A 144,179-nucleotide genomic window follows, 5' to 3' on the forward strand; every position below is an offset into this window, starting at 1 on the left:
AGGATACTCCAGCAGTGGCTGGTGTGGCTGTCTCTGGGGCAACCTAAGCAGCTGTCCCCGGAGCCAGCTGCTGGGCAGCCCTGGGGTCAGCCACACTGGCCACTGTAGAAGTCACAGAAGTCGCAAAAAAATCACGGAATCTATTACTTCTGTGACCTCCATGACAGACAGGGAGCCCTAGTTATGTCTTCTCTGGGGCTAGCTAGTTCTGCTTGTTGTACTAGCTGCCTGCTCCAGCAGTGAGCTTCTCAGCTCAGACTTCTGAATTATGTCTGTTTCCTATATGGATGTGCTAGGAGTTGGGTGGGTTTTCTATGCATTCACATCCCTCTAGCTCACCTATGCAAGGGCAGCAACAACCCGACTCAAAACATAGAAGATAAAATTGGTACATGTATAACAGAAAATCATCTCATTCAATAATTCATTTTAAAAGAAAGAACCAAATGGAGTGAGTTATTTTTTGCATATAATTACAAAAACTTGGCCTAAAGGTCTAACGGGCAAGAAGCTCTCTGTCACTATCTGTTGGGAAAAAGCAGAAAGTACAGCCTTAGAGAGAGCTTTATTTGCATAATCTTTCTATCCAGAATTCCTTGAGTGATATTTTGAGAGCCATCATTTCTGTACATAAACTCAGAACTGGTCAGATAGTGAAACTGAGAAGTGCGGGAGGGATGGAGCAAGAATTCAGCTCAAGGGTCCACCCCTCTGCACAGCAAATCCTCCACTGTTAAGAGATCTTCACAATGAGAGATGACACAGTGTGAGGACTTTACTATGGTAGATGACACAGATGTGGCACTTTGTTGAAGCCCCCCCCCCACTGCACCAGGTGCAGCTGAAGCCCCCAGAGTACCAGGAGGGTAGGCACTCTGGCTGCAGCTTCCTCAGCCCTGGAGCACCGGGAGGGTGGGTGGTATGGTTGCATTTCCCACAGTCCCGGAGCAATGGAAGAGTGGGCTGCGCGGCAGCAACCCAGGAGCACCGGTAGGGAGGGCAGTGTGGCCGCAGCCCTGCCCAGCTCTGGAGTGCTGGGAGGGTGTGTGGCACAGCTTGAACTGGGGCAACCCCACAGGGAGACCTGGCCCTTGTTGCTGCTGACTGCACTTGATGGAAGGATTATGTACATAAAAGCAAGAAAACCTCTTCTTACTCACTTTCAGCTACTAAGATGCTTCTAGAGGTTAGTATTACGAGGAAAAAGGAGGAAGATCCCTTACAATTCAGTTCTACAAAATCAAATGTCAGGACCCATAAAATAGCTGTTCCCTCTTGGTGTTCCAAGAGGAACAATATTTAAATAACAACATGACAACAAACCATTTTGAAGTTTAAAACCATCAGAGCCATATGAGGTGTCCTTTACCTTTAATTAGAGTTGGCCCAAAATGGCAACAACAACAACAACCAAAACTGTAAATATTTCCTCAGAAAATTGAATTGTGGAAAATTGTCACCAACTCCACCTGTAAAGGTAAAGATGACAGAAGCCATAAGATTTTAGCAACATGTTAACACTATGACACTGTCATTTATTTTCCTAAGGAAAATCAGGCAATTTGCTAGTGAGCGGGGGGCCCTGAAGTGAGAGGTGCCCCATGTCCTTCACTCCTATGGACTTCTGTGGAAGTTGAAAGCACTCTGCACCTCACAGAATCAGGCCTCACTTTCTTTCCTCTTTCCATGTAATGGAAATAACAAACCTATGAATTTTAGTAAGCCTTGCTACTTTTCTATCTGTTCTAGACGCTACTGCTTTTACCATATAAAGCTTTTACTCCACCCCAATCAACCTGTTTCATCACATATCAACCATTACCCACTCCTCTCGTCTTCACCGCACTCCCTCACGTGAGCTACCTTCCCCAAATAAAACCTCCTCTCTCTGCCTCCAAGCATCCCACCCCTCCTGAGTTCTTTATTCCTCCTACACATCCAGTGGGAGATCTACTGTCTGGAGCTACTTGGGTGGAATGAAATTCACTCTCCTCCCTTATCTTCAAGGGTGGATGTTGCAGAACCTGGCTGCCACTGTGACCTGCTGATACAGGGTTGGAGAGGATTCTTCATTTCACACCTACACCTAGTCCCAGAGGAAGGGGAGTTGTCAGGTGATTTTCATGCCCCATAGGAGGGATAAGATGAAGGGTGCAGAGGTGCTGGCAGACAGATTAGGCTACCAGTGTCCTCTGTTTCCCTGCAAATTGGCTGGCTAACCAAATGCTTGCTGCCATTTCTTCAAAGCACTGAGTTCTCAAGCAGTATCCTAGGGGTACTACATTTGATTGCATATTTTATATGTTCCCTCAGGACCAATTGTTTGAAACCATCAAAACTCATTTATCCTGGTACAAAGCATATCACAAAGATGGGTGTTGCTTGGTTTTGAGTTCTGACTGGGCCTACTCTATCCAGGTGTATTCTCATAGATTTCACACCCACCTCCTGCCCTGGGCTCCTATCCATAGAAGGATGCTGTCTTCTTTCTTTTCTGCTATCTACTCAGCCTCATTATATGCTGGTACCTTCTCTTCTACCTTCCTCCTTCCTCCGCTTCCCCCCCCCCCCAAGATTAGGTGAATATAGAAACCAGATTTCAGAGTAGCAGCCGTGTTAGTCTGTATCCGCAAAAAGAACAGGAGTACTTGTGGCACCTTAGAGACTAACAAATTTATTAGAGCATAAGCTTTCGTGGACTACAGCCCCCACTTCTGATATGCATCTGAAGAAGTGGGCTCACGAAAGTCCACGAAAGCTTATGCTTTAATAAATTTGTTAGTCTCTAAGGTGCCACAAGTACTCCTGTTCTTTTTATAGAAACCAGATAGGCTACTGGCATCATAAAGCTAAAGTAGTGGAAGAGAACAGCTTTGCTGCCATTCGGTAGTCTCCACCTACAGCTGCCTTACACTACTTATTATATAGACCATTTATATGGACCTGGTGTGGAATCCAGGAATAGATTCCAGATGCCTAGACTCTTATGCAGGAGTTTATTAATGAATAATGGACTAATTCTTCAAGCTCTCATGACTTTTAGGTGCCAGTATATCCATGCAAAACAGGCATATGCAATACTTTGGAAATCTAGCCCAGAATGACTTGCTCGCAAACCTTTGAAAATACTGCCTATTGTTTTAATCTCATACAGTAGTACGTACCATTGGGTTACTGAAAAGATCAGCTAGAAAACAACTGTTGTATAACAAGCAGGTCTTGCCTTGATTCTGAAAATTAAGTTTAATTGAGAAGCTTGAGATTAAGAAATTCCAGAGAATCAATTACTGAAAAATAGAGTTCACTGCCAATATAAAAGAATAAAGAAGCAGAGAAAGAGTAGCTCTTGTTTCTGTGGCTTCAGTACAGCCCTATTCACTTCTTACACCTTTCAGTGAATTTTGCACTGCTCATTGCAACACAAATGGCTAATTTATTTGAAACTCAGTTATTTCTAACAATGTCTTTCCTAAGTACAAGGAACTATAAAAGAGAAGGCAAAAAGAATAAAATATCCATTTTTGTCATGTAAAGCACAGGGGGAAAGAGAAATGAGGGTTTAGGAGAATGTTTTGCAATAGATTTAAATAATGCTAAACATTAGCACTGCTTTGTGGGAGTAAGAACCATAAAGCTTTTGGCCGAAAGGCATTGTAATATAATGACACTGGGCTCTGTTTTCAGATTATGATGTTTCGGGATAACTGTAGAATTCAGATGAAATTAGGGAAGATAAAACTATTCAGACCAATACACAACATTTTTTCTGTTTGGGTTTTTCTTAACTCTGAAGTAGCTCTGATGATCCCTGGCTCGTTTGTACTATTGTCTGTGGTCATGCATTTCCACCTATCCAAAGAAGAATTCCCAATCTTCCCAAATACAGTGTATTTAAAAACAGTCCTGCTCTCACTAAAATGGATTGTTTGGCACCAACACTGAGCCAAGTACGTGATTTAAGTGTCAATATGCAGGGAAGCTATTCCATATGACACTAGCTCCCCTAACATGTAAAATTTCATAATCAGTGCTGCAGGATAAAAGCAATGAGGTTGTGTACTCTCTCTGCAGTCACAGAGCCTCAATCTTTACAAGGGGAGATATTAATTAAGACAATTTTCACAATGATTTTCCATATGCTTCTTACCTTCAGTGACAACATAAATTTATTAAGTTATATTTCAGTATGCAATTAAAGACCCAAAGATGCTGAGTCCCAAGTCAAATACTGTTTGGCATGATTCCTCTTCAAAATCACTTTCCCCAACAGAAGGTCATAGTGCTGTACAACCTGCTGTAAAAATAACTTGAGCAGTGAAAGGAAAATTAGGTTTCTTCTTTTCATTTCAGTGGTTCCTGAATCGCAGACAAGGAATTAATCCTGCTGTTTCAGGAATTTACATCAGAAATCCAAGCAAGAATATTTAACTGCTGAATAGACAGTAACTATTGCAGAATGATCACCAGCAGGCCCAATAAAAAACTCAGTAGTGGCATGTTATTCCTCCCAGAGAGCATATGAAAGCCATATCACTATAAAACACCCACAGTGCTTTGTGCTAATTATTGTACCTAGACATCCTGTTAGTCTTGGCACATTAGTTGGTACTAGACTTTAACAATTTATTGAGAGATAGAGGCATGAGTATAACAAATGACCTTAAGACCTTAATGCAAGGTCTTTCATTTCTAAACACCATTTGTTACCGGTCTCTAAACACAGATTCATTGACTTCCTTGAACCAGTTAGCATCAAAGTCTATGAAACAGCTATTTCAAAGTCTACTGAAATAAGTGTCAATAGTCATTGATAAAATGATATCTACAAAGAAAATATGCTTGCAATACATTCAATAATATTTTACCACATGCTATTTTCAGGAAACAGTAGAGTTCTAAATCAGAACAAAACCAAATTTCAAAATATTAAAATCATCCCCAAAATAGAATAACCCTTCTCTGCCAGTTCTAATGAGTAACCACTGAAATAAACTAGCGAGTGAAGTAGTGATTCTCCATCTCTTGATATCTTCAGGTCAAGACCGTATGCCTTCCTGGAAAATATAATTTAGCCAAACAGTCTATGCTTTACTCAAACACAAATTGTGTGGCTGAATATAGGGGTAAGTGGGTGAAATATAATGGGATATATGTACGGTCAAACTGGATGATTTAATATGATTACTTCCGGCCTTAAACTCTATGAATGAATCTTTGAATCTTTATTTATTTGTGTAATTTCTACCCCCTTTTAATAGTGAAGTTAATCTCTAAATATGATTCTAATGGAAGTCAATGCAGTGCTGCCTTTGAGTCTACAGGCAGTCTGAAATAATGGGCCAAATTCTCTGCTGATGTAAGTTTATGAAGCTCCATTGATGCAAAGAGAGTCTCACCATTTATATGAGTAAAGAATCTGACTCAATATCAGGGCCGGTTCCAGGGTTTTGGCCGCCCCAAGCAGCCAAACAAAACAAAAAACAAAACAAAACAAAAAAAAGTTGTGATCGCAATCGCCATCTGCGGCGGCAAATCAGCGGGAGGTCCTTCGCTCCGAGCAGGATTGAGGGACCATCCACCGAATTGCCGCTGAACAGCTGGACGTGCCGCCCCTCTCCGGAGTGGCCGCCCTAAGCACTTGCTTGGTAAGCTGGTGCCTGGAGCCAGCCCTGCTCAATACTGTACTTCTAAGAAAACTGTAATGTGGACCTATTCATCCCAATGGGTGGTTAACTGAAGGCTAACTATATCAAATGGTATTTGATGCGGTATTTAGCAGTAAGGGTGGAATGAAATCAATGAATGATTTGATCCCTATGACTACGCCAACAGGGTAGAGTGGAAAGAATTGATGCCAGAGCAGCACTGGCATAAGCTAACAGGAGTAGCAGGGCAACTATGAAGTGGGAAGGGGTAAAGAGAGAGAGAGAGAGAGAGAGAGAGAGAGAGAAGAAAGTAACAAGATACATAACTGATGTCCCGTCACATGTTTGTCTGTCAAAAGTTTATATTGTTTTTCAAGCATTGTCTTAGACAAGCTGTAAGCAGTTTGGGCCAGGGACTTTATATTTCTAGATATTTAGATAATGCCAGGCAATAGAGTTCAGATCCTGAGATGGTCTCTGTGAACTACCACAATATAAATAATAATAAAGAATAATAATTTTTGTAGGGAAAAAGTGACAGGATTTATGACAGTCTCGATGTGGGAAGAGAAAGAAAGAGGAATTAAATATATTGAAGTTATGCATTTGGGAAAAAGGATGACTTTTGATTGATCCATAGTGATGGAAAACCCAGGATTTAAGGAGGAAAGATGAGGGAACAAATTAATCCATGTCTATCTAATGCCTAAAGGTACTTATATGATATATCACTGTATCTGAGCTCCTCACAATCTTTAATGGATTTATTCCTGGAAGAAGAAGGTTCAATTCCAATAAAACTGAGAGCTAAAACAGAATTTCCCCCCATAGATTTCAATGTTCATCATGTTATGTTTGAACTGGTAGTGGGACCTCCAGGATGATATGTCGCAAAGACCTAAATTGTAGACTAAATGGAGTGCTACGCTCCATGGTGAAAAAGTAGATGATGTGTAGGGGGGTTTAGTGATGAGATACTGTATTTGAAATAGCTAGTCACAGTCTATAGCTGTATTAGAAACAGTAAGGAAGGGAAGGCATGCTTTATATTATGCTTTTCTGGGTATAAAAATAGAATTATTGTGAATGCTGATGAACCTAATCCTTCTTGAAAGCTGATGAATTCTTATATCAAGAACTGAAACCAACCTCTTTTCAAATAGTTTTTTTTTTTTTTTTTTTTTTTTGAGATGGGCTATTTAGATTGATGATTATTTGGATATATGGAACACTGGTTTGAGTTTGAGCTCATTGTAAACCCTGTTTCTTCCAGGAAACATCATTGATTCATTTCAGCTTAAACAAAAAAAAGTGTTTTGTGCTTGCCGAAGGGTGATTTGCTTGCACTGTTTACAGACTGGAAGTAAAATTGAACAGTAGGCAATTTGATTATTTCTACTTATCAATAATATTTAGGGCATTTCCAGACCTGCTATTTTGTTACAACCAAAGATTTTTGATAATACAAAAAGCTGAAAATTGGTTTTGACTATTAAATCTGAAGTTTGCAAAACCACATGGAGCTGGTCATGAAATGTCTAGTTTGCAGATACTTGTACAATTTGAAATGAGACCACATCCATTGGTTCATTTAGATGCACTTTATGTTGAGTTTGCTAGTGCCATTCCAGAAAATATACAATGGAATATGACATCATATTTTAACTTTGTTATGTCCAAAATCAATGGCAAAGCCATACTTTATATTTATCTACTAATGTAATAGATTTGGTTCTGTGCCAATATCCTAAAAGGAAGATAAATTGGTGAGACTCTTCAGTGACCTTTGTACAAGAACAGAGAATACGGAGTCTGTTATTACTAGAAACAAAAGAAATAAACAAACATTAGCTACCTTCTTGGTATTTCAGTATACATAGTGAAATTTAATGGACATAAGTATTTGCCTTTTTCAGAAATGTCAAAAGCATATCACAGGGCTGGCCAGAAAAAGCAAACAAACATTTCCGTTTCTTGAAAATTCAAGGTTTTGTTTTTGTTCCAATGGAGAATGCAATAGAGACCTTTTAAATTGTTTGTGAAATGAGGAGAAAGAGAGAGAGAGAGAGAGACTGACTCTATCGCAGTAGTGGGCAACCTGTAGTCTGCGGGCAGTTTGTTTACATTGACCATCCGCAGGCATGGCTGCCTGGAGCTCCCAGTGGTCATGGTTTGCCATTCCTGGACAATGGGAGATGCGGGCAGCCATGCCTGCGGACGGTCAATATAAACAAACTGTCTTGCGGCCCGCCAGTGGATTACCCTGATGGACCACAGGTTGCCCACCACTGCTCTATAGCCTAGCGGTTAATGCATAAGCCTGGGATGTAGGAGATCTCTTTCTCTCCCTGCAATGAAAATGTCATTGAAACCTACCTGGTTCCCCCAAACATTTCCATTTTGATGAAACACTGTATTCCATCAGAGAACTGTTTAATCAAAAATGCTCCAACCAGCTCTACATATCAAGTAGATTCAAAGCAGTATTTTTGGATCAATTCCCTTAAAGCCTTGATTTTCCACAGCACATAACTTCCTCCTCTTACTTTCTACTATTGTATAGAAAATGGAGATTTTACATTCTTCAAAGGGAGTCTCACAGCTCCTTTCTTTACTTTGGCTTGCTGCAGCTGTCACTTTAGTTCCAACAGAGACATAAATATTGGGAAGCAGAACTTCTCTCATCTCCTGAAGAAAACAAACATTGAAAAGCAAAATGAAGTTTTATAGGTTTCTCTAGAAAGATCAGTGGGAAGAAAGCTGAATTTGGAGCCATGGCTTCTGGCACGGTTATTAACTTGTCCCCAACTTTTCTCTGTGTCTTTGGGTATATAACTAAGGTCCAGATTTTCAGAAATTTGTATATACAATTGCACATATATTTGCATACCTAATCTGCAGCTGCAGCTGCTATAAGCACACATGAAACAGTGGCAGATGCATATGTAAATGACCAGATATGTTGTGACACTCTGTACCCCAAAGCAACACCCTGGTATCCCCCCCCCCATTTACCATGATGATATGATTATGACATGTTTTGTGAAAAGTATGACTTGTATGGTATCATTTTAAAAGTCTTAAATCTTTTGAATATTAATATTTTGTTGAATTTTATGAGCTATCATTGTATGTATAATTACGAAGTTTTGCTATATGTTACTGAAATATGTTGTGAAGTTGGTAACAACCACAGCCAGCCTTTCAGGTACAACAATGGGGCAGCCAGACACTGATGTTGGCCCATTAAGGGGAATACATGCTTACAAGGACTACCCCAGGATCTGTATAAAATGGAGACCTCTCAGAGAGAGCAGGTAGACCATGGAGACTGCTTGACTCATGTCATAGCAAAAGATCTTTCCAGCAAGCTGGAGGAACCTATAAAGGAGGGGAAGTGACATCATCATTTGGCCTCACTCTCCCCCACAACTCAACACCTGGAAACACATCTGGAGAACAAAGACTGTGTAGGAAGGAACTATACCATCCGGGTAAGACACTGCTTGATTCAAATCCTCTCTAGTTTACAGAACTCAGATTGCTATTCTACTTTTATTTCATAGGTGACCAACTGTGATCTGTACACCTATAAGTTATAATCACTTAAAATCTATCTTTCTGTAGTTAATAAATATGTTTTATATTTGAACTAAAATAGTGGGTTTTGCTTGAAGTAAATCTGATCAGGAACAAGAGTTGGTGCATGTCCTCTCCACATTGGAGTGGGGGAGGGGGCGGCGGACTGGGTAACAAATGTACCTGATCAGGCTTCTGACCAGGGCAATACAGTGCAGGTCTTGGTCCTAGGCTGGTGAGCTGTGTGGAATTGGCTGAAGCCTTTTTATTGTTAGAGAGGAACCTGTTGCATATGTGATTTACATGCACTGTTACTTCAGGTAATATCAGTAAGTGCATGTAAAAATTAACCTATAAAAGTTTCCTATTGATTTTCAAAAGAATGAAACCATCCTGTAGAATTCCATACCAGGACTATAATTTTCTATTGAATTCTATAAGGTGATAAAAAACCACACACAACTATGAAACAGTTATGATTTTATATTAAATTCGATAGGAATTTTCTACAAGTGTAGGCATTCGAGTCTGCAAATAGTGTTTTGACAATTTTGCCCTTATTCATTTTGCCTCAGTTTCTTACATGCCTAACTTGAAAGGTGTTGAGGATCAACTAATGAATGAATGAGCTGAAATGTATTAAGGGGTAGGAAAATGAAAAACATTATATAACTGCTAAATATTATTACTACTTGAATAATTGTCTCAGTCCTCACACAGTATTCTGCCCACTTCTACAAGACTCCATGGCTTTATGTGACTGGAAAACATTTTTTTTAAAGTTGCTAAATTAATCCAGCTCAGAAACGGATTAGCAACAGCACATTACTTTAGCAATGGCACCAAAGCTGATGAAGGGCAGCCATGTCAATGTCCCCAGCTGGGATTACGGCTTTTAAAAAACATATTACATCCACATAAATGTTGTTTTGGCTGCCTGCATCGAGGACCATCTGTTTGGATGGCTAGATGCTCACGTATGTGTTGGTAGGACCCCTGCCACTAGGCAGAGGTGCCAGATAACAATGGGTTTAAGATGGGCAGGCCTGCAGAATGCTACACAGGGCATCTGTTCTATAGGAACAGAGGAGGGAAGTCCATCTTCTGTGACAGCCCCCTCCCCCACAGTCACCACATTCCTGCTTGCATTTAGTGACACCTGTTCATAGTTGTATGCCAAAAAAAGAAAGTGTTCAAAAAAGAATCATGCTTAAACAATGGGAAAAGTAAAACTGTTTACAGGCATGTCTGGCTGGCAAAATAAAAAATAGGTTGCACTGCAGTGGTCATTTGGGAAACCCATGCAGACCATATGGGATGTCAAAATGAGAATGCTGCTCACAGGTGTTTTATAGACTAACAATCCCACGGAAGGCTGTCTAACTGGGCAATGAACAGTTCTACAAAGAGTAAATCAGACACAGCTATAGCCACAACTTCTGCATTTGACAGTAGAAATAGGCAACAAATTCCTGATCCCCAGCTGGGTGTGTGATTCCCTTTTAGAGTTGTAGCAGTTTTTGAACGTTATGGATCATATATTAGAAAATAAGCAAAAACTACATGAACCTTCTGTTATATTGGAATAATCTTGCTACATTGGTAGAATATTATTCTACTGAATGCATGACCAAACTACTCCAGTGTTTATGAATGCTTCAAACTGAAATAGCAGCGTACAATCTACATAAATAACAGATATGCATTTACGTTGTTTCACAGTCCTGTACATATTAAATGAATGTGGAAATTTCAACTTGCATGTGCAAAACTGATTTTCAAATCTTCTATAATTTAAAATACTTTTTAAGTTAGCCTGTAGTTGTCATAAGAAACAAATCATTTGGGAAATGTCAGCCTGTAAAATCCAAATAATTCTAAGTCATGGATACACACACATATCTTTGAAAAGTTTTTTTTTTTTCCCCAAAGCTGAAAACGTATGTTATTCCCCCCTCAAGAATAGCTGAAAGACTTTACCCAAGCTTTTAAAAAGAAAAGAAAAAAAAAACACCTTTGGGCTGAGACCCTACCTGAAAAGTAATGGTTAAGAATTAGATTTTAAAAATAAAATAAAATAGGCATAGAGCTGATTACACTCTTTGTTATATATGATACTCACTTGGACAGACATTTTGACACTCTTACTCTGAGTGCTACATTACTGTGCAATTAGTGTGTGATCCAGAATCCAGTGAAGTCAGTGGTGGTGTTACTGAATGTAATGGGTAAAGGATCAGCTCATTAGTCCTATTGGTCTGATTGATAAAAATATGGGCCAATTTGAGTAAGCATCAGAATTAAGAGGTTCTTGCACACCAATCAAGATTTCATTTGAATCCATTTGTTATTTACTGAACAGTTTGAACAAATTATTTTCTAGATTATTGTGGTGGTTCCAAACAGTTCACTTAGGCTATTCACTATTCATATTCACATTGTGTGGTTGGTCTTCTAAGTCACATATTTTTCCTGCTTCCTGATTTGATGACTGAATATTTTTAGACGGAAACTAAGGAAAGGTGAATAGTGACTTTTTGATGAAATTTTTCATATAAATGATAACTTGTGCTAAACATTTGGGAAACTTTTGGTATTTAGAATACTGTCTTTAATTCTTAGTGGTATTTCACATGCCCATGAATAACAAATAATATGATGCTACAGAACATAGTAAACCAAATGCTGTGCTTTTTTACATGAAACACATTTGAGAATATTTAGTAATATATAATTAATATTATAATAATTAAATATAATGTTGAAATATTAATAAAAGATATCACCATTAGATCAGTTCTAGTTTAAGCAGGTATAAATGAGTATATAATGGAAGCCTGAATGTTAGTTTAACTGCAAGATTCATTACTAGCTCTGTGATAATGAAGTTTTCAAGCAGAATTTGAGAGACTTCCCTGTATGCGATTGCCATGCTCCAGTGAGTTCTTCTGACTTTATCAGACTAGACACACTTCCACATCTGAAGGAAATTTGGCTTTGTACTCCATGGCAGTCCTTGGGGGGTGGCATCATCTTCTTTGCCTGAGTACTAGTGCTTTTCTTACAACATGTTCCAAGTTGACAGAGGTGCTTTCATGAGTTGTAGATCATTTCTCTTTATGGACTCAATCATAATGTATCCATGGTTTCATCCATGGTGAATTCCTTTGTATGAAACTCACTCATCCTGTCTTAATTCCAGTTTCTTATCCCAAAAGCAAAATGACCTCTAAAGACTTTGATAACTTTCTACAAGAAATGACAGGTGCTAGAGTGAAGCTTCTTCTTCATCTTTTTTGCGGGGGAGAAGGTGCATGGGAACTGGATAAAATACATAGAGGTATTCCAGTTGTCTTCTTAGATGAAACATCTTTCAGCTAAAAAGCCTTTTTTGGTGAAAAAATGCTTTTTAAGTACCTCTATTAAGTTCCATTTCACCCAGCTCACCTGGAAAACGAGTTTTTAAGTACAGCAAATGTTCACTTTTCCAATCAGAGTTGATTTCTTGCCATTATTTTTAATAGTGTTTGCAGTAAAAATTCTAAATTTCTATTTCATATTTTACATCTCTTTTTTATTACATGGGAAATGTCTATATTTACATAAGAGGCATTTTAATTCTTCCACTTTTCTTTTTTTCTCAGAGGAACCTGTTTACTGCTTTTTTTTTTTTCACTTTCTGAGCCAATTGTTGATGAGTTATTTTTCCATTCATAAGAAAAATATATATACTTAAGTCTAACTTTTATTTTTGATAAACAATAAAACATACAAGAAAAGATAAATAATATAAAGTCTACATGGGAGGATACAGTATATGTGCTGAAATGAACACAAAATGGCTACGTATCTCTGTAGACCTTCATGACTTAGATGATCATTCATACACCATAAAAAATTAACAGTGAATAATCAAAGTGATCCATTTGTCTTTAAACAGGCTGCCCATCTTCTCTCCCCACCAAAGAAATCCCATTATCTGGCAAATACTGTGCATACAAATAAGGAGTACAGCAGCTAAACATAAAATTGTCTAGTGGAAATTCTGCAGACATACAGTTTAAATAAAATAGAGCTAAATTCACATGAACTGACTTGTACCAGATAATTCTACCTCTTCTTACTTCTGGCTTCTTCACTGACCCTGGTTCCAGAGGGATCCCAGAACACTGGAGGAGGCTGACTCTTTACAAAATGCTTTCCAATTGTAAGATTTCTTTTTTTATAGTATAGCTGGTAGGAAAATAGATTTCTGTAATGTGACCTCTATGGGCTGGCCCCTCATTATTCTTTGGGATTCCATATTATAGAAAAGGAGGCAGGTGCCATTTAACTAATATCCTTTTGGGGTTTCACCCTTCAGTGTCTCTCTCCGAATTGGACCTTAAATATAGCTCTTTCTCTCTCCACACATCAAACTATATGCACATATCTAGGTGGCTACTTCTTTGAATGTATATGATACCACTTTTTTATTAGTTATGTTTCATTTAATTATATTAAAATAGTAGTAAGAAACATTAAACAAAATTAAAATCTCTTTCAGATATGGGGAAGTTTTTAAACTATGCAACTAATTTGTCCAAAAAAGCCATATTTATCATAGGATAGTTGCTGGAAAATATATTACATGTTATTTTTTTTCTCATACATAGTTTTAAAGGGAAGTTTTTATCCTTGTGTGGTCTTAATCTCAGAAGCATTCCCATCTAGTCATTTAACAAAATAAATACAGTATATTAGTTTTGGAATAATATATTGTGAGGTACCCGGTTCTTCTAATTCTAGGTAGAGGAGATTGGATATCGTTATTTAATTGGATTTCTGCACACTATATTAATTACAATTACTGCAGTATTTTTGGCACCCTCAGTACAGTACTTACAATGGTAAATACACCAATATCTTTGACAACTGTGGGTGGTAACTAGTCAGTTTTTAATGACAGCAATTGTATATACAGCACACATAGCAGACCTATTTATAGGCATGAGATGCTCAAGGTCAATATACTAAATGACATTATTTGAAGAACTGTCATCCCTAAAAGTGTTTTTTAGCCAAAAATTAAGTGACTAGAAGAGAAATTGTAAGAAACTTTTTCTTCACTCACCCCCCCCCGCCCAAAAGGGGAGGGCAATGCAGCTTTAACTAGAACCTTAAGATGGACCTTGAGAAGCTGTCTAGACCAGTCCCTTGCACTGAGGCAGGACCAAATAAACCTAAACCATCCCTAACAAGTGTCTGTCTAACCAGTTCTTAAAAGCCTCCAGTAACAGTATTCCACAACTTCCCTTAGAAGCCTCTTTTAGTACTTAACTATTCTTATAATTAGAATGTTTTTCCTAATATTGAACCTAAATCTTCCTTCTTTCAGAGTAAGTCAATTATTTCTTGTCCTACCCTCACTGGATATGGAGCACAATTGATTTCTGTCCTCTTTATCACAACCCTAAACATATTTGAAGACTCTTAACAGGTCCTCTTTCAAACTTATTTCCTGAAGACTAAACATGCCCATTTAAAAAAAAAAAAACAAAAAACAAAAAACACCTTTCCTCATAGGTCAGGTGCCCTAAACATTTGATCATTTCTGTTGCTGTTCTCTGGCAATTTGTTCCCATCATTCTTAAAGTGTGGTGCCCAAAACTGTACCCAATTCTCTAGCTGAGGTCTCACCAATGGCAAGTAAAGCAGAATGATTACACCCTGCTTCTTAGATATGACACTCCGATTATTATGCCCAAAAATAACATTAGCAGTTTTAACAACTATATCACATTGTTAGCTCTTTTTAAATTTGTGATCCTCTACAACACCCAGATCCTTTTCCACAGTACTACTGCCTAGCCAGTTATTGCCCGTATTGTATTTGCTCATTTGATTTTTCATTCCCAAGTGTAATACTTTACACTCATCTTTACTGAATTTTAAATCTTTGATTTCAGACCAATTCTACAATTTATCAAGGTTATTTTGAAGTCTAATCCTGTCCTCCAAAGAGCTAGCAATCCCTCAAGCTCTGTGTCATCCTCAAATTTTATAAGCAGACTCTCCATTCCATTATCCAAGTCATTAATTAAAGAATTCAACAGTATCAGACCCCCACAAGACCCTACTGTATATGTCATCCATTTTGACATGGAACCAATGATATCTCTTTGATTAAGTTCTTTCAACCGTTTATGCACCCACTTATGGCAATTTAATCTAGACCACATTTCTTTAGTTTGCTTATGAGAATGTCATGTGAGACTGTGTCAATAGTCTTACAAAAATAAAGATATATCATATCTGCTGCATCCCTTGAAACCATTAGGCCTGCAACCCTGTCAAAGCAGGACAATATTTTGGTTTGGCATGATTTGGTCTTGACCAATCTATGTTGGCTATTACTTTTTACCCTTTTATCCTCAGAGTGATTACAAATTGGTTGTTTAATAGTTTATTCCAGTATCTTTCAAGGTATCAGAGTTAGGCTAAGAGATATATAATTCCTCGTGACCTCTTTATAAAGATAGGTACTATGTTTGCCCTTCTCCACTCCTCTTGGACCTCACCTGTCCTCCATGAGTCCTCTAAGATAACTGCTAATTGTTCTGAGTTTGCTTCAGCTAGTTCCTTAAGTACCCCAGGATGAATTTCATCAGGTCTTGCAGACGTGAATACATCTAACTTACCTAAATATTCTTTAACCTGGTCTTTCCCCATTCTGGCTTGTATTCCAGCTTCCCCCTTGATGTTGTTAATAATAATTGTGTTAAATATCTGATCAAAATTAATTGAAGTCTAAAGCTAAATAGGTATTGAACTCCTCAGCCTTCTGGATATCATACATTATTAGGTCTCCTTCCTCATTATGTAGTGAACCTACACTCTCCTTTTCCTTTCTCTTGCTCCTAACGTACTTATAGAACCCCTTCATATTGCCTTTCATGTCCCTTACTATGTGTTACTCATTTGGTGCCTTAGCCTTTCTTATTTTGTTCCTACATGCTTAATTAGTCTTTTGAATTCATCCTTATCAGTTTGTCCATATCTCCACTTTTTTGTTAGATTTTTTTTTTTAAATTCAGGGAATTAAAGAACTCTGGATGGATCCATATTGGCCCCTTTCTTTTCTTCATATATTTCCTTTCCATTAGAATAGTTTTGTTGTACTTTTAATATTGTTTCTTTAAGAAATGCTAACAGTTTTATCACAACAGTTTTATTGATTAGGAATGATTAATGATTACCTCATTTGCCCACACATTACTAAAAAAGTTATTGCAGTTTGTTGTGAATAAAATCTGCTGTATCCCTTTAAAAAAATAGCAGATCAACTATCAGATCTCCTTTATCCCTGCAGCTAAGCACTTGTCACTACTATAAATAATTGAGAAGATAGGATGGTAAAGAAAACAGGACAGACTCTTTCAATGAGGTAGAGAAGGATAAAGCTGAAAATCAAAGCCATCCCAGAAATATTGCTTAAAACCTGTATTCTGAGAAAACCATTAGCATTCTGAATAAAAACAGTAGTGCCAATTAATAGAATAAATGTTTTCCTCATTAAATTTCCAAACATTGTGAGAAAATGCTAGATTGAGCCTTGGGGAACAAAATTTATTATGAGCATGAAAAATGTTTCAGTTCTGATGCTGTTCTTAAATGACAGCATAATATGTTCTGGATCATTTGACTTTTTTGTATGAAAATGCTATTCAGTGCCCAAAAAGGCATATGCTGCTAACGGCATGTGTTGCAGTCCTTTCTTTATGACATCTGGCAACTAGCAAATGCCAGTCAAAACACAAAATGTCAAGCAGAAACTTTTCCAATAAAAGTATTAGTTCAGATAATAACATAAATAAGCTTTAGTAAATTGCTTCATTAATCCCAGAACACAGTGTGTATAAACAATCTGTAATTTTAACCCCTGAACATTGCATAAGAAGAGACTCATAACTCATTACAGGAATGCACCTTCTGCCCCTACTCTTGAGTTTATTATTAACTTAGAATAGTGGTATCCAAACTTTGCCCAGCCAAAGGCTGCACTGTCATTTTGTCAGGAGCCCAAATTGTCTGATCATGCTTACTTTGCATAATTTAGAGTAATTATAGTTTCCCTTGTTTCATAGAAAAGTATGTCCTGTGGAGATATTGGTCCCAATATCCATTTCTCCATCTGGATGCACTGCATGCTGGTAGTTTTAGTTTGTATTGTCTATGTGTCCATAGTCAAGCTGAAGGTAGCATCTTGCCCAGGAGCCACACAGCCATTTCTGCATTAATAAAACAATTCAAATCAGTTTCGTTTTTAATAGGTGACTTGTCACTGGAAAGTTTATTGCACAGAAAGTTCTACTGAGCAGATTTTTTTTTTCTGAGTTGCAAAGTTTGAATGTTATCCTTTTGTGCTGCATTAAATAGTTCCTATTAATTCATTATGATTCATGGCAGTTCTGCAATTTTATAATTTATTAGCGGTTGGACTAAACCAAAACCACCTGATGAGAAAGAATACAGTTTTTTCTTAAGACTCAGTTACTGTTTTTTGCCAATTCATTCATTTAAAAGATAGGGTGAATTCCAAAGAGGAGAGGGTAAAAAATTAAGGTCTCCAGAAAATTAAGTACTAAAATTGTAAATGCAGTAATTAAATAGCAATAATAAAAATTGTTGGACAACAGGAAATGGACCAGGAGGAGCCGAAGCTGCCTCATGCTTATCTTCCTGGCTTTTGAAGGATAAAGTATGTTAAGATAGGAGATTTCATTATCATAAGGAAAAAAGTTAAATTGGATTGCTGCCAAATATGTAACACGATCATTTTAGACTGGAAGCAGATTAGATTCTAGTAAAAGGAAAAAGTGATACCAGAGGGAATGAAAGGACGTTTCCTGATCCTTGTGACAGGTGTGGGCAGTTTTGAGAAAGGAGAGTGAGGTGCTGACTAGATTATCTTGGTTCAGCAGTATATGAGGGTATTTGGAGACAGGAACAGACTTAGACATTTTGACGACCAGGCAGAAAATATTTTTGACATCCTGCAGTGGCCTGCCAATCAGCAGAGCAAACCAACAAACCAAACAGCCAAATGGTTTTATGCCCCCTGAAAGCTGGTACCCAGAGTAGCGACTGCCCAGATCACCCACCCCTAGAACCATCTCTATGTGTAGACTAGGTTGCAAGTTTATTTCCTAACACAATTTTAATTCTAGAGTGGTATCATAAATTGTATTTTAATATATTAGCTGTCAAGAAAAACCCTTTGTGGGTAGTATAATGGGGTTCATCCACCACTGTGGTGCCTCCTGCTGGCTGTCTGGGAATTAGCTCAGCGCCCTCTTCAGGTGGTGTCTTACCACCACCACTCCTGCTCTAGGACCCACATCTCTCCTATGACCACAGTGTCCTCTCCAGCAACACAGCCCTCTGGCCATGCCACACACTGTGCTCCCCCTTTCCAGGGGACTTGCAGTCCGCTGTTCAGCCACTTCCTTTAGTGGCTACTGCACTGAACTGTCAGACCATTTCCTCATGACACCAGCATCCTCTTTGCCCTTGCATCAGGGCCTCAGACTGCAAACCCCAGCAGCCAGCCAGGAGCTGTATCTCGCTTTCCTGGTCCCTGATAGCAGCACTGTTCTGTCCAGGGTGTTGGCAGTTCGTTCAGCCCTCCAGAGACACGGTCCTTCCTCTCTGGGCTCCCAGCAGAGAACTGCCTTCCTCTGCCCTGCAGCTCCCTTTTCATTTGGGCCTGCTTGGCTGCTCCCTTCAGGTGTGTGTATAAATCTTTGCAGGACAGGGGCGAAAAGAGGAAGAACTATTAAAATTTAGAGTTAGGATATATTGTTTTGTTCCTGGCTCTGCAGCAGGTTTCCAGTGCAATCTTGGCCAAGTTACTCAACATCTCATCTGTTACAGGGAGAAAATCAGACAGTTGTCACTCTTAGAAATTCAAAGTTCTATAAGAGTTATCACAACTTCATATCTGAGATGCCATAATTGTTTTTCTATATTTAGATGAGATTAAGTGTGGTCTAGTAGCCTGAGCAAAGAACTGAATCTTAGAAACTTCAGACTTCTAATTCTCACACTAATTCTAATAGAACATGTGACAGGTTGGATCATAGAAACCCCCTTGGGAGCTGCCACCCAATGTGCAAAGACTACCCCTGCTTCTGCTTTCCCTGCCAGCTCAAGACTCCAGCACCCTGTCTTGCTGAGCCAGACACTCCCATCTGGTTCCAGACACAGATCCAGGGTCTGAATCTCCTGTCCCAAAGCTGCAAGTTTACCTGAAAACAGCTCACAGTAGTGTGCTTGTCCTTAGCACTCAGATGCCCAACTCCCAATGGGGTCTAAACCCAGATAAATCCGTTTTACCCTGTATAAAGCTTATGCAGGGCAAACTCATAAATTGTTCGCCCTCTATAACACTGATAGAGAGATATGCACAGTTGTTTGCTCCCCCAGGTATTAAAACATACTCTGAGTAAATGACTAAATAAAAAGTGATTTTATTAAATACAGACAGTAGGATTTAAGTGGTTCAAAGTAGTAACAGACAGAACAAAGTAAGTCACCAAGCAAAAATAAAATGCGCAAATCTATGTCTAATCAAACTGAATACAGATAATCTCACCCTCAGAGATGCTTCAGTAAGTTTTTCTCAGACTGGACACCTTCCAGGCCTGGGCACAATTCTTTCCCCTGGTACAGCTCTTGTTGCAGCTCAGGTGGTAGCTAGGGGATTCTTCATGATGGCTCCTCTCTCTCTCTGTTCTCTTCCCCCCTTTATATATCTTTTGCATAAGGCGGGAACTCTTTGTCTCTCTGGTTTTCCACCCCCCCCCCCTCACTGGAAAAGCACCAGGTTAAAGATGGATTCCAGTTCAGGTGACATGATCACATGTCACTGAAAGACTTCATTACTCACTTGCCAGCACACACATATACAGGAAGACTCACAGGTAAATACAGCCATCTGCAGACAATGGGAGTCATCAAGATTCCAAACCATCATTAATGGTCCACACTTTACACAATTACAATAGGCCCTCGAGTTACATTTTATATTTCTAGTTTTAAATACAAGAGTGGTACATTTATACAAATCAGATGATCATACTCAGTAGATTATAAGCTTTGTAATGATACCTTACAAGAGACCTTTTGCATGAGGCATATCCCAGTTACGTTACATTCACTTATTACCATATTTTCTCTAAAACTATCTCACTTACATTATATTGACTTATTATCAAGTTTTTATAAAACCATATAGACTGCACAACGTCACAGAACAATAACAATGACAACCAATGTTGAAGTCTTTACTAAGCCAAAATTTCAGGTAGTCAGTGGAAACAATTGATTACAAGCACATGATATAAAGAAAGGAATAGCTGAAAATTCAAGGGGGAAGAGGGGTATATAAAGTTTGTGGAATGCCCTGTGGATTTTTACCACTTTTGTGGAAATTTATCAAAGATTTTCCTTATTTCCAGTTTTAAGGGGATCTTTTAAAATACTTTTCTCAAATTTTGCAATGGTCTTTCACATACTGCAGCTTAGTAGAAAATTCTAGGCAGGGCTACCAGATAGTGCTATACAAATATGCAAAATTGACGGTGAATTTCCCCAGTTTATTGTACCTTTTGCAATCCACTTAAATACTTGCACCCAGTAACTTTCATGCCACTGACTCTTTAAAATAGCACTGATGGTTCCTATGTACAGTAGCTGCAACAAAGAGCAAAGTGAGATCCATGCTTAGATCTGGGCTTAGTCTTGCCTTCTGCCAGTATTTAAGGCCCTGTATCCATTTCTGTTTTTAAACCTCTAAAAGGGAAGTAAAATGGCTTGCATTATACCACACTCCTTTTGTTTTTGTTTTTTGCAACATCAGTGTTTGAACTCTGAAACAGGATAATCTTAAACATGATTCTGGTCTACTGAAAAATGAGCACAGCAGCCAGTTGGAAGATAGGATTTGCAGTTTCTCTTTGAACCACAGCCCGGGAAAAGTGTTAATAACAGCACTTGAAAGGGAAAACACTGAACAAAGGTTGCCAAGTTGCTTCTAACTAAACTGGTACTTGAAAGGTTGAACCAGTAGCTAGTTTAAGGCTTAGATTTCAGTCTTTAAGTATATTATAACTTTAAAGAAACTTAGATTTGGGGAAAAGGGCAAATGGGAGAAATGAGGGGCCATGGTGAATCGAATCAGCTTGTGGGCAGGCAAAGAGACAGAAGGAAATGTGCCCAGTATCTCCATGAACCTTAAATGCTGCAGTGCATCCAATTTTTTTAATGGGTTTTTAAAATGAAATGTAAAATTATGCAATTGTATTTGAATAGCAATAAACCATGCCAGGGAATAATAATGCACATATGGATTAAGTGTCTACAATGTATTTGACATTGTACGAGACACAGATATCAAGACAGTTTGCAATTTATAGCCCCAGTCCTTCACAGTGAAGTCAATGGGGCTAAGTGAAATCAATGAGGAGCCATGCAGACACTAGGCATGCTATATTCCTGAAGCAAGCAGAGAAGGAGATAGACACATAGGTGTCTGTTGTGATGGCTTTATTGTCTGGCTGCAAAACTGAAACTAACAGGAAAGTGAAGCTGTGCACTGGGAACAGAAAGAGTACTGATGCCCCTGAACATTTAAAGGGACAGGGTATCCAAGGTGCACCCCACAGCGATTGCTCTAGGAAAAAATATATAGTTTTAGTCTAATAACTTTTTCATTTTTATATTCATGGGCTAACAGAAAAAAAAAGTGGATCCTCAGAAAGAATTTGAATAAAGACAGCATTAAGGTCTGGCTTGCTAAGGCATAATTTATGTTAGTAACCTACTGGCCTCTTGCTCAGGTGACTGAAGGCACCTAACCTTGATCCTCACAATGCAACAGTGGTATATACACCAAGAGCTTTATCCAAAGCCAACCAAAATTAGTGGAAAGATCCTTATTTATTGTACTGGGCTTTGGAGCAGGCCCAATAGCCTGTTAATTTCAGCACATACAGTTGGATCTTTTGCAGCATAATTGTTATACCAATTGTTATTATTAGTTATTTATTTTGTATTGTAGTAACCTTTAGACCAGGACCCCATTGTGCTAGGAGCTATTCGAATGTGTAACATTTAATAGCAGGTTGGAATAAAGAAATGGCTATTATATCATTCCAATCCCTAACCCCCTTCCTAATTCCAAACCATTCCCACAAAAATTCCACTTCATCATAAAAGTAAAAGCTGACATCAAATTATCTGCTACCTGTCAGGTGTATCACAGCTTTCAGCTGTGCTGGAGAGAAACCAAAAAAAAAAAAAAAAATAACAAAAGATCCCCAACAGCAAAATTCCTAGTGGAACATCTGTCCATGTCCCCTGTGTAGTGCACTTCAATAACATGCCTCTGCCAAGGCATCCTAGCATAATGTTTCCATTGTGAAGCATCCTGCCCAGAAGCCTGATCCTGACGGGTTGTGACTGTTGCATAGGATTTTTCCCTTGGTGGCACTGCAGGAGTTCCTGGCTGGAAACAGGTACCTCAGGTCCTTCCTTATTGTCACTACTTCTCAGCTGCTCACTCACAACAGGTCTTTGTGTTCTCTTGTTAGCACTGGCCTTTCTCTTTCTGTTGTTGGGACCCTCAGGGTGAAGTAAAACAAAAGACCTCACTTCAGATTTTTAAAAATGCCTCTTTTCTGCCACTTTTTCCTCCTGTGGACTCCTACCCTTAATAATCCTGTGACTGGAATCCCTTAAAGTGAATGGAGCCCCTACAACTAAGGCGACCCCAGTAATAGCCCCCTGTCCACTTACCAGGGAAGGGGAAGTCAGAGGTATGGCTGCTAAACTGTCCTTTACTCCTGCATTTCTGATACATACAGCTTGACTATGGCAAAGCTCCACTATATTCCTTCCCCTCTTCAAGACCCCATACAGTGTTTGAAATGCAGAACATGCCCTACTAACCTTTTCCCACAGTGAGGGACCTTAGTTCCATCCTCTACATACCCAGAGCTCCCTCTGACAGCTCCTCCCCACCACAGGAAGCTGTAGCAATCTCTTTTTTCCTTTTGAACACATACTCCTACTGCCTATCCCTTCACCTGAAATCCTTTCCCACCCTCCAATGCACTTTCCAAATCAGCTTCCCCATAAGTACATTTGAGCTTAGGGGCACAATTTCAAGGCACCACAGGAACAAGGTTCATAATGTTGGCTGATAGCGCCATTGGCAGGATCCACCAGTCTACACACAATAACTTCTCCATCAGTCTCCAAAGAAATGGACTCCTCCACAATCATATCCTGAGAACTTGCTGGAGCAACAAAGCCTCCTCAAAGCCCACCAGCTAAGGCTGAAGCCATCTTGGCAGGACGAGGAAGTGAGAGTTCTCATTCCTTCTCTCGCTAGACAGGACATCCTGCCTTAATACAATTCAGACAATTATTGCATAATTTATTGAAACTCAGTGCTTGCTTCTGCTCTTATTTAAGCCAGTGGGAAATTCCCATTGACTTTTATGGCAGAAGGAATGTATCCTGAGATGTTATTACTTTTAAAACTTAAAATATTCATTTTATAAACTGTGCACATGCCAACAGCTATGCAATAGCCCCCCTTATTCAAATAAGGCACCAAAGATGCAAAGTTAAGGTTAAGTGGGTGAAAGATATTAGATGGGGTAATACGACTACTACTGCTATTAGTTACAATTATATTAGAATAATACCCAGAGACCCAATCAAGATTAGTCCCCATTGTGTTAGGTGCTGTACAAATGCACTTGTACATAAGCACAGTTCCTACCCTAAAGAGAAGACAATCTAAGGTAAGACGCAAAAAATGAGTGTAATAAGCAAACAGAAGGCACAAAGCAGGGATGGAGAAAATAGGGAACAATTGTTTTATATACAGTCAAAGGTTACATGACCATTGGTAGTGAATATTCATTTATTACATGTCTGGGTACCTTAAATGCATATTTCCTTCCTTTCTAATGTTTGAAGTTAGGGAGCTATATGTGAGTATGATATGAGGTTTAAAATATTTGGTGAGAAGTTACTTCAAAATATCTTTTTATTACTTTTTGTGGGTGAGTTTCCCAGCTTTGAATTTCTAACATTTTATAGTATATTTTATATTTATAATATTGATGGCCAGATCATGTATCTGTGATCTGGCCCTTCGCAACACAGAAAGGAGGGCCAGATGTTTCCATGGCAATAGTCCCCTACTTTCACTCTGCCCACATGGAGGGCTCTCCACGGGTCTGGGTTCAACACAGGGGTATGGGCCAGCTCTGGTGAGTACTGAAGAGGCTAGAGATGTGTTTTCCCTTGAACTACACCCCCCTCTTCATCCTGAAGTATTCCTCCACCTATTGAAATAAATGACACATTTGTATTGACTTCAGTGGGTGAAAGATCAAGCCCAAGAAAAAACAATAGCTTCAGCCTTTATCATGAAGAGACAACACATCCCTCCGTAATCAAGCATTGACTGGTTAATTGAATTATTTTAATTTACATTTTCTGCATCAATTTTCTTTGCTTTTTTTTCATGATTATAAAGAAGAGCTGCTTGTTAGTGCCACTTTCAATTAAGCATATCGGACCTGCTCGTAGAAACCTTATATTTGATAGAAAAAGGAATATTCATTTGAGCCAGGAGTATAAGAATAAGGCTTGTGGTACATAGGCAGATATTATTATTATTAAAAATCTTAAATTATTTAGTTAATAATTTGGGAGAATAATAGAAAATAACTATAATGAAAAAAGTGAAGTAAAACAAATATAACAAAATTGTACTGAACACTAGTACACACAAAACAAGATTGTACATACTGCATACAGAAACATCTCTAAATAAAATGTTAAAAAGTAGCTTCTATCCCTAGCATTTTCACAAGAATAATAGCTAGAGCTGGTCAGAATTTTTTTCCCCAGAGGAAATTTGAACTTTTTGGAGAAAAAAAATCAAAATTGAAAATATTTGCTCCCCGTGTCCTCCTTGCCTCCCTCCCCCCCCCCCCCCAAATGGGAATGTTGCCACATTTCCTCATGGGAGTTGTAGTTATAGTTCAGCTGTGTCATGTCCCCTTTCTCCAATATGGGCTAGGCTCCCTGTTTGGACTACATTTCCCATGATGTACCAAGATCTGTCCTCTTGTTGGGCTCCTGTGGTGTATCATGAAAGATGCCCCTAGTTGTGGCATGGTGTGAGAGAGTCTCTTGGTGAATCCAGCTCATAAAAGAGAATGGGAGAATGAGGAAGCTGAACTTCACTCCCATGGTACACCGTAGCAGCATTTTTTAATTGAAACTGTTGGGTGTCCTTATTTGATGAAATGTTGAAATTTTTATGGAAAGCAGATAGATATTTTTTGCAAAAAAAAATTGCTTGGTGTCATGCCACAATCCCACCACTCATGAATGTGCTGATCACAGAATGACAGATGAGAAAAGGGAAGAAGAAGAAAAAAAGAGAGGAAGAAGATCTGAAGAAGAGTCAAGGAGCAAGGAGGAGAGGAGCTCCTTCCAATTATTACAGTTCCACCATTCGTGACAGATACACGGTTTTCTGTAAGTTAAGTATGTATGGAAGTATGTGATCTACACAGAGATACATTAGAGCTTCTGTAAATAATTCATATTAAATTGTTTATTTTGTGAATTTTTCCTTCTTTTTGGTTTGCAAATTGTCAGTGAATTGATTTCAAAATTTTCAAATGTATTATTATGTTTTCAAATATTGATTTCTTTAGTTAATAATTCTTAGTCTGCATAATGTTCACTGATGGTGAATTATAAATATTCACAATTTGTCTTGTATTGTTAGGGCCTGATTCAAAACTGAGGTCAGTGAGAGTTACCACTGATTTGAATTAATGTTGGATCAGCTGGTCATGGGGTATTGTTTCTGTTCTCTGATTGGATGATTTATGTAACTTACTAAAAATAGTGCAAATTTCAAGTTAAACATTCAGATATAACATTTAAAATTTGTAATTCATAAATGTGAAATGTGCACACTTGGTTCGTTATTCAGTGTGAAATACACTTTTGGCAAAAATTTGAGCATTCTGGCTAAAAGGTTTCTTTTTGTGATTCTATATAGCCAAGATTTTTTTATATTATGCCAATCATCACAATACCCTGATGCTGCCAAATTGGCTTTCAGCAGCCCTGTGGGAAGGGGAACGCAGAGATAAAGTCACCCTTGGACTCTCACCAGGGCCTGAGGATTGGGAACGATTACTATTAATTCCTATGGTTAAATGACTTCAGAACCATTTTTTTCAATTGAGGCTATTGATATAACAGCCATGCTAATGTTTATAGACAGAGAACTTCACAGAAGTGAAGAAAAGCTCGTTCAGTGTTGTTCCAATTGTCTAAATTACATCTGCATATTATTGGCCTGTAATGTCATGTACTGTGTCCCATGTTTTTGTTCTATATATGACTATTCCACAAGACTTGATAACTTCTGAAATTTTCTAATTCTTTTGTGTATCAGTGTGGTCCTGTTGGTTGTATTATCCATCACCTACTTGTTTTTCAGCTCCCCAAACAGCCAGGTCATATGTTAAAAAAGGTAAAATGATTGAACTATGTGGGGTTTTTTGCCCCTTCATGTCAGTACGTTCTGAGTATTTATAGGTAGAGGAGCTGTCAGAATGTAACCGATACTTGAGGCCTCATGTTAGTCAGAATAACCATTTGTTTTTATTGTGATGCTGATATTATATGACTGTGTGCCTTTAAATATATTAAAATAGGGAAACTACTTAGATAAATTAAGTGATGCAGTGTAATCGGTCTGCAAGCCATTTTAAATGCTGGAAGCCTTGTCTTTGAAGTACTATTATTTAAAGAGACAGAAGTTAACTTTTGTATTACTGTATTAATTTGGAAACAAGAAAGCTTAGTTCTTTCTGCTTACCCCGACAGTCCTCCTTACTTCTAAAAAATTACAGTATTTAAATTTATTACCTGATTACAACTGATTTTTAAGCATCCTCATTTCTAAACCATGAAAGAAAAAATAACTCATATAATCTTATGTCATATGCAGGCATATATTACTCTCTAAGTAGTATAATCCTGTTGAATTACATCATGTCAATTTTTTTTCCACTTGGTTTGCCCCATCTTTAGCTTCTATAATGTTGGCATTTTTGCTGGTGTACATAGCAGTTCTTAAAACTATGTGCCAAATTCCTAGTTGAATATGTAGATGAGCTGTATGGCTGCCATTGCATTTTCCTCTAGGGTATCTCTGAATAAGACAAGCCAGAAATATCTTGTTCAATTTGGTTAGAAACAAATTGACCAAAAATGAAGAGTTAAGGTGTATATTTCCTCTGACTATATAAAGGAAATGATACAGTATATAGGAGAAAACTGATATTTTGATTTAGGGGTATCTATCTTGGAAATATGTACTTAAAACTGTGTGAAGAGTCTGTTTTAGTTACTTTAGCAATGCATGGTTGTTATTTTGATATATTGCATATGAAGCCTACAATGACACATAACATTCTTTCTGGAATAAAGTTATATTTAGTTGGAAGTTATAATCAGTCTTCAATAAGTTATGATGGCTCCTTCCAATACATTTTCTCTAGGGTTACTGTAGTACTGCAGAGAAACATTAGCCAATCATTGGCAAACAAGTCATTTGAAATATTAAATGTGTTCCTTTGATGTATCAAATTCCCAGTTGTATTAAACAAATACAAGAAATACACTCATTTAATATTATTATTGAGTTTACTGCTGTCACAGAGGCTCTAGTCCCCTGCAGTAGTTCCTGTTGCACATTTTCCATATTTAGTCATCTTCAATACCGTAGAACTACATTGCTAAACTGGACATTTGGCATGTCCTTCCATTTGTCCAGGATTGCCTGCAGTCCAGCATAAACCGTACATGGAGGAGTAGCAATGGGAGATTGGTAAGCAGCTGGGAAAGCTAGGGGGAGAGAAGGAAGAATTCATTTTGAATTCTTTAACTGACAAAACTGCTTTTAGAATACAAGAAAGTATATAACTTCCATAGCAAAATGAGAGTGAAGCCATTTGCTCACAGGACAAAGTGTTGTGTTTGTGACAAAGATAGTATAATAAAGTTCAATACAAAAGTAAATCACTTGGATATGTTGCACAGGTCCTTCCCTCATCAAGCACAGCTTGCTGTTTCAGCACAAACCAGGCAAGTATCTATGTGACAGAGAGCACCCAGGGTAACTGTAAATCTTCCAAGCTCACATTGATGGAGAAACAGAAGACTTCTAATGCATTTTTCCCCAAAAATACCATCCTTATGGAACACTGAATATGAACATTATTTATTTGCATGAGCAGGAGCCAGGTGAAGTGGTTTCTAGGGTGAAACACTATTCTTTAAGGAGACTTGGGTTTGACTAGCAAGGAAGAACATGCAGTGGGTTTTGGAGACCAGTTAAATATCTTGAATGCCTATTATACAACAGGAAAAATATAGTCTTTAGACAGATGTGCCTGAGCTGAAAAAGGACCACTATTGGGTTTAAAAAATAGTTGCAATGGAAGAATAAGATATAGTTAACTTGTCACTGTCACAAGACTGCTTGCCTGTTTTGTGCTGAAAGAGGGAAGGACCTGTGCACAAACTTTTGTACCACAAACTATGTAGTGTTGAGTGGACTCAAAAAGTTTTGATAAATCCATAATGTTTCTGACTGACATCTGAACATTTTCAAAACATTCTAAACTATGTAACCTATTTAGATTGACTGTTATAGAGCTCTACTGCAAGACCACTGTCTATTAGACCACCAGGCCTATTTGTATTCCAAGTTAAACATAAAGGGCTAAGCTCTACCATCATATATGTATAGCCCATTGACTTCAGTGGGAGCTGGATGTGTATTTTTTCACAAAGCATGGCTGGCAGGGTTTTACCATTTTTTTTTAGTAATTCCTTGTCTATCTTGAATACCACTTGCTGCAGTTTTCATTTAACATTTATTAGGTCCAAGCCTCTCTCTTTATTTTAAAGCAGTTTTGGAAGGCATCTCATGGTATCCACTTACTCATTACCAAATATTACGGTATTCAACCAAGATTTCAAGGTTGAACATCCAAAATGATAACTCCCAGTGACAAATTCATTAGTTTGATCTTGCTCTTTCCTTATTGTTGCTGGCAACAGGGCCGGCTCCAGGCACCAGCCCTCCAAGCATGTGCTTGGGGCGGCACCTGGAGGGGGGCGGCGCTCACCCGGGGACAGCGGAACTGCGGCCGGGCTCGCCGCCCTCCCCCCGGCACTCTGGCCACCGGGAAGAGTGAGGCCAGGGCCGGGCTCGCCGCCCTCCCCCCAGCACTCCGGCCGCCAGGAAGAGCGAGGTCGCGGCCGGGCTCGCCGCCCTCCTCCTGGTGCTCTGGCTGGTCAGGGAGAGTGGGGCCATGGCCGGGCTTGGCGACCTCCCCTGCCGTGTTCCCCGCCAGGGGATGGGAGGGCGGCAGGAGGCTTTTTTGCCTGAGGTGGCAAAAAAGCCAGAGCCGGCCCTGGCTGGCAATCCCATAAACTCTACTGACTTGAAATGAAGCTTTGTTAGCTCCATCAACAACAATAAAAAGATCTGAACAGTTAATTTTTTTAAAGTGAAACACCTCTAAGCAAAGAATAGGGGATTGTTATAGACAAGGGGGATGGAAGCTGAACCAGTGGATTTAGCAGCAAGGGAATTGTGCTGATGGGGGGAAATTTTGCATGCTTTCTCCACCAAATTAATCAGGTATCACAGGATAACTTGGACAAAACCAGGACAAGGGGAAAGAAACTAAAAGAGTTATATTTTAGCATTGTGAATAGGGCTTATGGAATGAGTCAACTGACCCCACACTGAACCAGAGTGGGGAGTAGAACAATACTGGGCTACAGAGGCCCTGCACCTCAGTAGGTGCAACACATGTTCCAATAGAGGAACAGTTTAAAAAAGCAGACTGGTAGCCCAGGAGAAAGGGGAAAGATCTCCATGTGGCTCCAGGAAGCAAGGGTGATGTGAGGTGATGTGCAGGGGGTGGCAACAGCTTTGTAAAGACTGCTTTAGCTGCAAGAATTTGGTACCCCTCACCTTGGGAATTGAAACCCTGAGAGATATTGACTAACTGAATTGGAGAGTCTGAATTGGAGAGTCTAAAAAGCCTGTGACCATGTCCCATTCTGGGGAGCTCTAGGCTGGTAGGAAGTGACCCAGGGGATAACAGAATTTGACGTAGCTCAGTAACATGGATGGACTCTTTGATAAATGCCCAAGGGCCTAGGGTTGGGAGCTGGTGGAGTGGGTTGGCCTGGGCCCCCCTACTCTTTGTAGTGATGAGCTCTGCGGGAGCAATTGGAACATGATGGGGCAACTGAGGCTGCAGCTTGGACTCCCTCAGGAAAAACTAGATTGGCAGAACCTATAAGACTATGAGCCGACCACTAGCCCTGCTGATCACCAGACCTTCCTGCTACAACTGTAGATCCTGCTACAACTCAGATGAAGATTACTACAAAGGAATTAGACCCTGGCCTTGGCCCTTCCCTGTGTCTTTGGAGAAGGCTATTGCTCACAGTTGTGATTGACACAATTAGTCCTTATTAGATTTTTTTGCACTCTCTCCTTGCACACCAAGGCAGAGGATGTGCACAAATGAGCTGACTCCCCAACACTCCACCTTTTTCTTTGCAAGCTAATGAGCTTGACCTCCTGTGAAGCAGGCACAAAAGGTACTCCATGGATTAATGAAGAGAGATGCTGTGAGTTGACTGTGGTTGGCACATGTCCCCTAAACTGCTTTATGTGCTCAATCTCCACTGGCCTGAGGAATGCTCTTTACACACAGAGATCACCTCCTGCACAGTAAACTGCATTAATATGCAGTAGCTGCGCCAAGAGGCTGGCCGTTCTCCTTTATTAATTTAAACATTTTAATATTCTCTATATGCAAAACATAATTAGAATTAATGGACTTTAGTGCTAATGTGGTGCTTGAAGCTAGCTAGTGCATTAATCTTCTGCATATGATAAACATGAATTTTGAATCCTTTTACCACCAGCAAGGCTAGAAGCTCAGCTCAGTCTGCTGATGTAGTGTGTCCAGATAATGATCATATCAACTGACAGAGAGAGGGAATCATCCTCCTTTTGATGAGATAAGCAATTGGTCCTCCAGGGAGGAAATAAAACATGACTGAGTTGGAATGATTGTTAAACAAGATATTATTATTAATCTATGAAGACAGAGCATTGCCACTAGTGGGGCTTCAGTATTCTGTATCAGACAAAGAATAGATATGGGTTTCTACATACCCTCCAACATCCTGTACCCAAATGGTCTCTGACATTTTCCTGATGAAGAATCACCGTTTGCAAGAACTGTTAGTACTTGCACATGGCTTGCTATTTCAAATTGTCCTGGAGAGAGATGAAAAGGAAACATCTGTATTTATGGAATATGTTAAAAACTCAGTTTGACAGCGAATCTGGAAAATAAGGAAAACAACCAAAAAAAGGGGGGGGGGGATTACAGTGCTTACTAAGTTACCACATTATATATATTGAAATATTTCCCCATTCTTAGAACAGGAAATAATGGCAGTAGCTAAGGGCTCATCTACACTTAAGACATTAGAGTGGCACACTGCTGAATCTCTGTAGTGCTTCAGTGTATACATTACTTACGCAGACTGTTCTCCCATCACCATAGGTAATCCACATCCCTGAGAGATGGTAGCTAGGTCGAAAAAAAAAATTATTCTGTTGACCTAGTGTTGTCTACATGGGGAATTAGGTTAGCTTCAATATAAATATAAATATAAATAAATAAATATCTTGCGATGCCAGCTACAGCAGTGCCATGCGAACAGCTGTTCTCACTTTCAGGTGACGTAAACAAGACATGGGCAGCATTATCTCCTGCAAATTGTAACCAAATGTGTTTGTATGAGGAATTGGCTGAAGTAGGACTGAGTGGACTTGTAGGTTCTAAAGCTTTACATGGTTTTATTTTTGAATGCAGTTATTTTTTGTACATAATTCTACATTTGTAAGTTCAATTTTCATTATAAAGAGATAGCACTACAGTACACGTATTAGGTGAATTGAAATATACGTCTGACGAAGTTGGTATTCATGCCTCTGATGAAGTGGGTATTCACCCACGAAAGCTTATGCTACAATACATCTGTTAGTCTATAAGGTGCCACAGGACTCTTTGTTGCTTTTTACAGATCCAGACTAACACGGCTACCCCTCTGATACGATTTCTTTTGTTTTTTACAGTACAAGTATTTGTAATAAAAAAATAAATATAAAGTGAGTACTGTACGCTTTGTATTCTGTATTGTAATTGAAATAAATATGTTTGAAAATCCAAAAATATTTAAGTAAATGGTATTATATTATTGTTTAACAGTGCAATTAATCACAATTATTTTTTTAATCGCACAATTAATCACTACTAATTTTTGTAATCGCTTGACAGCCCTAATTTTATTACAAACTAATAAAACTTTTTTTAAAAACTTACAAACTTTGATAGTTCTGATAGAAAGCAGTCTACAATTTTGCTCCTAGTCTACAGTAACATTAAGGGACCCTACACAATATGTAATTTATATCCTTTTCATATGGAAGTGCCCTGAGTAATTCCATTTTTTTAATATTTAGTCCAGATATTCTGATTTATTGATCATTTTACTTGACTGGGCCCCAATCCTGCAAACACTTGTTCTCAAGTTACTCATGTGTACTACTGTATGTCTGATGAGAAGCACAGATTGTTAAAGACTATATATGCAGATATATTCACAAAGAAAAACACAAAGAAAACATTTGTTCAATCAATGAATGATCATATCTGATAATATTGTCAAATAAATGACAATGGGGTCAGTATCCTAATAGGTTTCATACATACTTTAGGAATAATATATATGTCAAACACCAAACAGCTGTTAACAGATCCCTCTTAACTGATCAATTAATCTTGGGAGAGAAAATAAAATCTCTTCAACAACAACAATCACTGATACTTCTCAAGAAACAAAACATTAAACTGAAGAATGTCAGTAGTAACATGACATTGTTATCATTTCTAAGATACAGACAGCTCTCTCATATGCCTGTCAATGTTTGTTTTGAAATTTGAAATTGAAGACACTCATATGACTTCCAGATTATGCTATCTGAGCCATTATACCTGTAATTGCAACAGAAGAAAAAGAACAACTGATGAAAAAGCAATAAAACTTTTTAAAAGTTCTACTTCTTTCACCTTCAACATAAGTACATTGTTTTGTTTTTAAATACCTTAGGAATCCCACAGATCACTGAAGAAGAAAGGGTAGATTTTAACGCAAGAGATATCAACAAATAAAGTTCAAAATGCTAAGAGGGACATTCCAAATGACTGATGTCCATGGCTGGTAGGCTGAAGCAGTGGGTTCCAAAATTCTGTAAGGTATTTCTGGCACCTTACATGTTTCAAATGTTCTGTCCTTCCTTTGAACAGGGAAAACTGATAGTTTGGAAGCTGTTATAACCACACTGCTTTAAAAAGGTAAAAAATCCACACAAATGATTCATGTTAAACCAATCTAGACAATAAAATACTGGCAAAAATCTTAGCAAGCTGTTTAGGTCTAACCCTATCATTACTAATTCACACTGCCCAGTCTGGCTTTACTCCTTGGACAGCCACAAATCATTATAGTCATAGATGACTAAAAACCATTCTTCATATTAAACAAATGAATACTGGCAGTTTTCTAGCATTAGATGCAGAGAATATGTTCAATAGAATTCTTTGTGACCATGTTTTATAGAACTGGAGAAATTTAATCTCAGACATCTATTTATAGCCTCTGCCAAAATGTTCTTCAATTTTCCATGTGTATTCTTTTATTTGAACAATTCCCAATCAGACTTTCTTCTTAAAAAGCAGCACAAAGCAAGGGTGGTTTTGCTCCTCTTCTGTTTGCTCTATCCATTGAACTACTTGCAATAACTATCAGAGTCTCTCCAGAGATTCAGGGCCCCACAATCCTTGATAAAGAACATAAAATTGCTCTTTTCACAGATAACATTCTGCTTTATCTCAGTGAAACACCAGAAGCCTTACAGGCTTAAAGAACTATATATAGTTTTCATGTAAATATGATCAAGTCAGAAGCAATACTTCAGTTCACCCTTCCAGAAGGACAAATATCACCCAATTTAACTAAACAAATAATGCTAAATCTGAAGCTCTAAATTCTGACATACATCATATGTCATAAACCTTCATAGATGTCATAACTAGCCATTATCTATGTTTGTTTAAGTCAACTTGGCAAAAATGAATGTCCTTCCTTGACAGTTGTATTTCCGAGCTGATCTACGAGTACTTATACCTGCTTTGTATAAATAAGACTATGTCTGGCTAGAATATGCAGCAATTTCAGACATATTGAAAGAGATCAAGAATCCGTTTGTTGACGCTCTAAAGACAGAAAACAAAATAAAATATTACTTATATAATTCAATGTAATGTTTGTTATTGGTTACATTTGACAGAAAATCAAAACAGTCCTACAGAACAACAAACTAAATAAGCATATTGCTCTTTTATTCTTTCCAACCTGATCTATTGCTTCCACAGGAATAGTAAACTACATCCTGTCTGAAAGACCACTTTGCAAATGTGGAAAAGGGTATTCGGTTACTTAAGTATAGTACCAAGTTCTTCTTGATTTCTACCAGGTTTTCCTCCGGAACAAGTTGATGCTAACTTTAAACAATAGGATGTGAAAGGGTGGTTAAACATTGGTAGTGAAATTCGGGCCTCAATGAAGTCAATAGCCAAATGCCCATTGACTTCAAAGGGTGCAAAATGTTACCTTCGATTTTACCTCCAGGGCACAACATTAAGGAAATGTGAACTACTCAGAATTAAATGTAATACATTATGTTAGGATTTTAGTATTTGCCTACAAGTTAGACACTTTCTAGCTGTATTTGCTAAAGGAAAAATTCTATAACTGTGGAAGAATTGATTAGAAGAAACACTCATAGGGTGGCTTAATCCCAAAAACCTCCTATCTTTACTGCACAACTTCTTCAGAGAGAAACATTTGCAAATGTATACCCAAAATGTTATATATATATCCTTAAAACTTCATTTTAGAATAATTAATGGCAGAAATCACTTTAGTATCTTTTTTTGAAGCTCCTATTCCAACACATACAAGCAAAAGCAGTATTTCATGCTGCAATTTACTATTTCTTTCAATGTATGAACTTATTAAATTTTGTGCTTGCTTGAAACTTAAACAAACTGGAAGAATTTTGAGTGTGAATAATGCCAATGTCCAGGAAAACTGATCCTGTTTTTCAAAGACAACCTCAAAATTTACATTTCAAAATTCGGAAAGTTCAGTTTTAATGTCTGGCCACTTTCAACAATTTTGCAGAAAGTGAATTTTCTGGGTCACTAAGGGCCATATCCTCAGGAGTTAGGTGCCTAAATGCCTCTAAGGGTCTGGCTCTGAATGCCATAATACAAAAATAAAAATAATGTTCACAACAAGTATTTTGTCATAAACAATAAATAATTAGATGAGGTTTAAAATTTTCAAAAATGACTAATGGCTTAAGAATCAAAGTTACAGTAACTGTACCCTAAATCTCTAAGTACCTGATTGCTGAGTGTAAATCACATAGTTAGAAGTGCAGTAGTCGCATTTGCACCTACATTTCATCTTTGTGGGGGCAACTATGCACCTAATTTCCATGTATAAATCAAGTAACTGAGCTCACAAATCTCCTTAAGTAAACGTGCAAATTATACATTTCACTTATTTAAAAATCATTTACTCAGAATGGAGTTTGGTACACATAGAAATTAATGTATTAGACTGATTTTCTCATTTCCATCATCATTAGTCAAAAACAACTCTGATTGACAAATGTAAGGAAAACGGAAAACAGGGATTTTGAATAGGAGCACACTATTCCATCTTTCTCTCTTTCAGTTCAAATATTGTTGAGATACCAAAAGTTAGTTTAGAAATAACAAGGAGCTTTGATACAGTATTAGTCATGGAGGTGCAAAGTATTAAAATAAATCCAAGATCTAACTAGATTCTAGACAAAATACTGTCTCTCTCTCTAATGGTGAAGGATGACAGAGAATATTGCAGCTAAGATGGAATGTGTGCACACATACACACACAACCTATGAAGGAATCCATTTTACCCAACACCACAATAAAATAAGAACATCTGTAGGACAACTTTACTGGCAAATACAAACTCAATCACTTCTGTGCCATATATGGTATAGATTGTATCACTAATAATTCTTTTACTTTAGTGAGGTTTACCTGAGGTGAGCAAGGCAATGGGGTGGCAGGGTGAGAGAGATGCCAAGGAGATGGAAACAATATAATTACTTAGATAGATGGGGTAGCAGTGCTGTGATTTAGGGCTAGCTTCATCTCTATCCCATTCCTTGTATCTCAGGTCTCAGGCTTTGTGCCTTTACTCTCCTGCAGTAGAATTCCACTTTTCTCCCTCTCTCTTAGACCAGGTTCTAGGCTACAGTACCTTATGTATTGATTGGACATTTGTAGTTCTTCCCTTTGGGTCCTGCAACCATTCATGAATACAGTGACCAGACAGCCTTCTTAACATAAAAACATTGTTTAATTTTTACAGTAGGAACAAAGCATTTAAAGAAAAAATACTTTTAAAGAAATGTTTATAAGCATGTCTTGTCTATCTTATTCACAGGCTTACCATTCCCTGATGATAGCCTAGGCAGGCCTGACTTCTTCAGATACCCCAGCAGGTGCCTTTATCAAATTGATAGAGCTCCCCAACAACTTTGCCCTGCTCTGGAAAGAAAGTGTCTTTTTATCCAGCCATAGTTTGTTTGTCCTTTTCAAATATCAGGCTTTTGTCCTGCTTATCCAAACCAGTTCGCTAGGCTCCACAGGAGGTCAAGTCAAAGTCCTCAAATCCAGTAGCTCTCCCATTATCCTCCAACAACCTTCCCCTCTACTGTTACTGTTGGGTAGCTTATTGTGATGAGGTATATAAACCCCACACTGGTTAACGGTAGGTTAACAAGCACCCAAAACCAAACAGGCTACTGGGTGGCTCCTGCAGAGGTCTTAAGGCATAATTGGTGATCAAAGCCAGCTGTGGAGGAGCTGGGTCTTCATAAATGAAGGAGTGCAGCCCAGTAGGAAAAAGACCAGGGAAGAGATTCATGAGACAAATAGCTGGGACTTTCCTCTCTTGGGCTAAAGGAAGCGAGAAGCCTGGAGCCAGAAAAAAAGGGTTCTGAGCTAAGAAGAGGCTGAGTGAATCCTGGGGCCAGAAGTAGGTTGTTCTGAGCCAGGAGGAAGCCAGAGGCAGTCCCAAGAAGCAGTGACTGTAAAGCTGAAGGAACATTTGAATTGAAGTTTGACAGGCTGCAGGGCAAGAAAGAAGAACTCTGTCTGCAGTCGTTCTCTTAGTAGCAGAGAGTGAGGAGACCTGAGGGGAACAGGAAGGCTCCTGTAGGACAACGAAGAAACTTGGCAGTGAGGAAAAGATACTTGGGAGATACAGGATTGGATTAAACTCCTGTGTCTGAACCCAACACAGGGGTAGGAACTGGACTCCTGAAGAGAAGCTGTGAAAGGTCTTTCGTGTTACAAAGAACTCAGGAACAGGTTGGGGAACAGGCCTGAAAAAAGGCTAATGGTAGGAAGGAAGCAGCAAAGTATCTGACAGAGCTGACCTTGGTTGCTTTTGCGAGAGTCCCTGGACTAGAACCCAGGCCTGGGTTCTCTTACCAGGCAGTGGGGAAAGTGGCACAAAGCCCCCTGATATAAGGATTAAGAATAATTTAAAACCCTGAGAGAAGGTGGTGAGGACCTCAGGGCCTAGACTTCAGGACGAAAGACCAGACTTAATGATTGGGACTATGCTACCCCCAGAATGGTTGTAACTACAATCTGACGTGGCTGTAGGGCCAAGTCACAAGAAAAGGCCACCACAGGACCATAACAATCAGCAGTGGGTGATTGAGGGGCTAGAAAGAATTGCTGCCACAAGAGGGATCACAAACATTGAATCCTCCCTTCTATCCTATTTGACCCATTGTTTTCCCTTCTTTATTGTTTTCCTAGCTGCCCTGTCAATTTCACCCAGTATAGGCATACAGTAAATTTCCCAATAACCAGGTCAACACTCAGTATTCATAAACTATTACCAAGCAGATCACATTTGTCAGAAGAAGGATATGAACAGAAGATGTGAGGAGAGAGAAGCCATATAATAATTAAGGTATATTTCTTCTTGCTAAATTATTTTAGCTTCCTTCTGTAAAAGCATCATATAGATTAAAAGAAAACCACAAATCTTCAGGCTCAAACTGACAATTCAATGGTGCATCTGAAGATGGAAGAAATAATACTCTTTGAAAACTCAGCCTATATAGATGGCTCAGCCAGCAGGGTGTCAAAAGTGTTTATAGAAAGCACTGCATCTAATATAATAATAGCATTCTTTGAAGTATTGTGCTGTGTCTTTTTAATATATTGTTCCACCCTATTGGTTCTCACTGTGGCAGCAGCTTTTGAATCAATTTAAAAGATATTTTGTGGGTAACTCAATTGCTGGTTAAATAGGTTATTAAATGAAGGAGAATTAGATAGAGATTGAAATTTTTTTTTAAAATGATTCTCTAGTTGTTGGTTGAGATGTCAGGTGTTATATGTGCATTTAAAGACATATGGACAAATACTGCCCTGACTTACTCCTTATTCAATCCCATTGACATTATTAAGGCTACCTCGGATGTAAGTCTCCATAGAATTATCCCACAGTTTGTCTGCAGCTTGCTACTTTTTTCACCCTCTAACAAAGAACATAATGGCTAAAATTTGTCCTTATTTATCCTGATTCCACAGGCATAGTAAGACCAAAGATATGTAACTTAAACTGTGTGTATATGTACATGCATACATTTTACAGAAGACATTGTGACAGATATGGCAATTTCTTGCAACAGCCTGGGAAAACTTCACTGAATTAAGTTAAAACTTATTGAACTAAGTTTAAGTATTTTCAGAATGCATAGTATTAAAATTCCAATGTTAATGTATTATTGTGGGATTATATGTAATATTGCTGGGTGGGGTGGGGGGAGCGGGAGATGATCTGACTAATGTAAAGCCTGGGAACTGTTATGAGCTTCAAAAAATATCTGAAAGAAAGTGAACTCTTAAAGTGAAGTGGGTTTCCCAGGAAATCCTTAAGGGGAGATGTATGCAAATGTAACTCTGGTTATGCGAAACCCACCACCCCAAAACCAAACAAACAACTCCCCCCCAGCTTTTTGAAGCTATGACCTGACATGACACCCACTGTCTATGAATTGTCTAACCCCATAACAAAGACCCAGGCTGTCTAAAAGAGGCACTAAATTTTTCATGAGTGTGGTTGTTCTGAACTAACAGATGTTATGACCTTATGAGCACAGAAAAAAACCTTTGTGGGATATGAAGAACTGTTCACTGGCCAGAGGCCTTGTTGGAGTTGGGACAATCTCTGATAAGCTTATTAGTATGTGTGTAGGTTCTTTTATTGTCTTTAATATATTTTCTTAGTAATGCTTTCACCTGAAGAATAAGTGTACTTGCTTAGGAAAAGTTAGGTGGTAACTAATACCTATGGGCAATTACACAGCTTATAACTTCTGAGAAGAAAGCAAAGCAGGCCTTGTTAGGTAGTCTAACTTGCTGAGAAATTCATAGTGTAAACAGGAGAATGACACAGCATGGACAACCTCCAGTCAGAATATATGCATCCAAGAAAGATGATGGCTGGGGAGCCAGAAGCCTGAAAGTGGGTGCCGTTGGTGGACTAGAGGGGAAATACAGGTGCAGGTGACCTGAATGGTCACACTCATGCTAAGACTGGGGCATGTACACAATGCTGATGTTGCAGTGCAATTGAAGGATGCTGAATTGTTGGATGTTTTTCTTCTGCTCATCTCTAGTAGTTTTTAAATCCTATTAGACTTTTTTCAAAAAGATTAGTGGTGAAATTCAGGGTGTTGATCAATATTACATTTTTTCAATAACAGACTGTAATGTGCAAGGCTATATGTGAACTATTGCTGAGCATTTAATGGATGCAGCATTTGGCTATACAATTACATGCATTACTGGTATCTACTCACTACTTAATAGAGATCTTAAGCTACTTTACCAAGAGTATGAAAGATTCTCTATAACTACAGTAAAACCAAATTTATCCTATTATAGATTCTGCTATCAACTGCATCTCCATGTCCTGAAGCCAGGTATGGTTATAATTGCCTTCTCATCTATCGGAATGCCATTATTTCCATAAAGTGTGGCTGCATTATTTTTATACACACACTTACACACATACACACACACACACTGTAGAATATATAAAGTGAAAGCTTATTGAGACAACATGAGAATTCAAGTCCCTTGCGCACAGTGCATTGCAGATATCAAGACCGCATTTAACTCTGTTGGCAGGGAATTACTTTGGCTGATCTTGAAACTTGAGGCCTTCCTGACAAACTCTAATATGTTCCATCATCTTTATGTTGACTGCAGCCATGTTCTTGTAAATGGGAAAATAACTACCTTCTTCCAAATTAGGCTGGGCATACAACAAGGATGTGTTGCTGCTACAGAATTCTTCAGAGGCATCATAGACTATGTACTTGACCCAACACTAAGTAGCTGCACTTTAGGCATATGCCTTGATCAGAACCTCACTGTTATTGATTTTGCTAATGACATACTGCTAATTGTCAAATCAACTGACATGCTAATTTTAGCATTTAAAGCCCTGGGAAAATCAGCGGCAAATACTGACCTGAAAATAACTGGGGTAAAACCAAAATTCTTCTGGTAATTGATTTTGAAGACACTGCAGGCTCAAACTTCTTAGTGGACAACTACCCATTCAAGAATGTCAGTCATTTCATCTTCCTTGGCTTTGTTGTTCATAACATGGGTGGTACCAAAAAAGAACCTGAACCTCATCCTGCAAAACCGTTGCCAGTAATGGGGTGCTTCATTAAGAATGTCTTTCACAAACCAAAGAACCTGGATAAGGAGAGATATGAAGCTGAGGATATATAATGCTTTTCTATTCAGTATTCTGACTTATGGGATTTTAAACATGGCTCCTCACTTTCAAGACCAGTGTCCAATTTCTTTTCATTCATGAAGTATCTTCAAATGATTGAATACATCACATGGTATGATTTCAAGTTGAATGAAGAGATCTATTTTCTAAGTAAACATGCCTTGCTCTCTCAAATGGTCACCCAATACTTTCTAATCTCATATCGTCATCTATTTCAACTGCCTACCAATTTCTCTGCAAGAATTATCTTTGACTTTGACCCAATGAAAGCAGGATGGAAAAGACCCCCTAGAAAACCTAAAACTGATGGCTGGATGGCATCTGTCAAGGCTGCATCCCCACTTTGAACTTTGGGGTACAAATGTAGGGGCCTGCATGAAAACTTCTAAGCTTAACTACCAGCTTAGCTCTGGTCCGCTGCCACCATCCCAAGGCTAGTTCCCTTCCCTGGGAAGCCTTGAGAGACCTTCACCAATTCCCTGGTGAATACAGATCCAAACCCCTTTGGATCTTAAAACAAGGAGAAATTAACCATTCCCCTCTTTCCTCCCACCAACTCCTGGTGAATACAGATCCAACCCCCTTGGATCTAAAAACAAGGAAAAATCAATCAGGTTCTTAAAAAGAAGGCTTTTAATTAAAGAAAAAGGTAAAAATCATCTCTGTAAAATCAGTATGGAAAATAACTTTACAGGGTAATCAAACTTAAAGAGCTCAGAGGACTCCCCTCTAGTCTTAGGTTCAAAGTACAGCAAACAAAGAAACACTCTAGTAAAAGGTACATTTACAAGTTGAGAAAACAAAGTAAAACTAAGACGCCTTGCCTGGCTATTTATGTACAAGTTTGAAATAGGAGAGACTTGTTTAGAAAGATGTGAAGAACCTGTATTGATGTCTGGTCCCTCTCAGTCCCAAGAGCGAACCAACTCCCAAACAAAGAGCACAAACAAAAGCCTTCCCCACCCAAGATTTGAAAGTATCTTGTCCCCTTATTGGTCCTTTGGGTCAGATGCCAACCAGGTTACCTGAGCTTCTTAACCCTTTTATAGTACTGTACACAGGACAGCTGTTATCCTTCCCTTTATAGTTATGACAGCATCAAGAGAACTCTGTCCCTCACAGTCATTTTACCCCATAATGCAACAGATTTGTTTCACGACAGAACATCCTGGAGGCACATAACACATCTGGTGGACTCTATGCTGTCCAATCAAGAGCATGAGAACTAACCAACCAAACAGAATTAAGGTTACAAAATCAAACATTCAAAAGACAGGAATTTTCAAAAGTTAGGCTCTCTCTTGTAAAATTGACTTAGCCATTATGCATATCCCTTATATTTTATGGAATATATTAGCACTGGTTGAATGATTAAAAAAAACAGAAATATAAGCAATTCAAATATATATATACATTTCAATTAATGGGGCCATGCTATTATTGCCCATTAATATTTGGATGACTAATAATATCCATCAAAGTATTTGAGAATAACATAGGGTGACCAGACAGCAAATGTGAAAAATCAGGACAGCGGGTGGGGGGGGTAATAGGAGCCTATATAAGAAAAAGACCCAAAAATCAGGACTGTCCCTATAAAATAGGGACATCTGGTCACCCTAGAATAACAGATTCTCAAAAAATGGTGCCCAAAGTATATTGTTACCCAGTATTCATTGTTTGCCATCTTTTATCTACTTTTATCATTCTTTTTCCTAGTTTAAATTTTTTGTAGGTCATCCAGTTTGGTCACTGCCCACAAATAATGAATAGCTGTTGTGAACAGTTTGTGAATCATCCATTCTGAAAGTGATTCAGCCAACTTATCCAGCTAATCCTTATGAATAATGAATACATATGCAGAAATCCAAGAATATATCTTCAGTGTTGCCAAACCAAAAAATACTTCAATTCTTCAAATATTTTATCCTATAGATATCATTCAGCTACCTGTATTTACTGTCTTAACAGCAGTTTAAGGCTTTCAATTAAAAAGGGAAACAAGAATGGAAAATACTACTGTGTAAAATGGCTATGTTAAGATTATTCAGCCAAGCTTGTCTTTTGGAATGCCTTTACTTCTGAGTCCCTGAGTTTCTGAAGAGGCACTGTGTTGTATTCCCTACTATTCTACTTGTAATATTTTAGATATTTAGTGTCCGCGCTAGGGAAGCAGAAGGACTCCATAGTATGGTTATCCTTCCTTTAAAGAACAGGCACTCACCTTTGAGGTATCCAGGGCCGGCTTTGGCTTTCTTGCCGCCCCAGGCAAAAAAGTGTTCCGTTGCCCCCCCGCGGGGAGCGTGGCAGGGGAGGGCACCGAGCCCGGCCGCGGGCCCGCTTTCCCCGGTGGCCAGATCGTCGGGGGGAGGATGGCGAGACCAGCGACGGCTCCGCACTCCCCGACCGGCCAGAGCACCTGGGGGAGGGCGGCGAGCCTGGCCGGGGCCCCACTCTCCCCGACCGGCCGGAGCGCCGAGAGAGGGCGGCAAGTCCGCTGCGGCTCCACTCTCCCTGACCGGCCAGAGCCCAGTCGCGGCCCCACTCTCGGGCCAGAGTGCTGCGCCACGCCTCCCCCCTCCAGGTGCCGCCCCAAGCACATACCGGCCCTGGCGGTATCCTCCTCCTCCATTGTACCCTGAAGACCCCGTAGGTTAATGGATTCTAAGCTGGAGAAATGGCTGAGCAAGGTCTGGAGTGCAGGAAGGCTGCTGAATGGACAGATAAATGGAGAACATACATCATATTCCTCTAAGTTCTTCTGATAGAGCTTGAGGGAGATCAATGGGATCTATAGCCAGCAAAGAGGGCCCTAGTATACAAAGATTTGGCTAAATGAACTATGAGTCCCTGCCCCCAACTCCCACCAATGGTGGGCTGGATCCTACAAATGCTGATCAGTTTGGCTGTAATCTTGCACTGCAATTTAAATGTGAGAGTCATCCCACTGAACTCAATGGAGCAATTAAAGTGCTTATAAATTACAAGATCAAGTGGTTTGCAGGATTGAGGACAAAGAGCTCAGATTCTTGCAGGCTCCAGATTGGAATGATTTGGGTTAAACTTCACAAAGGAATCGTCTTGGAATTTTCTGCTTCCCAAGGGAAACGTTAATGAATTTAAATCTAAAGAGTCCTGGCCATGCTTTTTTTTTTTTTTTTTTTTTTCATTATTTTTCTTTATACCTTATGGTTTTTGTTTGTGTTTTCAAAAATACAGTAAATAGAAAGGTTAGACACATTGTCATTGCATGGATACAGAACCTAAAGAAACTCAGTGCCAATAACTCTATGATTCATGTGGTCAGACTGCATAACTTCCTAACTCAAATCTTTGGAGAGATGTGTGACAATACACTTCCCACAAAAACACCTGTCATACCATCTCCTTCTGAATTAACTGCTAGCCTGGGAGTGCCCTATAATCCCGATAGCAGTAGCTTCACAGGCATTACCCATGCATTTAGGATTATGGACTGTCCCATCCAGAGTGTGTTCGCTAGGAACAATCAGAAGCTCCCTAGCTATCTTGTTAAGGATTATTAGGTAATATCTGCTCTCACTTTCAGGATCTCTCTCTTTTTGTGTCTGGAAAATGGGTAATGTCAGGCCATTTCCCATCCCACAGAAGATTACATAAATTTAAGATGATGGTGGGAGGGGTATGATGACCACTAATCTTTTCTGAAATTCCCAGGTTTCGGTGCAGGTCCAGAAAGAGTGGGGGAAATGTATCCACTTAAATTACAAGAAATAGTAAAACTTAAATGTGCCCAAAGTCGGGGAAGGAGATAAATCTGGGGAAGGCTATTTGGAGGGAGGGGGGACAAGGGAGACTAAAACAATGCCAACTTCATCAGCACAGATCTGTGAAAGTTTGTGGGACTGACTGATTGTTAGCAGAAGGCACTGGAATCCTGAACCTACCCTCATTTTAAGTGGGGTATGGGTTCTAGGAGACAGCTTGTATAGCCCCTGTTTATTATTCATAAAGGTATTGGCAACTAGAAGGAAGATTTTTAACCAACTGTTTACCATTATTTTTGACATTTTTATCATAACGAATGAGTGATTTTATCCAAATAATCAATCATGTATAAAAGTTAAACATTTAAAATTAAACTCAGGAACTCTCTGGCAATCAGAATAACTGCTCTTTATCAAAAAAGAACAGGAGTACTTGTGGCACCTTAGAGACTAACACATTTATTTGAGCATAAGCTTTCCAGAATGGATGAGTCATTACACTACTTGAATCTATTTCCTAATGATAACTATCCTTACACCTCTTATCAACTGTTTGTAATTGACCATCTTGATTATCACTACAAAAGCTTTTTTCCTGCTGATAATATGATAATAGGTCATCTTAATTAATTAGCCTCTTAGAGCTGGTATGGCATCTTCTCTGTATATATATATATATATATATATATATATATATATATATATATATATATATACTCTGATTATATCTTCCATTCTATGCATCCGATGAAGTGGGCTGTAGCCCACAAAAGCTTATGCTCAAATAAATTTGTTAGTCTCTAAGGTGCCACAAGTACTCCTGTTCTTTTTACGGATACAGACTAACATGGGTGCTACTCTGAAATCAGCTCTTTATCAGACGTGTATCAAGAGCAAACAGCTCCTCTCTCTCTCTTTCTCTCTCGGCTTAGTCCAAGAACAAATTCTCTCTCTGTTGCATTTCAAAAGCTCATGCCATCTAGCAATGTACAGCACAGTATGTAATACTGCAAACCAGGTCTCACATTTTCTTTGGAACATATTTTACAAGACCTTCCCTCTTCCCTCCACACACATTCAATTTCTTAATTCCACTACCCCTTTTTTCCCCCTACTACATTCTATTTTTGTGGTCTGATGGACAACAAAGAAGAGTACTATGACCATTATGGTCCATTATTGGAGAATCATTGGCCTCACTCACATTCTTCATTCAGTAGACTTAGGTTCATAGGTTATACATAGTTAAGTAAGACATAATATTGCTGATAATAAACATAATATTAATGTTAAAAATCTGCACATACATAGTGTGGTATATACTTTCTGATTACAACTATGTACACAGTGGAGTATTGGTGAGGTCTTGACAGTTAAAATAAACTTTATATAATATGAGTGTGTGTGTGTGTCTTTCATTGATTGTAATCCTCCATTTCCCAGGACTACTTCACTTCCAGTTGTAACAACCTTGGCAGTCTCAATGTAAAGAAATCTCACGAATGTTCTGAATTATAATAATTCAAAACTAATTTCTATAGGCATACTACTAAAAATTTTCATTTATGATTTCAATGTTTTTGTCTAATATATATTTTTCCAACAGGGCAGCCAAAAAGTTAAAAATTACAAATTGGCAGACCAAGAGCTATGCTAGATTGAATATGCCTCAGATACATTTGTTTTAGAAAACAAAGTACCCATCTATAAATGGCACAACTACTTCTGCAAAGAATCAGGAATTTCCAGACCCATTAAATAACTACTGATCTGTGGGTATTTCTCCTCCTTCCCCACCCCCAGCAATTTCCTTATTTACCTCTGGACACAATTTTCTTCCCTGTTATTTCTAGAAGTATCTAGAATGTTATATCTTGGAGGATGACATTCTAATGTAGCAGACTAGTCATGCATATTCCCTCCACTCTTTCAGGGATCCTTCTGAAGCCCTACTGTTTGTGGACTACACAAACTCTCTGAGCCAAAGACTCAGGATACACAAAATTCTAATGGTGCAATATCCGCCAAACAATACATTCAAGCCACAAATACAATCTTCACTTCCCACTCTGAGCCCAACCAGAGAAGCAGCCCATCATAATAGAAATTGCCTGAGATAATAACTGTCTTACCACATTCCTAAAGGTGAGCAAATCTGGATTCTGACAGACCAATGAGCAAGTAAATTCCTCAACTGAAGACTCTCTACCAAAAATGCCTACCATCAGCCTTCTTTTGATTAAACCCTGTCATCTTGACCATGTATTTGGTGCTTGTGTATACAGACATTCTCTAATGTAGCCAAATCCCACTTCAGATTTTATAGGATAAAACTAATCACTTGAGCTTCAGTCTTGCCTGGTTTGAGTTTCAACACCTCCCCAAATGGTAAGCTGAAATGAAGGATGGTGAGGAAGGACTCCTGCAGATTTCTACAGATGAGGATTTTGAGAGAAAAAGAGCACTTGCCTATCTGCTCTCTTTGGATCCTATTGGAGATGAATTACTAGAGTCCTTGTACTGTTGTACTATTTACTCCAACTATGTCATATAGACAGGACAATAGTGCCTTTTCACTGGCTATGTCAGAATATTCAGAGAGGATAAGCATTATGACAATTAAGATGCAGCTTCAAGCTTTTGCCATGAAGATGGATTCTTTGAGTATTAGAACTGACTTTTCTGTGCCATAGTCTGAAATATGCAGGAAGCTATAATATATAGAAATCTCAAAGTTGGTCACAAATTGACTTAAAGCCATGTGCAAAACATTTGCATGAACATTTTTGCCTATGTACTGGATTCAGGAATTTGCATATGAATTTGATCAATAAGATATTCAAATCAAATTTGTCCATACAAATTCATTTTTTCCATGAAAATTGTGTTATAGCACAAAAAGGAAGCATTTTGCACATAGGCAGGTGCCTTTGCATTTTTGCAAGCACAATATTAAGGACCAGATCTGAAAATGTGAACTTTATCAAAAAAGTTCAAATGTTTTACACAAAAAATGAATCAGTTAAGGTGTTACCAACGTTGGCTTACGTTGTTTTTTTTTGTTTGTTTTTTGTTTTGTTTTTTTAAATGAAGGTACAATGTGGTGTATTACAAAAAATTCTGCTACATTTTTCACAATTCCACTCATATTTCTAGGGCTGTATCATCTTCCAATATTGCCTTGTAACTCTCATTAGTACTAGAAAAGGATCAGAACTGGAAGACTGAATCCATCCTCTTCTTTAATGAAACCACTCTCTTGGTAGTTAAATACAATAAAACTCAAATCAGAACAACTTTTGTAAGTGATGTTTCACAAAATAAAAACTGGCCTTGTGTGGTCATACAGTAGGGACAAGAAAGCATTGGGTCTGAGTCTCCAGTGTCTTGCAACTTTGCAACCATATGCACCTACATTGCAAAGTAGATGTAAAACATTTCTATTCTGATTTACATCTCTTGTATGCTCTACACAGGTGTAAATCACTATGCAACTTACAAGGCAGAACCAAGCCTAAAATCTTTAACCTACATTTCCTGAACTGCAATGATTTAGACAAAATAGTAATAAGCTCTAAACCACTATTCAGTTTGGGGCTTGGATTTGCAAGATTATATGAAAAGCAAAATAATGGCTTCTAGAGCACATCTGCTAATTGGAGCAATATGATCCTACAGCAAATCAAAAATAAAATAAAATAAAATAAAATACAAAAACAAACTTATTTTCCTTAACTAGCACCCACAATCATTACCACCATTTCTAGAATTGTCCATGTTACATAACTACAAAGGAACGCTGAGTCAGCACAGAAGTCCCTGACACCAAAAATAACTGTTTAAATGCTCCAGTAAAAGGGTTACTTAATGTGGTTATTAATATGTAATGATTTCTTTTGGACACTGATCTTTGAACAATACATTTGCTAATTCAATTAATTCATCATGTCCCTTTCATCCAAATGGTAAAGGCTGGTGAAAAGTGTGATAGATACTTCCACATAAAAATCACTCATCAGAAGAAAAAGGAAAGCCTGGACCTTATGATGATCTAGTGAATTGTCTCAGACAAGTTTCAGAGTAGCAGCCGTGTTCGTCTGTATCCGCAAAAAGAACAGGAGTACTTGTGGCACCTTAGAGACTAACAAATTTAGCATTCAGTAGACAATTCTTCAACTCTAAAGTTACAGATAGCTAAGGGCCTTGTCTATGACTGTATTCATTGCTCAAACCGTATTCATTGCTCAAAATTTGAACTCTGTTGCCAGTGTTTTTCTAGTATAATTTAACAAATAATATTTTTTTTTGGTCAACTGCCTAATGTACGGTAATTGTTGCATATGTGTAATTTTCATGACCATGTGGGTTGTATGCACAGAATTGCACACTGAAAGCAATGGCTGCCAAGTATATGTAATAACAATTGAAGATGCAATGCAATTTTAATGAGAAATTGTTCCTACTATTGTAACTGTCTGTGGAAATGAAACTCTCTTCTGGAGGTTCTGCTGTTTTTCCTGAAAGAACAGCTTCTTTACTGTCCTTTTCGGCATTAAACCAGTGTGCCTTGGCTCTTGGGTTCTTCATTTACACTTTCATTTACTCTGCAACTACCTTCTTTGTTGTTCTTGAAGAACCTTTCTGAATAAAAAAAATAACCCTTAGGGAGCAGGATGCATTAACAAGATCATTCTTAGCTTTACAAAAAATAATGTAATATTGGTGTATAACCTTCATGCAGAACTGTATTGTTGAATTAAGTGTAGGAACAATATTGAATTTCAACTGTTTTGTTTACAGACTTAATTCCTGATATTCAGCCTTATTTTTCTTGTGTTCAGTTTCCTCAGCTTGTTTCTAAAGGCACCCTTTGGGGTTACCCTTATTATTATTAGTTGTATTAGGATAGAATCTGGAGGCCGCAAAGAACAACAAGGCCACATTATGCTAGGCATGAAACAAACACATAAGAAGACCTGTTTCTTGCTACAAACATCTTAGCTTCTAATTTAATCCTAAATACTTGTTTTTTTCTTTTATGCATGTAGGTATTTATCATATTTCGCTTTAGTCATCATGTAGGTTGGTTACATCTATTTAATTATCTTAATCTCCATAAATTAATCCCTCCAGTTTCTTAATCAACTTTATTCTTTTTCTCTGAACTCCTTCCAGTTTCTCTACCTCTTTCTCATATCAAGGTGCATTTATGTTGTACTTACTGTATGTAATAATTTGAAACATTGGTCCAGATCCTCAGCTGATGTAAGTCATCATAGCACCACTGACATCAGAACATCTGCACTGATGGTATACTAGTTGAAGATCTGAGTTATTATTTCATTAGCTCTTTCCCCATTTTACAGATGAGTTAAGAGACTCAGGGAAAGTAAAACAGATAGAAACAGGAGATATTGAGCCAGATCCTCAGTTGGTGTAAACTGTCATAGTTCTGTAGACAAAAGTACAGCAGCCAAAGATCTGGTCCAAAGTTTCTAAACTTCAGTTATGACGTGTAATATTTATGTCCACTAAATCATATCAGTAACACATCTAGCTTATTTCTCATACTCCTTGCATTTTAATTGATGGTTTAATTAGAAAACTAATGCTTTTACTATTATCATTTGTTTCACAATTATTCCATCTTCCACTTTATTTTTGTACGATGGAAGAAAGGCATGTCAGATTATTTGGGTTAAGTACAGGCTGCCTTCTCCACCATTCTATATATGTCAAAGCTTGCCTATGAAACCTTTTCAGGTTTGAACCTAGGAAGCTGGTAGCCCATCTGCTTAAAATGAGATCATCTAGGGTGAATTCAAACAGTCATCATTTCAACGTTCTTCGAATCCACTCTCTTTCTCTCTCCACCTTTGCTACGTGCAGCAACTGGCCTTCAGTTTTACAAACAAAAAAATTTCCTTTAACAGTATTCATTTCTTTTCTTGTTTTAAATAATCTTTTTTCCAAACATTTTTGTGAGTAGTTTTATTCATAGAAATGTTTCCAGAAAGTGCATTTTGGGACTATAAGCCAAAAATTGTTTCAAATTAAAACAAAAGTAAAATGGTTATATACTCAAAGTCAAATATATAATTTCAAGAAACTGAAATAATAACAATCACAGTCTGAATATTGAATTTTGGATATTTACTATTTGAAAGAATAGTCTCCAAAAATTTTACAAATAAGCCATCAGCTAAAATTTGTTTACAAAAAATATACAGCAGCTGGACAATTGCAAATAGTGAAGACATTTATAAAAGTTAGTTTGTTTGTGAACAATTTGCAAATGGACAAAGGTCTAAATTTGTTTAATGCATTGTTCATTATGAATTGTTCATCCAGCTCTAGTGTCCATTATCAGAGTTCTCCTAACTTCCACTCACCCTTGATATTAGAAGTATCTTTGAGATCACCTGCATCAATCCAAGTTTTGACTGAATAGCAAAGTTCTTGAAGTTATCCTTGGTTTTTATTAAATCTGCCATATCTATGCATTTTTGGCACCTAGGGCTCCTAAGGTTATTGTATCCAATGAGAATGCATCACAGTCTTTATCCTCACAACACCCCTGTGAGGTAAAGAAGTATTATACCATTTTATTGATGGCAACTGGCAGGTTTTTAAAGCTATGTAGGTGCTTCTCTGCATCTTTAGGCACTTAGTAGGATTTTCAAAAGCACCTCTCACCTGTCTTTTAGAAACGTCTTTCCAATAAAATATAATATTTTTTCCCCTGAAGCCTTTGGGCCTTTCATTGTGCAAATAGTCACTGATTCTGCATAAATGTCCATTCTCCAGTCCAGTATCATAACAAGATGCTGGTGAGGCTGCTTGTCCTGTAAAGATGTTTCTGCATTACATACAAATCTCCCCTTACTTGAAAGATTACATATGGATGGTAAGTCTAAACAAGACCTTTTGTAACTACAAGGAGATCAGGAGGAAAAGATGTTGATTGTTTGCCATCTTTATAGAGCTGTACAAGAATGCTACTTTGGCTGTTCAAATATTCCAAAGAAAAACTTTCACAGAAGTAAGCCGGCTGAAATCATTTGATATGCAAATAAGTGTCAGCATCACTCTATTACAACACATTTCGACCGGGCTAGGGTAAACTGTACTCTCAGTAGTTGCTCATATTGCCAGAAAGCCTTATATTTTATTTTAAATGGGTGTTTAAAAATATAAACAGACAGCCAAACTCAGGCCAACCATTAGTGTTGTGAAGCTGTTGAAAACATTCTTCAACACTCTTCCTAACAGTGTGATTTTTTTGTACTGCTCTAATCATAAAAGAAGATCACTAGAAACACAAATGTATAGTCTCTATTCCTTGATCATGGTCTATAGGGTCCCATTCCTAGCCAGCTATCCAGGAACATGTGGATTAATTTGTCACAGTATCCATATGTTCATTTGCAGTCAATACAGATATGCTAACATTTTTTTGCTTTTCCTGCAGCTGGTGTCAATGTGGCTGTTATTTCACTAGTCTCTTGTATTTTGGGATGTTCCAAGACATTTGAAATCTGTTTCATGCACTGTATTTAACTTTCTGGGATCTGAGGAAGAAGAAGGTAGAGAATAGCATGGCCGGCAGCACTTTATTTATGAAAACATCTTTCCAATGTTCTTGGTCTGCACTGGAGGAAGTATGGTTTCAGTTATTCCCCTGAAACGTGGATCAAGCACTCTTGCCAACACATATTCTTTCCCTTCAAACATTTCACTGTTGAAGTCTGTAGACAGCTTAAAAGCTAGGCCCTCTGCCAGGGTTACTACAGCACTGTGCCTCATTGCTTTCAAATTCAGTTAGCATTTGTTCAAACCTGATGTGCAGATTCCTTGTAATTGACAGCACCTGGATTAAACTTGCATTATCAGCACCAAGTTGCGATTGAGCAATTGAAAAGGGTGTAAGGTGGTAACCAACCCAAGCAATAAGAAATCAGTGGCTGGAGATGAAGATAATTCCCTCTTTCTTATTTAGCAATTGCTAATATATTTATGTAGGCTGTTTTTTTTTTTTTTAGAAGCCTCCCTGACATTTAGAAGGAAGCAGAATGAAAATTTCCATTTATATAATTACTTTCACCCTGAAACTCCCCAAAAGGGCTTCACAGACAATCTATATGTCACATGACATTACAAAAATGCTGCCACTTCTGGGGGGCAAGGATTGCAGACACCACATTGTACAAGATGTGGAGTAGATGGGAAATTATGGCCAGGGGTAAACTCTGATATGTGACATGAGATATTTAATGCCTATGCAAACTACATGGGATCTTAGATTTTAAGATATCAACCTGAATGTACATACACTCCTTCTAGTTTGGAATGTATTTTCCTCGGAATCTAGCTATTTCAAACCTTATACTCAGGTTACTAAATTTATCTTCCTTCAGTCGAGGAGTAGAGTTTGCCATTGAAATAACATTGCTTCTGATGGTTGGAGAACTGAATCCTTTCTGAAACTGGTTTATGATTTTTCTTGTTTGGGCCAAACAAAGCTAAATATCATGTATTCATAGATTATATATTCATCTCATAACTTTTTTAACTACACTGGCTATTCTGGTGGAAGTCAAAGTATGGTGGATGGCCTGCATTATGAAGTGTGAACATAATGGTATATATGCACAGGCACCAGTGCAGAGAATACCTTAACATCATTTTCTGATGTACAGATCACAGGAGTGCATTCAGGCAGTTGTGAGATTGGATGATTGGCCAAAGTGTGATTGATTCTACTTTATTTAGAAATATCAGAATACTAGACTTGATCTCTTTCTGATACCGTACTTAATTCCAAACATGGTATATTTTAATTGTATAAAATAGTGGGATTTTTCCTATAAAAATGTGAATTTATGTTGTTAAATGTAGCAATATGGAGCACACCAAATATCTGATCCATTTCCATAGCTGGTTGTTTCCTCCTCCTACTAAAACGTTCCTTACTCAAGGAATAGAAACAATAGAAGTGCTTAATTCCCTGTGATTCCACTTGTGTTTTCTAGGATGTAGCGCTATTGCCAGCATATGCATTTTTTCTATTCAACTGCATATATATGGCTACTGATTAGCAAATTCCAAGCCCCTAAATTTATTAGTGAGTATGTCCTTGACTTCAATGAGACAAATGCCTTCATGGCACAATAACTGGAGTACTATGATCTAGAGCAGTGTTTCCCAAATTTAGAATGCCACTTGTATAGGGAAAGCCCCTGGTTTGTGTACCTGCCGTGTCCACAGGTCCGGCCGATCGTGGCCCCCACTGGCTGTGGTTCGCTGATCCAGGCCAATGGGAGCTGCTGGAAGCTGTGGCCAGTACACCCATTGGCCTGCACCGCTTCCAGCAGCTCCCATTGGCCTGGAGCAGTGAACCGCAGCCAGTGGGAGCCGCGATTGGCTAGACCTGTGGACACGGCAGGTGTCCGTGTCCACAATTTCCATCCCACCATCAACCTCAACCTAGAACAAACTGGCCCGGCCCATCAGGGGCTTTCCCTACACAAGCGGTGTCCCAAGTTTGGGAAACACTGATCTAGAGAAAGTGAGAGCTAGTCAATCTCCCTGCAGAGAATGGTGAAAATAATGAGTAACTTCTGAGAGCTATAGTTTATCCTATTCCAGGCTAAATGTGTTGTAATAGAGCAGGGGTCGGCAACCTTTGAGAAGTGGTGTGCCAAGTCTTCATTAATTTAAGGTTTCACCTGACAGTAATACATGTTACATTTACTGGCAGCGGGCTGAGCGGGGCCGGTGGCTGGGATCCTGGCTGGCAGGGGCCAGTGAACGGAACCCCAGACCAGCAGTGGGCTGAGCCGGGCCGTCGGCCGGGACCCCGCCTGGAAGGGGCTGGCGGACAGAACCCCAGACTGCAGCGCGGGCGGCAGATGGAACCCCAGACTGGCAGCGGGCTGAGCAGGGCCGGCGGTCAGGACCCCAGCTAGCAGCAGAGTGCCACTAAAAATCAGCTTGCGTGCCGACTTTGGCATGCATGCCGCAGGTTGCCGACCCTTCTAATAGAGTGATGCTGATATCCTATCTATCTATATCTATAGATATATATCAGGTTAATTGGAGCACCTGTAGTCAATTAAGGCCCTGTCAGGAACCTAATAAAAAAACCTTGCTCCAGGCAGACAGGGTGTGGGCGAAGAAGGAGAGAGGACTGAAGCTTGGAAGTGTGTTGCTGAGAATTGAAAGACCAGAGAACCAGAGGAAAGGAGACCCTACCGCAGAAGGGCAGGGATACTCCTCTGGATGGTCGAAACAACAGACTGGATTTCTACATAGATTGCTTCCGTCAACGTGCAAAAGCTGAAATTGTGGAAAAGCAACATCACTTGTCCCATAACCTCAGCCATGCTGAACACAACGCCATGTACAGCCTCAGAAACAACCCTGACATCATTATCAAAAAGGCTGACAAAGGAGGTGCTGTTATCATCATGAATAAATTGGAATATGACCAAGAGGCTGCTAGACAGCTCTCTAACACCATATTCTACAGGCCATTATCCTCTGATCCCACTGAGGATTACCTAAAGAAACTACACCATCTGCTAAAAAAACTCCCTGACAAAGCACAGGAACAAATCTGTACAGACACATGCCTAGAACCCCGACTAGGGACATTCTATTTGCTACCCAAGATCCATAAACCTGGAAATCCCGGACGCCCCATCATCTCAGGCATTGGCACCCTAACATCAGGCTTGTCTGGTTATGTGGACTCTCTCCTCAGACCCTACGCTACCAGCACTCCTAGCTGTCTTCGAGACACCACTGAATTCCTGAGGAAACTACAATCCATCGGTGATCTTCCAGAAAACACCATCCTGGCCACTATGGACGTAGAAGCCCTCTACACCAATATTCCACACAAAGATGGACTACAAGCTATCAGGAACAGTATCCCTGATAATGTCACAGCTAACCTGGTGGCTGAACTTTGTGACTTTGTCCTCACTCACAACTATTTCACATTTGGGGACAATATATACCTTCAAGTCAGCGGCACTGCTATGGGTACCCGCATGGCCCCACAGTATGCCAACATTTTTATGGCTGACTTAGAACAATGCTTCCTTAGCTCTCGTCCCCTAACGCCCTTACTCTACTTGCGCTACATTGATGACATCTTCATCATCTGGACCCATGGAAAAGAAGCCCTTGAGGAATTCCACCATGATTTCAATAATTTCCATCCCACCATCAACCTCAGCCTAGATCAATCCACACAAGCGGTCAGTTTCCAGGACACTACTGTGCTAATAAGCGATGGTCACATAAATACCACCCTATACCGGAAACCTACTGACCGCTACACTTACCTACATGCCTCCAGCTTCCATCCAGGACACACCACACGATCCATTGTCTATAGCCAAGCTCTAAGATATAACTGCATTTGCTTTAATCCCTCAGATAGAGACAAGCACCTACAAGATCTCTATCAAGCATTCTTAAAACTACAATACCCACCTGCTGAAGTGAAAAAACAGATTGACAGAGCCAGACGAGTACCCAGAAGTCACCTCCTACAAGACAGGCCCAACAAAGAAAATAACAGAACACCACTAGCTGTCACCTTCAGCCCCCAACTAAAACCTCTCCAGCGCATCATCAGAGATCTACAACCTATCCTGAAAGATGATCCTTTACTCTCACAGATCTTGGGAGACAGACCTGTCCTCGCTTACAGACAACCCCCCCAACCTAAAGCAAATACTCACCGGTAACCACACATCACTGAACAAAAGCACTGACCCAGGAACCTATCCTTGTAACAAAGCCCGATGCCAACTCTGTCCACATATCTATTCAAGTGACATCATCATAGGACCTAATCACATCAGCCATACCATCAGGGGCTCGTTCACCTGCACATCTACCAATGTGATATATGCCATCATGTGCCAGCAATGCCCCTCTGCCATGTACATTGGCCAAACCGGACAGTCTCTCCGCAAAAGAATTAATGGACACAAATCTGACATGAGGAATCATAATACTCAAAAACCAGTGGGAGAACACTTTAACCTGTCTGGTCATTCTATGACAGACCTGTGGGTGGCTATCTTAAAACAAAAAAACTTCAAAAACAGACTCCAACAAGAGACTGCTGAGCTGGAATTGATATGCAAACTAGACACAATCAACTCAGGATTAAATAAGGACTGGGAATGGCTGAGCCATTACAAACATTTAATCTATCTCCCCTTGTAAGTATTCTCACACTTGCTTCTTATCAAACTGTCTGTACTGAGCTATCTTGATTATCACTTCAAAAGGTTTTTTTTCCTCTTACTTAATTGGCCTCTCAGAGTTGGTAAGACAACTCCCACCTGTTCATGCTCTCTGTATGTGTGTATATATATCTCCTCAATATATGTTTCACTCTATATGCATCCGAAGAAGTGGGTTGTAGCCCACGGAAGCTTATGCTCTAATAAATTTGTTAGTCTCTAAGGTGCCACAAGTACTCCTGTTCTTTTTGAGGATACAGACTAACACGGCTGCTACCCTGAAATCCCTCCCCCAGCATCAAGGACCAAGGGTAATACTACCCAAGGGGGAAGAGAGTAAGAAACCCACAGGGATTGAGAGGGGCTGGGGCTCAGAGTGAAGAGCAAGCCTAGACCCCTTCCCCGTTTCCCTCCTCTATCAACTTCCTGGGCCACTAGTGGGGCCCTCAGCACCCCAAGAGCAGAGGCAAGGGGTGGCATCCTAGAAAAGCCCTCCAAAAAAAGCATGGGAGCAACCATACCAACATCAGCCATTTTGCTAGAATATATAATCCAAGCAGTTACACATAATTTCAGAGAGATTGGGTTAGTGTCTAGCTTAAATGTGAATTAGATATTGTTTGCATCCCTAGTTATAATTTATATACACCAATAAATGACCAGTTAAGCTTCTTAAAGCAGTCATGTCTATATTTATATTAGGTTTCTCTCTAGCCCTGATGCCACTGTAGTATCTAAGCTTTGGTTATAGGATTGTCTGCCTTCAGCTTCTCTGATATCATGTATTACTTGGATATGCAGAGCCTCATCAAGCTGTGCACTAGCATTTCAGCAAAAGAACATCTGAAAATGAAAAGGAATATTATCATACTATGGGTATCCAAAAATCAGCCTTGAATGTAATGAAAGGTTTGCTGAAACCATGACAAAGGGCAAAACATTAGTCTCCAATCAACTCTGCAATGCGCTTATTCCAAACATATGCAGCTGGGCAATTTGGATCGTATTCTTTGTTAAGTCCACCATTTAAGTCCCTGCCCCCTCCAGCCCTGTTTAAATGTGCATGTGATTCAAGAGCCTTTCTAGGTGATATTTCACCATGGACGTGAAGAGAAATAGCATGAAAAGACTCAGATCGATTTAAACAGAGATATATAAAACATTTTCAACACTGTATAATGTTTACATTTATAATACCATTTTTGTACACATTCCTTTTGAGGAACATTTTTTCTCCCAACAATCCCTATCAGAAAAACAAAAAAACAACAGACTGAGACAACAAAATAACAGAGGGAGAAAAAATTACATAAAGTAAAGATACACTGTCTGGAAAGGAGTGAATGACTTGACAATGGTTAGGCAGTTTAGGTGCCTAATATGCTGATCAGTATTGTCTTATTGTTTCCTTGTGCTCTCCTGTTGGTTGGTCCCTATCCAGCTGTTATCTCTTGCCTTATGCTTAGATAGTAAGCTCGTTGGGCTGGGTACTGTCTTTTTGTTTTGTTTGTACACTGCCTAGCACAGTGGAGTCCTAATCCATGACTAGGCTCGTAAGCACTACAGAATAAAACAAATCAAGAATCTAAATGTCAACTGCAATAAATACAAGAACTAGAATACAAAAGAAACATTGAAATCACTGACATCCTTTATTGTCCATGATGCAAGGCCATTGCTGATCTGTTTGAATTAAACAGTAGAGATTATCTCTTTTTAAGGGTCTACTTTGTGATGTTATTGACATGAACTGTGACCGTATAGATCATTGTTGCAACCAAGGTCCTATAGTTGCACCAAATCTTGCACAAAGGAGCTTAAGTAAGGTGTCTATGGAAAGTTTGTACTTTGCTAGCTATGATTATGCTGTCTGTATGTGTATATCATTTTTGTATTTGAAGTTATGAATATTGGCTATGTACTTGTATCTCAGTGTGTTTGATTCGAAGTAGCATCTGTGAAGCATTTGGTCAGCTTCTTGAGAAAGGAGAATTCTGAGTAAGTGCCCAATCAAGAAACACTTAACTGACTTTAGGAGATGCCAATCCACATCTGAGCTTTCCTGGGAACATTCAAACTAACAGGTAAACAATGACGTCAGCCTGCAAAAAGCTGAATCATTCATGGACTTGTGACTTGCCCAGGTGGCTACAAACTCCATCTTGTTGCTATGATTTTGCACAGAAGAACAAAGGGGTTTCCGCCTACAAGAGAGAGAATATAAAAGGCCCTGGAAGCCTCTCTATTTTGTCTTCAGCTGGCTCAAGAGATGGCCTCTCCAAAGAGATGCCCGAAAGAAACTGGGACAAAGGACAGAAACTACGGGGGTGTGAGTGATTGCTGAATCCAGACCATAAACTACAATGTTGGTCTGAAAAGGATTGGGCTCAGACTAGGAAGGAGTCCAGTTTGTGAAAGAAGTTTATTGGAACATCTCAGAGGGTGAGATTTACCTGTATTCAGTTTCCTAATGTATTAAGCTTAGTCTTGCTAAGTCTTGTGTTTTGTTTTATTTTGCTTGGTAACTTACTTTGTTCTGTCTGTTATTATGAAGAACCTATTAAATCCTACTTTTAATACTTAATAAATCACTTTTGCTTATTAATTAAACAGAGTAAGTAATTAATACCTGGGGGAGCAAACAGCTGTGCATATCTCTCGGTCAGTGTTATAGAGGGCGTACAATTTATGAGTTTACCCTGTATAACCTTTATACAGAAGAAAACAGATTTATTTGGGGTTTGGATCCCATTGAGAACTGGGTGTCTGGGTGTTAGAGACAGGAGCACTTGCTAAGCCTTTTTCAGTTAAATCTGCAGCTTTGGGGGCATGGGTCAGAGCCTGGGTCTGTGTTGCAGGAGATTAGTGTACCTGGCTCAAAAAGACAGGGTTCTGGAAGCCCAAACTAACAGAGAAAATGGGCTCAGAAGTAGACTCAGCACATCAGGTGACAGTCCCAAGGGGGTCTCTGTGACTGAACACATCACTTACTTCCCACCCACCCATTTAGATTGATCTGCTGCACAACACACTGTGTAATAATATATTGGAAATCTCTTGTGCCATGGGATTTCAGATGAGTTTATCACAGATAATCACCCACAAGTGGCTCTATGATGGTTCTTGGGGTACCCAGGATTGTGAGTTACTTGAGGGTGTCTTCCCTCTGGTAGCTGAATATTAGCTCCTTAACACTACCATTCTGTCAACCACCCAAGCACTCTTGTCTCTGGTATGCCAGCCCTGTCTTTGCCTTCCATGTTAAAAAGAAGGTGCTCCAAGTGCCCTTAAAGTGCTCCCCTGTGAAATCCAGCCCCTGACACTGGCTACTCATGGAAATCTCAGATTTTCTGCTCCCAAACGGAACAGTGTACCCCAATTTATCAGTTTTACCTTAAACCGCCTCTGCTGTATAATACACAGTACTTATGAGCACTTACAATAAAACAAAAGTAAGTTTATTTAAGAAAGAATAAAGTCCCACTAGAAACAAAAGAGAGTGATGGAAACGAATAGTTACAATACAAAACAAAATAATAAAATATGGCCTATGCCTAGTTACCTTTCCAATCTCAGGAAATATGTTCCCTCCTACACTGCAAGTGCAGTCTATTATAGAGATGACTGGTTTCACTGGAACGAGGATCCAATTTTTCATGAAACGCACATGCTCAGCAAGATGTCTCCTCAGTGAATGGATACAGAGTGTCTTTCTCCACCCTGTGATATGCTGAATCAGTCTTATGTCTTTATCCATAGAGAGGGTAATCACATTGTTTTTCCATTCCTTTTCACTTCCAAGAGGTTTCAATATTTATAGTTTATCTTTGATGGTTCCCCATTGACTCTTATAGGTTGTTGCAGCAGTGGACAATTGAATAATAAATTACATTATCAATGAGCCAGGGAGGGACTACAACTTTCTCCTGCTTGAATGGGCCATCACTGAAACATATGATTCCTTGTGACTCACTTTCATTCCAAAACCAGAAGGGCAGAATTTTCAATATAGTTGCATTATTCCTTGTACACAGTTCCCTAATGTATATGAGTATTGATAAGTTTCCTGCTTTCAGTAGAGACCTCACATACTACCTTTTATGGATAAATACCATGACAGCAGTGTGTTAGGTGTAGTGAGTTTGTTAGGTATGAGAGCAGAGTTGCTTGTAAAAGAATAGTGAATGCTTTGTCCATTGGCACCAATATGCCTCTATGTCATAGGCTCATGTTGGCAATTCTATGGTATATAAGCTCAAGCATATCAGGTCAAGCTCTGAATATACATAGTCAAGTGGGTTAGCAGAAAACTCAGTACAGATAGGTATATGATGCCTGCTACTTGAAATCTTTAAATCAGATTTGACCTTCTTTGCTAAATGGTATGCTTTAGCCCAGTTAGAAATTACAGGAGTGATGCAGGAATTACTGGGTGAAATATTATGTCCTGTTTTATGCAGAAAGTCAGACTAGATGATTATAGTGGTCCCTTCTGGCTTTAAAAGCTGTGGCTGTGAAATTCCTACCAAAGGAACAGAAGACATCTACACAAAGACAAGGCAGACACTGTCCCTTGAGGCCTTCCAGAATGATAGTGCCTGGAGGGGGATATAATGAACAAATCCCCACCCACTTACTGACTATGAAAAATATGAGGGGCAGCAAACACAGGCCCCATGTGGTAGATCATGTCACAGCAGAAAGATCTTCTTTGAGAAGAAGTGGTTATGTTATCAGCAAGCCATCAAGTTTCAGAGATACAGTATGGAGGTACTGACTGATGACCAAGAAGAAGAAGACTCCTCATCACTCACAGGATCCAGATCACTTTCCTTGATCTTTACCCTATGTCTCCTTGGGTAGGTCTACAGAGGAATAGAAGACTGTGGCATGACCACAGCTGGCCCAGGTCAGCGGACTTGAACTCACAGGGCTCAAACTGTTAGACTAGAAATTGCTGTGTAGATTTCATGTTTGGGTGGGAACTCGAGTTCTGAGACTCTCCACCGTCTCAAGGTTCCAGAGCTTGAGCTTCAGCCCAAGCTCAGACATCTAAAGAGCAATTTTTCAACCCCAAAGACCAAGCCCTGCGAGCTCGAGACAGCTGACCTGGACCAGCCACAGGTTTTTTTTCCATAGTGTAGAAGCACCCTGTTCGTGTGGTCTCTTAATTGTCCACTTTCATATGTGGTGGTTTTAATTTGCTGTTTTATTTCTAGTACAAAAACTTCCTACCACACTATTATTTATAAAGTGCATGGTCTCTCACACGGATATCATGTCCCATATTGAAAAGTGTATGCTCATTTCAAAATTTGCTTGCTAGAGGAGCTTTATAAATTTCCACTTCTCATTTTTGTGAGGGTCCTCAGCTGTATTGAATTATGCCCAGTTATCACTGTATAATACAGATGGTATGTAGGCCTGTTTATCTAAAATAGCAGACAACACAACAGTTACAGTTTTACTTTTGGGGAGATTCTCAAAGGAACAGAGGGAAGTAACATTAGGTACCCAATTCCTCCTGAAAGTCTGTAGCATTTGGGAGCTTAACTATACTTTGTAACTTTGAAAAAGTTTATTCTTCTTGTTTACCTTAACATATACATTAATCAGTACACCTCTACCATGATATAACGCTGTCCTCCGGAGCCAAAAAATCTTACCGCATTATAGGTGAAACAGCGTTATATCGAACTTGCTTTGATCCGCTGGAGTGCACAGCCCTGCCCCCCTGGAGCACTGCTTTACCGCGTTATATCCAAATTTGTGTTATATCGGGTCGCATTATATCGGGGTAGAGGTGTATTTTGTCGTCTCAGATCAATTTTTTTCTACCACTCTATTTAGTATAATAGGTCTGTGTTGTGGTTGCTACAGGAACCACCACTTTAAAATTTCCTAATTTTCTTCCTTTACAATGTCAACTAGTACACAGTGCCCCATTTCATTTAATTCCCTTGATTAAAACAAACACTACATCCACCCAAAGTGAGTGTGTACATGTTAAAATAAACATAATAAAAGTCAGTATTATGAATTCTGTGGGTTTAAATTTCCAGAACTTTTCCAGCAGTAACACTGCAATCATGTATTTTTCCCACATTTAATATGCAGTTATTACCATTAAAAACATCTTGAGTCAGAAAGAGTGAATATTACAACACTATACCATGCTGCGTGCAATATAGTCTTATAAGAAGTGGTAAGCAGTGCTATCTCTGTCACTATGCAGTGGCAATTATTGATGGCACTTACTACAGGAAAATCAGTATAATGAACACTGAGATCCTGCATCAAGGAGGCAAGCAGGCAAAATTCTTAAGATTTTTTTGTAAATGACTCAGTTCTCAGTTTTTTTCCACCATTTTTAATATGGTATAAAGTACAGCACCTGCATTTTTATGCAGGTCTATAATTGAGACATATGCCATATAGAGTAACTAAATGTAATTTAAAAGAGTGATGTACTAAGAGTTATAACTACAAAAAAACCCTCTATAGTAGACTCTGGAGTCTTCTGAAATTACTTCAGTATATCAATTTATTGTGCAAATATAGTGCACATACAGATGACCTGGCACCACCATTTCCTCATAGAAAATGTTCCTCTTCATGCCATGAAAGGTATAGTGTTGAGAAGTGGCAGTCAATGAGTTAAAAAGATAAAGGCATTTTTTGGAGTATTTGTAGTTTTAGAAATATTCAAGTATAAACTTAGTGCACTGGGCACTCATTTAGGCTTCAAATCAAAACATAGCATGAGCCCTGACCAGGTCACAAGTTAGGGAGGAATATTATGTGTGCCTATGGCTTTGTTCTGCAACTTCCCAATTTTTTAATAACCCTTGAAATCAAATTAAATTATTTTTTTAAAAGTCTCCTTACAAAATTTTAGGATCCTCAACTGTATTTGACTATTTTGTAGGGCTCATGTGTGTATGAGTCATTAAAATAAGCTCTATTGTTAAATAATCACAGGGCTTGGCACTTCCAAAATACAAACAAATCATCTGCTTTTTTTACCCATTTGGCATTTCAAACTGAACAATTGAACTGTAATAGCTGACTGGGAGAGTGGGGGCGGGAGGAGAGAAACCCACAGACTGAGTCAGGTGTCAGGAAGGATTTACACCAGCCTTGCACCAGATGTTGACCAAAATCTAAAGCAGTACTTACCTACTCCTGTTTTCGAAATGTGCCCTCTGGAACACAGTCTTCTACAGGAGGAGACAAAGTCAGAGACAAACCAAATTTAGAAGAGGGAGAAGCCTGAAATTACGTGGAACTAATTCTTGCAACATAATGTTTTCAATAATCTTATTTTTATAAATCAGCATTTCCAGTTTTAATAAGTTACAATACTGACAAGAATGTGAACATGAGGTAAGATATGGAGGGATATGTACAAAGGATGATAATACTTAGGGGTGTCACAGTGTGACTGGCCCTTTGAAGTGGAATCAGGGTCCAGTGCATCTGGACTGATTTTCTGCTGTTCAGCTGAGCTAAAGGGGAGAAAAGAAGGAAGTACCTTGCTTGACTTTTATTCATAATAGGAATATGATCATGTTATATCATCTCCTTTGCAGATATTGTAGCATATTAGTACCAGCATGGCCCACATATTCAAAAGTGTCTAAACTAGATCATCAAACAGCTGTAGGTGGTTGGCAGATACCAGGCAATAAAAAGGCTCCTGCACTGCCCTGAGTCAGCAGGAGGAAAGGCCTCTGGAAAAGGCCACACTCCAGGCAAGAAGTGTTTAGAGAGGACGAAGGGCTGTGCCCAGCTTGGGACTGAGGAAAAATAAATGGACTTTCTAGAGGACAGACCATCAGGGAGGAGGGGCAGGATCCAGCTGAAATGGGCATGAAGACTGGCAGGTCTCAGTTCTGTTTTTAAAGACTTTGTGCAGGACTTAACACATTGGTCCTCAGAATGTTTTGAATAACTGTGTGGACTTTTTAAAGGGACCTCGGTAGAGGGAAAACTGAGACAGCCCTCAGCAGAGCAACAGTGGCCAGTAAGGAATGTTACAGGACAAGTATGCCCTTTGACAAGGGGTCAGCAGAATGACAGAGGACTGTAACGGACCTCCTGGATCCTCAAGTTTAGTCCCTGGCTATTGCAGGCAACCCTGGTTATAAATGTGCCAAGTTTCAACTTAATTCTTATAATACAAATGAAATACTGACCTTTAAAACAAATATCCAAATGGAACTTTCAGCCACCTTACCTTCCCCTCCTCCTCAGACCTACATGCTCTCTGCTCCACGGGGATGTTCACATATTGACCCTGTATTGGTTGGAGGGCACACACGTGGGGATGTGCTAGTCACCTTCACCCTTTAGAAGTGTGGGTTCTTCTTTGCCTCCCCACAGTGGTTGGAGGTGGACCAGGAAACCTTCCTTCCACTCTTTGTCATAAGAGGGAAGCCATCAGGAACCTATTTTCCCCTTCTCTTTACAAAAGGTTACCAGCAGAGTAGGAAGCCAGAAGTTTTTCCCTATGGAAGGCACAATGGAGGTATTTTGTGATGGGGAAAAGTAGTCAGTAGTCTTTTCTTCTTCCCACATGGTTAGGCAAATAAAGTGTGCCTGTCTGACTAGCCAGACATGCAGAACAAGGAATAATAGATTTTTAAGGCCAGAAGGTACCATAATGATATTCTAGGATGACCTCCTGTAACAACACAGGCTAAATAACCTCACACACAGTAATTTTTGCATGAACTCCATTAAAAAAAAACAGAAGTATTCTCAACCTGTCCTCAGCACTCAGAAAACTTCTGCCAGGGAACATTACTAGTGTTCAGACATTCCCCCCTCCTTCCCTTTAAACTTTTAGAACAGTTTTTTTCCCAAATCTAGATGCTTCAAATTAGGGATTAAGGAGACTATTTAAACATATAAAACATAAGCTGTTTCATGTTGGTCACACTAAACCAAGACACAAAAAATAGTTAACATGCCTGAAAATTTTGGTCTTAGTGTATATTTAGTCTAAAGAGACTGAAAATTAGTGGCTCAAAACTGGGAAAATTCTTCTATGAGATCAGCAGCAAAAACGGTGCCAAACCACTCTCAAACCAGAAATTATTCTCCTTTAATGACTTCCATGCTTCAAGTACTGATGTGTAATGGTTTTAGGGGCCAAAGATTTTGAAAAGCAAGAAATAATTAGGCAAAAGAGGGTTATTTATGCATCAGTGCTCTCCATTCCAAATCCTTCCTACCCAAATCTGGACTGAAATGAAAACAGTGTCAGGTGAAAAAGATATTCTTATTTTGGGGTGAGCTACAGCAGCTGTGGAGACATGACATATTTGTATAGCTAAAGTTATATGTGGTAATAGAAGTGTCACAAAGCAAATGCAAGCAATTGAGAAAAAAAACAGACAGATACATCCTGGAAGATAAAGTTTGTAGCCCTCTTTCCTGGTGAATATATTTAACTTGAAACTATATAAACTTGAAAGTGCTACCTATGATCTACGTAGTGGTCAATCATTTGGCTGATGGGCACTGGAGAGGTCTCTGAGTACTATTTTGTTCTGTTTTACTTTCCCTTGTACCTCTTCTCCTTTCAACAATGGACCACCACCGTATCTTATGCCATGGCTTTCATCCATTCCTGCTGTGTTGGCAGCCATTACTGTAAGTAACTGTATAGGAAAGTGCAATTTCAGTTTTCTGTACAATTTTCTGTGCACATTGGCATGAGAAAGGATACATAGGGATTTTGCTTGGCTCACCAGTTACTCTCACAATTCAAGTTTACATTTGTACACTCTCCCCCCCTTCAACTCATATCTTATTTTTTTCTTTTAAAATTGGCAAATAGCTCTGTATGAATGAATTAAATTAAATTAAATTAATGAAGATATCCTATCTCCTAGAACTGGAAGGGACCTTGAAAGGTCATCAAGAAGTCCAGGCCTCTGCCTTCACTAGCAGGAACAAGTACTTATTTTACTCCAGATCCCTAAGTGGCTCCCTCAAGGATTAAACTCACAACCCTGGGTTTAGCAGGCCAATGTGCAAACCACTGAGCTATCTCTCCCCCCAAGTATGAAGGATACTTTGTTTTCAATGCAACTGAAAATAAATTCTGAAACAAGTGATTATGAGCTTCTCTGTTTTATTACACTTCTGAGAAGTCATAATTTCATTAACTGTGGGAATTTCATTGGCATCACAAGAATAATGAATTAAGATTAACTATATTTTCTTCATGATTTTTCTCCCTACACAGTCTACAGCACATCCCCCCCCCAAAAAACTCCTTTGAGTAGCACACCCACAACCAACATTTTGTGGGGAAGGAGCTGCTCTGATTGAGAATTTTAAGGCAGACTTAGATTACTTTGCAACCCCAAATGAAGCATATTATTAAAAGTCAGTAGTATGACTCAGGATCTGACCTATGCAATCTATTAATTACAGTGGATTTACTCCTGATGTACATAGGGATAAGTGAGCTCTGAATCAGGCCCAAATGGCTGATGGGCACAAATTCAAGAATATCAAAACACAAGGAGAACATCAGGATAAAATCAGAGAGGATCAGCCTATTAGAGTTTCATCCTGTAATAAGCAACTCACTCTTCATCAAGTTGGCGGGGGGGGGGGGGAGGCGGCGAATGAAAATTACACCATTTTTTAAAGGGGGGAAATCAAGCAGCTCCAATCATGGAAGCCAGTGGAACTGTTAAAATACAGTCACTGCTTCATGATTCCTTTGGAACATAATTCCAAAACAAATAGGGACAGCACGTTTACATCCAAGGCAAAGTGTGGGGTTTACATCAGCAAACAGCAATACTTTCATGGCAGTCACAATAACTAAACTGGGTAGGGAGCAACAATCAGCATTCCATAGCAGAGGATAATCTCCTGCAGTGTAGGGAAGGAGAAGGCAATAAAAAGGGAGGAAAATAAGACTTTCCAATAAGCACTGCGTAGATTTACTTGAACCTACCACCACCATCAAACTCCTGTCCAGCTGATGGATGTCACACTGTAACTATAGTAAAAGTTTACTAAACAAGTAACTGTTTCAGTAAAAACCATCAGAAAGTGCCTTTTGCTTGATCTTTATTCATAATGGGAAAGTTATCCTGTTAGAACATCTCCTTAGTAGGTATTGTGGCATATTCGTACCTGTATAGCATGTCCCACATTTTCAAAAGTGCTCAGAACCAGAGATTGTCAAACATTCAGCAACCACAACTCAGAACAGATTTCAGAATAGCTCAGCACCCATCATGACATCTCACACTGTTCTGAACTTTTTTACGAAAGCCTGCCCTGAAGAACTTGCAGTCAAAGGTTAAACCTAGTACTTCATCATACAAGTAGTCCTGTTCACATCAGTAATACTACTAACAGTGAATCAAAGTTGGAGGATTGAACTCTAAATACAAAAGGGTGTGAGTTAAAGGCAGAATGGGTCTAACATAGACATGTTATTAACTTCTCTGTTTGGGTGTGTATTTAACCTTTGACATACTGGTTTTAAATCCATTCCAACTTTCCCTTCTCCCCCAAATTGTTTATTCATTATACAACTCATGGGAAGTTTGACCCTTTCCCTTCATCCAGTATAAGGTAAACAGAGTATATTTCTCCCTCTTCCTGCTGTTCTATTACTACTTATATAAACAACAATTATATAAATATCCTATTCACCTCAGAGTGGCTACAGCCCAAGGGTCTGAACTAGAGTTTAGTCAATAGAAGTCTTTTTTTGTCATTCAGTTCAGTGGGCTTTGGATTGCCCTACCCATAAAGACCCCACACCTCCTCTTTCATCCTCATCTCATTCATTCTCCTCCATGTCTATTGGCACATGCCACTGAATATGAGTTATATCCTGCACTTCAGTTCACCGCCACCACCACCCCAAAGGCCTTCTCTCTGTTGGAAAGTTTTTGCGATTTTTCAGTATAGCGACCTAACTGCTGAAATTAAACCAATATAGTTATACCAGTAGAACCCCTATATGAAAACATCTTATTCCAGGTTGAATGCCCCTTTTTGGTTTAGAACATAAGAATGGCCATACTGGGTCAGACCAAAGGTCCATCTAGTCCACTATCCTGTCTTCCAACATTGGCCAATGCCAGGTGCCCCAGAGGGAATGAACAGAACAGGTAATAACCAAGTGATCCATCCCCTGTCACCTATTCCCAGCTTCTGGCAAACTGAGGCTAGGGACACCATCCCTGTCCATCCTGACTAATAGCCTTTGATGGACCTATCCTCCATGAACTTATCTAGTTGTTTTTTGAACCCTGATATACACTTGGCTTTCACAACATCCTCTGGCAAGGAGTTCCACAGGTTGACTATGCGTTGTGTGAAAAAATACTTCCTTTTGTTTGTTTTAAACTTGCTGCCTATTAATTACATTTGGTGACCCCTAGGTTTAGCTTATGTTGCTTGAGAAAGCATTTAAGCTGAACTGAAAAAAGACACTTTTATATTGGAATAAGTGTCCAGATGTGTTGTTATACTAGTATAACCATTTCTGTATAACTCGTAAAAATTTCACATGCAAGCAAGGCCTAAATCAGCAAAATAGATGCTAACCAATATGAGTCCCAACTGTCTGATAGTGCCTCCAAGACCCAAGAAACAGGGTCATCAACATGGCTATTGACTTTACCCTGCCAATGGTTGTTGTAGCTATGTTGGTCTCACCATATTAGAAAGACAAGGTGAGTGAGATATTATCTCTTATTAGACCATCTTTGGATGAGGAAAGAGAAGCTTTAAAGTTACACAAAGCTCTTTCAGGTGTGGAAAAGGTACTCAGTGTCACAGCTGAATACAAGATGGAACAGATTGTTTAGCATAAGTAATTGACACATATTCTGATGAACCATTCAAGGTGAAGTGGCACATTAGCACCCCTGTAGTCACAGGACAAAAAAAGGGGGTTAACGGGTTACAGATGATTCTAATAAGCCATAAATCCAGTGTCTTTATAAAAATACAAGATTTCAGTGTCTAGCAAAGTGATGAATTTAAGCTCCCAGACTTCTCTTTTGAAGATGTTGTGTAGGTTTCCTTTGAGGATGAGGACTGAGAGGTCAGATATGGAGTGATCATTTTGTGGAAAGTGTTTGCCTATGGGCAATATGGTTATTTGCCTTTTATCATTTTTCTGTGTGAATTCAGTTAAGAGCATAGTGATTCATGAACTTACACAGAAAAATGATAAAAGACACACACAAAAATATCACCCTTGGGCAAACACTTCACAAAATGATCACTCCATATCTGACCTCTCTGTCCTCAATCCTCAAAGGAAACTTGCACAACACCTTCAAAAGAGTAGCTGGGGAACTTAAATTCATGATTGTAGTGTCTAGCAAATTTATGGTCTTAATAAAGACACTGGATTTATGGGTTATTATAGCCATCTGTAACCCATTAACACTCCCCTTCCTTTTTTGTTCTTGACTGCAGGGGTGTTAACAGGCCACTTCACCTTGAATAGTCCCTTAGAATGTATTAAATACTTATAAAGTATCAGAGGGGTAGCCGTTTTAGTCTGGATCTGTAAAAAGCAACAGAGAGTTCTGTGGCACCTTTAAGACTAAAAGATGTATTGGAGCATAGTTCCACCTTGTATTTAGCTGCGACATTCTGAGTACCTTTTCCACACCTGAAAGAGCTCTGTGTAACTTCAAAGCTTCTCTTTTATTGGACCAACTTCGGCTGATGAAAGATAATACCTCACCCACCTTGTCTCTGTAGTTACCAGGACAAAACAAATAAATGACAGCAGCTTCCTCTTTTTCTTCCTAATGGAGTGGGAAACCAGATGTTCCAATGCAGGGCAGAAGCCTAGTGGCCTTCCCTGATACATAGCAGGATTTTTAGTGTATGGTCTACAGTGAAAGAGTGGTATTTATACAAAGGGTATATGCTAGGCAAATAGGTTTGGGCAGTAGTATTGGAATATATATATTCCATATATATATATATATATATATTATAGTCCATTAATATGTAGATACACCAATAGAAAGGATGTAGAATAGGATATTGTGGCTAAAGAATTTTATATCCTTTCTATTGGTGTATTAAACTGTATATGGTTAAATAGAATCTGTGTCCACATTACAATTATATAGCATGGTTCAATAAAACCAGTGGAAAGTATCTCATTCCCAATAACAATCAAGAATTATTTTTAAGAATAATTTCTATATAAACCCAGTTACACTTCCCACACTATCTATTGGTTTCACCCCTTTTACATTCTTTAAGGCTTTCCAACTAGAGTATGCTCCATAACAATAAACAATTAAGGGTTTTAGATTGCAACTTACTCAAGTTTTCTCAACACCCAAATATTATTGGTACTTAGTTTTCTTTTCAACCAGAATCTTATTTAACCTCATGTGTCTCATTAACCCAAGTAACTCACACAACCACTTTAAATAAACTAAAGAAAACTTCGCTAGTGTGGTAGTTGCATGGTCCCCTTGTCCTACTCAAAACTTCTCTGGGCCAAATTATGCCTTTGGAAACCTCAAACAGAGGAGAAATTCTGAATGGAGCTCTGCACTCTCCAAGGATAAGGGGATTAGTCAACTCCACAGAACCAGCTTCCCAAGCCCTGAAGAGATTATTCTGTGCCCAAATCTATGTACTGTATGTGGAATCACAGAATCATAGAACTGGAAGGGACCTTGAGAGGTCATCTAATCCAATTCCCTGCACTCATGGCAGGACTAAATAGTATCTAGACTACAGGTGTTTGGGCAGAATAGGGGCCAGAGGCTGGAATTGGGGAAAACCTCTTATTGTGCAGCATGTCCTAACACAAACCTAAGCAGAGGGTATGATCTAGCTCTCTTGGTCTGATTTTCAAAAGTGATGGGCAGCTGCAGCTCCAGAGCCTCTGGCTATTCACCAAATCACAAGAAGGAGATGCTCTGATTTTCTCACAGCACAGTATGCTCTTGGTTTCTGAGTTTAAGTAATTTTGTAACAAACTAACATTTTGATTCACTATCAAGGTTTGTCATTATTAGTTGTTATATTGTGTCCAAAATTTACTTAGTGATTCAAAATATTTAGGGTGGGACATTGGCTGTAATGGTTAACATGTGTTCCTGAAACAGTCCAATGAGTTATGCTTAGAGTTATGAAGTTTGAAGAATGAAAACCTCTCTCAATACACCTCCAAATACTTTACTGCAAAGGATTTATTTAGGGTTGTTGTTTTTTTTCCTATACCGGGGGGTGATTTCTTTCAGCGTCTGGTTCACCTTACCTTACATTGCAATACAAAATGTAGGATTAGTTTTTTATATTTTTTTGCTGATTATCTTTATGCAGAACAGTCACTTAGGCAAAACTGTGAAATTGAAGAAAATAATGAAACTAACTAGGTTAATTGATCAGTGGGTGGAATGGAGGCTGAATCTTCACAACAGCTGTCTTGATTTTTTCCCCAAACTTTCTGTGTGTACATGTGACCCAAAGCAGCCATGACCTAACTTTATCTACCAATTAAGCAGGGTTTAGGGTTGCTTCGCATCAACAGCGCCGCACAAAACCAGTAAGCGTATGCATGAATCTGGCCTTTATTATTAACATTCTTTTTTAAATTATAATTCCAATTAAGCACAAATAAATATCTGTTTATTATTGAGATTATAACAAAGAACTTCTGTATATCATGATCACATTCCATGGTCTTCACTGGAAGGCACAAAAAAAAAATCAACCAAACCAAAAATAAAATAAAATAAAACTCCACTATGTCATTCAGTATAGATTCTTTTCTTTCTTGGAAGAGGCGAGTTTTGCAGTCAAATCATACAAAAAAATCCTAAATTATGGATCAATTTTAACTACCTCCTACTGTGTGCTCTTTGTTCCCATTGAGTCTACTACCTGAGGAATCTCTGTATGACTTAGCCTTTCATTCCTGCCACAAATGTTTTGCCCTCAGCTTCAACAACTGTGGTCTTATTTTGTTATTCAAACTGACATATTTCCCCTTTGGTACCTACTTAGATGGTCCTTACGGCTTTGTCCTGTGACCCAATCTATTTATTTAGACATGTTACTGAACTCAAAAGATATGATACATTACTGTATGGTACAGTCTCTTGGCAGTTAAGCAAGAAACACGCTTTTCAGGAAAAACAGACCCATTATCATTTGAATCCCTGATCAAATATTAACAGTTCTGATAGTTCTGTACTGTATTGTATAAATGCCTAATACAGGGGTACTATCCACTCATAATGAATGTGCTTCTGGCAATCCTGAAGAATGAGGCTGCTGCTTCTGGGGAAAATGTAAAGGAGTTTACTTTGTGGCTAAGTAAAAAAAAAAAAACATCTAAAACCTATAACACCCATAGCCCTGGATATTTTCTGGGGAATTAATGAGCAGCTTTGCCTCAAGCAACTTACCCTCCCAAATGGACATTAATTCATTAATCCCCAGGAAATGCCCTAGGCTGCATTCATTATTGCATAAATATCTCTATATAACAGACATGACAGTCATCTATTCTTTAGCCTGAATAAGAATTTTCACTTTGCAGGGTTAAGAGAATTCCAGGCACCATTAATTTAAGATTGCTTAATTCAGATTTCTGTTTTCTGTGTAATCATAATAAAATACTTATATTTCCACAATATTTCCTTAAAGTAACACAAAGCTGAATGCTTCAACAGCAAATGTCTGCTCTGCATAAAAAGGCAAAATAATGAGTTAATAATACCAAGCTTAGCAACTTAGCAAAATTTTATGTTTTCCAGTCACTGTGCAGACATTAATTACACTCACAGCATCCCAATGACATTGGTAAGTGTGTTATTCTCCCAGTTTTGTAAAGTGACACAGAGAGGTGAAGGCCCAGTTCCTTAAGGTACTTAGGTACCGGCTTCTTTTGGTAGCAAAGTCCACTACTTAGGAGTCATTCATACCTTCAAAACTGCTGCTCCGCTGCCACCTAACCCCACAGGTGCCTAAATCCCTAGGCACTGAAAGGCATGTTTATACTGCAGCTACCAGGTATGATTCCCAGTACACATAGAGAGACTCACAGTAGCTCAGCTTAAGCTAGAAACAGTAGTGTGGAACTTGCGCCACTGACAGCAGCTCAGGCTAGCTGCCTAAGCTGGGACCCAGGGGTTAGGTGGGCTTGAACTTGGGCAGCTAGCCCAAGCCACTGCCAGTGCTGCAATGCTCACACTTCTATTTTTAGCATTTTAGCTCAAGCTGAACTAGAGTGAGTCTATCTACACTTCCCAGCTGTAGTGTAGATACAAACTTATACACAACTCAATATTCCCAAAGCCACCTAAGCACTGATTCCACCCAACAGCTAACAAGTCACTCAGAGTCTTAGCTGAAGCCAAAGCCCCAGAGCAGGATTCTCAAACTAGATGGGGAAGTGCCTATCTCACCAGCAGGGCCAAATCCAATTGGTGTGCTCAGTGAATACCTGTCAGAGACTGGGACATAGGTGGTCATATCCAGTGGTCGGAGCAGGAATTAGTAGCCAGGAATAGGAGCCCAGGGTGAGAAACGGAGTCAGAGCCAAGGTTAAGAGAGGGATTAGCTGCACTAAGGCAAAACAGGAGCAGGACTATGAACAAGACTGGAGCAAAACCTACCCTAGCCATGAGCAAATGCATCAAGCAGCTACCAAACTACTGCTGCTATTGGTCTTAAGGTTAACTGATCTGCTGACTCTTTCTGCCAATCAGTCAGTGTAGCCAATCAGGCAGCCTACTACAAGCCAATTACACTCATTAGGTTGCCTGGAGACTGGGTCTCCTGCAGGCCCTGTCCTATGTAACACCTGTTATCTGCCAGTCCCCTCATCAGGATGGCCAGTGCAAACCACTGGTGGGGGGGAAATAGCTCCTGCACAAAAGCCAGCCAGGGGTGCAGGGACATATAGCGCAAACCTGAGAGATGTATTGAGTGTGACCAGAATTGAGAGAGAGAGATGGTTTCAGTTTCTTAGGCATAAGCTACTTAAGCAGCTGACCGAATGTAGGTATCTAACTCCAGGAGATGAGTTGTGGCTGAAGATTTTGAGTGGAGGCATCTATCTCTGGCCCATCAGCCACATATCACCAGATCAGCTTCTTAGGCAGCTATGCCCCTCTCCTTTGTATATCACCACAATGATGTTGTGTGGCTCCCCATTCAGCTTGCTAATTTCTGAAAAGCTCTTTCTTACATGCCTAACTCTCCCCATTCATTGTATGGGAGTCTGAGGGCCTACCTTGGGGCTGAAAATTCCTGTGGATGGTGGACTACCTAGGGGTTAGGCATTGCTCCATTCAATACTGCAATGTCTAAGTACGTTTAATGATCTGACTAAAGTGACTCGACCAAGATCACACAGCAAGTAAGTGTCAAAGGTCCACACTGGTATAATTTACAGATATATCCATGGGAGGGGTTTCCTGGTGGCAGGAAAATTCCATGAGGAATTTTTATAGGATCAGTTTATTGGAACCCAGTGAACCTATGGTATTTTCATGAGACCAGGATTATTCACATAGGTACCCCTTTTCTCTACATTAGCTCTGAAGGCTTCTGTTCCCATTCAGGCTCCCTGACAGCACAGCTCTAGTGGAATCATCTTGCTAGGAAATCCCAAGCAAGCAGCTGCCCCCAGCAAATACCACCTACTCATAATGGTTCTTACTGAGAGAGTCTCCTAGCACAAAGGGGGGAGGGCTCGTGAATAGTTAATGCAGTCCCAGTCTCCATTTGGCATGGAGGTGACCGACCACACCCACACCTACACAGAGTAGATGGAAAAGTTAGGTGTAGAGGTAGAGGATCCCCTCAGTGTTTCTTCTATTGGAGCCCTACTGGACCCACAGACAGATTACACCTAAGGAGTTTGTGTAACCAGCTGGTGAATATGTTACAGGTTCCCATTGGTGCCAATCTGCAGAGGTTAGGAGTTATTACTACATCTGCTATGGTGCTTTAATTCAAGCTGTAGCAGCTCATGCTTTTTGGCTATGAAGGCCTCTGGTTCAAGCTCCAGTGTATCAACTAAGAGGCTGGCCATCAAACTTCAGCTCTTAGTTTCTTCCTCAGCCCATCTGTAGTTTTGTGAAAGATTTTTCAGGCAGTGTCATGGCTGAGTAAGAGCCTCGTTAATCCCAGAGGGAGTGTGGTCATGCAGCTGTAAGGAGGGAAACAAACATTTGCATGGTCTCACTTTGGGTGCCAAAAATATGCCGAGTTTAATATATTCAAGTCATCTTCTTTTTGTGCAGTCCTTGCTATGGTACATATGCTTCAGATCAAAAACAGAGTTTTACTGCTAAATGGTGCTGGACGCCCATTCCTACACTTGTTTTCCCTTCGGCCTGTCAGAACTTGTTTGATTGCACTGGTCTACAATTTTTGAGAAGTCATCTGCTTCAGAGATAAAATGTGCTATTTATTATGTATTTTGATGTGCTGAATTCAAATGTGACAATTAAAACAACTGATTGGCTACTGTTTCTAAGATATTTAAGTTTTTACATTTTATGTCTATGTATATTGTGTAGATAGTAGAGGTTTAATCATAAATTGTAAACCTAGGTCTTTTCGCGTGTTTATGGTTGCTTTATATGATAATATTTCACCTGTCCTGTTTATGTAACACTTTAAAAATCAGCAAAAGTGTTATATAAATAAAATTGATTATGAAACAAAAGGCAAAAAACTATTATGTACATAGTTTAGTCCTATTCAGTGGCTTGTCTCTTGTATCCATCAAATGGAGCATCTCTTGTCGCTGTCCAGCAATAGTCTGCAAGCATTGATGGGCTCCATTTGCCATGATAGCGTTTCTCCATTGTTGCAATGTCCTGGTGAAATCGCTTGCCGTGCTCGTCGCTCACTGCTCCGCAGTTCGGTGGAAAAAAATCTAGATGAGAGTGCAAAAAATATATCTTTAGTGACATGTTGCAACCAAGACTTTTTATGCCTTGAGGAGGTTTTCCACAAACAACCTGTAGTTGTCTGCCTTATTGTTTCTGAGAAAATTTATTGCCACTAACTGGAAGGCTTTCCATGCCGTCTTTTCCTTGCCACGCACTGCATGGTCAAATGCATCATCTCGAAGAAGTTCACGAATCTGAGGACCAACAAAGACACCGTCCTTTATCTTAGCTTCACTTAACCTTGGAAATTTTCCACGGAGGTACTTGAAAGCTGCTTGTGTTTTGTCAATGGCCTTGACAAAGTTCTTCATCAAACCCAGTTTAATGTGTAAGGGTGGTAACAAAATCTTCCTTGATTCAACAAGTGGTGGATGCTGAACACTTTTCCTCCCAGGCTCCAATGACTGTCGGAGTGGCCAATCTTTCTTGATGCAGTGGGAATCTCTTGCATGACTATCCCATTTGCAGAGAAAACAACAGTACTTTGTGTATCCAGTCTGCAGACCAAGCAAGAGAGCAACAACCTTCAAATCGCCACAAAGCTGCCATTGATGTTGGTCATAGTTTATGCACCTCAAAAGTTGTTTCATGTTGTCCTAGGTTTCCTTCATATGTATTGCATGACCAAATGGAATTGATGGCAAAACATTGCCATTATGCAGTAAAACAGCTTTAAGACTCGTCTTTGATGAATCAATGAACAGTCTCCACTCTTCAGGATTGTGAACGATGTTGAGGGCTGCCATCACACCATCGATGTTGTTGCAGGCTACAAGATCACCTTCCATGAAGAAGAATGGGACAAGATCCTTCTGATGGTCATGGAACATGGAAACCCTAACATCACCTGCCAGGAGATTCCACTGCTGTAGTCTGGAGCCCAACAGCTCTGCTTTACTCTTGGGTAGTTCCAAATCCCTGACAAGGTCATTCAGTTCACCTTGTGTTACGAGGTGTGGTTCAGAGGAGGAGGATGGGAGAAAATATGGGTCCTGTGATATTGATGGTTCAGGACCAGAAGTTTCATCCTCTTCCTCTTCCTCGTCTGACTCAAGTGAGAATGATTCTGGTGCATCAGGAACCGGCAGTTCTTCTCCGTGGGGTACTGGACATATAGCTGATGGAATGTTTGGATAATGCACAGTCCACATTTTCTTCTTTGACACACCTTTTCCAACTGGAGGCACCGTGCAAAAGTAACAATTGCTGGTATGATCTGTTGGCTTTCTCCAAATCATTGGCACTGCAAAAGGCCTAGATTTCCTTTTCCTGTTCAACCACTGGCGAAGATTTGTTGCACAAGTGTTGCAGTATATGTGTGGGGCCCACCTCTTGTCCTGATCTCCAATTTTGCAGCCAGAATAAAGGCGACAGGCTTTCTTAACCGTAATGGTTATACTGCGCTTTTGTGATGCAAAAGTCACTTCATCACAAACATAGCAGAAGTTATCTGCACTGTTCACACACGTACGAGGCATCTCTGCTCACTTTGGCTAAACAGAAATGTGTCCCTTTGCAAAATCAAACACTGACAAATAAGAGAGCACGACACTGTATGATTTCTAGAGCTGATATAGGGCAATTTGTTCAGCAGAGTGATGTAAGCTTTGTTATGATTGCATCATCCATGACTTCTAGGAATAACATGATGCAATTCATATCATGCATGACACAATACCAGCTTCAGATTGCATCATTCATTGTTTTGCCTAAAAAGCAAGTACTGTCCAAACCCAGTCATAGATTTATTCATAGATCCAGTCAAAGATGTATTTTAGTCATTTCTGGTTTAAATTGAGATCCCTTCCCTTTATAACTCACTTATCCTCCGCCATTCCCAAGTCAAGGGTCGTATATACTGACCCAATAGCATATCTTGAAAACTAGAGCCAATGAACAATTTTAAGCACCATTTTCGTTCTCAGTGACCCAGAATTAGTAAAGTTTGACTACATTTATTTCAGAAGCATTTTGGCTGTAGAGCAGTGTTGTTGGCCTATTACTCCTGAGCAATTTTTAAAGCCAATAACTTTTGAACCACTGCCAAATAAAGGCTCTGTTCTCTTGATGTCCTGTGCAAGCGCTAGAAAGAGAAGACCTAATCTTTTTTCGCAAAGCTAGATTCAAAATGTAGTCTCTCAATAAATAAATAAATGACAGACAACAGACTAAAAGCTCGATCTCTGTGAACAGAAAGGATGAGCTTTATTGTATGGGACTCTCAAAGCCTGAGTCACCCTGCACTCCCCCTTGTTTAATAAAACAACTTCACAATTGAAACTGTCTGATATATAAATGCATGGTATCCTCCTGTGACTTGCATTTGTAGCTACCCTTTTCTAACAGCAACAGATTTTTTTTTCCCAAATGGAGCTTAAAAAATAAATAAAATCACATTATAAGTACAAATCAGAATTCATCTGGAAACTGCCACTCTTTAGCATTAAGAGTGAGCTACCATGCATCACTGAGACTAGGTGATTTATAATGTGTGACTTTTGAGGGGAAGAAATTATTACTTGATCACATATATAGCATGCAGCTATCTGGGTGTAGTATTAAGCCATTGCGTCTAATCCAGGGGTTCTCAAAATGAGGGTTGAGAGCCTCAGGGAGTCGTGAGCTTATTACATGGGGGGGTCGTGAGCTGTCAGCCTCAACCCCTAGCCCCACTTTGCATCCAGCATTTATAATGGTGTTAAATATATAAAAATGTGTTTTTAATTTTTAAGAGGGGTTGCACTCAGAGGCTTGCTATGTGAAAGGGGTAACCGGTACAAAGGTTTGAGAGCCACTGCTCTAAACCATTACATTAAATTCTTAGTCTGAAGGCAGAAAAAGTGGCTCTCCGTTACACCAGTACAAAACCAGAGTAACTCTAGTGTAACTGAAAGCAGAATCTGGTCCCAAATGCCCATGCACATAAGGATCTGGTTCTTATTCTGTACTGCAGAGGAATACATTTTTAAAATATCCTTAATAGGCTCAGACTAGCCTCTTGAACCAGATTCCAGTTGACCAGCTGAAGTCAGAATAAACAAAACCAACATATTTTACATCTTCCAAATAGGGCTCCATGACTTCAATTGTAGTATATTACTTGATGATAAATGGTGCCATAAATGATACTGCAAGCTATAAAGTTGCAGAATAAATAAAAGCAGAATTCAGCAGAGTTCATTTTATTTTCTTTGAACCATTAACCAAGCGTTGCTATTATCTTCTCTAACAGAAACTGGTGATTACAAAGGGTTTGCATTTTCTACTGCTGAGCTGAATAGACAGATTAGAATGCTAACAGATTCTTTTTTTGGATGGAGAGAGCCTCATTCTGCTCTTCCCGGGGTAAATATCCTAATAGCTGTGAGATTGAACAGGGTACACAGGAGGATCACTTGACTGGGAACTGGGAAGAGGTTTCAAGAGCAGGTTTACTAACAATCTTAATCCACTGCAACACCAATCCATTTACATCCTTACGAAAGCAATGATGAAAGAAAACAAAATAAAAAATGGCACAGCTAAAATAATTTCATGATCTCATACTATTCCTTTTTATGTACTTGTGACTATCACTTTAAATGATGGAGCATCTCAGCATTAGTAGTATAGTAAAAACATTGAAATAGAAGAGCTCTTTTGATTCATTCCACTTCTTTCTGGCATCAGGAGTACAGCTACTCCATTTTTGCTCTCTTTATTTTTAGCTGTTCTCAGGAATAAAAAAAATAAAAATAGAAAAACCATACAGGAATGAAATGACCAGAGGACCTGGTTTATCTCTGGAAAAAAAAATTGATTTGAAAAGACATATATCGTGATCTACTTAAGGAAGATACTTATTTCTGACATGTTGCTGACTAGGCTTCTGATACATATTTTGATATTTCACAATGAATTATGTCAAATTATCTGCACCACTACACAATGTAGTTTATTACATCAAATTATGGCAAGTCATATCACAAAAGAGTAGTTGTGAGAAACACACTATTTTGCATAATGGATGCTACATATCAATTAGAGCTGCATGGATATTAAAATACCCACTTCTGCCTTTAACCCAGTGCACTTGACTGTGACTGATAAACAGTCCCAAATTGTCACATCCAGAAGATAACCCTGTAGGAAGTTAATTATATGAAACAAATCACAGAAGTTTCTTAGTGTTGTAAAGTCAGTCACAGAAGTATTATCTTGTAGAGGCATTGTTTGAAGGAATGATGAATGTCATACATTTGGGTAAATAAATGCATGATAATCAAAATAATATCCTGTCTCTGAGAGTATATCTTGCATGACTACAGACACCTGCATCAAATTCTCCAGCAACAAACATGCGGGTGCAGGATCAGGCCACAATTCTCCAATAACATGGTGGATACTGAATCTCATCAAATAAATATATAGATTATGAATTTCTCATTTATGTATCAGGAGCAATAGCAGAAGTTATAACTAAGATAGCATCTGATTTTTCATGATAAACCCTTGCTTAAATTGCATAACTATCATTTGACATTTTTTTAATTTTAAAAATTCAAATTTTGACATGAAAAAATGATATTGGACTGATTTTTTTCCACATTTTTCAATTTCCTAAAACATTTATCTTTTAAGTTAAAATTTCTGAGGTTGGTCTCCGCCTGGAGGTAAAAAGTGAATACAGTTTTCCCATTTTATGCAGGAAAACTGTATTTACTTTTCAGTGTCCTTGGACTTAAAAATAGCTGAACTATTTTTGATCAGACTTTCCAGCAAATATATGTATAAACTTTCTTCCATTTCTTTAATATCTTTGGTGCCAAAATGGCTGTGGGTGGGGCACTGAAATTTTTCATACAAATAGCCCTAATTGCTCCTTGGCAAAAATTGATTTTGATTCGACTGAGTTGTGAGGGCTGGAAAAATGCTGTTGATACATGTGCAGTATATTTGGTATGAATTTTACCCCAGTTTTACAAATATTCTGAAGGATATGAGGCTGAGTTGTACATGTTTATGTAAAAAGAACAGGAGTACTTGTGGCACCTTAGAGACTAACTCTAATAAATTTGTTAGTCTCTAAGGTGCCACAAGTACTCCTGTTCTTTTTACGGATACAGACTAACACGGCTGCTACTCTGAAACATGTTTATGTAGCTAACCTAGGTGTACTGAGAACAACTCAGTGCTCGGTACAAGTTCTTTCCTCGATGAATGTATTGCTTCTGCAAGACAGAACATTCCAAAGGTAAACAGCCAAACAGTCATAGATTATGGAATTAAAAATAAAATAATAAAAATCAGGAAATTCCATCAAACAATTATGTTAAGAGATTGCTTAACTTTACAAAAAGACTTGTAAATCGGGAACTGCAAAACTTAAAATTGCATACATAACCTTAATTCTGGCTCCACTTGCATGTTGTTTATGATTCAATCTTTTCCTTCTCTATCACATGCTGTTTCTCAAAGTGTGCTGTAGAATATTCTACACACGCTTGTAAAATGCTTCATGCATGGTGAGTGGTGAATTCGCTTCTGATGTACTATAGCACATAATGAATGTGGCAAGGTCCATCCACATTCTTGCACTTTTTGTACAGTCAGTTTGCCTATGTAGTGTAGTGTGCATTAGGAGCAAATGCTGAGCTATTCTTTTTATGTATATATAATTCCTTTTATTTTTTAATCAGATGGACTGTATAATTTACAATCTGGCTAATTTGGGGCCAAGGCACCCCTGGGATAGCTTTTATATTCTGGGCGAAAGGGCCAAAGTGACATAAAAAGGGTCTAAAAGTATAAGCCCCAGTTCCAGCCAAGGGAGATTTCTCAGGAGCAGGAACTGAAAAAGACAGCCATAGGCTGATTTATGAGGACGTCCTCAAACTCTGGATTAGTGAAGGCACGTCTCAGGAGGGACATATCAAGAGCACGGCTTCAATAGGTATTACTTTGGGGGTTCTGGGCAGTCCTACTGCATCTAGGAATCTGGGGACAGGCTGCTGTAATTTAGAAAGGCTCTGCTAGAACAGCCTAGAATTGAATTGGAAGGGTGCAAGAGTGCTATAAAGATACATTACCACACCCCTCTCTGTCTAGCTGTGTGCTGGTCCCCTCAGAGGTGCAGCAAAGAATATCACTCTTACTATTCAAGGAATAAGATACTACTTAGAGCAGGGGTCTCAAAGTCCCAGCCCGCTGGCCATCTGCGGCCCGAGAACCTCCCCACTGCGACCCATGGAGGAGAGACGCATGCAGACAAGCTGCCAGCAATGTCTGCTGCAGGCGCCTCCTCCCTCCCCCACAATCCGTGACCTACCCTGTGGGCGATTAAGGAATCACGGAAGTGGCGGACCCATAGATAGGCCACAGCGGCCTACCCTCCGGTCCTCTTACCCTCCCCCATGAGGGCCCTCGCGGCCCGGAGGATCTGATGAAAATCCCCCCATCGCTGGAGTGCAAGTTGTACCTTGTTGCGGGAGCCACGGACGTCCTCAAGGAACTCCCATATCTCCTCTCTCAGCGTACGGGGGGATGGGGTTACTGATCTATGGCTTTCCCCAGTGGGGCCCCTGTCACAACCCCGCGGCCCACCGAGACGGACAAGCAGGGGGCAGACCCTCAACGTGGCATCCGATGGGCCGACGCCACGTGGCCCGCCTCAGATCCTGGCTCAATTAGGGGCAGCGGAGGGAAAATAGCAGCCTCTGGTGGGTTGGGACAGGGAAAAACAAAAGCCGCTCCTTGGGGGTCATCCTCTGGGCTATGGAAGGAGACAGCCCCAGTGGCAGCAAAAGCATCACGGGAACTGGAGGGGACCGGGACAGAGTCTGTGTCAGGGGCAGGGACGGAATCAGGAATAGGGACAGGGGAAGGGGCGATATTGGGATCGGGGGTCCCAGCAGCCAGGCCACTGGGTGAGGGGGGTGACACCCCACAAATGGGCTCAGGGATTTGCGGGGAGGGAGGTGGGCCCTCGGCGATGCCGGGCTTGTGCTCCAAGGCAGATGGTAAGGCCACAGCATCCGTAGGTGGAGAATCAACTACGGGGCCCCCACCCAGAAAGGAGGTCGGCTGCCCCTCAGCCACGAGGGAGTCCCCTGGCGACTCGGGTCCCGGCTGCGTGGCACTGGCCGTCACCTCAAGAGGCTCGGTGGCTGCTAGCAGGGTGCCATCAGCCGCCAGGTTCGTGGAAGAGTCCAGGGGCTCCTCGGAGGTGGGAGCAGAGACAGTGGATAAGGGGACGGAACACAGGGAAAGGGGGGCCGAGGCAAGGTCGCTCAGATCGAGGCCCGCTGGCAGAGGGTCATCCTCCCCCTGGGTAACCAGGGTGAGACCCAGGGCCTCGATCTCCTCATAAATGGAGGGGAGATCACCTTCCACCACCCCAGGACTCTCCCTGCCAGCACCCGAAGCGACGCTCGCCTTGGTGCTTGCAGGGACTTCAGATTGTAAGGGGGCGAGAGGGGCCCCATCAGGGGCTTCCATAGGAAGGGACTCCGGAGGAGGGGCAATATTACCTTCCGGTGCTGCCACAGCGTCCCCAACTGGCACCAATAAATGGGAATTGGCAGGGGGCAAAGCGGAAGGCTCGGCATCAGTGCCCCCTTCCTGGTCTTCTGGGGGGCTACCGCATCAGATGGGAGGAGCGGAGCTCGAGTCTTCCACTTGCCCCGCTTCCCCTGTACTAAGGACTAGCCCTCCATGGCATCATCTGGTGGCTGGCTAACAGGGGTTGGGTCAGGGAGCAAGGGCGAAGGCTCAGGGACTCGGGGAGGCAATGGTGGGGCAGCATGTAGGAGGGAGGATTTTTCCTGAGGCATGCCCTTTTCTATGCCCGGTGGTATCCCTACCTCACCCTCCTCCACAGGCCCCAACAGATCGCAGGTGGCAGAGGCGGGGCCCTCCCACTCGTCTGGGCACACTGGGGGAAGATACCCCTTGGGCCCGAGCGGGAGCTTTGGTGGGAAAGAAAGGAGGAGGGGCGACTTCTGGCACCGGACAGCCAAGGGCACCGGCGATGACGGGGCCGGCGCCCTGCCGGGTCTCGGGGGTCCCGGATGCCCCTCCATGCCGGGCCAAGGGGCAATCCCTCCGGACGTGTCCCATCGCCCAGCAGAGGTAGCACCGGGCCTCACCCGTCGAATAATGCACCCGATAGCGGGCCCCCTGGTAGGGGACCAAGAAGGACCCCTCGAGCATCTCACCATCACGTGCCGCCGGCAGCAGTTGTAACTGTACCTGCCAGCGGAACGAGAGGACGTGACTGAGGGCGGGGTCTTTGCAGTCCAATGGGAGAGGGCTGACCACGGAGATTGGCCTCCCCAGGGTAGAGAGGGCAGGTAACAGGGCAGCATTAGGAAGGAAGGGAGGGACGGAAGTCAGGACCAGTCGGGAGCCCAGGTCTTCTAGCGGCTCCAGGAGGACAAACACGCCCCCCCACTGCCAGGCCCATCTCCACCGCCTCCTGGGCGGCAGCCTCCGATGCTAGGAAGAAGACGACCTTTCCATACATCTTGGAGGCTGCCACAATGGCCGTGGGCCCCACCATCCTTGCCAACGCCAGCACGTAGGACTCCACGTGGGGCGAGGCGGGCACCAGGAGGCAACAGACGCTGTTCTTCCTGGTCAAGGTGGGGAAGGGGCCCTGGTCACTATAGATGGTAGCAGAGGCGGAGGTTGGTTGAGACTATGATGCAGCGGCAGGCGGGGGGGCTGCCTCCACCTGGGCATATGCCCTGGTGGCCGGGGGAGGGACACCTACAGAGCTGGTGGAGGGAATGGCAGGGAGGGACGCCACGGCCGGTGGCAGGGCCGCGGCAGTGGGGGCAGCCTCCGGCATGGAGGACCTGGCCTTTTTGGCAGGGCCTCTACCTTTCTTTGTGCCCTGGCCCTTCCTGCCGGCTGGGGGGGCTCCTCCTGAGTCAGAGGGGGCGAGGGACATGGCAGCAGTGGAGGTCACCTCGTTACCCGCCGCTGCCGGCACTCCAGCAGAGGCGTTAGCAGGTGGCACGGCAGCGGCGGTTGAGGTAGAGGCTAGGGGGTTCGATGGTGGGGCAGGTGGAGGAGGGGCAGCAGGATCTGCCCGAGGGATCCCACTCACCTCGTCCCCTGCCATAATGAGGACGGGGGGAGGACAAACACTGGAGGGGACAGGGAGAGGGGAAGCAGGTCGACCACTCCTCCCTGCTAGGCTCCTGGCAGGGGAGGAGGGCGCCAAAAAGGGGGTGGTCTGGATGGGGGTCTATCAAGGGCTAGGGGTCAGTCACCGACTCCGGGAGGGTTTCCGGCTCCTCTAGTTGCACTAAAGAAGGGGGGCTATAACAGCATTGGGGGGGTGCAGTGAGACAGGTTCAAACTAAATTGGGAGGGGCACAAGCACATGGGCGCACGAGGGGAGGGGCTAATCAGGGCAAGGGGACTGTGCGGGAGGAGAGCGACCAGGCGGGGAGTGGGGCAGAGGAACCACAGAGCTAGCTTCAGAGGCTGGGGCGGGTCAAACAGACAAAGGCTGCAGAGGGAAAGGGTGGGATAGGCAAACAAACTGGAGCTAGCGAGGGGCTGGGGCAAGGGAGAGGGGCAAAAGGCTGCAAGGTGCAAATGGGTAGGTAGCAGGGGCAAAGCTGGGGGCTTGCTGCAGGGGGGAGGGAGTCAGTCCAAAAAGGGGTGGGGTATGTGCACCCATGTGCTCTTGTAACAAAAAAGAAAGTCAGTTTAGGTTGGCTGCTGCTTCACGCCCAATGGTGGCAACAGGGCGTGGCAAGCCTAGGTGAGCAGCTGAGTCCCAGAGGCAGGAGCTCAAGGCAGATGGTGAGTAGCCGGTGCTGGTGGTGGAGGGGGCAACTATGATGGTGGGGCGGGGCGGGGAGGGGACACAAATGGACCAGGGGGCAGGATCCATGCCACACCCCCTGTGTCCCCAAAAACACAGTCTAGACCTCCATCACAAGAGCACAGTTCAAAAGTTATTCAGTTCGTGAGGGCCCCCTCCATGGTGGTCTGTAGAATTCCTATGCACTCTCCCACTGGCAGATGGTCCTATTCTCCTCTTCCTCGGGGCTCCAGCAGCTCCCCAGCAGCAAACACAGCAGCTCCAGGTGGCAGTCTAGTGGCCAGCAGGAAGGACCCCTCTCAGGTGGAGGTGGTGGTGGTACACAGCAGCAGGAGCAATGGCTGGGGTCCCTCTCTCCCCTCTTCTGGGGAATGGGCCAGCAGCCCCCGCCCCCTCCCAGGGGCTGTAGTTGGAGCAGCAGCAATCAAGGGTGTGGGGCGGTCTAGTAGCCAGCAAGCAAGCAGGTAGCAGAGAGGGGGAGGAGGGGTCTGGTACAGCCAGGGAAGTAGCTGGAGCAGCAGCAGTTGTAGGGAGAGCCCAGGGCGTAGTAGCAGGAGGAGCAGCCCCCTACCTACCTCTCTCCAGGTTAGAAGGCTACAGTGATCTATGGGAGAGATCTATTAGCCTCAGAATAAGCAGGTTTTCTGTTCCCTGAATGACCAGACCTATTGGGATCCAGGAAGTGGGCGGGCAAAGCCCGCCCACTGCTAAAGGATCCCCCCCAGCCTAAGTGGGGGTCCACAGGACCTGGAGACCAAAAAATTACGGGGGACAACTAATAAAAGAACAGGGACGGGAGTGAGGTCAAAGGGTCAAACGAAGCGAAACAGACGGGGATACCGAGCAGAGAACCCCGGACAGTGCCCACTGCTCCTCGAAGGCGTCAAGGGAGCCAGTGGACGCCGCCCAAAGGAACTCTGCCCGAATATGTGAAAGAATGGAAGACCTGAAATATGCCCCACAGTCACAGAAAACTCCATCCACCAACCTCCTTACTCTGGTTTTATGGATGGCCAGTTTCGCTAGGGCCAGAAGGAGGTTGACCAGGAGGTCCCGCGACTTTGTGGGGCGACGGATAGGGAGTGCATAAATAAAAAGGTGAGGAGAAAAGTGCAACCAAAATCTTAACAAAATATCCATGAGGAGCTGGAATAGGAGCTGCAGCCTGGCGCATGTTTACTCCAGGTAAACATGCGCCAGGGTCTCCCTCACGCCTCAAAAGGGGCAGGTGTCTGGGTATAGGGGTAAACCGCGCCAAGTACACGCCCGTGCTCATGGCTCCGTGAAGGAGCCGCCAACTGATGTCCCCGGTGGGCTTCGGGATCAGAGCAGAATAAAGGCTGGCCCACCGGGGCTCCTCACCCTCCAGAGGTGGCAGAAGGTCCCGCCATTTCCTATCGGGGCGGGACGCAAGGGTGAGGACATGAAGAACATGGAACACGAGCGTGTATAGATGTTTCCTTGGCGCAGTCCGGAACAGAACCAGCTGCAGATGGTGCAGCCGGCTCATGGAGAATGGACGGGGAGGAGGCTGGTTGGGTCCACGGGGCAGGGGTCCGATGAAAAAGTCTGGAGGACTCGGAGTGGAGGGTGGGCGGGGTGTGCCCTCTCACAGGACCCGGTCGAGATAGTCCCGAGCAGCGGGCGGCAGAGCAGCCCTCACCTCCTGAAGTACGCGCCGGGGAGTACGAGGTCTGGAGAGCTCCATGCGCTGAGCGAGCGTCAGGGGATCCAGCCAGTCTCCCCGGTCGTAGTCCAGGAGGTCTCCGACTTTGGTGACTTCTGCTAGGACCAACCTCTGGCGCACCATGGGGGACTCCGCCACCTGCACACAAAGCTGGGGGTTGTGTAGCAGGGGCTCCGCGAGGAGATCTGCCCCCACGGTGGCCACCACGGACCTGGTCTGCACCCTATGGCCACCTTGTAATCTGAGACACCATATTGTTATATTTCTAGAAACTGGCAAATAGTAAGAAATCAGCCCAGTTCAACATTTGAGAAGAGTTTGCTATAAGTAAAGGAATTTGGGAATTAACGCTAAAACTCTTTGTTATTCTTCCCCTTTTCAATTAACTCTAATGGCATTTGTCTTTTTCTTTCTCTGTTTTAAGGGCAAAGCCTGAAACTTTGTATTAACAACAACAGTTCCAACACTCACTTTCCTGATATTGGCTTTGAATCTCAGCATGTGTTTAGATACTTGGGAACAAACTGGAGGAGCTCACTGTGACAATTCGGTTCTGGAGGAACCCAACTGAGAGTGCCAACTCAGGACAAATGGCTCAAACAGAGCAGTTACAGCCCAAGGCTGGGGCTTTTTCCACGTCTAAGGCAAACCAAACCAGCCAGACTAAGAGGACTTCGGTCTCACCCCACTGGCTAACCACAAGTCTCACAAGCAATCTCCTTAGACACTGCAGTTTCCCAGTATTACCACCAGTGCAACTCGTTATAGGGACAAATGGTTATGATACAGTAATGGCAAAGTTCTTGGTTCAGGCTTGCAGCAGTGATACAATAAACTGCAGGTTCAAATCAAGTCTCTGGAATACATCCCCCACTGGGATGGGTCCTCAGTCCTTTGTTCAAAGCTTCAGCTTGTAGCAAAGTTCCTCCAGAGGTATGAAGCAGGCTTGAAAACCCAATGGAGATGAGGCATCAGTCTTATATAGTCTTTTCCAGGTGTAAGAACACCTCTTGTTCTTACTGTGGAAAATTACAGCAAAATGGAGCCTGCAGTCACATGGGCCAGTCCCTGCATACTTTGCTGAGTCTGAAAGCATATTTGCCTTCTCTTAATGGGTCCATTGTATAGCTGATGGTCCTTAATAGGCCATCAAGCAGGCTAGGCAGAGCTAATCCCAGCTTGTCTGGGATGTCACCCAGAAGCATAGCATAAGTTTGCCATACAGACAGTATAGAGCCAATATTCATAACTTCAACTACCAAAACTGATACACACATAAAGACAGCATAATCATAACCAGTAAACCATAACCTTGTCTTAGACACCCCATTTGACCCCCTTTATACACGATTTGGGTGCCACTACAGGACCTTGGTTGCAACAATGATCTATATGGTCCCAGTTTATATCAATAACGTCACACTCACAGTAGCTATTGAAAGAGGGATTAGGTAATTCATTAACTCTGGTTTCAAGGAATGGATGTCTAATTTTTGTAATCTTCTTAAGTGTAAAGGGACAGCAGTCCAGTTTCAGAAATGTCTGCTTTCTTTGATTACATATGCATTCTTTCTTACAAGTCCTTAATGTTCATTCATTTAACAAGCCAAGCAGAATTCATCACCAGAAAGTTTTATTTATACACACACACAAAAATAATCAAAACATTTGGAATCTTCACTCCACTTTTTTTGTATTTGCTTGCAAGTGTAGTTCCACATAATATGTGCTCAAGAAGCCATTAATAATGACAGAGTAATGTACAAAAATAGAAAAGCTATTGATTTTGTTCAGCAAAAACTAAATCTGAAATTTGTATCTTGAAGAATTTGATGATAGTTTTTTCTTTTATGAAAACCCTTGAATCAAGTCTCCATAATTATTATTTTTTAAAAATACCTTTGCTAACCAATAATAAAAAGAGGTTAAATTATATCCACCATATCCTTTGCAGTTTCCTGTATATGCTAAACATATTTGGATGTTATGGGCCAAATCATCAGATGAGGGAAATAAAAAGTTCATCATTCCAGATCTCCCTGGTAGACCTATATCAGTGTTTGCTAGTTTTTGGTATTGAACTAGGATTCACTTCAGTTCAGGGTCGTGTATTAGTTAGTGGTTGGAGTGGTTCATTGGGTGAATAACCATCTGAAACCCAACTTATTTCATTAGTCACTAAGGATGAATTAGGGCCTCCACCTCATGCTTTCCATTCATTTTGTGCTCATTTTGCTTAGCCAGCATTAACCACACCATGTGCGAGGCAATGTAGATTCAAGCTCGGTATGCATATTGTTGTGATAATGGATTTCTTTACAATAAACAACCTGGGGCTTGATACTGCAGGTTTTCCTCACATGAGTAGTCTCATTGACTGTAAAGGGAGTAAAGTCTACATATGAAAAACTCTTCAACATTTAGCCACCAGTATAGAATATCTAATGCTCTCTTTTACCTAACTCTACTGCTAGATTAAAACTGCAATATTACATTTGTCAGACATTATGAGAGCACAGAAATTACAATTTGTTTGCATTTTTCATTAAAGAGGGAAAGTGATTGAAGCAGAGTATTGGCAATCAAAATTTTTGGGTTCTATTCCTGGCTTTATCAGCAAGTTAGAGAATGGTCCTGGACAAGTCACTTGACATATTTGTATCTCACTTTCCCTGTCTGTAAGCTGGAGATAATACTTACAGACCCTGCTCATCAATGTAGTGTTTGAGTGACTTCCAGTAGTGCATTAAGCAATGTGACTTAACATCATTCACGTGCTACTTGTCTCTCATCCTTTCCACGACAGAAAAGCATATGCAGTGAGTAGACTGTTTTGCTTTGATAGTTTATTTAATACACACACACCACCTGTTGATATGTGTTTATATTAGAGAAAACAAGGTCAAATAAATACTCCTTGTGGTTTGAGTGGAAAGTGGTGAGGTTTATGATGGTCTTTAGTAGCTGAGGAAATGCATTCCCCAGTCTTGGACCAATGCCAGAGGAAGTTCTGTCTCCTGTACAGATGAGCTTTACTCTAGTTGTTGAGAGTTCCATTGTGTCAGAGGAGTTTACTTACCAACCACAGGTTTTGATACATGATCTGTAAGGCCATGGAGTGCTTTGAAGTTAAGGACCAAGACCATTCTGTTGTAGAGCTGCACTGGAGGGTGAGGGAAGCTACAAGTTAAGTACCTGAACAAGGAGGCCCCTACAACCTCTATATGCCATGAAGGATATGGGCTGGAAAGGGACCAGGGACAGGCAAGGATATCTTGATTATCTCCATTGGCCTTCAGCCCCTATATGAGGGTCAGAGAGAGATTACAACCTCTATTCCAGCCCAGGTAATGCAGTAGCAACCACAATAAGTGGGGCTGTGCTGCTCTTCAGTGCTCTGGCTCCCTCGAGCGCCTCACCGTCACATGCCGGTGGCGGCAGTTGTAACCGTACCTGCCGGCGGAACGAGAGGACATGACGGAGGACTCCAGAGGATTTCACCTCCCCCACACACTCACAGTTCATCTGGACTATGTGTAGGTGGAATTAATTTACTCCAAACTTTGAAAACTTGCTTGACTAAAAGTATGCATCTAAAGCCACATTTACAAGGCCCAGTTGAAAAACAGGCTAATATTTTAATGCAAATACACCAGTTTACACCAGCTGAGAGTCTGGCTTCTGATTTCATAACTGGAACATCATACAAAAGTCCATATTAGATTCTCTACGGTCCTGCTGTGTCAACAGAATTCTCTCTTTGTCCTAGGATTTAAGGTTTCGTACCCCAACTTCTATCACTAAGGTTCTATTGTTCAGTTTTGATCCAACAGCACACATAATAAAAAGGAGTCACCCACTCCCATCACATATGCCATGTTGAATTTTATAATTCTGCAGTGCCCTGAGGCACACAGCAGGGATTATTCTTCAGAGCCCCATGCCCTCTACGTTATTGCTTATCTAATAAGTAACATCAATGCAGGAACACTGCTCCAGGCTGCTTTACATCAGAAAGTTGACATTTCAGCACAAAAGCAAAGTGCCATATCTTGAGTTAACATTAAACATTTTTAAATAAATTATCTATTTCCTGCATCCTCTCTCATATAAACAATGCTAAGCATGAAAATATGATGGCCTTTGTAAAAAACTCTAAAAACCATTTAGAAACTGAAGCAAGATTTCATGAAATGTTGCATTACCATGTTCTCTGCTGGCCAAAACAAAACTTGAAACTAGTATGTTGCATCTGCAGTTCGCTGAGCCCAACACAGAGAACTTCCCAAGCTTAGCAACAGATCCATTTAATTCACCCAAATATTATTTTATACACAAAATAGTGTGATTATGTAAATATACAGTAGAATAAAGGTAGTGCATGACATTTAATATTATGTGCAATATACAATGGGAACTGTATGAGTAAACCCTCACATAGATTACACAGTGAGATCTAGGGTCAGATTCTGAACTTAGATATACTGGTAAATCAGAGGAAAGATGGTCCTAGGCACTACCCTAGCATTTAATAGACTAGGGACCAAGTCCCTATTGGACCACCAACTTCTGTGACTTTAGGCAAGTCACTTAGGGCCAAATTTTCAAAGTATTTAGGCTCCTAAAGATGCAGATTGTACTAGGCTCCTATCTGCACCTTTAGGTACCTAATGACAGGTTTCAGAGTAACAGCCGTGTTAGTCTGTATCCGCAAAAAGAACAGGAGTACTTGTGGCACCTTAGAGACTAACAAATTTATTAGAGCATAAGCTTTCGTGGACTACAGCCCACTAAATTTGTTAGTCTCTAAGGTGCCACAAGTACTCCTGTTCTTCTTTTTTTAGGTACCTAAACACCTTTAAAAATCAGGCCTGTAGCCTCTGTGGGTATGTCTACCCTGCAACACAAAACCACAGCAACGATCTCAAAAAGAACCCAAGTCTATAAAATCAGGCTTGTATTACGGCACTAAAAATAGCTGCATAGAGGTTCCGTCTCAGGCTGGAGCTCAGGCTCTGAAACCCAGGGAAGGGGGTAGGTTTCAGAGCATGAGCTCCAGCCTGAGAAGGAACATCTACACAGCTATTTTTAGAGCCATGAGGCAATCCCAAGTCTGTGGACCCGGGTTCTGAGACTGGGGAGAGGAAGGGGTTTGGCGGCAGGGATAGGGTTGGCTACGTAGCCATAGGGAACTGAGGGACAGAGAGTATCTATGAAATGGGAAAAATAGTACTTACCTACTTCATAGGGCTATTGTGAGGATAACTACACTAAAGATTGTGGGGTGCTCAAATACTATGGTAATAGAGGGCCATGGAAGTACTTAAAACAGACAGAGTAACCATACCAACATGTGTGATGTAATTTCAGGCTTATATCTCAGAATCTGGCCTTTCATTCCTAAACTGCAGTAGCAGTATTAACTAAAGACAGGTGCACACCAAAACCTCTGGTCCAAACACTTGAGAAATTGAGGCCCTTCTCTTATTAGCATACATGTCTTGAGAATTCAACTTCTCAGTCAAAAAACTGCCTTAAGATTAAAAAACAATTAAAACCTTAAGTCCTTCTAATGTTAAGAAAAAAATTGTGCACAGTTTTGGAATTACAGACGCAAACTGTAAATGATGTATGAAATAAAACAGTTCCACTTAGCACACTGCTGTGCTGTTTGCTGTGTCCTATAGACATTCCAACACACAATATTCAGCGCATTGACATACAGTCAAAAATATCCATGGAAACACAAATCACAAAAAGCAAAACAAACAATATAATTTTTATAGCATTGAGTATATATTCTGTTCTACCTGACTCACACTCCTCTCTCTCTCAGGCTGCACTCCCACCCTTCAAGTGTCTTGCTGACTGGAGCCTAGAGAGAGAGAGGGAGAGGCAGGGAGTGGAGAGCCTTTCTTTCTACAAATACAACTCCACATATATGTTAGCATGTTTAAAACATCCTTTAAAAAGTACTGTTTACAGGTTAATATTTCATTCTTCCCTGGTGCACTTCATAGAGATTGTCTGACTCTCAGGCACAGAATAAGATGGTTTCCAAAAAAAAGAAACAACAATGGAAGCAGCTTCTAAGCAAATGGAACCATTCACTGTAGCTTTAAGGTTCCTTCTTGTGATAAGGTGCTGTATAATCAAATCACAGCAGCACTACAAAATGACATACACCTTCTTTAAACACATTGTCACTGATTCTGTCCTCCCACAAATCTTACACTGATATCATCCCACTGAATTCAGCAGAGTTACTTTTGGTTTATAGAACCAGGGCCAGTGAAACAAGGTACCTGACAATCATAGAGCAGGTTTAGCTAATCACTCATAAAGATTAAGAATTGACAGTCATTCATTAGTCCCAACTGTGCTGCAAAATTTATCAATAATTCTGCGTGAGTTGCCCAATTCTTGTTTGAACCATATGTTACAGCGAAATTCTACTAAATCTATATCTCTTAAATGTATTTATACTTTTCAGATAGTGCCAACATACATGATAATAAAGATGTATGCTCTATCTTTGTATCCACTCTCTCCTATATTGAACTGTTAGTGCTCCTTTTTGGTGGAAGGGTTGTTTTGTTTTGCTTTTTTGCATGATTCATCAGAGTCCATAATAAATTAAACCCAGCTGTTTCAGCTTGTTAAACTACTTTTTGGTTCTGCTGCTGGAACATGCGTGTGTTCTAACAGTAATGTCATATGGCGTGGTCATTCAGATGGATGGGACATTAGAAATTACCAGGTGTACAGCTAGCAAGTAATTCAAAGTGAAGTGACTAGGCTGGTAGCCAGCAGGGATTGCTGATATTATTTATATTTCAGCTGAAGTTGTAGGTGTTTGCAGGTTCTTAGCACCTCTTAGGATTTTTCTTAGAATCAGTAGCTGAGTAGCTCTTAATTTGTATAGACATGGTAAAACATTCAAGGTTTGGGGGATGAAAAGAGCTGTAGGATTCAGGAATAGAAAGATGTACAGATATAACAGACTGTTTGGATCCAAGTCTGACCAGTAATCTGAACAGTTTGTGTCCCTCCATAGCACAAAGCAGGCCTACACCTAATGGATCTGGTGCTTGGCAGTTCTGCACTGCATAATGGGATACCAGGAGATGTAGAGCTAGTATAAGGGATATGGCTGGGGAAAAGAGAGCATGGCTAGGTTCTCCAACCCAGGGATCTACTCCAGTTATCCCAGAAACCACATAGCCTGTTGACAGCTTTAAAGCTTCAATGGAATCAGACTGGCCCTAAGACTGGAGGACCTTAAAGTCACTTTTGCACTTGCTCTTTAGGTAGGCCTGAGTGTCCCATGGCCACAGAGGAAGGTTTGAGCCAATATCTAATACATATTGCAAAACATTAGTCTGATCCTCCTCTGCATTGCACCTGGTGTCATCATTTACACCTGTACACAGTGAGTGGAAAGCAATTCCAAATCATACACCCACTTCGCAAAAGGGAGTGGAGAATCAATCTGAGTAGCTTTAACTGATTGCATTTACTTTCAACTCTTTTTCTGTTTCTAAAGTTCAAATACAAGCAGGAGCATTCCTTGTCCTTCCATATATACATTTGCTTTTACCATATTTTGAGCTCATATTCATTACCTTTCATACAGTCCCTGTGCTGCTTCCCCTGCCTGTCTAAAAGGGGTGAGGACCCAGCACTCCAAGTAATAGGAGCAACAGGAGCTCCTGAGTAATGATGTGTGAAAGCACTAGATTCATCCAGATTTTCCATTCTAACTCACGCTGTTTCAAGATAACCTCTGTCTTTGAGATAGCAAGTTTCAGTAACTCCTACAATCCAGGGCAGACAATATGTATCATTATTGTATAATTAAGCCCTTTTTTAATGCCACCAGGCTGGGATAGTCTGTAGCAATTATTAGCGCTTTCCATAGAAAAGTTTGTCTGCCTCATATAAAACTGCTTTATATTTATAACTTACATATAAATCTGTAAAATACATGTTAAGGAATCTATACATTTCTTATTATAATTTTCCACTACTGCCATAGTATGTAACTCAATAATATTTTTGCACTTACATAGTTCATTTTTGCTCATAGATTGCCAAGAGCTTTAAATAAGAGGGCAATGTAATGTATGCTGACTTTATATTTTGTTTGCTTTGTAAATAGTAATATCTGTCAAAGTATAAGGTCCGAATGATTTACAGTAATCATCAAAAGTGTTTATTCAATATTGACTTGACTTGACTTGATAACAGGGAGGGAGATTGAAATAGGTAAAATTACAGCAATGTACCTTAGCAACAAAATGACATGTATCCTCTAACTAAGGCCTCTACAGGTAGTGATGGAAGGGTTTAACAACACTTAGAGTAATTTTTAGAATCTGCTCAGTTCACTGTAGAAATTATGAATAACAAAGGTATGTGAATAGAAAAGTACATGTGGAGACCAAGGCTTTTTTAAATGGATGCATAAAGTTAGACTCCTAAATCCATGGTGATACACCTCGATAACTGGTTTTCAAAAGTTCTCATTGACTTTAGGTACCTCTTTTTGAAATTCATGGTCAATTAAAATAGTCCGGCATGACACAACATCAGTAAATCAAGTTCTGACTTAAGTTTATGCAACTTCTGCTGACACCAGTCAAGTTACAACAGCACAATAAATGGCAGAATTTGACTTACTACTCTTTTAATCATTATACTGCTAGCAAAATTGTACATGCTTACTGTTATGGAAAATGAGCACTACTTAGCCCTTTCAAGTATCAGGGGGTAGCCGTGTTAGTCTGTATCCACAAAAAGAATGATGAGTCTGATGGCACCTTAAAGACTAACAGATGTATTTGGGCATAAGCTTTCATGGGCAAAAAATCCCCACTTCTTCAGATGCATGGAGTTCTGTAATTTTCACTCCATACATCTGAAGAAGTGGTTTTTTTACCCACAAAAGCTTATGCCCAAATACATCTGTTAGTCTTTAAGGTGCCACCAGACTCCTCGGTTTTTTTAGCCCTTTCAGACCATGTTGCGAGTCTGGCCAGAATGTTTTAGGAACTGGCACTGCCTGAGCTAGTATGAACAAGGCCAGAATGTATTACTTAAGTAACAAATACAGGGTGTTTGGCACAACTACTTAAATCCTTTTATTGTCAGAGGTCAGTGCCAGCACTTTTCAAAGGCAGAGAACAAAGATTATTTTAATCACAGTTGATACAAATTCTCAATAAGCAACTGTATGAAATATTTAAAAAAATAAACATAAATTATATTGACACATAGACTCATAGACTCATAGACTTTAAGGTCAGAAGGGACCATTATGATAATCTGGTCTGACCCCCTGCATGCTGCAGGCCACAAAACCCTTCCCTGGACTCTGCTGTTGAAGTCCCCAGTCTTGTGTTTTAGTGACTTCAATCGGCAGAGACCCTCCTGCTAGTGATCCCTGCCCCATGCTGCGGAGGAAGGCGAAAAACCTCCAGAGGCTCAGTCAATCTACCCTGGAGGAAAATTCCTTCCCGACCCCAAATATGGCGATCAGTAAGACCCCGAGCATGTAGGCAAGAGTCTCTAGCCTGACCCCTGTTGGCCATTATACCATTTACGTACCATTGCTTGGTTTTCCTTGGCTACTATGTTTTACCATTAAACCATTCCCTCCATAAACTTATCTAACTTAATCTTAAAACCAGGTCCGTCGCCCCCACCGTTTCCCTCGGAAGGCCGTTCCAATATTTCACCCCTCTGACGGTCAGAAACCTTCATCTAATTTCAAGCCTGAACTTCCCCACGGCCAGTTTATATCCATTCGTTCTCGTGTCCACATTAGTACTAAGCTGGAATAATTCCTCTCCCTCCCTTGTATTTATCCCTCTGATATATTTAAAGATAGCAATCATATCCCCCCTCAGCCTTCGCTTTGTCAGACTAAACAACCCAAGCTCCTCTAGTCTCTTTTCATACGACAGGTTTTCCATTCCTCTGATCATCCTAGTCGCCCTTCTCTGCACCCGTTCCAGTTTGAGTTAATCTTTTTTAAACATGGGAGACCAGAACTGCACACAGTACTCCATATGAGGTCTCACCAGCGCCTTATACAATGGAAGCAGGACCTCCTTATCCCTACTAGATATACCTCGCCTAATGCATCCCAAGACCGCATTGGCTTTTTTCACTGCCACGTCACATTGTCGACTCATAGTCATCCTGCGGTCTACAAGGACCCCTAGGTCCTTCTCCTCTTCCGTTACTTCTAACCAATGTGTCCCCATCTTGTAACTAAAATTGTTATTAGTCATCCCCAAGTGCATCACCTTACACTTTTCACTATTAAATTTCATCCTATTTCTGATACTCCAATTCACAAGCTCATTCAAGTCTCCCTGCAGAATATCCCTATCCTCCTCCGAATTTGCAACGCCTCCCACCTTCGTATCATCCGCAAACTTTATCAGCCCACTCCTGCAATCGGTTCCGAGGTCAGTTATAAATAGATTAAATAAAATGGGTCCCAAAACCGAACCTTGAGGCACTCCACTAGTAACCTCCCTCCAACCTGACAGTTCACCCTTTAATACGACCCGCTGCATTCTCCCCATTAACCAATTCCTTATCCACCTCTGGATTTTCATATTGATCCCCATGTTTTCCAGTTTAACCAATAATTCCTCATGGGGTACAGTATCAAACGCTTTACTGAAATCCAGGTATATTAGGTCCACCGCATTTCCCTTATCTAATAAGTCCGTTACTTTCTCAAAGAAGGAGATCAGATTCGTTTGGCACGATCTGCCCTTCGTAAAACCATGTTGTAATTTAGTTTGGAAATGTAATATTAGTGAAAAGCACAGTTCATAACGACAATAAAGTATGATCAAATTCCCAATCATATTCTTTAGGTGCAGAAGGTAGCAACATTTGAAAAGAGAGAGAAGGGTTCCATACTTATTTAAAATTATCAGTGTGAAATATCCAGTATTTTTATTTTCTTTTACTTACATTAATACAAACTATTCATAAAATTGTGCCTAGTCATAGGGGTTATAGTTTAGATACAGAAATAGTACCTTTCATTCTAGGACCTCAAACCACTTTTGGGAAAGTATATTGTGGCAGATGTCACCATGTGGCACTGCTACACAATCTTCCAAGTTCTTTTTGATAGTGTGTGAGCAAGTTTTGACTCTTGGGATGACATGCTATTTTATTGTTAGTTTTGGGTATGAAAGGTTCTGTTTAGAGGAAGCTTTGGTATCAGGGGAGTTGTGTGAGTATTAGCAGTGTTTGTTGTTCACCCTGTGCTCTGGTTAGAGTTAATTCTTCAGGCAGAGTTGCTCCCTGGGAACCAGCCATTGATGTTGTACTGTGATTCCTGGCAGAAGATATTGCCTAGCATGCTGTATGACCATCTCATTTCAGGTTTGGTGTGTATTTCACTTAAGAATTTACCTAGACCCAGAGTCAATTATTTTTCCTCCATTGAAAAGTCAACCTGCTGCTGCAAGGCCCCCACTATCTGATACCACTTGGTATCAGAATGGAACAATGGTATTAGACAAAGGGACAATTTTATTTTCTTTCTTCTCTGCTACTCAAAGTCATGCATTACAGATACACATTTTTTGGCTTTCTATCCTCCGCCCTGGGACTTCTGTGTATAGCATGAGGCTCTTCCTGTTCTGGGTGTTCTGTTTCTGTAGAAGTCCCAGCCTTTGCTATCTTAGGAGATAGGAATAAAGCTTGGGTCCCAAACTCTGATCTTCAGAATGCAGCATATCGTATGACTATCAGGCTGCCAGTGATAAAACAAATTTTAACAAGAACCTTTTTCACTTCCCTGTGGTGGCCCAGGAATGGAGATGGGCCTATTCTGAAATCCTGATCTCATTGTAATACCCCAAATACAGGTGAAAGGATCAATGTGATCATTGCCTTGTAATATATATACATGTAGGTTTGGTGCTCCATTTTTTGTCACTAAGGGTCCCACCATGAAGTCTTGATCCATAAATGTACTTAATTAAAAGAAAGAATATAGGGGTAGAGTAATCTATCATAAATGCCATGTTGAATTACATAATTGTATATTGCCCTTAGGCACACAGCAATGACTATTTTTCAATAACCAATATCTCTCTCTTATTGCTTATCTAATAAATAACATCAGTGCTGGAATGCTGCTGCAGGCATCTCTACATCAGCGAGTTGACATTTCAAAATACCGACAGTGTCATATCTTGAGTAAACACTTCTAAATAAGTTGGCTATTTCTGGCATTCTTTCTCATATAAACAAAACTAAGCATGCTGCCTTTACTGGCATTTGCAAAAATGCTACAAAAATCTGGAAACTGAAGCAAAATTGAATTAATACTAATGAACATGGCCAACACAAACCTTGAAATTTCCACCGGTCAAGTTAGATTTGAAAAAGAGAGAGAAATAGACCCTGCAAAACTTAAATCCTAAGGCAACAATGCTTACCACTAAGCAATTTTTAATAGTATCTGGATAAACTAGTACGAAAATGTGCTTAGCTTCTGGACATTCTCTTCTGCAAAACAGTTAAACTTGATTCTTGACCTGAACAATCTTGCAATAAAGAAATGTTATATGACACAAAAGATAGCTGAGTGCATAACATAGATTAGGGTATAGTATGAGAGACTCAGTGTTTGTAAGACAAAAAAAAAAGTTATTTGTTTTTATGGCTGGATTTTATTTGGTTTATAGTTTCATTCACTTCTGCTTTTCCTTTTAACTCTACAATGGCTGTGGTATCTTTCATCTCTTCCAGCTTCCAAAATTTAAATTACGAAATTATCAATCTTTCATCTAGAGGTAGGTCAAATTGCTTCCCAGATGGATCACTGCAAAGGTGCAGAATCATTGGAGCACAGGTTTTTGCACAAGAAGGGAATCACATCAATAGTATCCACTAGGGTCATTTATTAGAAGTGAGGTTTAAGGCATAGCTTTACACAGGCTCAGCCTTCCTTACACAGTGAAATGTAGTGAAGAAATAAGCCCATTTAAATGTGCCAGTGTAGCTTCAAGTTTTTCCATATTTCCCTTTTGTTTACCATATACATCAAACAGTCTTGGCCATATCTGTCCTGCTAAATCTGAAACATTCCAGATATCAAATATTTAACTTTATGATGTTCTTATAGCAAGTTTCTGAATGACCAACAGCTTGCTATCTTTTTATTTCATTGCATTTTGGGGTTGGGAGGCAGGAAGATAAGGGCATTATTTCATATGCCTCTTCTTTTTAGAAGGTTCCAACAGAACATTTGTTTTTACCTCAGACTCAGAATCTGGGGAATAGATGGGGATTGCTGAGTTTAGACTGTTACCAAGACTGCTGCTGCTATCAGGCAGAACAGATGCTGCAAGTTCTTAAGCTCCTGCTATTTCTATCACAGCTCTTCTTTCACAGTTTGTACTCTTTTCCCAGTTTGTACAGCGAAAGAGTGCAGGGAGGATTGGGTAACAAATCTGCTTTTGGTTTTGTTCAGAAGAATGACTGATTTTCCCCAGGCTGACACTTGACAGCCAGCACTAACACAAGTTTTGGAGGTGTTCCTAATGAGTCTGTGTACTTTTGTAGGGGAGAGTCTAGGGTCAGTCATGACCCGCTAACACATTTTTAAAGGTGTTAAACTGTTTCTACGCTAGGTACAAAATCATGTTTAAATTAATGCTAACTAACATGTCTTTCAAAGAAACCTATTTTCATAGCCTGTAAAAAGCCAGGGCATTTAAAAGATGATCTAATTTAGATTCTGAACAGCTATAAGGTGTTGGTTAAAACAAGGTGGGAATCTTTAACGTAAACATTATTTTAGCCCACTCTGGGAGTAAGTTAGACTAACTTAGACTCCATTACAATTGGTAGACTAGGTTCAAGTAAGAAAGTCTAAATCAATGTAAGGAAATCTAACTTGCATTCTCTTCTGTATCACATCTATGTTTGGTCCACTATATTAAACATGTTTGCATATTACATTTATATGATTAAAGAAACTTACTGGCATTTTTTTTTAAATAAGTAGTGAGACCCTGACAATTATGCCATGGAAGATACTGTTTGTTTTCTGTCTTACAATTAACTCTGTACTTTTTTTATAAAATATCATGTTGTCTGTAAACTGCCCAATAGCACATATTAAACTGTTGTACAGTAACTTTCTAGTGAAATAATCACAGATAAGAAATTAAAGGGACACAAATTTAGCCCCAATTTTATTATTTAAAAAAGCTTGTATAAAAGAAGCGTGTATAAAACTTAAAGCCAAGAGAAATATATTCATGGTATTTAAATATTCCCATGGAAAGAGCATGACTTTATAACATATAAATATTCCCTTTCTATGTTTACAACCTATGTATTACAGCATTCAGAACCTGTAAATGAAATTGACAAAAAACTGATAATAGCTTGAGTTAACTTTAACTATTTAAAAAGCAAAAAAGTTAGAATACCTTTTATTTGAAAAAGAAAATATTTCATTTAAGAAATGTATTAAGAAAATAAATATTTTTTCATTTAATTTTTAACTTGATGTTGTAGCTTTAATCTTTAATTTTTTAAGTAGCATTCTTTTCCCAATTATTTCTATGTTATGATGACTGATTTTCAGTACCCCAGTTATCCAAAATCCAACATAAAAATAACTAAAATTCAGGTATGCTAACTAGAAATAATTGAAGTAGTGAAAAAAAAAAACTAAATCTACTAAAATATTTCCATAATTCCTTTATTTTATATTATGAAAATTAGCAGGTATAGCTTGCATTTATACTGATTGGTGGAACTAGCAAATCTACATGTGCTTTGCAAGAATTATATTCAATTCTCATTTCCCAATACTTAGGGCAACTAACAATTTTTATATTTGTTATATATGCAGCGTTGTTGTAGCCATGTTGGCTCACCCATCTTGTCTCTCTGTATTTGTTATGATAATTTATTGATTCATTACTGATAATAGTAATACATTGCACTTATATAGTGTTTTTTCAAGCATAAATCTCAAAGTCCTTTACAAAAACACCGAAACATCATTAGCCCCACTGTACAGATGAGGAAACTGAAGCACATACTTTTTAAGTGGATTTTTTTCAGGATCACATGACAACTCAGTGTCAGAGGAGGGACAACAAACCATGTCTCCAGAGTTCCAGTCCTATGCCCTGCTACTGAACCACATTGTTCCTTTTAAAAAAAAAAAAAAAAAGGTACGCACATTCTGATTAATTCAAAATGATTGCCCGATAGTGATTTTGATGTTTTAAAAGTGTGCATGGTGAACTGGGATAATTTAGCCCTATTATCATCTACTTCTATAGCAGATCTCTGGGACAGCAGCAGACATTGGCCTGCTAGGAGACACATAGGGTGCATTCAAGAAACAATGTAAAATTTCTCTGAGTAGTCCCTTGAGTAGTGTACTACAGTGATGATACTTCTAAAACTTAGAAGTAAGTAAGCAGAACATACATGTGCTTCTAGAGACTGTTTCTTGTTCCCTATCCCAATGCTTTCTTGTACTTTCTGTAATTTGACATGTTGAAGAATACTTAATTTATCAGATCACATAAATATTCAAAAGGAGTGGACTAAGCTAAGACTTGCCCGCCTTAAAGATTGTTGTACTCTGCCAGAGTGGAGCTGTGCCGCTACTGTATGCGAGTCCTGTCTTGTTTAGATTATAGGTCCACTTTTCTTTATACCAGTGAAATGTCTCAATATCTTTCAGCAGGTGTACCATCCCAACCTGTGGTTGTAGATACCCAATCTGCTTAGTATATAAATGCACCATAAAAACCCAGGAGGAATCAAGTAAATAGAAAAGCACAGATGCATTACTCAGAATTACAACCCAAAATAGACTGTAAAGTGTAGAACCATCATTGTTTTTGTTCATTTGTTTTTATTCTTGATCATCAAGAGAATATCTGAAAAAGATCTGATTGCAAACCACTTGGGAATCATATATTTTAATGGGTTCCCTGTGTAGTGTGCAATTCCTATAGATATTCCTATCCAATCTTTGTTAGGGTCAGAGTGGCATTCTTTAAATTAATTAATATTTAAAAGAATTGCAGTAGAACCTCAGAGTTATGAACACTAGAGTTAAGAAACTGATCGGTCAACCACATAGCTCATTAGAAACCGGAAGTACGTAATCAAGCAGCAGCAGAAACAAACAAACATACAAAAAAGGAAATACAGTACAGTACTGAGGTAAACATAAACTTCTAAAAAATTAAAGGGAAAGGTTTAAAAGAAAGATTTGAGAAAGTAAGAAACTGTTTCTGTGGTTGTTTCGTTTAAATTAAGATAGTTAAAAGCAGCATTTTTCTTCTGCATAGTAAAGTTTCAAAGCTGTATTAAGTTAACATTCAGTTGTAAACTTTTAAAAGAACAGCCCTAACATTTTGTTCAGAGTTATGAACATTTCACAGTTATGAACAACCTTCATTTAAATGTAGCACATGGGACTTTGGGACTCAAGCAAAATCATGGTATCAGAGGAGGAATGTAATATGTTTGAGTACCAAAAAACAGCTTGCACTTTTTCAATTATCCAAAGTCTGTGGTTAATTTTATGATCCCCTTGGGACCAAGGCTGCCTGAGTATTTTAATAACAGTCCATTCCTCATTCAAATACATTTCACAGTTTGTCTATGACATGAGTACTTTTCTGTTTATAATCTTTCAGGCTGCTCTTGTTTATAAGTATGTAGTAGCTTTCTGAGGAAATAAAGTTAACCATTCCCTTGGGAAGACTGTCTCATTGAAAAAGGCTAATTGTGGTCCAATCACATATCCTCCCATTTTGTGGTAAACCCAGGACAAACAGCTACAAAGGGGTGGGGGGGTGGTAGTAATTAGTCCCAGGGGGTTGAAAGGCCTCTACCAATCCACTGAAGAGAAAGAACCTTGAGGAAATAAGGTTCAGCTGGAAAAGGGGTTACTAGGGAACTACTTAGGTTCAGTTGGCTTCAACTGCTTGTGACCTTTTTAAACCCTCCCCAGTGTGGAGGGGGGAAGGGGTGAGAGAGTGAGAGAAGCTGGGAAGCTGCCAGTAGGCTGGGTGCAGCGAGACCCTGAACCCTCCCAGGACGGATGGACGGACGGAATGCTGCACTCCCTCCCCGGAAGGGAAGGAAAACAAGCACAAGGGACTGACTGGAGAACGGAATAGCCGGACCCTGTGCTACTGGTAAGGATTTGCCTTGCTTGAGCCTGTGTCTCCAAGGCTAAAAAGGACTGAACCTGCCGAGGAGAAGAAGGTACTTTGCCACAGTTTCCATTAGAAATAAATATTGATCCTACTCAGCAGACCATGTTGATAATTTTGCAAATGATGATCAAATGAGGTAATTATTTTTCTCAAGAATTTGGGACTCAAATAGCAAGGATGTTTCCTGAAAACAAACTATTTGAGCAATAGCAAATGAATCCCATCCCTCCATTCTCCTGCCCCTTTCCTGCCCTCCAAAACCCCTCGATGTTAGCAATCTAAGGCCCCAATCCTGCAAACTCTTATGAATATGTGTAATCTTACTACTGCGAGTAGTGCCATTGATGACTGTAGTAAAGTTAAGCACACCCACAAGTATTTTTAAGATCAGAGACTAAGAGTATGTCTACACAGCAAAGAAAAACCTGCAGCTGGCCTGTGCTGTGTTCACCGCTGGAGCTCTGGGACCTTTTCATTCCACAGGTCCTAGAGCCTGGGCTCCAGTCTGAGCCCATAAGTCTACAGAGCAATGAAACAGCCCCAGAGCCTGAGCCACGTGAGCCCGAGTTGGCTGGCACAGGCCAACTGCGGGTTTTTCTTTGCTGTGTAGACATACGCTAAGAAACCTACCTATTCTTTTGATATCCGAGGACTTGTCTAGATGGTGAATTGGTACACAGCAAGCTGGGGTGTAAATGAACAGCACGTAAGCATGCTGTACATTAACTGGCCATATGGACCCTGCTACCAAGCACTAAAAGCTCCTTAGTGTGCTGTTTAAAATGGGAGCAGGTCAAGGCCCATTCGGGAACATTTAATGGATGGTATCAGGGTCCATGTGGCCAGTTAGTGTGCAACAGTCTAGTGAGCTGTAAATTTCCCCCCAGATTGCTTCACAATAGCTGTCCATCTAGACAAGTCCAAGTGTAATTTTCCCCTTATGATAAAGTGAGGTATGCATACACATCACAGGGAAAATAGACCCCCTCAGTTTGATATATTCATTGTCTGAAAGAAAAAGTAAAATAAGAAGCATCAAATGTAAACTGCTCAGTTTTGACTTTGCTAGCGGGCGCATCAGCAATATTGCATGCCTCTGACAACAGATTGATGAAGAGAAATTGCATCTTCACTAGAATTCTGGCATTTGATAAAGGGGAGGACTGAAGTGACAATAGGAACAGCAGATGGAGGACGACTTCAGTGTCATTAACTAAATTGTGAACAAGTGCTGCGATTTAAAATAATTGTTTCTCTGTTCGTATGATAAAAGGATTGCTGAAGATTTTCTCAGACACAGACAACCAGGAATGCTACAGCTTAATATGGTTTTATTTGTTTCACCTCAAAACTGTCAACCCAAGGCTGACCTAGACATCTAGTAACAGAATAATATACTGCCATGATAGGGATCTAAGTTCATGACCAAGATTGGTAACTTGCTCCCTGGTGTGTTATGGCTTGGAAAACTAGAGAGGCAATGTGCTTAGCTCCAAGTAAAGATAAAAAGAGGACATGGAACTGCACTGATGACCTCTGGGGAGAGCATCTTCTGGCCACTCTCGGTTGTTAAGATTCCAGTGGTGCAGGACCTTCATGGGTGGGAGGAGAAATAGAGAATAGAAAATCAGGGCTAATCCTAGTGCAGTCCCTAGATAGGGGGACTATGTCAGAGCTGATTCTGTCAACCTTACTCATGCTGAGTAATATCTTACACAGCACTGATTTTAATAAGACTATTAGCAGTGTGAGGTGCTATTCAGCATGAATAAAGATTGGTAGAAATGAGATGAAGGTCTGCAAATTTGCAGACAAAGAGGCAGTCACTTCTGCAAAACCCTACAAAATGGAGAGAGAATGAGAGATTTAAATTCTGCTCTTTGACTAGAATCATTGCAGAAATAGGTGGGTCTTGTGATGCATTCCATCTGCCCCTTTCAATTATGCTTCTACTTAGGCTAAAACCAGACATAAGAAATCATTAGCAACCATGTCCTCAACCAAACTGTCATCAAAACCGGGAAAGAGAATGCTAAAACAACTGGCAAAAAACTGGAGAGTGACTCCCACAGATGCAGCAGCTGAGGCGGCAAAAACTCTGGCAGGAGACATTTCTAACACTTGAATGATTGAAAAGATAATTGCAGAAATTACCAAAAACCTAACAAACACCATAGAGGTAAAACTTGAAAGACTTGAATCTAAAATTACCGCATGGTGCTTTGTTAACAATCCAGTAATTAATTGGAAGGAGCAGGCATTTCACACTGGTGAGATGGCAAGAACACTGAACCCAGCGTATGTCAGGAAATATTAAACTGACTGTGAAGAGTACTCTTTATTTGGAATCCTGTCCTGGACACATTTCTGGCTGGTCCTCATGGCTCCTCCTGCTGTCAGTTTCTTCAGTGCAGCTCCATTTGAGGCAGTCCTTCCTCCTGACAGTCTAAATAATCAAAAATTCTAGAAATGGCTATTCCACACATCATATTGCTTTCAGTGGTTGGCATGAAAGCAACCTATGCCCTGTTTTCTCTCATTGCATCCATTTCCTCTCCCTCTCACTAGTACACAAGTTCAATGTAGACCTGAGGTTTGGTTACAGTGGTGACCGCTCTGCACATTTTACTGCACTATAAATGCAGAGGCTTCTTTGCAGTGACGCCCTGATTCAAGAAAGCATCCCTACTCGGGAAAGCAGTTATGTACATTCTTAGCTTTGAGTATGTACCTAAGTGTGATCCTGAATGGGGATGGACTTAAGAACATATGTAAATGTTTTCATGCTCAGGGCCTTAGTACTGAACAAATATTGAGTTCTGAACACTGGAGTGGCATTTAGATGCCTAATGTTACCTCTGTTCCCCTAAAAACCAACCCAGGGTCACACTTGTATTAGTTTTGTTATGATGCCACTGTTGGGTCAGATAGAAAAGAGATGGAGCTTATTCACACACGCACACATTCACTCATGCACCCACACACTTACCCAGGCGGAGAGTTACCGGAGACAGCATGGAGACCGAGGAGCTGAAGCATGGTAGATCTGGTGTGTCCGCCTGCGGTCACGAATCCAGGCTGCTGAGCAGGTCAAGGAGCAGCAGCTGCTTGTGTGCATGGCTGCTTCTTTTTTCTGGAACTGGGCAGCTCCTGTCACGTACACTGAGTTTTCCTTCTGTGTCCATCACCGAGAAGCATTCCCGGACCAGTTCCTTTCATGCATACCAGGTTGTTCTTCTCTTTACAGCACTTCGTGATTGCCTTCTCAGGGCAGATTATATCAGACACATCTGGCTCCTGTCTCTGGGCTCCTTTCTCCTTGCAACTCCTCTCCGCCCAGTCCCACATACTCTCCCTTGTTCACACTCCCTCGTTCACACTTTCTCTGAGGGATGGGATATTACAAAGCTTGGAAGTTCATACAAGTGGTAACTTGAAAAGGTTACAGAGCTTGCGAAGGTTACAAAACTTAAAAGGCTATGCCAACAATAACTGAAGTTATAAAGTCTGCGAAAAGGTTGCAGAATTTAATGATACCAAGTATGAGAGGGGTAGCTGTGTTAGTCTGAATCTGTAAAAAGCAACAGAGGGTCCTGTGGCACCTTTAAGACCAACAGTGCTCCAATACTTCTGTTAGTCTTAAAGGTGCCACAGGACCCTCTGTTGCTTTTTAATGATACCGTTACAGATCTTACAACTGCATTTGAGTGGGGGCTTTACATAACACCTAACTGCCCCTTTAGGAGCATAAGTGCAAAACTGAGATCCTCAGAACCCCTGCCATCTGCTGCCTAACCCTGTAGGTCTGTTTCTGCCAGTGGACATACTCTGAGCTGCCTGACAGAGCCAGATTAACTTTTTGTGGGCCTGGTGCCAAACATATTTGTGGGCCCCCATGGGGCAAGGTGCAGGGGGGCAGGATGGTCAGTCTCCGGAGTGCCCCCAGCCCATGCTTCAATGAGCCACAGTGTGGCGGGAGCAGCCCAGCTCTGCACAGCCCAGCAGGAGGGCACTGTTTACAAACCTGCAGCTGCCAGACACACACTGGCCTGCCCAGCCCTGTACTGCCAGCATGCCCCTTCCCCTTGAGGGTGGGCCTGAACCACACCACCCCCCTGCCCAGTGCCCTACTCTTATGTCCAGCGTCCCTTGCCCAGAGACCTCCACCACAGATCTCTATGCCCAGCCCCCACCTTTCCCAGAGACCTCCCCCGCTGGCCTCCCACCACAACTGCACAGCACCCTGCACACCACACTGCTTGCCCAGTGCCCCCCGCCCATAGACCTCCCCACTGCCTACCACCTTCCTCACAGTCCCACCATCACAGCTGCACAGCATCCCATATTCCTGAGGGGATTCTGCATCAAAAAATTAAAAATTCTGCACATAATATTTTAAAATTCTGTAAATTTTATTTGTCAAAAATAAATGTGGAAGCTCTAACATGGCAGGCGGGAGCACAGGCCTCTGGTTGCATGGAGGTGGGAGATTACCCTGCAGCCTCTCTGCACCCCACCCCGGGACAGGGACTCGGCAGTGAGGCCACACCTGACCCTGACACAGTGCAAGGGCCAGGCCTGCCCCAGAAACACCTTGGGGCCCTGCCTCCCTGTGCCAGGTGCATCAGGTGTGAGTGAGTAGGCTCAGCCTGGCAGCAGGATACAAGTGCAGAGGGACTTAGTGTGGGGGGATCCAGTTGGGGGTAAGCATTGTCTATGGGGCAATCTGGGTATGGCAGCTCAGTGGGAGATCTGGATGCAGAAAAGCTCATTGGGGGGTTGTAGGGGCAATGGGACTACAGGGATCCAGGTGAAGGTGTTTGGGGCTCAGTGTGGGGGAGGGGTCTAGATGCAGGGGAGGCGGGGTTCATTTGGGTGGGAGTCCAGGTTCAGGTGGTTAGGGCTCAGTGGGGAACGTGTCTGGGGGGGCTCATCGGGGCCTCGGGAGCTCAGGGGCTCCAGCGGGGCCGGGGGCTCAGGGGCGCCGGCGGGGCCAGGCCAGGGACCGGGCCGGGGGCTCGGGGGCTGGGCCGAGGGCCGGGGACCGCAGTGCTGGGCGGGCTGGGGGTGGTGGGCCCGGGGCCGGCACCCCAGGGCCGGGGACAGCCTGGGCCGCGCCTCCTCCCCCCACACTTCCCCTTACCTGCTTCAGGCTTCCCGTGACTCAAATGTTCACGGGAAGCAGGGGAGGGGGTGGAGATTTTGGGGAGGGGGCGGGGTTGGGGTGGGGAGGGGGCGGGGCTGGGGGCGGGGCCCCGTGGAGTGTCCTCCTTTGGGAGGCACAAAATATGGTAACCCTACCAGTGCCCCCCACAGACCCTCCAGAGACCCACTCCCCCACACCCTTCCTGCTCCCCAACCACACTCACTGGCCTGCTGGAAGTGACTATGTCCAGGCATGGGCTGAGCCCGCAGCACTGCTGGGGCTGGTCAGGGATCCCTCTGGCCCCTTGGAAGTGGCACAACCAGCCTGAACAGAGCTGGCCTGCTCCATCCAGGCTCCCTCAGGACCCACATGCTTGGAGGGGCTCCTGGCCCAGCCCACCACTCATGCCCCAAGGGTTAGGCGGAAGAGGGAGGGTGAAGAGGAGTGAGCGGTGGGTGGGGCCTTGTCCGGGCAAAACCCTGGCAGAGCGGCTTGGAGAGGTGGAGCCACAGTTTGGACACCGGGGGCCCTTCTGTGTGTGGGCCCGGCACCATGGAGCCACTGGCACCACAGTAAACCTGGTACTGCTGAATCCTGACTCCACCATGCAGCTCAGTGCCTAACTCACACCTAAGCCCCATTGGAATTCACAAGGTGGGTATTCCTCCCACCTACTGTGCCTGACAGGCCCAATCTAGTAGATGTGATCACAGGTTGCTTTAGAGCATATCTAGTGTGTTGAGCATTACACAAAACACAGCCAGAGGAGGAGCCCACCCATCCCCTTATAACCTGTAGCTCAATGGTTAGAGCACTCACGAGACTGAAGAAGACCTGGTGCCATATACCCATACTGCCTGATGTGAAGCAGAGATTTGAACCCAGGTCTTCCACGTGCTTGGTGAGGGCTCTAATCGCTGGGATATCAGGTGTAAGGGGGCACTACCACCTCCTCTGTGTGTGTGTTGTTGGTGGTGGGTTTTTTTTTTCTTTTTTTTTGCAGTAGAGCAGATGTGGCTTTCTCTTAACTCCAATAGAGGGTTCACAGCTGTGAATCCAGAGTAGAAGTAGGTGTCTCCCTCCAGCCTGGAGTTAGACACCTTACTCCCTTTGAAGGGTGGGGCATAAGTCACCCCCCTCTCCTTGGAATTTCCTATGGCTAGTTTAAACGGCTTCTTGCTCGGTGTCCTGGCTTCTGGGAATCCCATTTTTTTAGTCACCCAACTCTCTGCAGGCATTGTATAGGAAGCCTGAACATCTAAGGGCTTGTCTATACTTACCGCGCTGGTTCGGCGGCAGGCAATCGAACTTCTGGGTTCGATTTATCGCGTCTAGTCTGGACGCGATAAATCGAACTCAGAAGTGCTCCCCGTCGACTCCGGTAATCCTGCTCGCCGCGAGGAGTACGCGGAGTCGACGGGGGAGCCTGCCTGCCGGGTCTGGACGGGGGTAAGTTCGAACTAAGGTATGTCGACTTCAGCTACGTTATTCACGTAGCTGAAGTTGCGTACCTTAGTTCGATTTGGGGGTTTAGTGTAGACCAAGCCTAAGTCAGGGTTGTGAATTACACTCAGAGGTAGGGTCTCTAAACGTTAGGTGTTGCAACATTCAGCCTAAGTTCCCTTACCCTAGCACTTTTCTTTCAGCAGCTGACAGGATTGAGCCCTAAGCACTGAGGGTGGGGGAGCAGGGAGGAGTATGCATATATTAAACCATAAGAAAGCTCTACTGACAATACAAACCCCATCCCCCAATCCTATACAGTACTAAAGAAAGAACTCAGCCAGTGGTCAAGGTTATATAAAACAAAATTTCTTTCCTGTCAGCTACTGCATATGTGCTCAAAGCCTTGGAGAAAAAACCTTCTGTAACAAAGAACCTAGAGAAAAAAATACCAACCTGTAATAAAAAGTTCTTCAGATGCAATGCTTATGTTATTTGTACTGGAAACTTTAATTGTCACATAACCAGGCTTCAACCGCCAAACAAACAGGGCTACATACCAAAAGAACAAGGAAAACCAAATCCCCCAGTTAGATTGTGCAGATGTTTGAAGAAAAGAAACCCCCACAGAACCATTTTTTTTAACATTTCATTCTCCTGTTTATGCAGTGTATTTGAGTATCAAATATTTCTTAGTCTGAAGCAATCTGATATAAAAATAATCTATTTGCAAAGCTAGGAAATATTGGTACATTAGCCACAGAGGCACAGATAAAAATATTTATTTACAAGACTAAAGTGCTCGTATAACTTACAACTTCATGATCCCTTTTTCAAACCAACATATGTTTGTATATAAAATTTATTAAAGACAAACACAGAAATATCTTGAATCAAACAAGAATGATGACACCTCTCTTTCTTCTCGCCTGTTGTAGGAAGACCATAATGTTTGGAGGAGACATACTATCTTTTGCCCCACACAATCAAATGAAAACCTGGAAGCACAAAGAACACTTAAGAGCAAACAACAGCAAAAGAAAGAAAAGGAAGATTACAAAGTAGAATGTGAAAACATCAGCAAACATGATTTATGCTCTATAAAAACATACCATATATACTCATTTATAAGCAACCTTTTTTTTTTTTTTTTTTAGTAAAAAGGGGAAGCGTCAGAGGAGGTGGTCGGCTTATGAACAGGTATAGAGGGGGGGACAGGTGGGACACAGCCCACCACCCCCTATAGAGGGGGCAAGGAGAGGTAGCACAGCCAGAAGGGAAGAGGCAGGGCCAGAGTATCTCCTCTTCTGGCCACACTGCTCTCCCCCCAGCCTCCGAAGCAGTTGCAGCTCCGGGGCTGGCAGGTTGCAGCCGCGCTGCCTGGGCTACTGGAGCAGCTCTGGCCAGGCCAGAAACATCCATCCCTGGCCCGCCCCAGCTAAAGTGGGAAGGGATGGAGAGAGTGTGGGGGTCCCGGGCTAGGTATGGGACAGGGAGGGGTTACATGGGAAGGGGTCATGTGGGGGGTGGTCACTGGGGTGGTCCCCTGACACCCAGCTTCTCCCCCCCAAAAAAGTTTCCCCACCAGTTGCTATCCAGGCCCATCAGGGGAAGTGGCTGGCGGGCCGGGACATTTTGTTTACTTAGGTTTACCTCCATGCCTGCGGACGCTTGAGGTAAACAAACCGTCTCGGCCCGCCAGCAGCTTATCCTGATGGCCCGGGAGCCAAAGTTTGCCAACCCCTGAATTATAGGGTTGGCTTATGAATGGGTCATAAAAAATTGCCATTTTTACTTATCCATATTGGGGGGGGTTAGCTTATAAACGAACCGGCTTATGATCGAGTATATATGGCACTTAAAATGGTGGGGTAAGTTAGACTCCTTTGTGTTTCAAAAGCACAGCATAATTTTACTTTTGTTAAGCCCAAATATTAGCAGTAAATGCTTTTAATAGTAATGACCCCCAAAACTGAATGTGTTCTCTTGCTTTGATTTAGTGAATGGGTGAGATTCTGTACACAGGGCTTGCAAGGGAGTTCTTGGAAGACTGTGTTCATCAGTTCCAATGCAGGGGAATTCACCAACAGCTTTTAGGGCTTCTTAATGGCACCTTGGCCCTTCTACTGTCAGCCAGAGCAGGGGTAAGTATCTCACCCAATGGGAATTTAGCAGTTGAATTTAATGGAAGCAGGATGTAGTCTGAAATAACTAAGTGTACAATCTTAAAAATAATGACTTGGAAGTACCAGTGGAAATAATAGAAATGTTGAACACATAAAAAAAAAATTCTCAGGAATTACATGTTTCATCCTATGGAAAGAAAGATGTAGTAGAAATTGAATATATTACCACACACATAAACACACACACACACACCTCCCAACACATAACTACGTTAAAAGACCATTATTAAGGTTACAAAGTCAATCACTCAAAAGTTTGGAACCAGCATTGAGGTTGCCTGTGTAACCTTAATGCATCCCCCTTTTGTTGCATTTCAATACAGTCTTTGCTTATATGGCCACATACTATTTTTTTCCACAGGGCCCCTACCTCATTCAATGCACAGAATGTATGGTGCTCAATTAATCAGCAGCTATTCTATATTTTGTTTTCTCCTCATTTTTCAGGCCTTATTTATTGCACACTATCCAAAACCTGCTCTGAAGACAAAATAATTAATTCATCATGCTCTTTTCTATGGCACTTATTACTATAGTAAATGAGTGTTTCACAACCATTAATTAAATTATTTTCACAATACCCTACAGGGTATTATTCTCCCCATTTTACAGATGGAGAACTGAGGTACGGAGAGGTCAAGGCCAAAATTTTGAGTGTTCAATCTGAGACACCTAGGACTTGATATTTTCTGAGTACTTAGCATGATATATCACTTTATCTGATCAAAGCACAGCTCCCATTGACCAGCTGCAGCTGTAAGTACTGAGCATTTCAGCAAATGGACCTCAGGGTCTCAAATCAGAACACCCAGAAAATGAGCAACACACAATTAGTGACCACATGTGAAAAGTTTTGTTTAAGTGAGTTGACTAGCATCACATAGAAATTCTATGGCAGAAACAGGGATAGAATCTGGGTCCTGGCCTCACTCATTACTGGCCTTCTAACTTCTCCAATGAATGGAACAAGGGTCATGTAGACAACAGCCTTCTTCACTACACAACCCCCAATTTATTTCCAGAGCATTTACATCCTGTGCACTGAAAGAGGCACTGGTCCTGTGGAAAAATTGTATGTGATTATGTAGTTAGAGTGTATAATAATGCCTATGCAAAAGGGGACCATACTAAGCTTAACTTCGCTTAACTTAATAATGTTATTTTAATGCAGTTTTTGTGTGTAATTTCCAAGGTTTTATAAAAAAAAAAAAAAGGCGAACTGAAAAAAAAAATCCATTATAACATAAGAACATAAGAAAGGCCGTATCGGGTCAGACCAAAGGTCCATCTAGCCCAGTATCCTGTCTACTGACAGTGGCCAATGCCAGGTGCCCCAGAGGGAGTGAACCTAACAGGCAATGATCAAGTGATCTCTCTCCTGCCATCCATCTCCACCCTCTGACAGATAGAGGCTAGGGACACCATTCCTTACCCGTCCTGGCTAATAGCCATTAATGGACTTAACCACCATGAATTTATCCAGTTCTCTTTTAAACTCTGTTATAGTCCTAGCCTTCACAACCTCCTCAGGTAAGGAGTTCCACAAGTTGACTGTACGCTGCGTGAAGAACTTTCTTTTATTTGTTTTAAACCTGCTGCCTATTAATTTCATTTGATGACCCCTAGTTCTTGTATTATGGGAATAAGTAAATAACTTTTCCTTATCCACTTTCTCCACATCACTCATAATTTTATATACCTCTATCATATCCCCCCCTTAGTTTCCTCTTTTCCAAGCTGAAGAGTCCTAGCCTCTTTAATCTCTCCTCATATGGGACCCGTTCCAAACCCTTAATCATTTTAGTTGCCCTTTTCTGAACCTTTTCTAGTGCCAGTATAGTTTTATGTAGTATATATTATGTAGTATCATATTGACACCTACATGGGTTATCAGCAGGATTCAACCATTTAACTCCACCTCATAGACCTCTGTCACTTGAGCTAACAGAGTAACTAATAACAGTAACAGGTTGTCATCCTATGTGTACACCAGCACTAAAGGTGGAGGAAACACTTTGCCAGTGAGTTTCACAGATGTTTGTTGACAGCAGAGGAATGGGGAGACTCAGGAATCTTGGCTTCTGATCCAGGCTCTTGAGGTGAGTGTGCTTTTAGATATCTTTAAATACAGTCCAAAATCTAAGGCACTTATCCTGAAGTTATATCATCTTACTCTCCTTAGAGACCAATTTAATTGGTTAACAATGTTAATAGCAAAAATATAGCAGAAAAGTTTGCCATGATCTTTTCCAGGTTAATAGACTGTGAACAAGCATGAAACCTGAAACTAAGGTCAAATCCAGGACAACCTAGAGGGTGGGGATGATGGTACAGTTTGCTACAGGTACCCTGTTTGAGAGGCCCCTCAAACCAAATAGAATCATAGAATATCAGGGTTGGAAGGGACCTTGGAAGGTCATCTAGTCCAATCCCCTGCTCAAAGCAGGACCAATTCCCAACTAAATCATCCCAGCCAGGGCTTTGTCAAGCCTGACCTTAAAAACCTCTAAGGAAGGAGATTCCACCACCTCCCTAGGTAACGCATTCCAGTGCTTCACCACCCTCCTAGTGAAAAAGTTTTTTCCTAATATACAACCTAAACCTCCCCCACTGCAACTTGAGACCATTACTCTTTGTTCTGTCATCTGGTACCACTGAGAACAGTCTAGATCCATCCTCTTTGGAACCCCCTTTCAGGTAGTTGAAAGCTGCTATCAACCCCCCCCCCCCCCCAATTCTTCTGCAGACTAAACAATCCCAGTTCCCTCAATCTCTACTCATAAATCATGTGCTCCAGCCCCCTAATCATTTTTGTTGTCCTCTTTCCAATTTTTTCACATCCTTCTTGTAGTGTGGGGCCCAAAACTGGACACAGTACTCCAGATGAGGCTTCTCCAAAGTTGAATAGAGGGGAATGATCACATCCCTCAATCTGCTGGCAATGCCCCTACTTATACAGTCCAAAATGCCGTTAGCCTTCTTGGTAACAAGGGCACACTGTTGACTCATATCCAGCTTTTCGTCCACTGTAACTCCTAGGTCCTTTTCTGCAGAACCGCTGCCTAACCATTTGGTCCCTAGTCTGTAGCAGTGCATGGGATTCTTCCGTCCTAAGTGCAGGACTCTGCACTTGTCCTTGTTGAACCTCATCAGATTTATTTTGGCCTAATCCTCTAATTTGTCTAGGTCCCTCTGTATCCTATCCCTACCCTCCAGCATATCTACCACTCCTCCCAGTTTAGTGTCATCTGCAAACTTGCTGAGTCCACGCCATCCTCCAGATCATTAATGAAGATATTGAACAAAACCAGTCCCAGGACCGACTCTTGGGGCACTCCGCTTGATACTGGCTGCCAACTAGACATGGAGCCATTGATCACTACCAATTGAGCCCGATGATCTAGCCAGTTTTTTATCCACCTTATAGTCCATTCATCCAGCCCATACTTCTTTAACTTGCTGGCAAGAATACTGTGGGAGACCATAACAAAAGCTTTGCTAAAGTCAAGGAATAACACGTTATTAGCATTGCAAGCTCGTGCAAGGGGGTCACAGCATCACTTCCTCCCCTCCATCTCCATCAACTAAAACCCCAATGCAATGTTATTTCTTTTTTTAAAGATATTCTGAAGTACTACCACAAATTAATGAGATTGATGTAGGAATTACTGGATGAAATTATGTGGACTGTGTTATACAGAAAGTCAGATGATTCCTCTCGTCCATTCTGGCCTTCAAATGTATGAATCTACTGGAAGGAACTTTTTTCACTCTGTAGTATATTGGTGATGGCTGAGGCAGAGGTTAGGTTAATGTGTTTATCTAACTAAGAGAAATAACTTGGAAACATAATATTGATGTTTCTGTATGTAGATTGGCTGTAATTTCTGTCACAGGAAAAACAGAATCCTAGGAGAACGGAACCCAGGCCCCAGTGCATATGCTTGTATGTATGCATATAGGATGACTTTATTCAAGCAATCATTACTTATTATTGAGGGATAGCAAAATAATTTCTGAATCCCCAACAAGTTTTTTCATAGCTGGCTGATACAAAATAACTGCAGCTCAAGGTAACTGCTTCTATTTTCAAAGGGTTTCTTCTTTTCATGAATACACAATTTTTTCCAAGCTCAACTTCTGAATGCCTTTTTTTCCTTCCAATTCCACCATGCTTTAGACATTATTCATATCTCTGTGGAGCGAGCAGAGAGCGACCGAGTCACCTGCAGGGGAAAAAAAGAGTTTCATGATATGCAGAAAAGCATATTTTATTCTGTAAAAGTGCATAACACATTTACTCCCTTCTTGCACTATATCATAATCACAAAACCAGTGATTTATTTTATTTTATTTTTTTATGATTAGGGCCTTTTAACATTAGACTTCTTTCTACTGGAATGGATTAGCATCACTGTCTCTGAGAATGGGACTATAAGGTCATAATGTTCAAAAATAAACTCTGCAAAGGAAATATGATATTATGGCACCACATGCTACAGTCATTATAGTCGTTGTTGGGTTTTTTTACTCTTTCTTAATCAACCCTCTTTTTCAGGCATTGTATGACTAAGCCTATAAATCCACTGTGTGCTGAAATTTCTCAGACAAACGCTCTTAACCTAGAAGTAATTTGTTAAAATCTTTTTGGAATTAAAAACAAACATGTATAATATGTGTGTACTTCTCAAGTTATGGGAGAACTAATGTAGTCAAATATAGTTTTATTTTAATTTATATTTTGTGTTGAGATCTATATGTGGTGTAGTAAACCAAAACAAGTTTTGGATTTTTTTTCTAGTGATTTTTTATATAGTCTAGTAACACTTGAAACATGCAGTTTTGCTAGAGCTGAATATTGGTCCAAACCTGTAAGACATTGAGTGCCTACCGTAAGATATCACTGAGGTTAAGAGTTTAGCAAGATTCTTAAATATATAACACGAATATCCAGAGTTACAATAGTAATTATTAAAAGAAATAAACTTGAGCTTTGGAAAGGATATAAACCCACAGAAAGTCATAGAGTTTAAGGACAAAAGGGACCACTAGATCATCTAATTTGATCTCCCGTATGTCACAGGACACCAACACCACCCAGTACCCATACACTAAACCCAACAACCAAAATGAGACCAAAATATTACAGCCCACAGGAGATTAGACTATTATGTGCCACAGGTAGAGAATAGGAGGGACTGATGTACACTGTTGCTAAAAGCCTCCTAAATTGCGGGAAAATATTAAGTGGCATAAATCAACCTCCAACTCTGGGGGGTTAGGGCTAGGAAGGAAGTTTCCCTGGAGGCAGGGTATCCTATGGCTGCTTGCAGTAGGTTTTCTTGCATTCTCACTGAAGAATGAAGAAGCTGTCATTGTTGGTGACAGGATATTGGACTAGACGGACTGCTATTGTGGTCCTATGGTATCTTGTGGGAATGAATTCAAAAGACTAATTGTTCACTGTGTGAAAACCTATTTCCTTTCGTCAGTTTTAAATTTGCCACCTTTCAATTTTATTGCATATCCCCTTGTAGAGCAACAGAAATATTTCAACCAGTTAATGCATTTAAAACTAGAAGTGTTTGCTCCAGAACATCAGAAATTAAATCTCTAGCGAGCAAGATCTCAGCATCTACAGAAAAAATGAACTACATTATTGTTAAAAGCTTGATAATTTCGGGTCAATCCTGTTTACCTTGTTCATCTGAAAAGTCCCACTGAAGTCAACACAAGTCAATAAGACTATCCACAAGAATAAGGAAAAAGGATTTGGTCTTTGAAATTAAGCTATTTATTCTTGTAATTTTCCCCATATCAAAGTTTATCTGTAGTTGAACCAATATATACTAAATATCCTGAAACTTTCTCTAGCCTCTGGAGATCATTTAGATAGATTTCATAGACCCAAGGAATCATTAATCTTTTGAATCCACCTCCTCTGAGAGTTTATAAAGATTCACATAAAATGTTTTAAACACTGTATGTGTTTCCTCAAAAGAATTAAATAAATTACCTTCTTGGACTCTGATTTCCCCCAATTACCCTCAGTGATTCTTTTTTTTTTTTTTTTATCAGTCATGCATGTAATCATCCAGCTCATATAATAAAGCCACAGATCAAGTAATGAACTTTTCTACTTTTTCCAATTTTTTCATTTGCATTTAAACCCAATTACAGACTCGCAGAAATTAGAAATGAAAGACTTGTTAGGTCACCTGGTTCATCCACCTCCCTATGCTGTATTGATCTCTACAACTTATTTACACTTGTGAAAGTGAGAGTAAATACAACCAAATCCAAATGGTCTGGAATTTTAAAGCCAGTTTACATTTCTGTGCCATAGATGTAAATAACTATACAAGGGTCAGGGCAGTGGAGTGCCAGGCCCATAAGGAGGGGTTTACTTTCTGGACCTTAATTATACTGCATTGTTAACCTAGGTTTGTGTAGACCTGTGCTTGTGGACTTATTGTTTCCAAGCCCATGATTGAGCATCTACATTGTGTTGTAAACCTGAGTTAACAGTTGCTGGATCCAGGTCTTACAACTGTGCTAATGCATCCGTACTGCATTATGTAGACCTTTTGACTCGGGTCTTTAGCATGAGCTGCATCCACACTGCAAGATGACAGGCCTTGAACCAGCATCTCAGTGGAATTTGGCCTCAGACCAACCCCCCTTGGTGGGTTCTAGGAGCTGAGATGTGCATGTTTGTTGACCCTAGTCAGACAGATTTGTGTGTGGATGATAGGGGATGTGGGGAGTCTGAGCCCAGGTTTATAATGAGGTGTAGACATATCCATAGAGGCTGGTGCACAGGTTGACATTAGGGAAAGGCCAGCAGATCCCTAATTATATAAACCCATTAGCTCTAACACCCCTCACAAGTGATATATACTATCATCTAACATCACTTACAAGTATCATAGTGGGGCTGCAATCAACAATGCAACATATAGACTTGAGTTGTGATGGGGTGTGAGTTATCCTGTAATCCTGCACCTTTAACAAGGGTGGGTTGCAAATTTCATCTCCCCAGGGCACCCACACTTCACCTGATCAAGCCCATTTGCAGGAGATGTGAATTTCATCCAATGTCCATTACAGAAGGACAAAAAAATACATATGTAGGGACATCTTATCCCATGTTCAAGTCACTTTATATTATATCACATTAACAGTGCTCTCTGAAAATGCTTAATTCATACTGCACTTAGAACATGTAAACCCATGGATTAAATATTTCAAAAGCACCTGAATGACTTAGGAGCCTAAATCCTATTTTGAAAAGTGACTTAGACATTAGGCCTCATCTACACTACAAAATTAAGTCAACTTAAGTTGATGTACAGCCACCGCAGTAATTCAAGTGGTGGTTCACATGGACACTACGCTCCTTTTGATGACAGTGTTCATCCTCACTAGAAATGCTCTCACCAAGGGAAGTGGAGCATTGTGGGGCACTGGCTGCTGAAGGCTCCCCCATTCTCTGGGGTTGACAACCCAACCTGCGAGCCTGATGTGGGGCTCACAGCTGGAAACCCCTACCTGCCCCAGGGGTGACAGATTGGGCTGTCAGTCCCCAGGTGTGGCGCCTACAATGGGGCTGACAATTTACAGACAATATAAGTAATACAGTGTCTATATAGACAGTGTGTCACCATAACTACATAGACCTAAGAACCAAGCCACTTGCAGAGGTGGAATTATTAAGTCAATGTAGTGGGCGACTTACATTGGTGGGAGCTCCATTGTAGTGTAGGCACTTACAGAGTTAGGTTGATGTAAGCTGCCTTAAATAGATCTAACTTTGCAGGATAGACCAGGCCTTAGACATTTAGGAGTCTAAGTCTACCATCTGTGGGATTATGACTGAACGCCTCTAAATCTAAGTCTTGACTTTCAGTGGGACTTAGGCTCCTAAGGGCCAGAGTTACAATAGTATTTAGGTGCCCAAAGATACAGATAGGTGACTGGTGGATTTTTCAAAATTGCCATAAGACTTCTAATGGGAGTTAGACCCCTAACTTGTTTAGGCACATTTGAAAATCCCACTAGATGCCTATAAGGATATTTAGGCACCTAAATACCCTTGAAAATTGGCCCAAGGCATTTAGGTGCCTAATGCCCTTTGAAATCAATGGGAGGTAGGCATCAAAATACCTTTAAAAATTTGCCCTAAGTGCCTAAGTAACCTTGAACATGGGACTTATGATCACTTAAGTGCTTTTGAAAAGTTTATCAGTAAATAGCTTGTCGCACATATATTTGACCAAGCTGTAGTATCACTTTCCAATTCCATTGTGGTCTCTTTCTCAGCATTGCTTAACAGGCTACATAACAAGAATAAATGTTTAAAATCAAACCTTGTCAGCCAAGTGATTACATCTAATATCAGAGTTGGTGAGTGTGATGGATTCCCCAGGGTGCAACCTGGAACTGGAGTACCGCTGAGCCCTCTCTCTTACCAACCTGGACTCCCTCTCATGCTGTGACAAGCTGCAAACCACTCCAGGTCCTGCACTTGCACAGACATCCATAGGCAGGGACACATACAGCAGAATTACATGAATGCTTCTCCTGCCACTCATGAACTAACAATAGAGATGCTCCAGCCATTCCCTCAGCTCCCCAGCCTAGGGTCCAAGAGCAGTACTGTTTTGCCCAGGTGACCAGTGTAAGTTTATTACGCAGTATATCTCTCGTAATGTGGAGAGGACATGAACCAGCTCTTGTTCCTGAGCAGATTTCCTAAGCACTTTATACCAAAACCCACTGTTTTAGGTAAAATATAAAACAGATTTATTAACTATAGAAAGATAGATTTTAAGTGATTATAAGTAATAAGCGTACAGATCAAAGTTGGTTATCTATGAAATAAAAGTAGAATCACAATCTGAGTTCTATAAACTTGACAAGATTTGAATAGGGTGGCCAACTGCCTAATTGCAGAAAACCAAATGCTCTTGTCCACCCCATTCCCTGCCCCTTCTCTGAGCCCACGCCCCCATTCACGCCATTCCCCCTCTCTCTGTTGCTCACTCTCCCCCACACTCACTCCCTTTCACCAAGGTGGGGCAGGGGGTTGGATTGCCGGAGGGGATGCGGGGTTTTGGCTCTAGGAGGGAGTTTGGGTGTGGTGGGGGGGATGGGGGGTGGACACTGGGCTAGGGCAGGGGGTTGGAGTGCGGGAGGGGATGCAGGCTCTGGGAGGGAGTTGGGTGTAGGAGGGGGTGAGGGGTGCAAGATCTAGGAGGGAGTTTGGGTGTGGGCTCTGAGCTGGGGCAGGGGGTTGGAGTACAGGAGGAGGTGAGGTCCGGCTAGGTGGCACTTACCTCGGGTGGCTCCCAAAAGCAACCAGCACATCCCTCTGGCAGCGGCACTTAGGTGGGGGGATCAGTGGCACTGCCCCTGCTGCTCCCATTGGCCACAGTTCCCAGCCAATGGGACCTGTGGAGTCAGAGCTTGGGGCAGGAGCAGCACGTGGAGATGTCGTGTCCCCCTCCCCAGGACTTCAGGGATGGGATGGCCACTTGCAGGAGCAGCACAGAGCCAGGACAGGTAAGGAGTCTGCCTTACCCCTGCTGCGCCACCAGACTTTTAGCAGTCTAAAAATCTCCTGGTTTGCCTGCTTTTTAAACCCCTACACTTCAATCATCCCGAAAGTCCTGGTTTGGTCTACAATGGTAGAATGAATGAATGAATTTTGCTTTATCAAGTGTGTTCATGTTTTAGATTGGATAAATAAATTAATATATATGCAAAGTTTATCTGAAACTTTAAAATCCTTCCCCATGCTTCAGGGCATCAGTTTATTGGCACTGGAGTCAGGAAGGTCATCCTCCCCCCCACCCCCCCACCCCCGGTATACTGTAGCACAGTTGGTGTAAATGCTTGATGAGTTTCCCCCCTCCTTCAGGCATTGTACATTGCCAGAGGCTTGGGCTGATCAAGTTTGCAAATCCTATATTCTCAAATAGGCCCTTAAACCCTTATTCTACAATCCTTCTGCCTCCAACAAACTCCTTACACTTCACTACAAGTGTTGTCTTCCTGGGAGTAGAAGACAGTTATAGACACTGACAAAATTCTTTCTCTGGCCTATTACCTTCTTCCCTTAGGCAAACCTGGGTTCCCTTTTTCATTTTCATAGACCACTAGCTCACATGCTTCTCTTAATTTGCTATGACACAGACTATGCAACTGTTTTTGGTTTCTGTAGAGCATTTGTGGCTTTAACTTTGCCACTGCTGTATATTTAGGCTTAGATGGATTAGACTTTTATCTGTACATGTTGGTAAATTTCAGTGTCACTGGATACACAAAAAACGATGACAGAATATCTCCATTGATAACACAGATGGGGAAATTACAAAAAAATGCTTCTTGAGAACTTAGAGTTTGATTTACGGATATTTACTTTATAAATGTTGACATTTTGTGTGTTAATGGTCATAAAGCTTTAACTATTTGGATCTCAATGTCTACCGTTATTAAATAATTGTCTGAAATCCCCAAATTTCCCACAAATATGAAAATGTAAATAGATACAAATAGAAAATCAGTATTATCTGTCTTAATTATAAAAACAAATACAAATAAAATTATGCTAAGCCTATGTAAGTTCTGTGCAGGGCACTGAGTTTTCCTTCCTTCCTTCCTTCCTTCCTTCCTTCCTTCCTTCCTAAAATGAAACAAAAGAGTCCCTTTCTGACTTTGGAATGAGGTTGGAACCATAACCACTAGGAACAGTCTACATCTAACTCACCAGTTAGGAATACTTCCATAACTGGAATAACAGAGACTTGGTGGGGTAACTCACATGACAGGAGCACTGTCATAGATGGGTATAAACTAGGAAGGACAGGTGGGGGAGAAAAGGGGCGGAGTTGCACTGTATGTAAGAGAGCAGTATGATTGCTCAGAGCTCCAGTATGAAACTGGAAAAAAGCCTGTTGAAAGTCTTTGGGTTAAGTTTAGAGGTGAGAGCAACAAGGGTGATGTCATGGTGGGCATCTGCTATAGACCACCAGACCAGGAGGATGAGGTAGATGAGGCTTTCTTTAGACAACTAACAAAAGTTTCCAGATCAGAGGCCCTGATTCTCATGGGGAACTTCAATCACCCTGATATCTGCTGTGAGAGCAATACAGCAGTGCAGAGACAATCCAGAAAGTTTTTTGGAGAGTGTTGGGGACAATGTCCTGGTGCAAGTGCTGGAGGAACCAACTAGGTGCCATGCTCCTCTGGAGCTGCTGCTCACAAACAGGGAAGAATTGACGGGGGAAGTAGAAATGGGTGGCAACCTGAGCAGCAGTGACCATGAGATGGTTGAATTCAGGATCCTGACTAAAGGAAGAAAGGAGAACAGCAGAATACGGACCCTGGACTTCAGAAAAGCCAACTTTGACTCTCTCGGGGAACTGATGGGCAGGAACCCCTTGGAGGCTAATATGAGGGGGAAAAGAATCCAGGAGAACTGGTTGTATTTTAAAGAAGCCTTACTGTGAGCACAGGAACAAACCATCCAGATGTGCAGAAAGAATAGAAAATATGGCAGGCGATCAGCTTGGCTTAACAGTGAAAACTTCGATGAGCTTAAATACCAAAAGGAAACTTACAAGAAGTGGAAACATGGACAGATGACATGGGAGGAGTATAAAAATATTGCTCAAGCATTCAGGGGTGTAATCAGGAAGGCCAAAGCACAATTGAAGTTGCAGCTAGCAAGGGATGTCAAGGGTAACAGGAAGAGTTTCTACAGGTATGTTAGCAACAAGAAGAATGTCAGGGAAAGTGTGGGACCCTTGCTGAATGGGGGAGGCAACCTAGTGACAGATGATGTGGAAAACGCTGAAGTACTCAATGCTTTTTTTGCCTTGGTCTTCAGACAAGGTCAGCTCCCAGACTGCTGCACTGGGCAGCACAGTATGGGGAGGAGGTGAGCAGCCCTCAGTGGTGAAAGAACAGGGTATGGAATGCACAAGTCCAAAGGGCCAGATGCAATGCATCCAAGGGTGCTGAGGGAGTTGGCTGATGTGATTGCAGAACCATTGGCCATTATCTTTCAAAACACATAGGGACTGGGGAAGGTCCCGGATTAATGGAAAAAGGCAAATAGTGCCCATCTTTAAAAAAGGAAAGAAGGAGAATCCAGGGAACTACAGAGAGGTCGGTCTCACCTCAGTCCCTGGAAAAATCATGGAGCAGGTCCTCAAGGAATCCATTTTGAAGTACTTGGAGGGAGGGAAGGTGATCAGGAACAGTCAACATGGATTCACCAAGTGCAAGTCATGCCTGACTAACCTGATTGCCTTCTATGAGGAGATAACTGGCTCTGTGGATATGGGGAAAGCGGTGGATGTTATATACCTTGACTTTAGCAAAGCTTTAGATATGGTGTCCCACAGTATTCTTGCCAGCAAGTTAAAGAAGTATGGAGTGGATGAATGGATTATAAGGTGGATAGAAAAGTGGATAGATTGTTGGGCTCAATGGGTAGTGATCAAATGATCAATGTCTAGTTTGCAGCTGGTATCAAGTAGAATGCTGCAGAGGTCAGTCTTGGGGTTGGTTTTGTTCAACATCTTCATTAATGATCTAGATGATGGGGTGGATTGCACCCGCAGCAAGTTCACAGATGACACTAAGCTGCGGGGAGAGGTAGATATGCTGGAGGGTAAGGCTAGGGTCCAGAGTGACCTAGACAATGGGAGGATTGGGCCAAAAGAAATCTGATGAGCTTCAACAAGGACAAGTGCAGAGTCCTGCACTTAGGACAGAGGAATCCCATCCCGCTACAGGCTGGGGGCTGACTGGCTAAGTGGCAGTTCTGCAGAAAAGGACCTGGGTATTACAGGGGACAAGAAGCTGGATATGAATCAACAGTGTGCCCTTGTTGCCAAGAAGGCTAACAACTGAATTGTAGGAGAATTGCCAGCAGATTGAGGGAAGTGATTATTCCCCTCTATTCGACACTGGTGAGGCCACATCTGGAGCATGGCGTCCAGTTTTGGGCCCCCCACTACAGAAAGGATGTAGACAAATTGGAGAGATTCCAGCAGAGGGCAATGAAAATGATCAGGGGGCTGGGGATAATGATTTATGAGAAGAGGCTAAGGGAACTGGGCTTATTTAGTCTGTAGAAGAGAAGAGTAAGGGGGGGATTTGATAGCAGCCTTCCACTACTGGAAGGGGGGTTCCAAAGAGGATGGAGATAGGCTGTTCTTAGTGGTGGCAGATGACAAAATAAGGAGCAGTGGTCTCAAGTTGCAGTGGGGAAGGTCTACATTGTATATTAGGAAAAAAGTATTTCAGTAAGAGGGTGGTGAAGCACTGGAATTGGTTCCCTAGGGAGGTGGTGTAATCTCCATACTTAGAGGTTTTTAAGGCATGGCTTGACAAAGCCCTGGCTGGGATGATTTAGTTGGGGTTGGTCCTGCTTCGAGAAGCGGTTGGACTAGATGACCTCCTGAGGTCTTTTCCTACACTAATCTTCTATGATTCTATGCTTCTATGAAAACTTCGGCACAACTTGGATTCTGTGTTCTACCTTGCCTCCAATTAAAATTGTCACCCACATTCATAAAATCAGTTCCAAAGTTGAAACCAGCATGCTTCTCATTAAACAGGAGATATTTTAAACACCTGATGCCAGAGAAAGCTTGAAGTCAATGGAGCTATGCCAATTTACACCAACTAGGAATCTTACCCCTGGAACATAACTATTGATCATCAATATCTGTCTTGCTCCTAGTTTCCTATAAATTCCAGTGCATCACCTTCTATAGTAAGAATGAGTTTCATTAATGCAATACCATTAACCTTGCATAAGTTCTGCATCCTAAACAGCTCCTGAAAAGAAAGTTGCATCACCTTCCCTAAACCAATTGTAACTGTTTTTTATCAAGTGTATCGCTGATAATAAAAGAAAGTCTAGTTTACAAATGCATAAACATTTTCCTCAAATCTGTCACTGAGTGCCTTCAACATTCCAAAATTCCAAAAATTAATGTTATGTTAGCTGTTTACTTTCTTTTTGATGCATAATTAACTCTTCATACCACTTATTCAACTCTACATAATTGTATATCCTAACTTCCCCAAGCAAGCAAAAAATCCCCAAACAAACAAAACCTAAAAAATTAGCTCCAGACATGAGTCATCAGAATTTACTCAATCCCTCAATTTGTCAGCTCCTTCTTTTTCAAAGCAGCCTGTTCTCCCGAGTCATTAACAAAACCCCACCATTCCATTCCCTAGTTGAAGCTTTTCTTCTCTTCCAATTTGAAATTCAAGGTTCTTGGATCTTTCCTAATTGTTTCCTCCTGAACAATAACCACACAATATGATTGCTCTGGAGAAACTCCTAAACTGCTTCTTTTCTTTGTAATAACAGATTAACTACTTTGTTACTGGTACACTGAGACCAAAAATCATCATAATTTTATGTATCTACGAATTAAAGAAAAACTGAGGTTTTCTCCCTATCTGAGTTGGAGTGTAAAATCATTTGGGCAGGGACTATCTCTCATTATGTTATTCGTATCAGCTCCCTGTCTCCAAAACAGTGTGTCCCTAATCTTCATTGGTGCTTCTGGGTGCTATTGCAATACCAATAATACAAAGTAGTCTTGCTGAGTAATGAACTCCAGGCTGCACTTTCATATGAAAACTCACAATTCTGCCAAAATAGATTGGGCAAATCCTCATCTGCGGAGTTGACATAAGAGTTTGGTGTGGGTGCAAAAATCTAGACCAACTGTGTGCTGGTTTTGGCCCCCAGGGTTTCCTGAACAGGGCCAGCTCTACCATTTTTGCCGACCCAAGCAAAACAAAAAACAAAAAACGCTCAGACTGTGCCAGCCCAAGAATGTAAGGAATGCCGCCCCTTAGCACGTGCCACCCCAGGCATGTGCTTCCTCCACTGGTGCCTGGAGCCGGCCCTGTTCCTGAATTCTGTACATTACACTGGCTACCAACTGAAATAGCAGGTGGAGCTAAAGGAACTAACTACATCCCCACTGCAATATCCACTCAAACTTCTGTGCTGGCAGCAGGGAGATGGTGAATAATCCATTGGTTTTACCTACATAGGAGATCCCTTACCTTGGTTCAATCCTCCAGTAGACTGCTATGCTCTCAAAGTAGCTGGACTATATGGGAGACTCTGGGTCTTCTCTTGGTTGAATTTCTTGTGAGAACGCCTGCTGAATGGATGTCCTAGCAGAGTTTGAAAACATATTCACTTTCAATCCAGCCAAATTTAGAAATCCTTAAAGTTCAAAGTCTTCACAGTTATTTGCCTATGGAGCAGTCCTGGTATTAACATTACACAATATAATACCTAGTCTATAAGCACTTTCAATAACTAATGAATTTCAGAAGCTTCTGGTACCCAGAAGGACATGTAAAATTTGCAAATGAAAGTCCTCCATGTAAGAGCTTTCCATGCCCTTCAAGATGCCAATTATTCAGAAATTATTACATCTCATCCAATTCTGCATATTGTCAACCTGAACCTGCTGAGATTCTATTATCCTTTGCATTTTCTCATTAGATTTTTCTAACGTGTGGACTTTGCCTTCCAATTCTCCAATTTTTTCCCACTCTGACAGCTCATTTTCAAATTTACCTTTTTTTTTTAGAGTAGGTGGTTCCTCCACTACTCCATTTTATAGTCAAATAAAATCTTAATTTCTTATGTGGCACTGAAATGTAATTTGAACCGTACATCTTCCTTCTGGTCAACCTACTATGCATGTTTATCTTGTAGGTTTTTCTGAACATCCAAACTTCTTTCTAATTAGGTAGAAGAGACTGAGGATGTTCTAGCCACAGAAATAACAGCACTCTTCCCCCACCCCCCTCCAGTTCTGTGGTTTCTTCAATCAAATCTGGATTCTGTGTGTATTTCTCTGCATCTCCTAAGCGGCTCTTATTTTTACCAATTCTTCCCTATCATTGTTATCTCTTCTTTCAATGATCCTTATCAACTCAGCAAATATCTTCTTCTTAGCATCCCTCCAAAAAAAATTAAACAAAAACAAACAAAAAAAAAACAACAAACCTCATAAAATGTTGGCAGGCAGAATAACTGGAAAAACTGGAAAAATTGGAAAAAAAAAATGTGTGATCATCTCTCAAACTATCTCCTCGGGCCTGCTACACACACATCAACTCCATTCTGGCAAAAAAGTATAAAAGACCGTGGCTTCTGTAGCTGTGCATACCAGAACCATGTCCTGCCCTCCCTAAACACCCACATATGGAAATGTTGCACTCTAAACAAACACTCATTACGATCACTTCTGGTACTTCTTGTATACAGCGTAGCTGTGTCTGTCCCAGTTTTGCTGTGACACTGGATGTTCCTTTTCCAGACCTGAGGAAGAGCTCTATATAAGCTGGAAGGCTTGTCCTCTCATCAACAGAAGTTGGTTCAATAAAACATATTATCTCACCTACCTTGTCTCTCTGGTACTTCTTAGCTTTTCTGCACAGTGTTCTCCTTTCCATGCAGACTTCAGCCAAGGTTTAATTTGCCCTTAACTCCACAGTCTGCCTCCATCCATTCTCATATTCTGCCAAATAGAAGCCACAATGAAAAGCTCCCCCAGTAGTCAACTTTAGAACTGACTCCCATATTAACTTTCAATTTGGACAATTTGATATGCCTCCAGTATATAAAGATATAAAGAGCATAAACAAACGCTGGTGCTAAAAATGTGTCCTTTTGCTTCCACAGCCCTACATAAATACACCAGTCACCCACAGCAACAGCAACATCAACTTGCTTCACCCGAACAAATGGGAATACATTTTTAAAGGAAAATTAGAAACTTAACTGACCACAAATACCAAACAGATGAAAAATAAACACTTGGTTGATGAAGGAACCTAATAACTGTTTCTGAGTTAACAATGAGGGAGCACACCAGTAGCTCAGATATTATACGGCCATCTGCTCACCACACACACAAACACACATACAGAGTCACATACACTTTGAATCTAATTTTGCCCATCATATAGTATAATCAGTAACATTTATGTACTAAATCATAAAAACCAGGAGAATTAAGGATGGAATTTTGTCTCCTTTGTGAATTATTGTTTTGTCCCTCGTTTTAGATCTTTGTCACACCCTGCATGTAATGCTTGGGCCTTTACATATTTAGAGATATGTTCCATAGGCGCTAACTCCATGGGTGCTCCAGGGCTGACTCCATGGGTGCTCTAGGGCTGGAGACCCCATGGGAAATGGGGAATGGTGGGTGCTGAGCACCCAGCAGCAACCCTCCGGTCCCTCCTGCCCACCAGTGAGCCCCACCAATCAGCGCCTCCCTCTCCCTCCCAGCACCTCCTGCCCACTGCGATCAGCTGTTCCGCAATGTGCAGGAGGCACTGGGGAGAGGGAAAGGAGCGAGAGTAGGGTTCATTCAGGGGATGGCGTGGTACAGGGTATGAAGAGGCAGAGTTGGGGCTGGCGGGACCTGCGGCAGAGCGGGGGTCGAGCACTCCCCCGGCACATTAGAAAGTCAACGCCTCTGGTATGTTTTAGTATAGCCAATTCAGTTACATCAGGAATGGATACAACCCAAAGATTCTAGTCTTTAAAATAGTTTATGTAGCAGAAAAAATATATGAATCACAGTTGGTACCCTTGTTGCCAGTGTTACCTGAACAGGCAATCAGATATTACTGTGAGGAGCATGGTATAAGAACATAGAGTAGACTAGAGACTCTAGAATAGAATAGAATTATCAGAGAGGCCAAAAGATGAAGTCAGCATAGAGAATGAGCTACCCTCTTATCCCTTAAAGGTGATCCCTCCAGATCAGGATTGAGACACATTATTAAATCCATGTCAGAAGCTTGCACTATTTGCACCTTTTCTTGGCAGAAAACTAGAGGATTCATTATATGGCACCATTCACTAGCACTTATCTGGTTTAACTTTTTCATGTAAGACTAAAAGATTCCCACCCTCACCCCCAAGGCACTGAGATAAAGAAATAAAGTACAATATTATCAGATATTGTCAAAATGCATTAGCAAATTAGTATAGAAAAGCAACTTACTTAGTGTTTATATTGACAAGTACAGGACAAAAGAGACACAGCTGGGTTAAAATTTTATAGCATTTTATGAAAAGCTACATTTCACAGCAGTTCACCCTCCAAAATATTTTTACCCTGAGAGCCATTTCATATGTTCCCCATTAACTAGAAGCACAACCGCCCCTTAAAGAATATTCGGGGATCAGAATTATGGTTCTGGTGTTAACTGTGAAAAACAAACAAATAGAGGGATCATAAGAGTTTTATTCTGCAAATATTTTCTGGTTGCTGTTTGCATTCACCCTTGCTATCTGCTGCACATTTCTTTCCAGTTAAAACTGTACAAATCACAAATACCTTCTAAAGCTGGCTGATAGGAAAACGCTGCTCTGGAATGCTTAAGCAGCTGTCTATGAAAATTGGCTCCTGTGGTTTAATGTCAGCACTTTGTGTGTCTGTTCAATTTCAGCAGTGACAGATATTTCAGTTGGAAAGAATCCTTAAGGTAGGAATAAGCTACTGAATTCACACACAAAAAAACTAAAGGTGGAAGAAAATGTAAAGAAAGGCAATATCTATCTATCTATCTATCTATCTATCTATCTATCTATCTATCTATCTATCGTGAATTTCACTTTAAATATGCAATGTGTATATTATCTGAATATTTTATATGTGGTTTAGTTCTGGTTTCTTATCCGACTCTGTCAGGAGGGTGGTTCTTTCAAGTTCACTACTTTAAAAATAGCCGATGAGAGGATTCTAGTATAGAAAAAGCTGACTTATACCTGATCTGATCCCAAACAGGGAGCTTAAATGGCTTCATGACCTGCACTAACTCCAGCCTCAGGCTTTCCCTTGTCCTGTGAATGGCGATGTAGAAAATCTCACAATAGTATTGCTTTCCCCGTAGAATTAGTGTCTACAGTTCTGTGTGGCAAACATGAAGCAGACTTGCTAGCCAGAGCTGTGTGAAACTCAGCTTCTCAGAGGACTTTTTTTCAATTGAGTTCAAAGTCTGAGTTTCATTTTGAGTTGGGGTTCAGTTTGATACAAAAACTCATTCAGAATCTCAGTCAAAACTAGAGTGGTTGGAAAAGTGGCCAAATAAATAAATAAATAAACAGAACACACACACACACACACACACACACACACACACACACAGTGGTTTGAACATTGGCTTGCTAAACCCAGGGTTGTGAGTTCAATTATTGAGGGGGCCATTTAGGGATCTGGGGCAAAAAAATTGGTCCTGCTAGTGAAGGTAGGGGGCTGGACTTGATGACCTTTCAAGGTCCCTTCCAGTTCTATGAGATAGGTATATCTCCATGTTTAGTTTATCTTTGAAATTTTGAATAAATTTCAACCAGGCCCAGTTGAAATCACTATGTTAATTTCACATGGTTCACACCTCCGAGCATAAGTCATAAACATCTTCTACCTGGACACCTTCCTTCAACAGGTCTGCTATCTCATTATGTTTTGTTGGGGGAAAATGAAGGGAGGGGAAGATACACTACAAATTCCCTTCCCACACTGTTAACATCATCAGGGACAGCCAACTGTCATCATAGGTGCTGGAATTAAGGGTGCTGGGGGTGCTGCAGCACCCCCTGGCTTGAAGTGGTTTCCATTATATACAGGGTTTACAGTTAGGTTCAATGGCTTTCAGCACCCACACTATAAAAATTGACCCAGCACGCCTAACTGTCATTATCCCCATCTCAGGATCTACAGTTGGCTCACTCCTCTATACTTCAGCCTTTGAGGAAATGGGAAACCAACAATGTAGGTCCAATTTCTCCCCAGTAAAAAAATCCCATTCTCTTTATGAGTGGGGGCAAACTGCCCTCTCCTAATCACTTGCAGCGGAACTGGAAAATACACAGTCACCTCATTCTGAGAATGAGAGATCCCTTAAAATGCACCATGGAAACAAAGGACTGGGATTATGGGATCTGAACAAAATTGAATTTCAGTCAGATTTTCAACTGGAAAATAAACCCAAATGCATTTTTTTTTGGCATTTTCACATTTCTAATCCAAACTGTTAATTTCCCTAGGATTATTATTATTTTTATTATTATTTTATTTCTTTAAATCCTGTTAGGAGTTAAAATTGAGTCTCCTCTCCAGTGCAATAGGTTTCTATTGATGTAATTCTTTGTTCATCAAGTACTAAATTTAATTTAATAAATTCATAGATTCCAATGCTAGAAGACACTACTGTGGTAATCTAATCTGACCTCCTGTAAAATATAGGCAATATAACGTCTCCAAAACAATTCCTAGAGCATATCTTTTAAAAAATAAATATACAATCTTGATTTAAAAAGTATCAGTGATGAAGAGTCCACTATGACCCTTGATAAATTGTTCCAATAGTTAATTACTCTTACTGTGAAAATGTTCACCTTATTTCCAGTCTGAATTTGTCTAGCCTCAACTTCCAGCACTGGATCATGTTATATGTCTCTCTGCTTCATTGAAGAGCCTATTTCCTAAATATGTGTTCCCTATGTAGATACTTACAGACTGTAATCAATCTTCTTACCTTACCTTCTCTTTGTTATGCTAAATAGATTGAGCAGTTTGAGTCTATCATAAGGCATGTTTTCTAGACCTTTAATTGTTCTCGTGGCTCTTTCTGAACCCTTTATCAACATCTTTCTTGAACTGTGGGTACCAGAACTGAACACCATATTCTAGCAGAAATTGTACCAGTGCCAAATCTAGAGGTAAAACAATCTCCCTTCTCCTCCTCAAGATTCCCCTGTTTCTGCATCCCAGGATTGCATTAGTTTTTTTTGGCCACAGCATCATACTTCAGAGTAACAGCCGTGTTAGTCTGTATCCGCAAAAAGAAGAACAGGAGTACTTGTGGCACCTTAGAGACTAACAAATTTATTAGAGCATAAGCTTTCGTGGACTACAGCCCACTTCTTCGGATGCATATAGAATGGAACATATAATGAGGAGATATATATACACACACATACAGAGAGCATAAACAGGTGGGAGTTGTCTTACCAACTCTGAGAGGCCAATTAATTAAGAGAAAAAAAAAACTTTTGAAGTGATAATCAAGCTAGCTGAGTACAGACAGTGTGATAAGAAGTGTGAGAGTACTTACAAGGGGAGATAGAGTCAACGTTTGTAATGGCTCAGCCATTCCCAGTCCTTATTCAAACCGGAGTTGATTGTGTCTAGTTTGCATATCAGTTCTAGCTCTGCAGTCTCTCTTTGGAGTCTGTTTTTGAAGTTTTTCTGTTGTAATATAGCCACCCGCAGGTCTGTCACTGAATGACCAGACAGGTTAAAGTGTTCTCCCACTGGTTTTTGAGTATTTTGATTCCTGATGTCAGATTTGTGTCCATTAATTCTTTTGCGTAGAGACTGTCCGGTTTGGCCAATGTACATGGCAGAGGGGCATTGCTGGCACATGATGGCATATATCACATTGGTAGATGTGCAGGTGAACGAGCCCCTGATGGTATGGCTGATGTGATTAGGTCCTATGATGATGTCACTTGAATAGATATGTGGACAGAGTTGGCATCGGGGTTTGTTACAAGGATAGGTTCCTGGGTTAGTGGTTTTGTTCAGTGATGTGTGGTTGCTGGTGAGTATTTGCTTTAGGTTGGGGGGTTGTCTGTAAGCGAGGACAGGTCTGTCTCCCAAGATCTGTGAGAGTAAAGGATCATCTTTCAGGATAGGTTGTAGATCTCTGATGATGCGCTGGAGAGGTTTTAGTTGGGGGCTGAAGGTGACAGCTAGTGGTGTTCTGTTATTTTCTTTGTTGGGCCTGTCTTGTAGGAGGTGACTTCTGGGTACTCGTCTGGCTCTGTCAATCTGTTTTTTCACTTCAGCAGGTGGGTATTGTAGTTTTAAGAATGCTTGATAGAGATCTTGTAGGTGCTTGTCTCTATCCGAGGGATTGGAGCAAATGCGGTTATATCTTAGAGCTTGGCTGTAGACAATGGATCGTGTGGTGTGTCCTGGATGGAAGCTGGAGGCATGTAGGTAAGTGTAGCGGTCAGTAGGTTTCCGGTATAGGGTCATATAGCATCATACTTGGAGCTCATGTTCAGCTGATTATCTACCATGACCGCCCCAATCTTTTTCAGAGTCATGGTTTCCCAAGACAGATTCCCCCATCTTATAAGCATGGTCTATATCGGGGTCAGCAACCTTTCAGAAGTGGTGTGCCGAGTCTTCATTTATTCCCTCTAATTTAAGATTTCGCGTGACAGTAATACGTTTTAATGTTTTTAGAAGGTCTCTTTCTATAAGTCTATAATATATAACTAAACTACTGTTGTATATAAAGTAAACAAGGTTTTGAAAATGTTTAAGAAGCTTCATTTAAAATTAAATTAAAATGCAGAGCCACTGGACTGGTGGCCAGGACCCGGGCAATGTGAGTGCCACTGAAAACACTGGTTTACAATTTTTGAGAAGTCGTCTGCTTCAGAGATAAAATAGACTATTTATTATGTATTTTGATGTGCTGAATTCAAATATGACAATTAAAACAACTGGTTGGCTACTGTTTCTAAGATATTTAAGTTTTTACATTTTATGTCTATGTATATTGTGTAGATAGTAGAGTTTTAATCATAAATTGTAAACCTAGGTCTTTTCATGTGTTTATGATTGCTTTACATGATAATATTTTACCTGTCCTGTTTATGTAACACTTTAAAAATCAGCAAAAGGGTTATATAAATAAAATTTATTATGAAACAAAAGGCAAAAAACTATTATGTACATAGTTTAGTCCTCCTCAGTGTCTACTCGGTGCTTCTTGGCATGTCTCTTGTATTCATTAAATGGAGCATCTCTTGTCACTGTCCAGCAATAGTCTGCAAGCATTGATGGGCTCCATTTGCCCTGATAGCGTTTCTCCATTGTTGCAATGTCCTGGTGAAATCGCTTGCCATGCTCGTCGCTCACTGCTCCGCAGTTCGGTGGAAAAAAATCTAGATGAGAGTGCAAAAAATGTATTTTTAGTGACATTGTGCAACCAAGGCTTTTGTATGCCTTGAGGAGGTTTTCCACCAACAACCTGTAGTTGTCTGCCTTGTTGTTTCCGAGAAAATTTATTGCCACTAACTGGAAGGCTTTTCATGCTGTCTTTTCCTTGCCACACAGTGCATGGTCAAATGCATCATCTCGAAGAAGTTCACGAATCTGAGGACAAACAAAGACACCTTCCTTTATCTTAGCTTCACTTAACCTTGGAAATTTTCCACGGAGGTTTTGTTAATGCCGTTGACAAAGTTCTTCATCAGACCCAGCTTGATGTGTAAGGGTGGTAACAAAATCTTCCTTGATTCAACAAGTGGTGGATGCTGAACACTTTTCCTCCCAGGCTCCAATGACTGTCGGAGTGGCCAATCTTTCTTGATGTAGTGGGAATCCCTTGCACGACTATCCCATTCGCAGAGAAAACAGCAGTACTTTGTGTATCCAGTCTGCAGACCAAGCAAGAGAGCAACAACCTTCAAATCGCCACAAAGGTGCCACTGATGTTGGTCATAGTTTATGCACCTCAAAAGTTGTTTCATGTTGTCATAGGTTTCCTTCATATGGACTGCATGACCAACTGGAATTGATGGCAAAACATTGCCATTATGCAGTAAAACAGCTTTAAGACTCGTCTTTGATGAATCAATGAACAGTCTCCACTCATCTGGATTGTGAACGGTGTTGAGGGCTGCCATCACACCATCGATGTTGTTGCAGGCTACAAGATCACCTTCCATGAAGAAGAATGGGACAAGATCCTTTTGACGGTCACAGAACATGGAAACCCTAACATCACCTGCCAGGAGATTCTACTGCTGTAGTCTGGAGCCCAACAGCTCTTCCTTACTCCTGGGTAGTTCCAAATCCCTGACAAGGTCATTCAGTTCACCTTGTCTTAGGAGGTGTGGTTCAGAGGAGGAGGATGGGAGAAAATGTGGGTCCTGTGACATTGATGGTTCAGGACCAGAAGTTTCATCCTGTTCCTCGTCTGACTCAAGTGAGAATGATTCTGGAGCATCAGGAACTGGCAGTCCTTCTTCGTGGGGTACTGGGCGTATAGCTGTTGGAATGTTTGAATAATGCACACTCCACTTTTTCTTCTTTGACACACCTTTCCCAACTGGAGGCACCATGCAGAAGTAACAATTGCTGGTATGATCTGTTGGCTCTCTCCAAATCATTGACACTGCAAAAGGCCTAGATTTCCTTTTCCTGTTCAACCACTGGCGAAGATCTGTTGCACAAGTGTTGCAGTATATGTGTGGGGCACAACCTCTTGTTCTGATCTCCAATTTTGCAGCCAAAATAAAGGCGATAAGCTTTCTTAACCATAGTGGTTATACTGCGCTTTTGTGATGCAAAAATCACTTCACCATAACATAGCAGAAGTTATCTGCGCTGTTCACACAAGTACGAGACATCTCTGCTCACTTTGCCTAAACAGAAATGTGTCCCTTTGCAAAATCAAACACTGACAAATAAGAGAGCATGACACTGTATGATATCTAGAGCTGATATAGGGCAATTTGTTCAGCAGAGTGATGTAAGCTTCATTATGATCGCATCATCCATGACTTCTAGGAATAACATGATGCAATTCATATCATGTATGACACAATACCAGCTTCAGATTGCATCATTCATTGTTTTGCCTAAAAAGCAAGACCTGTCCAAACCCAGTCATAGATTTATTCATAGATCCAGTCAAAGATGTATTTTAGTCATTTCTGGTTTAATTGAGATCCCTTCCCTTTATAACTCACTTATCCTCCGCCATTCCCAAGTCAAGGGTAGTATATACTGACCCAATAGCATATCTTGAAAACTAGAGCTAATCAACAATTTTAAGCATCATTTTGGTTCTGGGTGACCCAGAATTAGTGAAGTTTGACTACATTTATTTCAGAAGCATTTTGGCTGTAGAGCAGTGAAATCAGCTCGCGTGCCGCCTTTGCACTTGTGCCATAGGTTGCCTACCCCGGTCTATATTCTTTGTTCCTAGGTGTACATATTTAAATTTAGCTGTATTAAAACATATATTGTTTGCTTGTGCCCAATTTACCAAGCAATCGGGATCACGCTGAAGCAGTGACCTGTCCTCCTCATTATTTATCACTCCCCTAATTTTTATGTTATCTGCAAACTTCATAAGTGTACTTCAGGTAGTTATGTAGACCCCATTACCATAGCATTTCAGCACTTCACAATTTTTAATGCATTTGTCCTCATAAGGGTCCTGTGAGGTAGGGGAGTATCCCTATGTAACAAATAGGTAATTAAGGTGCAGAGATACTACGTGCTTTGCCAAGGTCACACAGGAAATCTATTGTAGAGTAGGGAATTGAACCCAGGTCTCCACAGTCACAAGACTCGTAACCAGTGGACTATCCTTTCTCCCTTTTTGATAAAACGAAAACCACACCGATTTCTTCTCTGCAGTAAAAATGTATCTATTAAATGTTGACATCATCATCTGTAGAACACAGGTTGAGACTGAGAAAATCTTCAGTCCTGTAGCAAAATGCTAGTCTTGATTTACATTTTTTAAAGAGAGAACAATTTATCACTGCTGGTATTTCTTGTACTACAGCAACAGAGATCATGAAAGCTTGCAACATAGATGTGCTTCGCAATGGTCAAATGTTACCTCAGCAGTTTCCCATTTTTCACAATAGGAGCTGATGGAAATTCTCAGGCGTCAGAGACTCAGGGTTTTTCCTCATTCTTTTCTTATTGAGATTGTTTGATTCTGAATTATCATTATAAATAAACTCAATATGACCAACCATCCTGTTTATCTTCATTACCCATTGCAGTCTGGGAAGTAGGACCAATTTTATTTTCTTCCCTAAGACAGAGGTGTTTCCCGTTTTTCTGAGCACAGAAGTAAGGGTGGGATTTTCAAAGGGTCTAAGTGAGGCAGGGACTCAACTCCAATTGAAAGTCCCTTTGGAAATCCCATTCTAAAAGCCCAGGAACTCCAGAGTTCTAATATTGACTTTAATTCTGATTCTTGACAATGACTCTCAATGTGGCCTTCGGCAAAGCATTGAATTTTTTTGCCTCAGTTTCCTCCACTATAAAATGGAGATGATACCTACCTCACAGCGGTGTTTTGACAATTAGTTAATGAGTGTTGAGCTTTTAGAATATGAAAGAGCTATATCGATGCTAAATAGAGTTTAAGGCCATAAGGGACCACTAGTTCATTTAGTCTGACTTCCTGTATACCACAGGCCATCAACACCACCCAGCATCAGCACACTAAACCCAATATACATATTATTAACTTTTGCCAGCTGCTCTTTTCTGTATACGAATGTACACATACACATCCTCCCAAATGACTTCCATGAGTTTTTGATCAGGCTTTCATGCAGCCATAGTGGCCTTGTTATAGGAGGGGTGCTCACAATGTGTAAAGTACTAACTAAGGTAGGAAAATATATATTTTTTTTATTTCCAACTTTTGCCATATTTTTTTTTAAATAAATGTAGCTAAAATGATGCCATTATGGCACCTGAATGCAGATAGTCTCAGAAACCTTCAAGTTTGCACAGTCCTGCAAAATAAAATTCCATCGATACTGTGAACCGTTGCCTGTGATGGACCACATTGAGAATGCCACACTCAGGGCAGACTTCAAGAAATAAGGAAGACAATCCCCAAAGCTAGTGGTTTATTCTATAATTAGATTCAGCAGGCCAGAAACAAAAGAGTTTTTGTAGTACCACACTGATTAACCAGAAGCCAAACACAGTCCCCTTTAAGTGTTCCAGATCTTGACTCCTATCCAGACAAACAGATCTAATATAGTGTGGGGTTATTGATAACCTAATTCAACATATGCAAGGTTCTTACTAATCTGAAAAGATCAGGACACTTACCACTAGATCAATATGTATCTCAAATCTTGCCCAAATACCACACTGTCAGCCAATCCTTAGTAAACTAAATAAAGATTTATTAATAAAAGAAAAGAGAATTATAAATGGTTAATAGATCATATACATACAAATGATTTCAAAGTCCTTATATCAGGTTTGTAGCAGTGATGGAATAAACTGCTGTCTTGCAAAAATCTCTCTGGTAAATTCCAAAAGATTTCAAAGTCCTCAGTCCATAGTTCAAAATACTCCTTTTTGGTTGTAAATCCACAATCCAGAGAATTGGAACAGGAAAGAAGCAAAATGGAGGTGTCTTAGAGGTCTTTTATATCCTTTGCCATGTGCATAGAAATTTATTGTCCCAAGATGGAGTCCAAGGTCACATGTCCACCCCCACCATGCCTTTACATGTTTGCTGAATCACAGGAGAGGCCATTGGCCCTTTTGCTGTCTGAGGCATCCTCGGGGGGGAGGGGCTATCTGGATGGGATGAGTTTCTTTAAAGGTTCATTGTGAGAGCGGAGTGTCCTTAATGGGACATCAACCCATAGCTGTCTAGCCCTGATAGAAATCTATCTGGAGGGTGTCATATTACATGGGATTTTGCTGAACCCAAAGCTCTTGGTAAGTTTACTCTTTGTGAGGTGGTGGCAGGAAGTAAATCAATGGGAACATGACCTATCTGGCCGATAGATAGTTGATCCATGCAGGAAAACAAAAGTGTTTTCACTCAATACTTCTACTTTATTTAGTCTCCAGCACTTACACATGTTTGCAACAGGTCAGTAGAGCATCCCAAATTAACCCCAGATTAATATTTACCCAAGGTCTTGAGGAGGTCTCGAGTAGATATCTGTAGATGTCCAGTGGCCAGCCTTCTATTTGCAGCAGAACTTGAGAGGTGTTCAAGTGTCCAGTGAGCTTAGATCTCTTCCTCCATTTATAACCAATTTGTTAGTATTACATAGCTTGTTCATCAAAAAAACAAACAAACAAACAAAAAAAACTGCTGAGCAGAAGTTGTGTGTGGAGTTTTTCAGCCTCTCAGGCAGGAAATTTTCTATCAGTTAAGCAGTTGTATTTCACTTAGCAATAGTTAACTATTGTCAGACTTTCCATCTTGCAAAACCTTATGGTTCAGCAAAGTTCAAATCAGGAGTGCAAAGGGTCATGCTTACTCATCGTGATCACTCATTTTCCCCCTCCATTCCTGGTCTATTAGTTATGCTAATGTTTCAGAAAGGCCTCTTTTTAGCTGCTTTCAGCAATAAGCATAAGAGTTGGTATTCCAGCTGCTGGTAGTGGTCTAGGCATGTTGTTGGGCTCTGAGCTATCAAAAATCCACCCCGAAAATACAGCTGGGAACAAAACACATGTTGGAGATACAAATACATAGAAAATATTCATAGCTTTAGATACAAAGGTATACATGGATTTAATCAGGATAATCATATTAGATATATTGTAACTTTCTCATTGACACCTTACATGACACACTTCGTGTAAGATTTGTTGCAATTGTATAAAGAGGTAATATCAGTTATATAAATGGTCATCTTTAATCATACAGCATCACAGACACATAGATTGTAGACCAGAAGGGAAGATTAGATAATTTAGTCTGGCCATAGAATTTCACCGAGTTACCCTTGTACTGAGCCAAATAACTTCTGTTTGCCTAAATCATATCTTTCAGAAGGCATCCAGTCTTGATTTGAAGATGTCAAGATATGGAGAATCCACCACTTCCCTTGGTAGTTTGTTCCAACAGTTAATATCCCTGAGTATTAAAAGTTATGTTTTATTTCTACTTTGGGTTTACCAGGCTTCAGCTTCCAGCCATTGCTTCTTGTTTTGCCTTTGTCTACTAAAGAGCCCGTTAGTACTTGGGAAGGTACTTGTACATTATAATCAAGTCACCTCTTGATCTTCTTTTTGTGAAGCTAAACAGATTGAGCTATTTAAGTCATTCACTGTATGGAATTATTTCCAGCCTTGAATCATTTTTGTACTTTATAAGAATCCATTTGTTTAAAAAAAGGAGGGTGGTCTTTACAAAATAAAGAAAGGGAGTGACAAAACTAAGAGAGGACAGTGTATTGCCCAGAATGATAGGAATCAGTGTATCTGCCATAGTTGTCAAACGATCACACAACATGACTAGAGATGAGCAAAACCAAATATTTTCCCTTTGCTGATACTGCATGAAAAATATAATACTTTCTAAA

The sequence above is a fragment of the Malaclemys terrapin genome, chromosome 5 (assembly GCF_027887155.1).
Source record: "Malaclemys terrapin pileata isolate rMalTer1 chromosome 5, rMalTer1.hap1, whole genome shotgun sequence".
In the NCBI taxonomy this organism is placed as follows: domain Eukaryota; kingdom Metazoa; phylum Chordata; order Testudines; family Emydidae; genus Malaclemys; species Malaclemys terrapin.